A 115,246-nucleotide genomic window follows, 5' to 3' on the forward strand; every position below is an offset into this window, starting at 1 on the left:
GTGGTGGTGGTGCTGGTGGCTTCAGTGAAACCAACACCAGCAACACCCATGGTGCCCATGGGCCTAGGCACCAAGCCAGGCCAGCCCTTTACGCTCCCCAGGAAGCCCCCCCACCCCCGCAAGGTCTGCAGCAGCACTGACCCATTTTACACAAGAGAAAACTGAGGCTCAGAGAGGGGCATTCACACGACCGAGGTCACACAGCAAGTGTGTAGCTGAGCTGGGATTTGAACCAGGTCCGTGACTAGAAGTCTGCATGCCGCCCCACCCCTCAGGTGCCGTAAGGCCATCTGCCACAGCCTCTCCTCTGCCCTGGGCAGAAGGGGCAGCTGGAGTGGACAGCAGGCTGCTTGAGGCCAAGAGTTGAGGATGTGTTTGGAAGAGGGCCAGATGCAGAGGTTAAGAGCATCCCCTCCCCCAGGACCCAGGGGGACGTCCCCCATCCTGAGTCAGTTGCGGTCATAGCTGGCCACTGGTGATGACAGAGAGGCAAAGATGAAATTCCCTTCGGCCTTGGGATGCTCTGCCGCTCCCCGGGTGGCCCCTGTTGACGCCGGGGGGGGGGCTGTTTCCTTCAAGTCCCGGTTCCACCTTAAGAGAGGAACGGAGGGAGAGCAACGCCTCTCTCCACCCACCTGTCCCCCACAGTCCCCACCTCATCAGAGCCTGGGAAAGCTCACTCTGGTGCCCATCCAGTCCCTGCTGCTGGCCGGCTGGGGGGCCCCTCCCCCATCACCAGCCGGGTCCTGTGACCTGGGTCTTCCCCAGCCCGGGCTCCTCCATGGGGTCCACACCCAGGTCCCCACAGTGCCCCGAGGTCCCCACACCTCTAGTCTGCCTCCAGCCGTCACCCCAGTCGCATGGGCTTTATAGCGGGCTCTGGAAGTCGCATCACTTCTAGGCTCTTCAGTGGAATCCAGCAGCTGCGCCAGTTCACGATCAAGTCAAAGGGCCAGGCTCTGCGGGAGTCACGTCACTTGTCCTTCCTGGTCGTCCCCGTTGGCGGGATGGATTGCTGCCCCCCACCCCCAGATGCCAGCTCCACCAGGCAGGGGGGTTTATCGGCTTTGATGGGTGCTGGTCCCCAAAGCCCAGTATGGTGCCCGCACGCAGGGGGACCAGGAGATGGCAGGCAGGGCCTGGGGGACAGCTGCTGGGGACAGGGAGCGGCGGGATGGTGCACCGGGTCATGGTGTCACCATTCATTCACTGTGGTGTCCTTGAGCATCTGCTTCGTCCTGGGAGCACTGGGGACCCAGCGGTACACAGCAAGCCCACACAGGAGCCCGAGTCTGGAGGGTGTGGGGGACCACTGGGGTCTGTCCAGGCGGGACTCTGCTCCAGGCCGCCAGAGGGGCAGGGCAGGGCAGGGCAGGGGCCTGGGCAGCGGTGACAGCTGCCTGACTGGGGGGCTTCCAGCAGGTCACCTTCCTGCCTCCGCCAGCCCCTGGGCCGACTCTGGTCCTTTTAATTCTATTGAAGAGTGAGGCTCAGGAGTCACCCCGCTCTCCGTGGGCCCTGCCTGGGTTGGGCAGGGTGACTGTGACCCAGAGGACATGGGTCCCAGCTCCGCCCTGCTGGCTGTGTGGGAAACCTGGCGTCCTTGCCTCATCTGTATAGTGGAGACCCTGGGTGTCATCTCTTCTGTGTGGCAGGTGACTCCAGAGCTCCGAGGCTTAAAACAGCAGCTCATCCTCTGCTCTCTCCCTTGCCTTGAGTGGCTTGGCGCTCTCAGGAGGGTACGGTCAGCACGTCACCCAGCGCTGCCCTCTGACCTGGAGACCAGAGGCCTCCACTCATCTCCCTGTGGGCCTCTCTCCAGAGGCTGCTCCAGCATCCGCTTGTGACAGAGGCTTTCCCCTAAGCAAGTGATGCAGGACAGAGACAGAGGTAGCCACGACATCTCTTGTGACCAAGCCCCGGCAGCCACACGCCCCCATCCACCGTGTTCTGGCCACACGGTTCACCAGCCCTGCTTGGCATGGGTCCAGGGTGCCACATGAGCACGTGAATTCAGGGGTCAGAATCACCGGGCAGTGGTGGGTCTCGGGGGCCAGTTCCCAAATGCCAGGACCTGTTTCCTATCTGTGACTCCCAGAGCTGCCAAGTCCTCCAAACAAGAGCCACCAAGAAGAGCCCTGGGCACAGAGGCTGGCATCTGTACGTGCCTGCCAAATGGCACCATGTCCTGGCACCACGGTCACCTTCCACAGGAGCCAGAGGGTCCGCACCACCCTCCAGGAGCCCAGCTGGCCAGGTGGGGGCAGGATGTCCCTTCCTTGAATGAGTGGAGGCCGGGAACACTCGTCGCTTTCTTCCCCTTCTTAAGGTTTTAAACACCTAATTTATTCCATCCATTAGATAGATTTTGTAGATTTAATCATTTTCACAGTTGGTGGCTCATTGGATACTCAAGATAAACTCCAAATGGAAGTATAATGGTGAGGACAAATGAGTTTTCACACCACAACGGCAGAAACTTGCTTGGGAAGAGACTTTAAGAGGAACGAAAATACATACAGATATAATTTTTTCCCCGGCAGCTGGTTTTGCTGACTCTAGTCGGGTTACCACAGCTAATTTCACCAGTTTTGTTCATCTGTAAAATTGCATAAAAGTGACATTTTTGTGCTCATTATAGCAACTGCTGATTTATGGCTGGCAAATGAAGAACGGGTCCCTTTTTTGAGGGACTCTCCGAGCGGCGCTAAGTGTCCATGAAATTGCTTGTATAATGTAGTTTAAATCCAATCTCGGAGAAAGATTCCCCCGTTGGCCAAAGTGACATTTCCATTCTCCACACTGAGTTTATTTGAGGCCACTTAGGAGGGGGCTGCCCCAGGTGGGGCCGGGATGGGGACCCACCGTGGACTCACCTGCCCTGCCCAGGTTAGGACAGAGGGACACGGCCCCAGCCCCCGAGTGGTGTGTGATGCCACCTCCTTCCCTTCCTGCTGCTGGACTCCCCCCGTGGCTGCCCGCTGCCCCCAGGCAGGGCTTCTCCATCCCGCTCCCGCTGACATTTGGAGCTGGGGGGGTCCTGGTGTGTGTGGGGGGTCTGTGCTGTGCATTGTGGGACGTGTGTCTACCCACCAGACGCCAGCAGCACCTCCACCCCCTGCTGTGACAACCAGACACATTTCCAGATGTCACCAGTGTACCCCTGCAGCGAGACCCGCTGCCCCCTGTGAGAGCCCCTCCCTGGCACCTCTCCGTCCCTCCTCCTGCGCAAGACTTCTTGATGAGGAAACCCAGGTCCAGAGTGGTGACCTCATTCCTCCAGGTCACCCTGCAGACCCATTCCACAGGCGGGGAAACTGAGGCTCAGCTGGGCAGCCAGCTTGCCCAGGGCCACACAGTCCCATCCAGCCCCAGAGCCCAGGGTCGTTCCATCTCATCAGCCCCTGTCCCTACTACCTCGGCCTGGGAGCCTGTGAGCTGCACTCGAGATGTCTCAGAACCCAGGAGGGGCTTTAGAGGGGTGGGGAGCTCCACCCATCATGACCCACTCCCCTGGGGCAGGGCCAGTTGTGCCCACCCACTGCTAATAGCAGTGAAGGAGTGAGGCAGCCCCGATGAATCTCACCAACAGGTTAAGTGACACAGGCAGGTCACACAGGTGCCGTGTGGGGCTCCATCTCATTGCTGAGGGAAACCAGAAACGAGCAGCCTGTCCTGTTAGGGCTCAGGCAAACTCGGGTGTGGTTGGAGACTTTAGGGGACACAGTGCCGCCTGTCACCTAGGTGTGCTCCATTTGTGACAGTCCACCAAGCCCATGAGGCCTGCACTTTGCCTACATCACAGCTTTAATTTTGGAAGGAGTGAACAAACAGGGCAAGGGGGCTGGGCGGCCCGTAGCTGTGTGGACAGCAGGAGGGTGCAGTCTCTGGGCCTCACCTGTGCCTTTGTCCCCGCAGGTGAGACGGTGGCCAGCTCCATGCATTCCTCCCGCTACCCGAGCCCGGCCGAGCTGGACGCCTACGCCGAGAAGGTGGCCAACAGCCCGCTGTCCATCAAGATCTTCCCCACCAACATCCGGGTGCCACAGCACAAGCACCTCAGCCGCACAGTCAATGGCTACGACACCAGCGGCCAGCGCTACAGCCCCTACCCGCCGCACAGCAGCGGCTACCAGGGCCTGCTGGCCATCGTCAAGGCCGCCGTGTCCTCTTCCAGCGGGGCCGCACCCGCCGGGACGGCCAAGGGCGTGCTAAAGAGCGCAGAAGGCAAGCGGACCAAGCTGTCGCCTGCCACCGTGCAGGTGGGCATTGCGCCCTACCCAGCCCCCAGCACTCTGGGGCCCCTCGCCTACCCCAAGCCCCCCGAGGCGCCTGCCCCGCCACCCAGCCTGCCCGCAGCGGCCACCACGGCCTCGGTGATCCCCCTGCCCGGCCGCGGGCTGCCCCTGCCGCCCTCCAACCTGCCCTCCATCCACAGCATCCTCTACCAGCTCAACCAGCAGTGCCAGGCCCCCGGCGCTGCACCCGCCGCCTGTCAGGGTGTGGCCGTCCCCCACCCCAGCCCGGCCAAGCACGGCCCAGTGCCCAGCTTCCCCAGCATGGCCTACTCGGCCACCGCGGGGCTGCCCGACTGTCGCAAGGGCGCCGAGCTGGGCCAGGGAGCCACGCCGGCCCTGACCCTGGCGGGGGTCACCAAGCCCGCAGGCTACGCCGACGGCGGCCTGGATTACCTGCTGTGGCCCCAGAAGCCGCCCCCGCCGCCGCCGCAGCCCCTGCGCGCCTACAGCAGCAGCAGCGCGGCGGCCAGCAAGTCCCCCGAGGCGTGCGGCGGGCGGGCCTACGAGGGGCTGCCCGCCGGCTTCGCCGTGGGCCAGTACTTTGCTGCCCCCTGGAACAGCGTGCTGGTGACCCCCACCAGCGACTGCTACAACCCGGCGGCCGCGGCGGCGGTGGCGGTGACTGAGCTGGGGCCCGGGACGGCGCGCGAGCTGGCGGGGCCCGCGGCCGACGGCCTCTCGGGCCTGCCCAGCAAGAGCGTGTGCAACACGTCGGTGCTGAGCAGCAGCCTGCAGTCCCTGGAGTACCTCATCAACGACATCCGGCCGCCCTGCATCAAGGAGCAGATGCTGGGCAAGGGCTACGAGACGGTGGCCGTGCCCCGGCTGCTCGACCACCAGCACGCCCACATCCGCCTGCCCGTCTACAGATAAGGCCGCCCGGCGCAGGCGCGGACTGACGGCCGGACGGGGCGGGACGCAGGCTGCAGTCGGGTCAGGGGCGGGGTCAGGGGCCGGCCCTGCGCCCGCAGAGCCTGCAGGGAAGCCAGGCCCGCTGCCGCCTCGGTGCCGCGCAGGGAGAGGCAGGATGACCTCGGAGGCCCCACCCCATCGGCTACCCCAGGACACCACGGGGAGAGTCCGGGGGTGTCCATGGCTCCCTCCACCCAGGCCGGCAGAGGCAAGGAGAGAGAAGCCACCTCAACGCAGGAATGGTTCTTTCTGGGTCTCTAGAAGAGGGGCTCAGACCACCAGGGTGGGGTGCAGGAGGAAATGGGGTGCTCCAAAGTCTCTTCCCACAGTCTCCCGGAAAAAGGAGCAAAGGGGAGCCTTTAGGAAGTCATGGGGTCCAAAGGGTCCCCCTGCCAGTTGATCCAGGTGAAGACCACTCCGACCCCAGAGTCCTACCGTCACCCCCACCTCAGTCCCTCCTCCCTCAGTCTCTCCCCCCCCCCATTTCTTCTTAATAGAATTGCAGCCCCCCCCTCCCCCGACACACACACCATTCTCTGTACCCTGGACCGACATCTATCCCCCTTCCCTCCAATACATCTTATAGGGCTGCTGGGCACAGTTGTGCAAGCTGCGCACTGCACAGGGGACCTCCTTTGAGGACACCACCTGCATCTTAGATTTGTATATTTATTACAATTTTTCTGCATCCTGAGGAAGAGGCACCATGGGGGCTGGCGATGGGCCTGCAAGCTTAGACCCCATTCAGAGGGACCCCACTTACCTTCTTTGGAGGGGAGTTTCCTGGGAGCCAGCGAGGGGGCAGCCTACCCATTGTACTTGGGAGACCCCATCCGACTCCTTTCTGGCAGACTGGCCTCCAGGGCCTGGCCCCCTCCATCATGGGGGGAAGGGAGGCAGGGGTCCCCAACAAGTCCCCAAGGCCTGAAGTCCCACACGTCTCGGCCCTCCTGGCGCTCGGCCCGGTACTGTATCTCTCCAAGGCCTGTTCAAGCACTAAGTGCATTTACGAATCTCTGAGAATGTTTTTTTTTTATACTAAAATTGACCATTATATTCTACTGTGAGAAGTGCGCTCCGCACTATATTGTTTTAAAAATGAAGAGAAAGAAAAAAAAGAGGAAAACGCAGAGTGGTGTCTGTGCCGTCCGCTTGCTTTGGAGCTCTGGGCTGTGCCGGCTCTTTCTTCCTGCCCTTGGGGGTGAAGCGGGCTGTGTCCTCCCCAGCTGGGCTGACCTGGCAGGAGCCCCGGGAACAACCCAGGGGACTCCTGCTGTGCCTGGAGCTGGTTTGGGGAGGCAAGCGGGGAGGTGTCTGAGAATGAGAAGCTGAGGCTCAGAGACATGCATCAATCTGCCCAAGGTCACACAGCAAGTCTGCACATCCTGCCTCTGCTTCCCCAGGTTCTCTCCCCTAGGCTTACCAGCCCAACATCTGGGCCAGGCATCCCTCTTATGTGCGGGGGCCCTGTGGCCAGCTGGTAAGTCCAATGCAGAGGAGGGAGCATCCACCTTCCCAAGACCAGGCCCCCAAGTCTGGCAGCACAGGGAGCCAGTCCCCAGGAGGGTACTGGGCTCCAGACCCTGGGTTCTCCAGCAGCTGCCCAGCCTCCGTGGAGGGGGAAACCGAGGCTTTGGGAGGAAGCAGCCGCTTCGGGTAAGACCCAGGCCCTTGGGAGCTGGTCAGTGAGGCAGCCCAGCACCCAGCTGAGAGGCAGAGCTGGGGGAGCCTGGGAAGGAGCATGATAGTGCATCATTAGCATCGGCCCCGGATGCCAAAGGGACTTTATGAGCCACTCATTTGTATCTCACAATCACCCTTGACATCCCACCCATTTACACATGGGGACACAAAGGACCTGTGGCCACCATCAGGGCCAGCCCAGTGCCAGCTTGTTCTCTGGCTCACCCAGAACCCACCCATCCCGGGCCCACCTGGAGAAGGGCGGAGGCAAGACTGCAGCCGAGCTCATGGCCAGGTCCCTCGCATCCGAAGGTCTGGACAGTCCACCCGCTTACGTATTGGAAAACCTGGCCTTGCCAGGGTCTGTACCTGCCCCGACATGGACTCCCTGGGTGCCTCAGTCTCCCATCTGAACCCTCTGGCACGGGTGCTGTTCCAGCATGTCTAGTCCTGCCTGGTATTTCTACAGTCCCTGGGGATTACAGGGCAGGTCGTTGTAGTTGTCACCAGCACAGCCCACGGCTCGTGCAAACAGCCGGGGCACCAGGCTCAGAGCTGAACAGCACCTAATCCTCTGGTCACTCAGCCCGGCATGCTGCACAGTCGCGCTTTACACGCGAGGTCCTGAGGGCTGGAGAAGGACCGTCACTTTGTCCAGCTGAGGCCCAAGGACGGAGAAGCAGCTGGCAGAGGACACAGGCCTGTCCAGTTCCCAGCCTGAGCTCTCAATTGCCGCGCTCTGCAGACGACATAAACCCCTGCCCGTGGCCGGTTCAGCTCCAGAAGCCAGGCCCATGGGTCCGCAGCCCGGGCACCCCGACATCAGGCTGATGAAGGGGCTCCCTGGCCCGCCCCTCCTATGGAGCCGCACCCTTCTGTGTCAACCCCGACGTCCTCCTCCCCAGGGAACCCTCCTGGGCTCACAGCCTCGGTAGCCAGGGGTGCCCGCACCTAACGTCACTATTCCTAACATGTGCCCACTCGGCCACCAGGAGATGGCCCCGTCCTCTGGCAATCAGAGCTGCCCCAGGAGCAGAGGGCAGTGGAGGGACCCGCGTCAGCAGGCACCCACGTTTCCAGGGTGGCTCCTTGTTTTCTGGACTCAGATCCATGTCTTAGACCTGTCCCCCAGGAAGTGAGGACAAGTTCAGGCTCCTGAGCTTGATCTCCAAAAAGCAAGACCTTGAACTAGCGCCGTTTGGCCTCAACTCCAAGCCGGAGACCCACGAGCCCCCGCGAGGTCCCACGGGGCTGTGTGGCCTCTGAGCCGCCAGGAGCTCTCTGAGGGGCGTGGCCCGCTCCAAGGGGCGTGGCCTGCTCCAGCCCGCCCCCTGGAAGGTGGGGCTACAGCAGAGGTAATTTTCTCTTTAAATCGCCACCATCACCAGCTTACCAGAGTGGCAGGGGTGGGGGGAGGCAACAAAACTGTCCTCGGCATCCCGCCACCACCACATGTGACCCTGGACAACTTGGGGGACCTCTCAGAGCCTCAATTTCTAGATCTATCAGAGGCAGAGGTGGCACCTGAATTAGTACAGTGAAAAGGGCCTCCCCAAGGGCACTGGGGCTTAGTGGTCAGACCGAGCTAGTCTGCCCCCATGAGCAATGTGGCTTGGGCGAAGTGATGGTCCCTCTAGCCACTTCTTTGTCAACTGCAACCTGAGGCTGATCAACACATGAACCCAACTCACCATGGCTACAATATCTTTTTTTTTTTTTTTTGGTACTGGGGATTGAACCCAGGGTGCTCTACCACTGAGCCACACCCCCAGCCCTTTTTATTTCAAGACAGGGTCTCACTACGTTGCTGAGGCTGGCCTTAACTTGCCATCCTCCGGCTTCAGCCTCCGGAGTAGCTGCAATTACAGGCATGAGCCACCAGGGGGAACCTGACAACCTTACAATTTTTGGACTTTACAGGGGTGCAAGAGCCGCAGGCGTTCAGTAGAAACTACTTTGAATTTTGATTCTCTTCCCCCAGTAGACTTGAGGAAATTGAGTTCCTTCTCTTCAGGCCTCAGTTTCCCCAGTTCCAATGATAGGGTTTATTTCTGGGACTTTCACATCCTAACTGGTCTTCATCCACCACCTTAAGCGAGGCACAAAGCAGGGGAAGACCCTCAGGGAGAGTGAAGAAACCCACCATTGAGAAGTGGGGGGTGAATAGCCCTATTTTGAAAAAGAAAACTGAGGTTCAGAGAGGGGAGGCAACGTGTCCAAGGACACACAGCAGTTTGACCCTCCAGAGGCGAGTTTAGGCCACCTTCTGTCCTTCTGGGGGATGAGGGTATTTCCTGGGTCTCACAGACTCAGCTCACCTAAGAAGGAGCTCAGGAAGCTTCTTTCTGACGAGGTCCCCAAGTTCCAAGTTCCCCTCAGGTCTCTTCTGCGGAAGCCCCCAGGTGTGACCACAGCGACCCCTGGAGGCCAATCTCCAGATCTCAGCAGCCCCGCCCAGATGGAGGAAGAGCAGATCTGTGGGAGTGCGGGCCTTTTTGCATGTGGTGCTGAGAGCAAGCAGGACCCTCTGACCTCACTAAGGACCTCCGGGTGCTGAGAGCTGTGGCCCTGGTTGAGTCCCAGCTCCACCCACCCTAACACAAGGCCCTCTGTAGAGAAATGGCAAGTGGACACGTTAGGAAAGGCCACCGACCCTCAAAAACAATCCTACCACCCCTAGAAAATTCATGTTAAGGCATTCTAGGTTAATACCAGGCCTCATTTTCTTCATCTGTAAAATGGAGGTAAAAATTTGTGCTTGCATCTGTATGATTTTAGCTGATAGAAAATCCGGATTCAACTGAAAGACAATGTATTCTCTCAAGTAATCATAAGAAGATATAAGGTCAGGTGGCCAAAAGATGGCTAAATTCAGCAGCTCAGTAATGTCATCAAGGGCCCCAGTTCTTTTCATTCTTCTGTTTTGCGGATCCTCCTCATGGCCACAACATAACTGCTGCAGTTCCAGGCATCACATCACATCAGAGCTGACAATTTCGAGGAAAGAAAACAAGTCTTTTCCTTTATTCTTCTTACTTGCCCAGAATTTCCCCTCTCCTAGTAGACATGTCCTCTTCTCTCATGGATCAGAACTAAGACATGAATGCCAGCACCAAGCACAGCACCTAACACGAGGCAGGTGCCTGATCTGGGTTCATCGGCTTCCTCCTTTCTGAGATTCCCTTGAGAATACAACACCTCCTGGGCTGGAGCTCCCTGGTCCGGGGCGGGGGGGGGGGGGGGTCCCCACTGCCCACGCCTCTCCCATCCCATCCTCTGTTCCATCACCACCCTGGTTTTTTTTGTCTCTATCTCAAAATCCTGGGATGAACCTTTGTTCTCCATTGTCCCCAGTGACCTTGGATTCCTAAAAATCAAAGTCAGGAAGGAAGCGTTGGGTTCACACAGAAATTCTTCTGCCAAGAAGCCAAACGTTAGTCACAGCCTGAACAGAATGATCCACGTACCCCGGGAATCTGGGCGAGGCGTGGGGACTGACTGCCCACCGCACATGACCACATCCAGGAACGTCAGAGTGGCTGTTCATCATCACGGCTTTTGATTAAATAAAAAAAAATCCGCAGCATTCCTCTAAGACAATCATAAAAGCAAGTGATCACAGGGCGTGTGAGGAGGAACGCTTTGCAGGCGTGAGAGGTGATGGTTCAGTGAAGATCTGGGAATCCCTGAGACCGTCTCTCCGGATGGGACCCCTTTGTTTTGACTCGGGTACCACTGATGGTTTCCCAGGGGTAAGTGCTTCATCATGATTAAACACACACACGCGCACTTAACGAGAGACCCTCGTTGGAAGGCAGCGAGGGGCGCATTCAAAGGCAAAGGGCACAGAAGAAAAGCTGGTAAGGACTGGGGGGAAAAGGTGGCAGGTGACAGCCACAGAAGTGACAGGGCCATCACCTGTCACCCCTCACCTCCCCAGCATGCCGGGGCTCGAATCCCGCCAGTGTCAATTACCAGTGGGATGTCCCAGAGGGGGGTTCACTGCTCTGATGGGCGGGGGGGAGGCAGCATGTCCCCTAACATCCCAATAGTCACACAGGTCACATGATCAAGCGCAGGTGCGGGAGACGAGGCTGTGACCCAGCAAGAGGGCAGCACCAAGGTGGGACTTTTAGGGGTGGGAGTGAAAAGAGGAGTGGGGGACTGGGGCTACTGATGCCACCTAGAGCGGTTAGTACCATTTCGACTTTCCTTAGGGAGCATCGTCCGGCTGCTTTCTGTGCCTGCAGGATAGGAAAAGCCAGTTCCACCCCAGCTCTGACCAAGTAACTCAAGTCTGACCAAACAAGATTCTGCTTCCCAGGAAACAGTGACTGGTTCAGAATAGACATGTGGGCGAGGGATGTGGCTGGCAAGCACTCTCAAAACAGAGTCCAGTCCTTGGCACCCACACATACACACAGAAAGTAAACACGGGACCCCAGCTGGTCCCGGGAAGAGGCAGAGAACAAAGCTGACCAAGGAAGAAATAGACACAGGTGATTAATTAGTCCTGTGACCTCATTCAAGCCCCTGGATGCAGCCATACCTGAAGCTACACATGCCTTGATGTTCTCGTTAATGAGAGCTAATTTGTATTTGATTCCTTGTCAAATGCAAAAACAAAACAAAACAAAATGACTGAATAATGCCTGTGGGCAGGGATAGAGACTGTATTTAAGAGTTCCAACTTTATAGTATCACTCTGGCTTAAATGAGGTTATATATGTAGAAGCACTAAGGTCAAGCCTGAGACACCTGAGGCGTTCATATAGTGCAAGTGGGTTTTTATCAGCTATTAGAAAATACATGAGTGAGCAATTAAGAAGGGGATGATGGTGAGAAGTCATGCAGGCAGAGAGGAATCCACACCTGGACTCAAATCTGCATTCACTAGGTAGCTGTGTGACCCTGAATGGGTCATTGCACCTCTCTGTGACTTGTTCATAGAGGGAATGAAACCTCTTATTCCCTACCTGCCAGGATTATTCAAAAGACTGACTGAGTGAGGCGTAGTGGCACATGCCTGTCATCCAGTGACTCGGGAGGCTAAGGCAGGAGGATAGTTCAAAGCCAGCCTCAGCAAAAGTGAGGCCCTAAGCAACTCAGTGAGACCCTGTCTCTAAATAAAATACAAAATAGGGCTGGGGATGTGGCTCAGTGGTTGAGTGCCCTGGCTTCAATCCCTGGGACCCCTCTCCATTAAAATTTTTTTTTTTTTACTTGAGGGCACTATTAATCTCGAGAAACATAGCTTGCTTCAAACAGGTCTTATAACTGAAAAGAAAAAGAAATTCAAATGTTTTAAACTACTCTGTTCTTACAGAAGTTCAAAGCCAAAAGATCTTTCACTATTTAAAACAGAGATAATTTAAAATAAAACCCAGAAGTACCAAACTGAGACCTTGACATAATCAGGAGACACGGATAATTGGGAAAAAAAAAAGGTTTTAAAATGCAATTTTGGAACAATGTGTCACCTGAAGATATTTTGGCATATAGCCAGTACATGTCCACAATGGGAAAGGGCATTTTAAAGATCTTACTGGACTTAAATCTCAAAGACTTGAAAACTTTTAAATTCTTTTAAACAGCTATTGAGTCAGAGATGATTAAGACTAAAACCTCTGATTTTTTTAATTTGAAAAAGTTAATATGTGGCTAAAAGTGTATTCATAGGAAAATTCATAGCCCACGTTATTTCATTGTAAAACACAAATTATGCACTGAAGGAGTCACTGTATCCCAGGGTTGGGAGGGCTTTTGACCCTGTGGGTAGGCCCAGGCCATGGGCCCCTAAAAAAGTAACCTATTGATGGCTCCACAATGAGCCTCAGACCTTCTTGGTGACAGTGAGGGCACCCCACCCTTCTGGAGGACATTTGGAAAGAGACCACAGCAGACACTATTGGTTGGCCAGGCCATCTGGGCATTCTCCTGCATCACAGAGCTCGGCCTGTCCAGGGTCACTTCCTTCCTCCATATTGCCATCTGCTTCTTTAGGCCAATTGCTATTTCCTGTCTGGCAATTGGCTGGAGCATGAAAGAGATGACAAATTCTGGCCAACAATAGGACAGGGGAGGAACTTTAGGGGAAAGTTTCCTTCTCTATAAAAAGAGAGAAAGGAGGAGCCAGCTCCCCTTCTTCCTATGGAGGTAATTGGATCTGGACTGATGCCCGGATTTGGGGCACCACCTTGTGTCCCCGAGGGAAGCCAGTGTGAGGGAAATCCCGTCCCTCATCTCTAGCATCCACCTTCCAGGGAAGACCCAGGCTGCCATCTTGTCTTCTGACCAACCCAGGGCCAGGGTCCAGCACCAACAACTCAGGTAGGAGAGTGTTTCCCCTTCCCAGGGGTTAAGGAAAAAGGAAACTGGAGTTCTTTTAGGGAAGGGGCAGGTAACTGAGGATTGAACCACTGAGCCCCATCCCCAGCCCTATTTTGTACTTTATTTAGAGACAGGGTCTCACTGAGTTGCTTAGGGCCTCACTAAGTTGCTGAGGCTGGCTTTGAACTTGCGATCCTCCTGCCTCAGCCTCCTGAGCAGCTGGGATGACAGGTGTGTGCCCCAGGCCCGGCCATGAAATCTCCTTTCTGTCCCAGGGTCCTTCCAAGCTCCTGGGACTCGGAGCCCAGGGGTCCCTACGTGGATCCTTCCTGAAGCCTGACCCGAGTGAAAACCACTCGTCTGTCACCTCCCGAGCATGACCTACCACTGTCACCATTCTGGTCGGGGCTCCCCGTGGTCTGGGGAGGAGGGGCCAGGGGGGCCATCCCATTGCTCTGGCCAGGGAACACTGTGCCCTGGAGGAGAGCCTCAGGCTCCGGCCGCCCCAGGCAGGGAGTTGAGAGCTGGGCCCTGGGGAAGGCTGGTTCCTGCCCCTGGAGCTCGGTACCTTTGTCCCTAGCTTCCCAACCACCACTCAGTCTCACCCCCATCTCTCAGGTCATCACGGCCACCACCACCATGTGGCCGGTCCGTCCCCAGCCCACTGATACCTAATGCCACCTGATCCTTCCAGCAGGGGCAGTATCTACTCTCCTGCCTCCCTAGTGTCAACCCCAGGCCGGTCACCGTCGCCCCACACCCACCACTGGCCCCGCCATCTCCACCATCAGTGAGTGGACGTTTATTGAGCACCGACAAACCCCAGACCCTAGAACACACAGAGGGCTCGGCCCACCCCAGGGCCCGACCCCCGCGGCAGGTGCTGGTGCGAGGAGAGTGGGGCTGGGGTCGTGGCCAGGGGACGTGGCCGGCAGTGCACCTGCAGCCAGGTGCTGAGGCCTCAGGGTTCCGCGTGCAGGACAGGGTTGGGGGGTGGGTAGCACATGGCTTTCCTGAGAGGACAGCAATAAATAATGGAGAGGGGGACAGGTCTGCTCCTCTGGGTGGAGGTGACTCCATGGGAGTGAGACAGGCGGCCAGGAGCCCATCCCCAGGGGCAGGCGGAGCGGGGACAGGAGCCTGGGGACCGGAGCCTGGGGACCAGACGGGCCTGGGGCCTCCCAGCATCTCCATCAGCCCTCGCCTCTAGGGGTCACGGGAGGGTGTGGGGACACCTGGGAGGAGCTGGAATGCAGGTGGACAAGGCAGGTGAAGGGCGGGATCAGGCTGCAGGCGGGAGACCCCAATCCCGCCCGCAGCCCCTAGAGGGGTGCATCGTCAGTCCTCCACTTGGGGGGATAACTCTGCTGGTGGCTGTCGCAGCTGGGGTTCCCCAGGTTGTCCAGAGGCACCACCACCTCATCCGGGCTCGAATTCTTGTTCAGCTCCACCACGCGGGGCACCACCGAGGACCAGCGATCTGGGCAGGAGGCACAGGCCGGGAGCAGCGTGAGCTCAGTGGGGCTCGGCACGTGTACTGAGCACCTATGTGAACTGGGCGCTCCCGATCCCATGGGGGGATTATTATGCCCATCTTATAGGAGGTAGAAACTGAGGCTCAGAGAGGTCAAGGCTGTGATGGAGGATTGCACAGGAATGCAAAGAGGAACCAAGCTCCAAGTCCAGGTCAGAACACCAAGTGCCCAAACTCCAGGTTTAGTGGAAAACAAGGGTTCTCCACGCTGGGGCTGGCCCAGGGGCTCATCCTGCCTCCCAGGCCAGTTTGCATCTGGGTGTAGGGAGGGCCAGGATGAAGCCACAAAGACGGGGTGCCCCAGGCATCCACAAAGCAGCAGAAGAAACCCACTGCCGGTCCATCCCACAGCCCCATCCTTTGGACCCTGAGTCCAAGCTGGGGACAGGGCCCTCTGGGCACACAGGTGACACGCCTGGCGGCCCCTCAGCTCCCCGGCCTTGCTCACCCCTCCGGAGGCGGCCCACGGTGTGCGAGAAGCCGTAGTACTGGTAGGTCTCGCTCTTGCCTGGATCCTCATTGATGATGCCCAAGTTCTGGTTCCAGTGAGACCAGTTCACCTCGTCCACCCTGGTGGGGCCGAAGAAGAGGGTTGGGGAGACCCCGCCCCAGACTTGCCAGCACACCCTCCTCCTGTTTTTCCTACTGTGGTCAAACACATACCTAACTGGGTTCTACAGTTGGGTACATTCCCGATGCTGTGGCACCAGCACTCCTACCTACTTCCAAAACCTTCCCATTGCTCTAAACAGAAGCTCTCTGCCTAGTCAGCAGTAACTCCCCGTGACCCCGTCCCGAGCCCCTGGAAGCCCTGGGCCTGCTGAGCGGCCGCTGCCCCCCACCCCAGCACCCTGCATTCGCTCTCTGGTTTGCCCCAGTTCCCAGCTCTCTCTGTGGCCTCTGCTGAGCATGCGCAGGGGCCCTGGGCGGGGCCTTCCTACCTAATCTGCTTTCTGTTTTACAGTGTTTGCCTCCTCTGGAAGCTTCTTACAAGTGCCATCATACAATCTGTGGCCTTTTGTGTCTGGCCTCTTTTATCTGGCATTATGTTTTCCAGACACATTCATGCTGTAGCAGGTATCTGAACTTCATTCTTTTTGAAGGCCAAATAATATTCCAGTGTGTGGACGTACCACATTTTGTTCATTCATTCATTCATAGATAGACATGCTGCTTGATATTTTTACTTCTTATTGGAAAACTCTGGTAAAGTCAGATTACAACCTCTTGGGTCAAATTAACCCAATATAATTTGGTTTTTTTTTAACATCATTTTTAAAATTATTTCTCATACAATCTCTCTTTTTTTTTTTTTTTTTTTTTTGAGCAACTGCCACATGTCAGAACTTGGCAAAGAAGATGCATTTCTGGTTCCTCCTGTTTTACCGATGAGGAACTGGAGGCAGTTTGGGCGGCTTCTGCAAGGTCACAAAGCTGGTAAGTTAAAGGGTCCAGATTTGAATTTTGGGTTCAGCGTCAACAGAACTGAGCAGCTGACTTAGGAAGTAGTTGCCATTGTCCCCATATCACAGATGAGGAAACTGACTCTGCCTGATTCCAAATATCGCCCTTATCTTCTCTGCTGTCAGTCACCAAGGAATGAGTCATTTTAGAAGAAAATACCATGGGGGGGGGGCTCCCGAGGAAGCCGGCTTTCTCCGTCACCTGGAGTAGGGAGTCGCTCTCCACGTGGATGGGGTGAGGTCCCAAGCCCTGGAGGATGCCCACTCCTGGGTTTCCCCACTAAGCCTTGGCGCTGAAGTCCCCTGGTTGTTTGTGGATTGGGGACGATGCCTGGAGGTGAGACGCGGGCGGGTCTCTGCTGTCCTGTCCCCACGAGGGTCAGAGGTGCCGTCGGCATCCAGACCGGCGTCTGATGCTGACCAGCACCTCTCACAGGCTGCACAGCTGGCCAGGGAGGGGGCACCATCACGGTCCCCAATCCACAGATAAGAATCTGAGGCCAAGGGAAGCCAACCAGTTTGCCCAAGTTCACGGGGTGGGACCCTCGGTGGGCGCTGAGCAGGGCCTCTGTGGCTCCGAGGTCTCAATGGAGGAAGAGGCTGTGGGAGCCTCGACCACTGGGCTCTCCCGCGCACGCTGCCTCACCTGAAGCACCACCTGCGGTCCGGAGTGCCATCGGAGCTCTTGCCCACGGTCACCATCTCCCCGGAGCGGAAGGCCTTCCTCAGGAACACGGGGAAGGAGCGCTCGATGTCCAGGATGGTGGTGGCCCACTAGGAGAGGGAGGCGGGGGCGGGATGTAGGGGAGCCAGCCGGCTGCACCCACTGCCCTAACGGCAGAAAAGAGGGTGACAGGCCAGGGTGGGCAGAGAACTAAGCCTTCCAGTTCCTACTGTCCCTAGGAAGGAGCTTTGTAAACTCAAACACCCAAAGTGGCCGGGGCGCAGTGGCGCACACCTGTCATCCCAGCGGCTGGGGAGGCTGAGGCAGGAGGCTCGCCAGTTCAAAGCCAGCCTCAGCAACAGCGAGGCCCTAAGCAACTCAGGGAGATCCTGACTCTAAATAAAGTACAAAAAAGGGCTGGGGATGGGGCTCAGTGGCCGAGTGCCCCGGGGTTCAATCCCCAGTACCCCCCTGCACCCGGCAACCCAATACCCAGGTAGGAAGGCCCCGCCCAGGGCCCGTGCGCATGCTCAGCAGAGGCCACAGGGAGGGCTGGGAACTCGGGCAAACCAGAGAGCGAATGCCGGGTGCAGGGGTTGGGGGCAGCGGCCGCTCAGCGGACCCAGGGCTGCCAGGCAGGAAGGCGGCCCAGCCCCGCAGGGCTGCCCACTGCTCATAGAGGGTCAGAACTTTTTGAGTTTTTATATGGAGTCTGTTCATTTTTAAAATGTTGCATTCACCTTTTTTTTTAAATATGGAAAAAAAATGAATCTTGGGTGGTTGGATCCAGTTCCCATCTCGTGGGTTACACTTGGCAGGGAAACTGAGGCTCAGTGAAGTTCATGGTTGGGTCAAAGTTCCGAGGTGGGCCCCACCACGTCCCCTCACACTCAGACCCAAGAGGACAGACGACCTTGGTCTTTGCTTCTTTCTTAGTTTTTTTGGTACTAGGGATGGAAGCCCGGGCACCTGACCACTGGGCCACATCCCCAGGCCCTTTGATTTATTTTTAAATTTTGAGACAGGGTCTCCCTAAGTTGCTAAATCTGGCCTTGAACTTGTGAACCCCCTGTCTCAGCTTGAATCACAGCCAGCTGCTGACCTTGGTTTTAAAAAAAAATTTTTAAATACCTTTATTTTATTTATTTATTTTTATGTGGTGCTGAGGATCAAACCCAGGGCCTGGCACATGCTACCTGAGCGCTCTACCACTGAACCCAGCCCCTGACCATGGTCCCAATGTTTCGGGGGGCTGCTTCCTTGAAGCCCTGAATCAATGTGAATGTGGGTGCTCTGGGGCTTTGGATTTTTTTTAAATTTTAGGGTTAGGTGAATTCATAGGGGTGGGATCCCCCGGTGGGACCCCCCCCCCCGTTGGCATTAGTGGCTCTTTAAGGAGAGACCGCAACTTGCATGCCTGCTCTATCTAGCCATGTGGTGACCTCCGCCATGTCATGACCCAGCAGGAAGGCCCTCACCAGGCACAGCGCCATGCTCTTGGACTTGCCAGACTCCAGAGCTGTGAGCCAAATTTAATTCTATTCTTTATAAATTACCTGGTCTCAAGTATTTTGCTATAGCAACAGAAAAAGAACTAAAAGACTCTGAGAATTTCCTGTGCAACAGAAATCACTCAGCCATGCTGGATGGAGACAATTGGGACCTGAGAGCCACATGATGTAGATCTCCAACCACGGCTAGTGGTCAGACAAGAAGTGTCCTTAAAATTCACTAGGTTACCAGAAGCGGTGGCCCACGCCTGTCATCCCAGTGGCTCAGGAGGCTGAGGCAGGAGGATCACCATTTCAAGGCCAGCCTCAGCAATGGCGAGGTGCTAAGCAGCTCAGTGAGACCCTATCTCTAAATAAAATACAAAATAAGGCTGGGGCTGGGGCTCAGTGGTTGAGTGCCCTGAGTTCAATCCAGGTATCCTCCCCCCAAAAAAGAAATTCTTTAGGTGGCCCTAGGAAGTGGGCAGTGGCCTTTGGTGCCCATTTTACAGGCAGTGAAACCGAGGTGGAAGGAGATGCCAAGGCCCCCCCAGAGAGGGAGGCTGGGGAATCCTGTCTCCCCGGCTCCCCACCTGGGAAGGAAGGTGGCTGGGGGCAAGGCAGAGTCCGGGGCCTCACCTGCAGCTTCCAGATGTGCTTGCTCTCCTTGGAGACCTGGCCCACCGTCTCCCCCATGAGGGCGATGAGCATGTTCAGCAGCAGCACGAAGGTGAGGATGATGTAGGTGACGAGCAGGATGATGAAGACCACGGGGTACTTGGTGCTGCTCAGCATCTCCAGGTCGCCCATGCCGATGGTCAGCTTGAAGAGGTCCAGGAGGAAGGTGCTGAAGGTCTCGCTGTCGCGGCACGACGGGTACGTGGGCACCGTGCAGTTGGTCTGGTCCTCGTCGCACACCTTCATGTTGGCACACGGGTGCAGGAGGGAGACCAGAGCTGCAGCGGGGGACAGGGGTGGCCTCTGCTGAGTGGGAGGGAGGGAGTCAAGGCCAGAGCGCACCAGCCCCAGGTCACCCAGAGGGTTAGCCAAGCCAGCAGTCAGCTGGGCCCGCGAGGCTGCAAAGCCTCTGTCCTTTCCACAGACCCCCCTTATAAGGACAAAGCTTTTAGGATCTAGGCCAGGGCTTCTTCACCAGGGGCAGTCTCCTCCCCAGGGACATTGGACAATGTCTAGAGACACAGTTGGTTGCTGCAGCCGGGAGAGGGGGTGCTCCTGGCATCTAGTGGACAGAGGCAGAGGTGCTCTTGAACACCCACAGGGAACAGTTCAGCTCCTCACGACAGGATCGTGTCTGGCCCAAGAAACGCCAGTGTAGCCTGTCATTCATTGGGTCTTGGATCCACTCCGAGGGGCACACTGTCCCTCCACACCAACCCAGGTGCAGGTCCATGGTGTCACAATCCTTGCTCAACAAAGCTCAGCAGCAACAATCTGACCCTAAACCAGCCAGGGCAGGGGTTCCAGTTCATATGCTAATGTTATTTAATTGTACCGTTAAGCCTTGTGTTGAGAAGGATTCTGAGACCTGGTCTAAGATGCATCAGAAAAATGACTCTGGGATCCATTAGCAATGTCTGCCACGGGCACAAAAATGGGAAGCAGCAGTACATGGGCATCGTTTGTGTCATGTCGGCCTCAGACTTGGGATCCAGTGACCCTAGACAGAAGCAGCCTTGGGACCTAGCTGATCCCTAAACGGCTTCTTTAGCCTCCATTGCTTCTGCCTCCTTTTCTATAATTAGGACTTCAGTGGGGCTGGACCCCCAACCTGAAGCCCAACCTGCCTGCTGAACATTGACTCGGCCAGTTCTTCCCGGCCCCTCCTCTGTCCCAACCGCCACAGCCAGGGCTGTCCAGCTCTGCTTCCTCCAAATAATCCACACACAGCTTCAGGACCATCTGGGATAATATGTCTCCACCATCAGGTTCCTGCTGCCTGGCAGGTCCCCCCACGAAGTGGCTCAGAATTTAGTGCAGCCTGGTCCAGCCTGAGTTGGCCACTCCCCATGGGATATGGGGCATTGAGAGCAGATCAGCCACTTCTTGGGGACCAGTCGAATGACTTGGTCAGTTTCCCCGTCCTCGGCCCCTCCTGCATGGCCTGTGCCAGTGAAGTCCCAGTGTGCCTCAGTTGGGCCTGATGACATCACCGAGAGGCACACTGAAGGAAGCTGATACTGTACTTGTATCCACGCCCCTTCAGTGTGGCCCTACAGCCCCTCCATCAACGACTGGAGTCGAACCAGGTACAGTGTAATCCCAGCAGCTTGGGAGGCTGAGACAGGAGGATCACAAGTTCAAGGCCAGTCTCAGCAATTTAGCAGGACCCTGTCTCCAAATAAAAATATTTTTAAAAGGGCTGCGGATGTGACTCAGTGGTAAAAGGCCTCTGGGCTCCATTCCCAGTACTGAAAAAAAAAAAAAAGTGGAGTCTATTTCCCCACCTCCTGACTCAGAGCTGACCTTGGAGTTGCTTAACACAGTGAGGCAGCTGGAATGCCAAGCCAGGCACTGGCCTTGAACACTTCTGCTCACTTTCCTGGGCCCTGAGACCACCCCCATCAACAAGCCACCCTAGCTGGAGGATGAGTGACCATGTGGAAAACAACCAAGGCCACCCTGGCTACCCCTGTCTGTCGGCAGCCCGCCTTCCAGGCGACCACAGACGCAGGGGCCCACGAGACCGGCCAACCCGGCCCCAGTCAGCACCACCACCCAGCTGACCCAAAGACTCGGGAGCAGATGGCTGTCGTTTGAAGCCACTACGTTTCGTGGGTCTCCCGTTGTATCACTAGCTTTTGAAGTTGGTCAAATTATCTAACCTTCCTGAGCCTCAGTTTCCTTATCTGTGAAATGGGAGAATAAGGACAGCGGTCTCACGGGCTTGTTGGGAGGACGGGACTCGGCCCCGGGGCCAGCGCACAGTGAGAACTCGACCAGCCTGTGATGGCTGCCTTTCCAGGCCCTGGCCACCCCCTCCCCCCAGGGTTCCCAGAACTCACCTGAGGCGTAGCCGACCATGAAGAGCAAGTAGACCAGCAGGAAGCGGAACAGGTCTTTGAAGAGGATCTAAAGCCCCCCCGTGGGATCACGGAGGCAAAGAGGAGATGATGGTTTCTTGATCTGCGGGCACCTGAGAGGGACACCCAAGCCCAGGGGACCCTCCACCCCATACCTTCTGGATCATGATGCTGTAGGTCCCCGTCAGCTTCAGCCCCCGGGTGAAGTACAGGGCATTCATCCAGCCCAGGACCAGGGCAAAGACCATCACAGCCAGGTAGGCCTCGATCCCCGCCAGGTAGAGGGCCGCGGACACAATCACCAGCACAGAGTAGATGAAGCTGCAGAGACCACAAGGGGGCCAGAGGGAGTGGGGACAGTGAGGCCCTGGAGGGGGAGATGTATCTCCAAGCCCTCCAGTGTACCACAACATTCCAATGTCATCTAGAGCCTCAAAAGAAAAGCAGAATGGATGAGCTGGGTTCCCCAAAGTTGAATGCTCTGCTAACAAAACATTAGTTAATTAGCAATGAATCCTATACGTGTGATGCCCCCGAGGCCCTCAGAGATCCCAAGGTGATGACTTTGGAATTGCTAGAGAAAGATTCGGTGGTGTTCAGTGGAGATTTTTGTGGCCGAGTGGATTTCACTATCTTGTAGCTCTGGGAGGAGGGGAAAAGACTAGCAGAGCTGCAGGGACCCTCAGATCCTGTGCCCTATGCAGACATCACTAATCGATCACAGCTCTCTTTCCCAGTAAACCCAGACAGTCTCACACCCCTTCTGAGACCCAGCACTCCAGGCAGACATTAGCAATCCATCACTGGCAAAAGAGGCCAAAATTTTTCTATGATTTTGGTACATACGGTAACCCCTTAGGAGCTACCTTCAGATTCCAATCTGTAAATGGTACTGAGTCACTGGCAGTATTTCTTTAACCAGAAGACTCTACTTTGCTTTGTCAGGTTGGATTAGTGCTGCCCAGCTGAATGAATTCCCTCCTAATAGGGTTACCTCTTCCCCCTGGATGGCCCCAAAGCCCAACCCCACCGTCCCCACCCAGACACTGTCCTCCCGGAACTCACTAGAGCAACTGGAAGGAGCCATCGATGAAGAGAGAATTCACGCCAGGACATTTCTTCATGAACAAGTCTTTGATCTGAAAGAGGGGAGGGAGGGGGCCCGTGGCAGGTGGATCAGGGAAGAAGGTAGAGGACAGGAGAGAGGGAGGGACAGAAGAGAGGGAGGCAGAGCATGTGACAGAGAAGGGACATGGGCTCTTGGTTGCAGAAGAGAACATGGAATTGGAGAAGGAGGTGGAAGAGGAGCAGGAGGAGGAGGCTGGGTGGGCTGGTGGCACGGGGACCAAGCACTCACGTTGGTGAAGAAGAACAGGACCCCGGTGAAGAGTGTGATGACCTCTCCTGCCAGTCTCAGGTAGTCCATGGTGGTGTGGTAAGGGTAGGGCGGCTGGGGAGCAGGGCACAGGGTCCTCACCCGCCCTCCACCTGGATCCCGCGCCACCTCCTCCCTCTACGTTCCCACAGGTCTCCCATCTCAGAGCCACCCATGTAGGGGCACCTCCTCTGCCTCTTGCTAACCTTCCCCGGGTCCTTCCCCCAGGGAACCCAGATGGCTGGAGCCGCAGCCCCGCCCCCGCTCTGCCTGACTCCGAGCACTCACAGTGCCCTCTAGTGGCTGGTAGTAGGCAGTGAGGGTAAAGATGACCATGGCACACAGGTAGGAGACCACGTTGATGTAGAAGGAGACAGCCCCGAATTTGCGCCACTTGTCCCGCAGCAGTTCATTGATGGGTTCCACGGCCAGCATCTCATGGCGGTTCTGTGAGAGGCAAGAGGGTCGTGGCCACCTTCTGAGGTGGGGGATCCACACGGGCTGACTCCAGTATGCCCTCCTCCACCCTCCGCCCCAGAGCACTTCCCCTCCCCTCCCATTCTTCAGCTCTGCTCAGGATCTAGGCGCAACTGGACAGGTCTTCAGAATCCACCCCAAACTCCTGGGCTCAGCATTCAAGGCTCTGCCCACTCCTGCCTCAACTTACCCTTCCCACCCCAGTCTAGTAGACCAGAGCTGGAAAGCTCCTTAAAGAACTTGTATCCTGGCTGGGCACGGTGATGCACACCTGCAATCCCAGTGACCTTGGGAGGCCAAGGCAAGAGGGTTGCAAATTTGAAGCCGGCCTCAGCAACTTAGCCCTAAGCTACTTAGTGAGACCCTGTCTCAAAACATAAAAATTCAAAAAAGGACTGAGGATGTGGCTCAGCAGTTGAGTGGCCCTGGGTTCAACCCCCAGTACCAAAAAAGAAAAAAAAAAAAGCAACTATCTTCAAATTTTAATCTGTGAATGGCATAATGAGTCAATGGCAGCAAAAATCCCGTCTGCTGCTTGTTAAAAATCAAAGTAAAAATTCCCGGGCTCCATCCTCAGAAATTCTGATTCAGGGAGCAGGTCTGGGAAATTGAGCTAAATGATGCTGAGTGATTAACTCATCACAATGCTCCAATTCGCAGCCCAGGGCAGACATCAATAGTTGATCCCTGCACAATAGCGCTCTATGCACTTGCCTGGTAGGCACTACCCATCAATCAGAGTTTGCACCAGAGATGCTAAACCTGCAAACCCCAATTTAAATCAAGTTGACCACTAAGTTTAAGAATGAGGTCCTGCAAGGGAAGCCAAACTCACAGAGCCAGTAAGCCACAGGGCAGAACTGGAAGGGAGGTCATTTGTACCCATTCCAGCTGCCCCATTTGATTATCATCCTTTCTAATGACTTGAGTTTCTTCCTAACCATGGATCTGTGTGACAATAAAGCCATAAAGATGTAATTGTAGCATTTTCCTCATAGTTAGAGGCTGTAAACTCAAACAACCAGCAGTAGGAAAAAGGTTCATTAGAATGGGGTGCATTTCCGTTCAGCAACGATGCTGTGCGAGAATATTCAGCAGCGCAGAATGATGTTCGTGAAATGCTGAGAAGGGCTTTCAGCACTTCATAGGACGCCCACTAACGATAATGGCTGGCACATCATGGTTCATCTCTGCCAGGCTGTTCTAACATGAACCCATTTGGTCCTCCCCAAAACCCGATCAGAGAGACATGATGCCTCTCTTCAGTTTGCAAATGAGGAAGCTGCACCTGGAGAGGTTCAGTCGTTCATCCTGAGTCCCACAACCTGGAGGTGACAGAGCCAGGATCCCAACCCAGCCCCCCAGCCCCACAAGCCTTGGTTACTTGGCTAAATGCCAGACACCATTCTGGGCTCTTCGTGGGCACCAACAGACCTGCCACTCTGGGTCACAGACACCCACCCATGACTCCCAGCCACCCCCCTGCTCCCCCTGTGGCCCAGCCCCTGCCCCGGCGCCCACCTCGATCTTGCTGTTGTACACCAGGATCTCCAGCACGGAGACCTCCTCTCCACACGTGTCCAGGGAAGAGAGGTCGTACAGCGAGGAATACACGGGCCCGTAGGCCCAGTCCTTGAACTTGCGGGACAGGTGCCGCGTGTCCTCGTCTGTCACCTCTCTCCGGATGATGTGCTGAAAGATCTGCATGAGAGCAGGATGTGGAGTCAGAGGGCCCAAGGGAGGGGCCCCAATGCTCAGCCCTTGGAGTCAGAAGGACCCTGAGGCCAGGCACACGGAGCACCCTCCTCACCATCTTGGTTTGCAGATGAGCCAACAGGCTTGGAGAAACGGGGCTTCCCCTGAGGCCACACACTCAGTGAGCCCAGGCTGGCCTTAAACATGGAGGTGACAGTAATGAACACCTCCGCATGGCCTTGGAGCAGCAGCAACTCCATCTTGTTAACAGACCAATCAGAAGCACGTTGATCCTATTACCACCCCTTTATCTTTGGTTCACAGGGAAACTGAGGCACGAAGAGGGAGTGGGAATTGCCCAAGGTCACACAGTGTTGTACTAGGACAAAGCCAGAATCTAAACACAGGCCCGCTCTGCTGCCTGAGACCTTGGTTTAAGCCAGGCGCAGTGGTGCACACCTGTTATCCCAGCAGCTGGGGAGGCTGAGGCAGGAGGATCTCGAGTTCAAAGCCAGCCTCAGCAAACACAAGGAGCTAAGCAACTCAGTGAGCCCCTGTCTCTAAATAAAATACAAAATAGGGCTGGGGATGTGGCTCAGTCATCCAGTGCTCCGAATTCATTCCCTGGTACCCCCCCCCTCCCAAAACAAACAAACAAACCTGGTTTAACTGTGACTTTAGTATTTTTGCTGTATTTTTAAGAGTCCCATCCCATTTATGGAATACCTGATACCTGTCCCCAGCTCTTTGTGGATGGTCTTTTTTACTGGCACAATGATAGTCACCCAGAGGGCACTCTTATTAGCCCCATTTGATAGACAAGGAGACTGAGGCTCAGAGAGGGGCAGGGAGGTGCCTGAGGCCACACACTGGCAAGAGGCAGAGCTGGGTCTGGACCAAGTGTTCCTAACTGACTCCAGGGTACTCCAGGCTTGGCTTTCAGTCCTGGCGATGGAGTCCCCCAGGGGACAATTTGGCAATATCTGCAGGCATCTTAGGTTGTCACAAGTGTGACGAGGGAGGGTGTGCCACCAGCATCTAGTCCATCAAGGCCAGGATGCAGCTAAGCATCCTGCAATGCACAGGACAGCCCCACAGCAAGGAGCCCTCGAGCCGGCGGGTCCCAAATGTCTGCAGCATAGAGGTCAGGGTCTTGCTGAGTTATTAAAGCTGGCCTCAAATTTGTGATCCTCCTACCTTGGCCTCTGAGTTGCTGGGATTACAGGTGCGCACCACTACACCCAGCTCTGGGAACTCATTTTTATATCAGTGGCTTATCCTGGCTGGTGAGAATAGGGAGGTGAGCATCTAGTGAGGTGGGAAGAGGTGAGAGGCTCTAAGATGAACTTGAGCAGCCTGGCTGGACAGTAGGGAGCCTTAGCAGGTTCTTGAGCTAAGACGTCTGCAGGCTGGGGTTGGCATGATGACTGCCCATCACACCCTCGTCTGTGTGTGTGTGTGTGTGTGTGTGTGTGTGTGTGGAGGGTAAAGAGTCAGCTTCCACTCACCCCAATCTTGCCCGTCTTGGCAGCCATCATGAGGGGCGACAGGCCATCGTTGTTGAGCACGGCCTCCAGGTTGCTGTCAGGGAAGAGACGGGCACACTTGAGCAGCAGCAGGTCGTACATCTTGGTGACAAACTTGGTGTTCTCGCGGGTGTTGTCAGCGATGGCCACGAGCGCGTGCAGCACGGTGTTGCCCCGCGAGTCCTGCCGCCGCATGTCCGCCTTCTTGTGCGGGTTCTCGGTCAGGTAGTTGACGATGTGAGGCTGATTGGTGCAGGCAGCCAGGGACAGGGGCAGCTCCCCTGCAGGCCAGGACACACGGTCAGGAAGAGGAGCCCGGCGCGGAATCCTGCCTGCAGACCCTGGGGTGACAGGACACACCCCCCCCCGGGGGGCGGATGGACACAGCGCCTACGGTCACGTGACCGTGTCCCTGGGCCACTGTGCGCTTTCCTGGGGAGGCTAAGGAGGTGGGTGTGGCTACTGGGGGCGTGGCCACAGGGTTTGGAGGCTGCAGGGGATTGGATGGTGGAACTCCCTGTGGGACTCAGTCTCTGACCCCCACATAATGAGTGCCTGCGTGTAAGAGTGACATTCAAAATATTTTGTTCCAACTGTGACAGTATGGAAGACATGGGTTTTGAGTCCCCCCATCCGGCCACTGGTTCCGGAATAAGCCAGATTAAAGGGCACACACAATAAGGTGCAGGTGCTGACACCTGGTCACAGTCCGCGGGTCCTCCTGATGTTACTCTCCAGAGGGGGAAGCTGAGGCACAGGGAGAGGAAGTCACGTGGCTGGGGAGCAGCAGATGGAGGATTTGAACCCAGGTCCCTGACTCCACACTGTGGTCTTGGGAGCCCTTGGCCAGCCCAGCTCATAACATCCTCAGGGCTCTGAACACCAACTGGCATTCTGTGTCCCCAAGCTCCTCCCAGGATCCCCGGGCCCCACCAGGGGGCGTGGCCACAGGGTTTGGAGGCTGCAGGGGATTGGATGGTGGGACTCACCGAAGTAGAAGTAGCCGCCCTCGTCCTTGGGCTGGAAGAAGCGGCCTCGGGCCTGCGCGTGCACATCGGCTCCCTGGGCCACCAGCAGCTCCACGTAGTGTTTGCAGCGACGCTCGATGGCAATGTGCAGGGCGGTCTGGCCTGGGGAAGGGGTGACAGTCATCCGGGGCTCTAGCAAGGCGGAGGCCTCAGCAGGCCTGCTGGGGGTATAGAGTGGGGGGCGCTGGCCAGAGCCCTGGTCAGCCACCAGCGCCTCAGACGTCCCCCAGGTGTGGAATTTTGTGTGCTAGAAGCCCAGATCTTCATTAGAGCAGGATTTTTAAAAAATATATATTTTTAGATATTGATGGACCTTTATTTTATTCATTTATTTATATGTGGTGCTGAGACTCGAACCCAGTGCCTCACACATGCTAGGCAAGTGCTCTACCACTGAGCCATGACCCCAGCCCATTACAGCAGAATTTTAAATTCCAAGGAGGCCCAACTTGTGGGATCCCCAGGTCTAGAACTTTCCAGGCGCTCATGCTGCTTTCATCCAAGAGGAAACAGCATCGTGGCCTCACTGAATTTTGGACTTGGGATATCAAATCCACGGACTTGGAATCTTATGCCCAGGATCCTGAAGGCCAGCTTCGATTCATAGCTCGGAGTTGAGATCCGAAAAGCGTGGACAGGTGTGGCCTTGGCCTCTCGGAGCTGCTGGTCACTGACTCCCCCTGCAGAGCCCGGGAGGTCAGGCCCCCACACTTTGCAAGTGCGGGATCCCAGGATCGCGAGGCGCCCTGCAGCCCAGTCTCGGGGTCTTGGATTTTTCGACAAAGACCATCAGAGTGAAGGGCAGGGACCGGTCCCCGTCGATTCAGTCCCTGACTCAACAGGCAGCTCCAGGGCACAGTGCAGCCACTTGAGACCCAACAGCCCTCCGAAGGGTCAGATCGGGTGCCGGGCCGTCACCCCTGCCCCCGCTAAGCCTGTCGCCGCACCTCGGTAGTAGATGTCCCTGAAGGGCGAGTTGATGAACTCGCGCATGTTGCCCGTGCGCTCGGCGATGTCCAGCAGCACCGGGATCGTGTCGTTGCGGCCATTGCTCAGGTTCAGCAGGGCCTTGGGCAGGCACGTCTTCCCCGTGGACGGCTCTGGGGACAGAGTACAGGTGAGGGCCTCAGCCCGGGCCCTGAACGCTGGGCAGCCGGCGGCGCTCACAGGCCCCTACCCTGAGACTATTCCTCGCCCATCTGGTGGGGACACAGGACCGCTCTATCTGCCCATCGCTGATACCGAGGCATCAAATCTCATGCAAGTGGAAATGCTTTGAAATGTAGGAGGCCACAGTCTTATTTGTGGGGATTTTTAAAAGGGTTTTGTAATCAAATCAATAGGAATGCAGGCTGGGGTGCCGCTGCCCAGTACAGCACTGACCTAGCGTGCACCCCAGGGTTCCATCCCCAGCCCTGAGGGTAAGTGTCTGCCATATTTTTTTTTACCGCAGGACTTCTCAGAGCCTTTAGTATAATAATGGACACTGTGCACCTCTGAAAGCAAGCACATCAGACAGCCTTTGCCCACCTTCTGGAACACAGAATCCTTTTCCAATTAAGTTTTTGTTTTTGTTTGGGAGGTTTGTTTGTTTGTTTTGTTACTGAGGATTGAGCTCAGGGGCGCTTATCCACTGAGCCGCATCCCCAGCCCTTTTTTATATTTTATTTAGAGACAGGGCCTCACTGAGTTGCTGAGGCTGGCTTTGAACTCGCGATCCTCCTGAGCCACAGGGACCAGCCTCCCATGAAGCATTTACACTAGTGCTTCCCCCGAGGAGCTGAGGGATACGGGGTCCCCAGAGTGTGGAGTGGATGCAAAGGGGACGTGAAACTACCCTCCGAGGAGCGGGAGCGCTTCTTGGGGTTCCGTGGATGCAGCAGGAGACTGACAGCCTCATTCAGTCTCTGCTTGGTGCCACGGGTCCTCAACGCCTCTCCCTCCGCTTCTATGTCCCTGATGCCAGTTTCTTTCCCTTTTATGTTTACAGGGACTGATTTATATCTCAAAAGAATGTATCCACGAAAACAGAACCCTGCACATTAGGCACGGGGCAGAGCCGGGCTGGGGCACAGGAATGCCCCGAGCTCAGGGGACATGGGTGCGGGTTGAAGGGACCATTCTGCAGCCAGACACCTCAGGATTTGTGACAAGACAGTGGTGTGAACCTTCCTCCACTTAGTTTCCTCTGTAGTTAAATTGAGGCTGTGAAAGAAAATCGATGAGCTCATCAATACGCATCGATTAGCTCAGTACCAGGCAGATAGGATCCCTGGATGAACGTGACTGTCCTGGTTAGTCTCCCAAGGGAGGGACTTTAGATGCCAGGAAGCATGAGGCAAACTCGAAGCCTTGTGCAGACCCCAATTGCCTCCCCAGCACCCCCCCAGGAGCCCCAGCTGCTCCCCATCGAGCCCCAGCCCCTGGCCCAGAGGCAACACCAAGTAACTATTTCTTGAATGAACAACTAACTGTAGTTGAAGAGCTGCCCCCAAAGCTGGCCAAGGCTCTTGGGGATTCTGTGCAGACACAGACACCCCCCCCACACACAGTTCAGACCTTGGGGCATCAGCCCATTTTATCAACAAGGGATGGTACCCCCACCCAGTCCAAAACTGTGATGTCATCTTAATCTCTGCCCTCCCGTCTCTCCTCCGTCTCTCACATGCCCAAGACCCATCCCTGGTTGTCCCCCAGTCCCTCTGTCCTTCCTTCATCCACTCTCCACATGCCAGCTGCAGTGGTCACCTCAGAGGTATAACAGATCACAGCGAGCCACAGGGCCTTTGAACATGCTCTCCCTGCACTCTCTCTCCGATCTGAAGCACTCCCTGCTCTTCTTCTCACCTGGTTAATACAACTCATTCACATAGACCCAAGGGTCACCTCCTCCAGGAAACTCTCCTAGATTTTCCTAGACTAGCTCAAGCCTTCCCACACAGCCTCTTGTTGACACCCTTTACAGTTTGTAATGGTGTGTTTATTTCTGTGACTGCCTGGCCCATGCCAGTCTCCCCTAGGAGTCTGGGAGCAACTTAAAGGCAGGATCACATGTGCCTCACTGTCAGCTCATCACTGTTGGTCCCAACCTAGCACCGTGCCTGATGCTCCACAGGTACCCAAGGGCCATTGGGTGAGTTAATAAATATCCAATGAAGGCAGGAAGCTGAGCGCGCCACATAGCCAAACCACAGGTGGCCCAAAGTGGAACCAGACCCTGGATTTGGGCTTGTGCCCCCAGACACAGGCTAGAGTGGGGCGGGTGCCGCCAGCCTGGGAGTCCTGGGCTGAGAGGCAGGAGCAGGACGTGCAGTTCCAGGGTCCGACCACCAGATGGCGAAGTGTTTCTGCCCGGCGGTGGGGGTGGGGCGCAGCAGCTGGAGCCGGGGCCAAAATTGGGAGTGGCCCAATGGGAGCTTGTGAAGTGCGCAGGGGTGGGAGTGGGGTGGTCTCAGCCTCCCCTGGAAACGAGATGAGCTCATCCGCCTCCAGCCAGAAAAACATGCAGGGACAGCCAGGTTCTGTGGAGCCTGAAGTTTACACAACCCGGGGGCCTGTTTACCAAAATGGGCTGGCCATCATAAATACCCCAGCAGCCCAGGACCTCAGACGGCGCCTTGGCAAGCAGGGGCCCTGCACCTCATTAGCAGCGTGGGCCCCGAGTCAGTCTCCCCTCCCCCAGCACACAGGGACCTCTGCAACTGCAGGTCCCTGTCCCCCAAGCCCAGCAAGTGCCCCACCCGAGCTCCTGCACCCACCCACCTGCCTGGGGTTTCAGGACCACCAGGGATGCCACCCAGCCCCGGGGGCCTGGCCAAGTCCAGCTGGTGGGGCGGTGCCATTGGAAGCAACCATATCCCTCAGGACCCACCCTGCCCTACAGTCCACCCCACCCCCACTCTGCCAGACCAGTGCAGAAGACTGAGGGTGGGGGGTGGGGGGTGGCATTTACCTCCAAGGAGATTGCTCACCCTGCCACCGAGATCGTCTGCGGGACAGAAGGACCCTTAGCCCCCCAGACTCCAAGCTTGTGCCTCCAGTAAAGGGCACCTTGGCTGGCCCAGCAGCAAGGACCTTTTAGATCAGTCCAGAAATTCTCTACTGATGGCCACAAAGGCATTGTGTTGGATTGTTTTCGGGTTAAGAACCAAATTGAGCCAGGCCTGGTGGCCCAGGCCTGTCATCCCAGCGGCTCAGGAGGCTGAGGCAAGAGGATCAGAGCCAGCCTCAGCAACAGTGAGGCCCTAAGCAACTCAGTGAGGCCCTGTCTCTAAATAAAATACAAAATAGGGCTGGGGATGGGGCTCAGGGGTCGAGTGCCCCTGAGTTCAATCCCTGGTACCCTATCCCCCCAACCCCCACCCAAAAAAAAGAATCAAATTGATAAATGTCTATGTGGAAAATGAACCATAGACTCTAGCCCCCCCTTTTTTATGTCGTTTGGTTTTTGGTTTGGTCTTGCACATGCTAAGCAAGCACTCTACCACTTAGCTACATCCCCCAGCACTTCTTAAAATTCTGTTTCGAGACAAGGTCTTGCAAAGTCACTGAGGCTGGCCTCCAACTTGTGATCCTCCTGCCTCAGCCTCCTGAGTAGCCGGGATCACAGGCCTGCACCACCATGTCCAGTGGTCACCCTGTTCTGCCAATTATTATGCTTAAAGTACCTGAAGTCTTCAAATATGTCCTCTTTTGACCTTCCGGAAGCTTCCTTAGACCTAAGCCACAGACCACTCATGGCCAGCCTTTCTGAGACGGTCCCTTTTTTATGGGAAGTGCCACAATTTTGACATTTTATACTGGTTTGTGGCATCATCTGGCCAGTGAATCATGGCTCCTGGTAGCCAGCACATGGGGTGCAGCTGAGTTGGGCGGAGGGGCTCACAGGTCCAATTCTCAGCAAAGGCCCCGGGCAGTGGAGGAACTGGTTCCTAGACGGGCGGAGGCTGGGATCTCTGAGCTGCTAGAATAGGGAAGGGGAGCTGGGGCTCCGGCCTGGGGAGGGGTGCTCCTGGGGGGGTGGCCCTGCCCAACCCTCAAAGGCCCTCTGAGAGGGAGCAGGGGCTCCAGGACTGCAGCCACCTTGTGCTCAGCCCTTCGAGGATGATCTCCCCTCAGAGGCCGGGACTCTGCTACCACTTTACAGTTGGAGAAACTGAGGCTTAGAGCAGCCACACACCCCCGTGGGTCCTGGCAGTGATATTTAAACCCTGTGGGTAGACGCCGCTGCACTCACCCTTTCCAAAGTAAGGACTGACCGAGTGCATGAGTGGAAGTCATCAAGGCCCAGAGAGGGTAAGCAACACAGCCAAGGGCACACAGGAGTGCAGAGGAGAGGCAGAGGGGAAAGGAGATCCCCAAAGCCAGGCCTCCCTCCACCTCTGCTGGACCCCCACCCGTCTTCTCCCATGGGTGCTCACCCCGGAACTCCTCATCCGTCAGGCGCTTCTTGTGGGTCAGCAGGAAGGGGAGCAGCCCGTCCAGATCCGCGGTGGAGCCCCGGGACACGATGTCGAAGAGGATGGGCCGGTTGAAGACTTTAAGGATCGGGGGCGGCTGGGGGGCAGGAGCTTTGGGGCTCTGCGGCTGCTTCCTGAAGGAGACGGGAAATGATGAGAAGCGCTTCCTGGGCCTGACCCACTGCCCTGACCCCAGGAGGCCCCACTGCCCTGACCCCGGGAGATGTTCATTCAGTCATTCAACAAACGCCAGTGGACACTGTTGTGTGCTGGGTTCTGGGGGTGGTGGGAGCTGAAGTCCGAGGGACATGGAAACACCAAGGGCTGTTTTACTCGGCAAACCATAGGTGGACCTACTATGCACTGGGGAAACAGACGAGCAGAAACACACAGCCCATCCACCCACCCACCCATCCATTCCCACAGCAACCCATCCATCCACACAGCTGTCGCTTACTAAGACAGACAGACTGAAAGACAGAGCGGGAACACAGGAAGAGCAGACTGAACAATAAAGCATCTCCTTCATTCACTCCAACACTCCTTCATTTGTTCATTCAACAAACATTTGAGACAAGGGAGGCCTTGCTCTTGCTCGTCGGTACTTAGCCCAGGGCCCACCACACAGTAAACACTCGATAAATGTTAGCTGGGATGACCTTTCTTAAGAAGCCTCCTGTGTCTGCAGCTTGTGTGTGCACGCGAGAGAAGCTGAGCCAAGAGGCAGGCAGACAAAGGACATGACCCAGAGAGGGCTGGCAGAGGAGAGGGGGACAGAGAGAAAGTAAGGAAGAAACAGATGCTAAACTGCGTGCAGTGGGTGCAGCCTGTCATCCCAGCAACTCGGGAGGCTGAGGCAGGAGGATGGCGAGTTCGAGGCCAGCCTCAGCAACTTGGTGAGACCCTAAGCAACTTAGCAAGTCCCTGTCTCAAAGTAAAAAATAAAAAGGACTGGGGATGTGGCTCAGGGGTCAGACACCTCGGGGTTCAATTTCTGGTACCCAAAAAAAGAAACCCCGATGCTAAGAGGAGGGCTTGGAGACGTTCACTCAGTCACTCAACAAATGTCAATGGGGCACCTGTTGTGAGCTGGGTTCTGGGGGAAGGGCCAGGCGGGGACACAGTGAAGAGGAACCCCCTGTGCGTTCTCACCCGCACTCGGCCCCGGAATCTGTGAATGGAGAGAAGGAGAGAGATGGAGGCAGAGGGTCTGGGGGGGAACAGGAGCGAGGAGGGGTAGAGGCCTGATCCACAGAGCTGAGGCCCTGAGGGGGGCGGCGTGCTGCTGGGGAGCCCTGTCTGCACCCAGCCTGTGTCACCAAGAGAAGGGGACAGAATCTCTCCCTCTTCCCTCTGACGGTGCCCAGAGCGGGCTCTGGGGAACGGGGTCTCTGGCGCCAGCCGTAGGGTGAGGGGCTTCTTGGGCCTGGCCCAGAGGCTGTCACCCCTCTGATAAGTGGTGGCCCCCATCATACCCATCTCTGAACTTGGACCCTTGAGCCCCAGAATAAAAAGAACACTGTCCCCACCAGACCTCACGGGGTGGCCTGTGGGGTCTCAGCCGCTCAGACACCCCGGTTCCCCCTAACGCCTCCAGCTCTGCCCCCCAGGGGGGAGAGGGCAGGAGGCGGGACGGGGGTCCAAGGGAGGGAAAGAGGGACCCTGAGCCACCAGCATGCAGCAGGATCTCAGGGCGTAGGGTGCGGGGACGCTCTGCTGCCCTGGGCGTCAGTGTCCCCCTCTGAGCAGAAGTCCTTGGACCCCAGGGCCCCCCAACTCCCCCCACTTGACGGGTCTCCCGTCTCATGGACTCGCCCTCCCCTCCTCTCTGGACTGAGATGCTGTCCCACGCGGGGTGGAGTCTAGCTGCCTCACCTCAGGTGCCCCAGGGCCGACCCTGCGGCTTAGCACGTAGTAGGTGCTTAAGAAACACCACTAAATGAATCCAGGGCTCGGTGAATAGAGAGAGGGATGGTCCCAACCGAGCGAGGATGGGGAAGGGGAACGGCCCCTCCATGAGCGTCCGGAGCCTGAGATCAGCAGCAGCTGGACACCTCCAGAGTGTGCTCCAGGACATACGCAGGGCACCAAGAAGGGCTGGCAGGGTGACAGGGGACACTCGGGCAGCAGGGCAGGACCCAGAGAGGATGGTGAACTGCACTTGTGAGCAGGAGCAGAGGTGACTGTGGCATCCGCTGTTCCCACTGGGCTTCTTCCATCCTCCTGCTCGGCTTCCTGCAGCCCTGAGAAAGGGTCGACCCCCCAGGCTTCCGACTCTTTGTTGGTGGGGTGGGTGGGGTGGGGAGAGGTAGGGGGATTGAACCCAGAGGCACTTTACCACTGAGCTACACCTAAGTTTCGGAGGTTGGCCTCAAACTTGTGATCCTCCCGCCTCGGCCTCCTGGCTCCCTGGGATTACAGGAATGAGCCACGTGCCTAATGAGGCTTCATTGGTGAGCTTGGTGAGCCCCAGAAAGCCAGTGGGGGGCCAGGAATAAAGGTGATGCAGGGGGCACAGATGGGGTGACAGAAGAAAGTGGGCGGATGGATGGATGGAAAGGTAGATGGGTGGAAAGATGGGTGAGTGAATGAAAAATTGAATGACTCAGTGACCAACAAATGACAATCAGCTGGAAATTAATCAGTGTTTGCAAGAGAAAGAGAAAGGGGGAAAGAGGGAGGGAGGAGAAGGGGAGGGCAGGAAGGAAGGGAGGGAGGGAGGCAGCTCTGGGCATCAGAAGTGCAGTGAGGGAATGGTTTCTGAATGGCTTGAAGCTGCTGGCTGGGGGCTAGAAGGGGCGCTGGAGTGCTTGGCAGGAGAGCCGCCTGCTGCGCCAGAGCCCTGGGTTTGAGTCCCATATCACCCAGAATAAGAAGGAAAGGAAAAGAAGGGGAGGGGCGGGAGGGGAGGGAAGGGGGAAATAGAGAGAGAAGAGAAAAGGAGGCAGTGGTGGACTGCAGGATGTAGAGATATTTGGATAAGCAGGTGGCAGAGGAATGGAAGGCTGGCTGTATGGGTAGATGGCTATAGACAGACATAACGGACAGACAAGTAGATTGATATTTGAGTGGATGACGGATAGATGGACTGAACAAGTGGATAGACAAGTGGAAAGATGGGTGTTGGGGTGGATGGGTGGATGGATGGTGGGTGGTGGGTGGATGAATGGATAGATGGATAGTTAGGTGGATAGGTGAATGGATGAATGGATGGATAGATGGGTGGTGGATGGATGGATGGATAGATGGATGGATGGGTGGATGGATTGATGGATGGATGGGTGGATGGATGAGTGGATAGATGGGTGGGTGAGTGGATGGTGGGTGGATGGATGGATGGATGGGTGGATGGATGGGTGGATGGATGGGTGGGTGAGTGGATGGTGGGTGGATGGATGGATGGTTGGGTGGGTGGGTGGATGGGTGGGTGGGTGGATGGGTGGATGGTGGATGGATGAATGGTGGATGGATGGATGTTGGGTGGATGAATGGATTGATGGTGGATGAATGGTGGATGGATGGATGATGGATGGATGGTGGGTGGATGGTAGATGGGTGGGTGGATGGCGGATGGTGGATGGATGGATGGTGGATGGATGGATCCTGGGTGGATGGATGGATGGTGGATGGATGGATCCTGGGTGGATGGATGGATGGTGGATGTGTGGATGAAACTGAACAAACAGAAGCCTGGTTGTGTGGGTGGGTGGACAGGCAGTGGGGGAGGTGGGCGGGTTGGTGAGTGTAAATATGGATGAATGAACAACAGCAGAGTCAGCCGGGAGGAGCTGGAGGACAGATGAGGAACGACGGCAGGCGCTGCTGGAAGAGGGTGGCCAGTGGCTGGACAGAGGGACACTTGCAGGGATGGACTCGGGAGGGGAGGAGCCGTGGGCCAGGCAGCCAGCAGTACTCACTCCATGACCTTCCTCCTCCACCGCCTGTTGTCGCTGGGGTGGTGACGATAGGTGCCGTAGTCGAAGAGCGAGTCCATGGGCGCCTTCTTGGGCCCGGGGACCACCGAGGCCTCATACAGCGTGGACTCCAGCAGGTCGATGGGGTTGGGCACGCCCTTGCGGAAGGCGCCCTGGAACTTCATGCGCAGGTTGGGTCGCCCGTCGCCGGGGCCCGCGGGGCGAGCAGTGTCCGCAGGCGACGGGGAGGGGGAGCCGTCCTCCCCCTCGAACAGGTTGGCCAGCGAGGACAGGGGGAAGGCCTCGCCCCCGGGGGTGCCGCTCTCCTCCCCGGGGGGCTCGGCCGGGTCCCCAGGCCCTGCGCGGGGACTGTCGCTGGGATCTGCCATGCTGGCCCGGGACCCGCGGGCAGCGCTCGGCCTGCGGGGGAGGGAGAGGAGTCAGGGAGGCCAGCAGGGGCTCCAGGAGGCCCCCGCCCCCTGGGCACACGGCACTGGGCCAGCACTTCAAAGCCACCGTTGTAATGACAGGGGCTGGGTGGCCACTCCCAGATGTGGTCAGCGGCCAGCGCCAGGCGGGATCTGCAACAGGGGCCTCTTTCAGGAACCTGAGACGCGGGTCTGCCTCGGCCCAGCTACCATGGGCGCCCGCTGGCGGAGGACGGAGCCCCCCTGGACACCCAGCCTGGCGCCGGAGTCTACTCTGAGCCACCTGAGAGCCCCACAGAACAGGCTCCAAGGCCACCCTGGACCTTGGCCCCCGCTCGGCATGAAGCAGCGCAGCACGGCCTCAGTTTCCTCACCTGTAAAATGGGGGCATCTGAGCCTCAGGGGAGAAGACGCTGGCCAGGGCCCCACACAGACAGCCACCCGCCCCCATACGCTGGGCACTTTGGCCCAGCAGGTGCCCAGAAACCCACTCTGCATGGCCCAGGGGTCCTGGGTTTCCTCCTCTGGCACCATGTTGTGATCCCAAGGCCCAGACTCAGGTGGGCCTCCCCAGCAGGGGCTCCCGGGGCTGGCCATGCCCTCTCCTCTGCTGGCCAACCCCAGCCCACTGCGCTCCCACACAAGGAGACTGAGGCTGCCAGAGGGGACAGTCACATGACTGGTCAGTGGGGTGGGGACTCTCTCAGGCTCCCAGCCCCAGGACTCAGCCAGGAGCAAGGGCAGGGCAGGGAGGCCCTGGGTGGCCGTGGCTCCCGCCCTCTGCAGTCCAGTGCTGGCCAGGCAGCTGGGCACCGAGGAAAGAGTTCCGGAACTCTTCCCATTCCACCTGGGAGGCTGGGACAGGTCTGAAGAGTGGCCCCTCGTGTGTCCCCACCCCACCCCCACCGCCCATCACATGTGGAGAGGGACACATTGGTTCCCACCTTATTTGTTTTGTGGCTTCTAGGAGGAAAACCTTGGACCAGAGAGGGAAAGACACCACAGGAGGACACACAGGACTGGGGCCAGCTCCCCGCTGGACCTCAACAGGGAGGGAGAGCCTGGACTTCGGAGTCATTCGGGTCTGGGTTCTAATCTCAGTTCTGCTAGTTAATGGAACGTGGCCCCGGGCTGGTGGCTTGAGCCACCAAGCCTCGTTTCCTCTCTGGGGAATGGGTACAACTGTAGCAAGTGAGATCAGGCACAGCCACACTCCTCTCTGGGCCTTAGTTTTTCCACCTGTAAAATGGGGGTCACCACACCCCCTCCTGGGGTCCTTGGGCTTGAGAGGCACCCACCCCATAGGACCTCTGAGATGTTAGGTCTCCTGCCAGGCAGGAGAGCCAGGCCCAGGACCCCCACCACACTGGAGAAATGCGGGGACACGTTTGGTCATTCCAACTGTTCAGGGAGAGAGGGCTACTGGCATCTAGTGGATTGAGGCCAGGGATGTCACAAAGCATCTTCCAATACGCAGGACAGCCCTGAGCCACAGAAAGACACAGGCCAAAACACCAACAGGACTAAGGTTCTGAAACCCTGCCCTAGGTGTGGATTTCCCATTTTATGGATGTGGAAACTGGTTCAGAGAGGTTAAGTGACTTGCCTGAGGCCACACAGCACATTAGGGACAAGAGCGAGATTCAAATGCAGACAGTTGGCCGCAGAGTGCAAGATACCCTGATCCCTCCGTTTACTGGACATGGCCTGGATGCTGGACACCATGGGAAGCCCCTACAGTGACCCATTCGAGCTTCCCGGACCACCTCAGAAGGTAAAAGTCCTAAATACCAGCCCGTGCTAATCTCTGAGCCTCTGTTCTTCTACCTTTGAAATGGAGGTTGCAATGACAGCTCCCATCTTGCAGGGCTTTTGTGACATCCAGTAGGTCCAGCGTCTGGTGGGCACTATAAACACTCGACCAACGCTGCCTCTTGTCCTATTGGCTCATCAGCACCTTGAGGGCAGGGTCCCGCCTCCCCACGGGGGGGGGGGGGGGGGGAGGGGCAGGGCCACAGGCGGGCATTCTGGAGCCCTCCTTATGATCCAGGCCCCTCCCTCATCGAACCCCGACCCACTTTACAGGTGAGGAGACTGAGGCGGAGGCCAGCCAGGAGGCCAGCCAGGGCGCAGGAGGACCTGAGAGACGTCTGAACCCTCCTGGGCCCTTCCACCCCAGCCCCCCCCCCCTCTGCTGCTCTGTGGCCGTTTCCTGTGCTCTGTGGCCTGTGCTCTGTGGCCAGATCCCTCCCTGTCCCAATTTGCCCTGAAGGCTGTGATTACACATTCCAGGCCCAGGCCAGCGGGGAGGGGGCCACCAGGAGAGCGGCTGGGCGGGGACAGCCTGGGTCTCTTCTGAGCTGGTGTCTTTGCGTGTGCCCCAGGGTGAGAAGGCACCCCCCTGCCCCTGTGGGCCCACCAGCACCTCCCATGAGAGGGGCTCTGCAGCCACAGCACCAGAGGCCACGCGGGAGCCTGGGGGCGCCACCAGGAGGCTGGGGTAAGAGTGATGGACCCCACCTGCCCACAGCTCCGCAACTGCGTCCTGGGGAGCAGGGTTTTCCAATGTTTTGGTTTCAAGTGTGCAAAACCCTTTTTTTTAAAATGCCAGCACCAGATGGGAGGGGACACGGATGGGCGCTGCGGGCACCCGGGCAGAAGGGAGGCCGGGCTCTCAGGCCCGGGCGGGCTTGGAAGCCCCCTCCTGTTATCTGACAAAACTGTGTCCGGTGCCCTGTGTGCCAGGCCTAGTGCCAGGCCCCGGAACCCACTCCTGTGCAAACCTGGTAAGATCCCCAGGGTTGACCTGTGGGGGACCCGAGGAACTGGGCAAGGCCACCCACCACAGGGTCACCACCGGGGTGCTGAGCACTCACTGGCCAGAGTGGCCCCGCAGAGGCATGGGGGCCCGAGCAGGATCAGGGGCAGGAACCTGGTGCCCAGCCAGAGCCCCCATCTTCCTAGGAGCCCCAGAAAGGGGGCCCAGGCTTTCCGAGGACATGGTGACGTCACAGATCCCAGGCACCCGCTGGGCGAGCTTGAGCAGGTCACTTGGCCTTCCTGAGCCTGCTCCTCTCCTGCCCCAGGGACCCTCGGGGCGCTGTCTTTGTCCCCAGCAGGGTGGGCACTACAGATCCAGGACGATCCGACTGGGGCCCAGCGCCCCTCCCCATCCCCGCCCCACCTGCAGGAAGGAGGTGGCTCCTCCTGACCCCAAGGAAACCCTGGCACCGATCTGCCAAATCCCCACCTCCTGACGAAGGGCCCAGGAAAGCGGCTTAAGTCGGGGCAGGTTTGGGCACGCGGGGCGGCACCGCAGGGGAAGCCTCTCAGCTCCCTCCCTCCAGGATCAGTCAGCCCAACAGGCAGCCATTGGGCACCACCTGTTTGCAAGGCACAGGGCGTGGGGCGGGGGCGGGAGGCGAGGTGGACACAAGAAAGGGGGTTCAGAAATCTCAACCTAGGAGGGAAGGCGGCAACCTGGACGGGGCTGCCTCACAGCCTGGCCTCCCCTCTGTCATCCCATCTTTAGTGGTGGACCCGGTGGGAGACGCGGGGCGTGGACCCCAGGGCCTGGCACATGCTAGGCAAGAGCCAGCCCTTCCACGATTACACTTTGTTGTTGCTGGGGGTTGAACCCAGGGGTGCTGAGCCACTTCCCCAGCCTTTTTCATTTTTTTATTCTGAGACCGGGTCTCACCAAGTTGCTTAGGGCCTCGCCAAGTTGCTGAGGCTGGCCTCCAACTTGTGATCCTCCTGCCTCAGCCTCCCGAGTCACGGGGATTCAATATTTAAACTTCCTCTATTCCCTCATCCATCTTCCTTCCTCCCCTCTAGTTCTAGGGCCAGGACGTGGGCACCGCTCCGTGCCCCCCGTGAGCCTGGCCTTCAGCACCATGAGGAAGCGGACCAGAGCGGGGATGAATGTCGTTGTCTTGGTGGCACTGATCCTGATGGGAGGGGAACCCGCAAGGAGCAGGGGTCCTGGGGTGACACCTGAGCGGGATGAAAGGGCTGACGGGGTGCCAGGGACAAAGGTGGGAAGGGAACAGGACAGGGGGCACCGGGACCAGTGTGGCCGGGGCAGGAGGGACAGAGAGACAGGGGCGGGCACAGGAGCTCCGCTCCTCACTGATCCGTGGGGTCCGGCTTCCTGCAGGACCATGGGCCCCACCTCCAGCTTGGCCTTGGAGTGGGTGACGTGGGTGGGAAAGGGACCGGGGGGACAGGGACCCCAGGGTTTGTGGGGTCAGAGTGACACCTGATGTGTCCCCATCACCTTCCAGAGAGGCCGAGCCACTGCTCCAGTGCGGGGCACTGGGTCTAGAGCCTGGGTGGCCCCGGGTCAGGGGTGTGGACCTGGGGAGGGGCAGGGGGGGCAGTGGGGGCCAGGTCCCCAGGCGGGTGACTCTGAGGCCTTCCTGTGACCGGCCATCCCCACCTGCAGCAGCCTGTGGGAGGGTTAAGTGTCCCCTGGGCCCAGAGCGCTCTCCCGGCCTCCTCAGCTCTCTTGCCACAGTGTCACAGACGGGGACGAGGCAGGTGACTGCCAGGGCTGGACAGAGCCGGGGGTGAACTTGGCAGCCGCCGCTGGGGCTGGAACGAGGCCCCTTGGCTGGTGAGAGCCGGTGGCCGCCAGGCTGCCCGCGACTCCAGGGCCCGGCGGGCGGTGGCAGGGCACCGGGCCATGGCCGCCACCTTCCCAGCCGTGTTTACCCAGCAGGTCTCGCCCTGCCCGCTTCCTGCCTGAACACTGGCCGCCTGTCCCCGCACACAGAGCCCCAGTGTCCTGTGGGGTCGCCCCCACCCACCAGGGTGTCCCCCTCGGTGCTCACGCCACCCAGGTGGGGCAGGTGGGGTGACTCAGCTCCAAGCCCCCCGGAGGGCAAGGCCCTGGAGGTGGGTTCTGAGCGGGGTCCAGCTCCCAGGGGACCCCAGGTGGGGGGTGGGAGGCCTGGGGAGGCTGGGGAGGCCCGAGGAGGCTGGGGAGGCTCAGAGGTGAGGAGCAGGGACTTCCTGCAGGACTCCAGGCCCTGAATGACCAGAACAGGCAGGAAACAGACTCGTCACCAGAGGTGGGACGCGGTGCCGTGGGCTGGGGGGCACGGGCTCCTTTCTGGGTGAGGAAGGGATCTGGAGTTGGACAGTGGCCGTGTCTGGGCCACCCCACACACGCTGAGGGACCGCGTCAGACACTTTAAAAAGCCGATTTGTGTCCTATGTGCATCACAAATGAGCCTTCCTGCCAGACGCAGTGGCACACACCTGTCATCCCCACAGCTTGGGAGGCTGAGGCAGGAGGATCAGGGGTTCAAGGCCAGCCTCAGCAACTTAGGAGGCCCTGAGCCACTCAGCGAGACCCTGTCTCTAAATAAAATATAGAAAGGATGGGGCCGGGGCTCAGTGGTTGGGCACCCCTGGGTTCATCCCCAGCACCCAACAACAAGAAACCCAAGGACCTTTCCAGGCCCAGTGACCCTCGGCGAGCCACCTCCCACCTCCAGCCTCAGTTCTGCCACGTCACCGGATGCTCCAGGATGAAAGCCCGTGAAGGTTCAGCACAGGGTCCGCCTGAGGATACGAGGCCCCTGCCCGGGAGGCTCAGGGTCCTTCTTCCCCTGTCCTCCCACCAGACCCCGGCCCAGGTTCCACCCTCTCAGACTCAGCCTCAGCCTTGAGGCCCGTGGGCCTCCCTCTCCTGGAGGATCACCTCAGCCCCCAGGGAAACCCAAAAGACAATTTTTTTAAAATTTTACATCACTGGGGATTGAACCAGGGGGCACTGAACCACTGAGCCACACCCCTACCCCCTACTGTGTTTTTATTTAGAGACAGGGTCTCACTGAGCTGCTTAGGGCCTCCCTAAGTGGCTGAGGCTGGCTTTGAACTTGCGATCCTCCTGCCTCAGCCTCCTGGTAGCTGGGATCACAGGCTGTGCCACCACAGCGCCCAGCCCAAGAGGTGATTCTGTAATCTTGAAACGTCACCTGGTCTATATTCTGCTCCCTACCTGCCTCCTCTGGGTCTCAGTTTCCTCCCCTGTAAAATGGGTGTGATAATCACTACCATCCGGGAAGGGGTGGCCCATCTTCGCTCCCTAATTATTTGGAGTATGGTACATTTAAATTAAAAAATAAGATTACAGCTCCCACTTACTCCAAAGGCTGTCGAGGGAACTAACCACTCAGATTCAAGAGTCTGACCTCCCGTCTGGCATACAGTGAGCAGGAGCCGGGCTCGGGGCAGGGAGCTCAGGGAACAGAGAACCAGTTCGGACCCTCCCTGCCATCCTGTGCCAACGGGGGCTGCTTGGAACCGGGCCTGTGTTTGGGCAGCCCCTAGGCCCCCTCCGTGGTCACTAACCGGGCAGCTGGGGCCACGTCTCCATTCCCAGGGGAATGAACTGAGTCCCGGGAGAAAGCCAGAGGGGGCTGGTGATGTTCCCCAACACCTCGCGCCTGCTCAGGGCCGCTACCTTGCTCATCAGACTCAGGCAGGACGCTGTCCCCTTCCACAGAGAAGCAGACTGAGGTCAGAGACCCAGCCGAGGTCACCCCCTGAGGGAAGGGGGTGTTCCGAGGGATGAGCACTGGTCTGAATCTTGGTTTTGTCCCTGGGTAGCTGTGTGACCTCAGGTGGGTCACTTCACCCCTCTGAGCCCCCAAACACCTCCTCTCTACCAAGGAGCTCATGACAGTTACCCAGCACGGGGTCACCTGGCACTGGGTGTAGAGCGGTGACACTCAGGAAAGTATCAGAGGGACACAGACTCTTCTGTCCCCCAGGCCTAGAATGCGACCTGGCAGATAAGGAGGCAAAGACTGGCCTAGTCATCCTCCCCGGGGCGACAGGCCTCCAGCTGAGCCTCTACCCAGGGAACCTGGCTGACTTTCTCCTTCCTGGACCCGAATGGGTGGTTTATTGAGCACCTACTACATACAGGGTTCTCTGACCTGAGATCCACGGCCATCATGAGTCCATTTTACAGATGAGAAAACTGAGGCTCGGCAAGGCCAGGCCACGGCCCAGCCCACTCGTCTCAGAGCCGCGGCCTGTGCCTGAGAGGCGGTTCCTTCTGTGGCCTGCCTTGCTGGTCTGTCTGTCCCTCCTCCTTCTCTCCCCCTCCTCATCTCTCCTCTGTGCCACAGGGAGATGGAGAAGGACCAGGGGTCCCCACCCGAGGGCAGCAGCATGGTGCCCGCCATCCCACGCACACCTGCCCACCCCCTTACACACACACACACACACACACACACACACACACACGCACGCAGGAGCAGCCGTCCCAGAAGGTGGTCAGCTGTCCTGGTCAACTGGGTGGAGCCCAGGCCACGGCACTGTCAGGGAAAAACAGGCACCGGGGACACTGAGGAGCCCTTTGTCCCGGGCAGGCAGGGCGGGAGGGCAGCCGTTACTCACCACCCCAAGAAAAATATGAGTGCTCCCGTTAGGCTCGGGATCAGCGCCTGGCCACCCTCTGAGGCCTTTCCAACACCCTGACCTCATCTAGAGCAGACCCACAAGGGCCGCCTGTGTGCCCAGCGCGTCTTGAGGGACCCTCCCTTACCAATGAGGAAACATGCTCAGAGAGGCATAGTGACTTCCTTGGGGTCACACAGCCAGCAGTGCCCAGAACTTGGGGCAAAATGAAGAAGCTGACGGTCAGGAAGGAACTCAGGGGTAGGATGGAAGTTAGAGTCATAGTGAAAGTGACGGCCAATCTCCCTTCCTCATTCCTTCCTGGCCAGACCACAGGATCCAAATGGCTCAGTGGTAACTCATGGAACACAAGGGAACTTGAGGCAGTGGGAGCCAGGCCAGTGCAGGGGAGTGGCATCCAAAACAATCGAAGTGCCCTCAATCTGGCAGAAGTCTGACCTCAAGGAAACTTTGGGTGGCAGCCCCAGGAACAGAGAGGTCAAGCCACCTCCTGAGGTCACACAGCAGTGAGTGGCAGATCTGGAAGGTAAACCAAGGTGGGGTCAGACTCCAAGACAGTAGGAAGCTAAAACAGTCATTGGCTTTTCTGGGACCCAAAGGGGTCAGAGTCACTTGGATCTGACTTCCAGATATTCTTTTGCCATGATCCAGGTGACTTGGTAAACTACTTCCTCCTGAGACTCAGGTCCCTCACGGTCACAGGGGTCTCAGCTTTCAGATGCCCAGACATCTCCAGTGGGGGTGGGGCTGTGTCACCTGCTCACAGGTGACAGATGTGGCTTATAAACTGAAGAATCGACGTTGGGCTGGAGATTGTCCGGAACCACCCCCACGGAGCCAGGCACTCTCCCGTCCCCACCGCACAGAGGAGAAACTGAGGCCGAAGTGTAAGGAAATTTATCACCACGATTAGCCCCTGGGCCGCTGGACTCTGGCCCTCGCTTTTAAGCATTAAAATCCAGAAAGCAGGCAACGCCGGATCCCTGGCGCCCAGTCAGCAGGGAGTCTTTTGTAGCTGAAGGAATCATCCTCTGTCCAAATGCAAGTCTAGCTCTGCCCCTGCTGGTGCCTGGCTCAGAGGGGATCTCAGAGGATGCCCGCCCGCCCGGGAAGACACACCTCTCTGGAACAGGCCGGGGCCAAGGAGAGGCAGCACCGGGTGACAAGAAGGCCTGAGCTTCAGCCCAAGCCTTGGGCATCCTCGCAAAGAGGGGACCCAGGGTTTAGCAGATGAGGAAACCGAGGCTCAGACAGACCAGTCACTTACCCCAAGCTCCCCCGACTTTGGAATCAGACAAGCGGGACTCAGGTCCCAGCTCTGCCCCTTCCCAAGTGAGACGCTCAGCCACCTACTTCGTCCCGCAGACACAGAGTTCCTCCCTCTGAAAAATGGGTACAATAACGGTTTTGTATCCAAGTGTACTCAAAGGGCTTGGCTCAGTGCCTGATGCACAAAAAATTGGAGCTCCCATTAAATATCAACCAGCCCAGCCCAGGTTTGGCTAAACAGATTTGCATCTAGAGTTCAAGCGGTGGCCACAGGGGCCCTGGGACCTCAGGACCTCCAGAGATCGGAATTAATCTTTAACCGAATTTAATTCTGCTCCAAATCAATGATGCAGAGCATTCTCCAGGGCCCTCTGGCCTGAAATAAGTGTTCCCTGGCTCCCTAGACCCAGGAAAACACAAAGAAAGTTGTTCTCTGGATCCCTGAAACTGGAAAGAGAGTCAAACAAGGAGAGATAGAGGCACACGGTGGGGGTCAGGGGACTGTGAGAGGTAGAGATGCCCACCCATGCTGGGGGGACCTCATCCCCCTAGGAGCACAAGAAGGAGTTCAAAGGCTCAAAAGTATTTGTTCAGGGGCTGGGGACGGAGTTCCTAAGCTCCATCCCCAATACCTACCCCCCCAAAAAGGATTTGTTCAATCAATCACAAAAGGGATATTTACAGAGTCCCCACTGCGTGCCAGGCACAGTGTTTCTATTCCACCTCCAGGGCATGATTGACGTCTCTGCCCTCCGAATACCAGGCTCTCCCACTGGGTGACAGGTAAAGCCATGTCTTGGCTGGTGCATTTCCTCTACCTCAATGCCCTTTCCTCTACCTCTGCATTTGCTCTCTAAGGTACAGCACAGTCACCAACTTGATCAAACGTTCCTTGACACCCCCTCCCCCGTCTGCCCCCTCCCTCCAGCATTACCTTCTGCCCCATTCATTCAGCAGCGCGCATTGACCAAGCACCTACCGCACACACGCACGCTCATCCGCTCATCCGGGGCTCAGGGAGGGACGGCTCTTTCTCCATTTGTACCTTCTGGGGTACAGCTAGGCTGGGGTCCGGGTACCTGGGTGCCCCAGGGCCCAGCCCCGCTGGCCCGACTCTCAGGGAGGACTGGCTAGCACCAGGTCAGGCCCCAGGAGCCTCTGAGGTCCTTCCCAGAGGAGGGTGTCTGCATTTCCTGTGGAATTCCAGTGTCCATCCCCGGACCTTCCTCTTCTCAAGGGGCCATTCATCCCTGGTGAACTCCGTCTCCACACCTCCCACCCTGGTTTCACAGAACGAGCCAGATGGGCCATGATGGCCTTTGGGATCCTCCCTGGGACTCGCCAGAAAGGTGGGAAGGAGGGGTCCCCCGGCCTTTCAGGTCCCCACCATCCTGCACACAAAGAGGCCAGAGGAAGGACAGGAAATGACAGATTGTCTGGTCACCTTCTCCACTAGAAACACGTGACAAGAACAAGGGGCAGCCCTGAGCCTGGGCCAGGCTTCTCACAGGACACTGCTCCTGTGTCGGAAGGAGGTCAGACAGCTGGGGGACCATCCCCAGGTCACAAGGAGGGACTGCAGAGCGCACCTGGAGCCCAACAGGGCGGGCCCCTCACGTGGCAGGTGACAGGGCTCTGTGCCTTTCACGCCTCTCCCTGAAGAGACCAGCCCCTCATCTTTCTGAGGACAGGGCTGAGTGACCCCCTGCCCTGGGCTCCTAGCCAGGGTGGCAATGATTAACTCCTGAGCGGTCCCCAAACCAAGCTCCCACATGACACTTCCTTAGAATTTCAGGAGTTCGCGGCCCCCCCTCCCCCAACAGAGGCCCTTGGTTTAGAAGCGGAGCCAGAAAAACCACAGGGTCCACCTCCTCGGGGTCACTTCCTGGGCACCCTGTGAGCGCCACTCTGCAGAGCTGGCTTGGGGACAGGACACCTAGTGTGGCGAGGAGGGCTTTGGAGCCGGCCCCTGGGTACAAGTTCACTTGGCTCTACCCCCACCCTGGAGCCAGCCTGAGTTTCCTCATCTGCAAAATGGGAAGGACAGCGGGCATCTGGGGCCAGACTGGGGCAGTCGGTCCTTCCATCAGCAATAGGTGCTTGGTGTCCCCAGGCAGCAGGGATGTGGGTGGTCTCCCTGTCCTCAGGGGAAGACAGCTGAACCTCTGAACCGCAGTCTCCAAGTGAAGCTGGGGGTTAAAGATTTTCCTGCCTGGGGGGGGGGGGGGGGGGGACAGGGCCATCTTTCCGGTACTCAGTAACCAAGAAGTGGCCTTTGGAAGGTCCATGTTTCTAGTTTCTTCCAACTTGCTCAGAGCCAAGGGCCAACTGCAGCTCCCCCTGCACCCCACGCCCCGCCACCCCGCAGAGCAGGATCCGCCCGAGTGGGCCACTGGGGCCTTTGGTTTGGGGACTTGGGGACCCGACCCCCACGACCCCAGGTGATTCGCCCGAGGCCCGCGAGGTGATGCGTGGCCCAAGGACATCCAGCCGCGCGCCCGCGGGACCCGCGCCTCCCCTCTCCTCCCGCGCGCCCCGGGGGGACTTTGGGGTCCTCGGGGGCCGGATCGGCCACGGAACGGTCCCCAGAGGCGCGAGGGGACCTCCGCTGGGCCGAGCCTCCCGGGCCCCGATGCACTCACCTCCGGGACGGCTGGGCGCCGGCGGCCGGGAGCGCGGCTTCCTGAGTCCCGGCCGCGGAGAGCCCGGCCCGCCTCCCGGCTCAGGTTCCAGGCCGCGCCGCCCCAGGCCACCACGCCCCCCGCGCCGCCACCGCGCCCCGCCGCCCCCGGCGCAGGCGGCCAGCGCCCTCCAGGCCCCGCTGCAACCCCGCCGGCTCGGGAGGGCGCCGGCCTCAGTTTCCCCCCCTGGAAAATGGGCATCGCGATCCCCGGCCGCAGGGTCCCCCGCTGGGGGGACACCAGCTGGTCCGGGCGCCGCCGGCCGCTGGCTCGGTGACCGCGGTGGCCCGGGGAGCGCCTCCTCGGCTGGTCACGGGCTTCCTGGTGGCTCTGCTGTCATTCAGCCCAGAGGATGGCCGGGCGTGGGTCCCTGTCCCCGCCAGCTCCCGGCCGACCGCGGAGGCACCTGATTGACAGGCATGTCCCTCACGTCGTTAGCCAGCTGGTAGCCCGAGCCTGGCACGGAGGGGACCATCAACGCCTGTCTTTTATTTGGCGGCGGGGGGGGGTGGTGGTGGCAAAAGTGACCCCCATCTACCCAGCCCTGGGTCCACTGGAGCATCCCCACGGGGGTCGGAAAACCCAGGGGTGCTGGCCCTGGATCAGGCTCCCTGAGCCCAAAGGATGCTCCACTCCTCAGCGGCCCAGGGGCCCCGGGAAGGTCCCTTCCCCGGGGCCCAGGTTTCCACACGGGCCAGCGGGGACTGGGAGTGCACTCCTCCCAGGCACAGCCACGCTGGGGGGAGCATCAGGTGTGAACAGAGGCCGGGGACACTCTAGCCATCTTCGCTGGAGGGGGGCTGCAGAGAGCAATGTCCCCCAGGAGACTCGACAGCTGGAAAGTGGGGTTTTAGAATTGTTGGACCCAGACAGACAGACAGACCCAAACCCTGACCAGAAGCGATGCTTTCAAGCCACCAGGGTGAAACATCTGCCAAGAAACCTTAGTCAACGCCCACGTCTGGGAGGAGGGGGCGTGGCCCAGGAAGCCCCCCACACACACACACACACACCAACCAGGCTGTGAGGTTGGGACGGTGTGCCCGAGCTGCAGATGGGACACTGATGGAGATGACAGTAGCCCCTCCACAAGTGGTGGCCTCCCTGGTGGGGGTGGGGGTGGTGAGCCCAATGGAAGCCTTCCCTCCTGGGTGGCCCCAGAGCCAGCCAGCAGGAGGTGAGGAATGTGTGCAGGGCCCCTGGCCTCCCTGAAGCTGGGCCACTGGGGGGCCTGCCCCAGCTGGAGTTGGGGCCCGGGCTGGGGCTGAGCCAGGTTGGAGACCAAAGGATCTGGGGCCAGGGTTGGAACTTGCTCCTCTCCCAGGTGGGAGGAAAGGGCCAGGAGCCCCATTTGACACACTGGGCCACTGAGACCCCCCCATGCCAGAAGACGTCCTGGGCTGGAGGCCAGAGATCAGCCTCTGGTCTAGAGGCCTGAATGTCTCCCCGCCTGCCGGGGGATTACATGGGAGCTGTAAGCAGGAGCCGCCCTCTCACACCCCCTCTGAACATTGCACGTTCACTTCCATGAAGCAGGGGACACAGCTGCCCTGTTCCAGGAAACAGGACCAGCACCTGGAACTTAGCAGATGCTCTCAGAGGTGCTGGTAGAGCTGGGCACGATGGAATCCCAACCCCTGGGAGGCTGAAGAGGATCCCAAGTTGGAGGCCAGCTTCAGCAATTTAGTGAGACCCTGTTTAAAAATAAAGTTCTTTTTTAAAAAGGGGTGAAATGTAACTTAGTGGTGAGCACCCTGGGATTCGATCCCCAGTGTCCCCTGACCCCAAGTGTTTGTCCATGAAGCTGTGGGGAGGCGAGAATGTGGCATTCTCCTTTATTCTGTATAGTTTCACTTTTTTTTTTTTTAATTGAACCCAGGGGTTCTTAACCACTGAGCCACATCTCCAGTCTATTTTTATGTTTTATTTTGAGACTAAATTGCTTAGGGCCTCGCTAAATTGCTGAGGCTGGCCTCCAATTGGGATCCTCCTGCCTCAGCCTCCCCAACCACTGGGATTACAGTGCTTCCACGCCCGGCAGAATTTCAGTTTGCAAGATGCAGAGCTCTGGCGATGGTCAGTGGTGACAGTAGGACAACATGAAGATACTTACTACCACTGAACTGTGCACTTAAAAATGCTCAAAATGGCGGGGTTCAATGGAGCATGTCTGTCATCCCAGCATCTCGGGAAGCTGAGGCAAGAGGATGGATCGCAGGTTCGAGGCCAGCCTGGGCAACTTAGTGAGACCCTGTGTCAAAATAAAAAAATAAAAAGAGCTGGGGATGTGGCTCAATGGTAAAGCACTTGCCTACCATGCACGAGGCCCTGAGTTCCATCCCCAGCACCCACACAAACACACACACACACACACACACACACACACACACACAACAGGTAAGATAAAGTCTTTACCACAATAAAAAAAGTGGGGGGAAATTGGGTTCTTTGGAACCTTTCTTCAGTTCAGAAAGGATGAGGAGGAGAACAGAGGAGGGACTTATAGACAATGTCCACAGGAGGCAAATCCATAGCTTTAGGTCCAGGGTGATGGCCAAAGAGTTGGGGGTTTTATTTTAGGGTGATGTGTTCTGAAATCGACTGTGGTGATGTTCGCTCTCATCCCAATATATTACACAGCACTGAATAACCACGCTGGATAGGTGAGTTGTGTGTCTCAATAAAGCTGTTATAAAGGATTAAAAAGAACGTGGTCTCTGGGGTCAAAATTGTTCTAGGTGTGTTTCTGCTAGACTTCTAAGCTATGTGACCTTGGACAGGTGACCCCGCCTCTCTGAACCTGTCTCCTGAGCCTCATCTGTAAAATGAGGGATGGGGCCTCTGCTGTGGGAGGGGGCCTCCTGCCCATTTTGCAGAGGGGCCAACTGGAGCATCCTTGGTCCAAAGAGGTAGCTGCAGCTGGTGGTGCAGTTTGAGCTCTTCTGAATTCCAACCACACCCTCCAGCCGCTAGAGCAGAACCCTGCCCACACCTGCCTGGATGAGATGGAGAGAGGGCTGGGGGAGGAATTCTAGTCGTGCCTTGGATGGGCTCCAGCCACGCAAAAGGAGGTAATGGGGAAAAGAGGGCTGGGGAAGTACTGGAGCTAACACGTGGGCACTTATGGAGTGCTTGCTGTGTGCCAGGTACTGTGCAGGTTTGGTCTTCCAGGAGAGGAACATGCTCAGAGAGGTGAAGACACCTTCCCAGGGTCACACAGCTGAGAAGGGGCAGGGTCCTCTGAAGCCTGCCTGAGGGGACAGCAGTTCCCCCCGCCCCCCCCCCTTTCCAAGAATCCCTGGAGTCGGGACAGGAGGAGGCTGGAGACAGTGAGCTAGTTTGTATACCTTGGTTCCTGCAGAGAGTTGGCTTCTGTCTGAGTCTGGAGGCCCCACCCTGCCCAGGACCCACCTTCAATGAGGCTCTTCTGGAATCTCCCTGGGGCAGAAACCTGAGGCCAGGTGCCTTTCTCCTCGGATGACCGTTGCCATGGGTACAGCCACTCTGGTCGCTCAGGGGCTGGCAGTGATTCCGAGTCTCTGGGCAGCTGGCCTGGCCGCCTGTGGGTGTGGCTGAGCCACAGCCAGGCACTTCAGAAAGGCCGCATCCTAAGCTGTGCCCTGGCGAAGGGAGTGTGGGGGCAGGGGCGGGCCTGGTCCCGGGAGGGAGAGCCAGGGGCTTCTCCTGGTCTCTGGGTGGGCAGCTGGGCCCAGGGAGGCCGGGCTATGGTGCATGGGATTGCAAAAGCTTAATGAGCCCTTTCTGGAGAGAGAGTGACTTCCGCAGAGGTGAGGGGCCCCTCCCCACCTCAGCCCCCCAAAAACTAAGGCACAGAGCATTTCCTTCCTGGATTTATGGCGTTCCTCCTACCCGGACCCTGTACAGCCCCTGTGTCTTACAGGGTCCCTGGGCCAAGCTGAGGAGCCCGTTCACAGCAGGCGGTCAGCAAACAGGCTGAAAGACTTTGACTTTCAGAGAATCCCCCCAGGTCCAGGGCTGATAAACAGTTCATCTAGCTGCCCTATAGCCAGCTCCTGGGGGTCAAGGTGCTAATAAGCTGGCCACTTGTCCCCTTCAATGCAGAGTGTTGGTTTCTTGGGGTCATGAAAACAGCCAGGGGTTGCTCACAAGGCCAAGAGGTGTCCCTGGTAGCCAGACAGAGCTGCAGAGGGGAGGGGAGAGAACACCAACCACCTAATGCCCTGATTTTAAAGATGAGGAAATTTGAGGCTCAGAGGGGAGAAGTAAGTTACCCACAGTCACACAGCAGATCTGGGCTGAGGGAGGGCAGAGGGAGGAGTAGCAGCCAGACTGCAGGATGTTTTCTGGGACATTCTTTATCATTGTGTTTGACAGGGGCCTCCCTGTATCTTTAAGAATAAGGAGTGGGGCTGGGTGCAGCTGGGTGGCAAAGTGCTTGTCCAGTGTGTGCCAGGCCCTGGGTTCCATCCCCCGTGAGTGCGTGTGGCGGTGCTGTGACTGTTGCATTGGGATATTCAAATATGCTGCTTCCTCTCCTGCTCCAGGGCCTTTGCACCTCCACAGCGGGTTGTCCTCTTTAGGAACCCCTGGCCAGATGGTAGCACCATAATAAATAAAGATATTAGTAAAAGCCACTTGATGAACACCTCCCCGTGTCAGGCATCCCCCACACACTGCTTTATGTCATCCTGGAAGGCAGAGGTGGTCTCCTCGTATTTATAGATGCAGAAGCTGAAGCTCAGAGAGGCGCACTGACATTTGCTGGGTCACACAGGTACGAAGTTACAGAATCTGTGCTGGAATCCAAAAATTGTCAGGCGGTGGCGGGGCAGGGAGCAGTGGCAACAGTAGTGATACAAGTGACAAGACACACCAGGGACCCCCATACAGAGCTGGCCTGAAGGAGAAACCCAGAGAGGGTCTGAAAACTTTTCCAAATGTTCACGCAGGACTCCTCTTTGGCTCTCTGGGAAACAAGTCGATCAGGCGGGAAGGGCACAGGCTCCGACCCGGTCGCTGTCCCCCACTGGGGGCGGGGGCTGCGGGCTAGGGGGCGGGGCGGGGGCGGGGCCTGCCTGGGGCTCCGGCTCGGCGGGGTGGGGGGAGGGGGTGGAGCGCAGCGCGTACAGCGCCACCTACCGGGATCCGGGGGAGCTGCAGGCGCTCAGGGAGCCGGGAGCCTGCGTAAAGCAGAGGACCCAGCCACAGCCACCAAAACCTTCCTCCGGTTCCCGCTGAACCTCCTGCCAGCGACAACGGGTCATTGGACGATGACTCAGCTAAGCGCCTGCCTGGGCAGTTTCATTGACTGGGCGAGCTAGGCTCCGTGAGCATCCCCCCCGCTGTGTGCACCCCCACCCACTGTGTGCACCAGGAAACTGAGGCTCAGAGGTCAGCGATTTGTGCAGGACCACCTGGGTGGCAATCAGCAGCGCCGACACAGCCGACCTCAGAAATATAGGCTTGCAATTCTATTCAACACCAAGTTTCTAACAGCTTGTCTTCAAACACCGCTCCAATTGCTTGGTAAATCCTGTAGTAACGGGGGCGCGAGCCTTAGGGAGGCCCGGTGAGGCCGCTGTTAGGAAAACAGGCTCCTCACCTACAAAAGATGCCTTATAAAGGTTTGAAATAGCGTCCTGGGCCAAAAATATTTTTTGGTTGTAGATGGACACAACACAGCTCAGTGAGTTTTCATGGAATGAATCAATAAGCAAATACGTGACTCAATCTTGGCCAAACTTTTGGGTTAAATCTGGTTTTTGTGAAGCATGGGGTTCATCCTGGGAACATGCTGGCTGATGAGCTGGAATAGATATGTCCCCACAGGTTCCCCACACCTGCTGGGTCACCCTGGGAGCAGAACCACAGCATTGGGGAGTTCATTTTCCTCTTGGATGAGTGGATGGGTTCCGGGTGCCCACAGCCCAGGAGGAAGTGAAGTGGGGAGTCTGGGCGGCTCTGTGTTCTTTCTTCCAGCCTGGGCAGGACTCAGTTCCGCTTTGACAAGGATAAAATGGGAAGGCCCGGATGCGCAGATGTCTTTGTCTCTGAGGTCCAAACCCGAAATGCTCCCAGAGACTCAGTGAGTGGCAGGCATGAAGGAGGTGACCCTCCTGTGAACAAAGTGCCCTCCCCCTGCATTGTGTTATATATTAGGGATATGAAGAAAAGAGAGACAGAATCATTTTAATTTGCTAGTGCAACTTGGAATCTCTAGGAAACCCAAAGGGAGAAACCCTAAAAGCCATCAGGGCGGAGGAAAAGAGCAGCCTGCCTAGGATCAGCCTTGAAGGCAGGATTGTCAGAGTCAAGCTCAGGGTCAAGGCAGGGCGTGCTGCCTGCTGTGGGCCAAGTCATCGGGTCTCTGAGGATGTCTTGGAGTGTCCCCTCCCTCTCCCCTGCGTGGAGGTCTCTTGCAAGCTGGACTCAGCAACCTGCCTGTCGGGGTGTGGCCCTCTTATCTGCCCTGGGCTCCCTCTAGGGCAGACCTTCTACATCACTAGTTGACCTACTGGCCCATCCTGTCCACTCGACCATCAGCTCTGTAGGAAATGATACTTCCTACTTCATCACTGGCCACCGGGTTGGTGAAGCACAGAGACAGGTGGGGTCTGAGTCCAACTGGAAAGTGAGCCCCCAGGCCCTGCTCTGCCTCCCCAAGGGGGCCTCTTCTCTCAGCTCCTGCCAGGAAGGCTGGTTCTTCAAAGGAGGCTAGGGTCGGGAGGACAGCTCAGTGGTAGAGTGCTTACCTAGCAAGCATGGGCCCTGGGTTCGAGCTTCAGCACCACAAAAGAAAGAAAAAAGAAACCCAAGATTTGTATGTGAAATCCCTGTTTTTCAATGTGGCAACAAGTTCCATTTTTTTTAAAACCACAGAAGACAGTAAACAGGTCCTTGGCAGGATTTGGTAGCAGGGTCCCCAGTTGTAATCTCTGATGCAGAAAATGAATGAACCACAGATTGCTGAGTGCAGTGGCGCATGCCTGTCATCCCAGAGGCTTGGGAGGCTGAGGCAGGAGGGTCCTGGGTTCGAAGCCAGCCTCAGCAACTTAGCAAGGTCCCTAAGCAACTTAGCAAGACCCTGTCTCTAAATAAAAATAAAAAGGGTTGGGGATGTGGCTCAGTGTTCAGCGACCCTGGGTTCAATCCCTGGTACTAAACAAATAAACAACAACAAAAACTGAAACAACACACAGATGTGATTCCAAAATAGACATTTGTTTATTAAGGATCATTTAGTTTCTGCATACAAATCACCAGTTGTTCCTCATTGGGTTTTTAAACACACAACACTTGTTCTGGGGTTGCTTTGTTTGCCCCCACTTTAAAAAATAGAGTTCTTTTTAGCGCCAAAAAGGACAGTTAAGGCAGCAGGGCGTTTCCTGGGGTCTCATGAGCTGGAGGGCTCCCATCTCCCCCTCCAGAAATTCATGTGGTAGGTAGTTTCTCAGGTTGGAAAACCTGTCCCTGAAGAAAATAATCGTGCAGAAGAATGCAGATACAGGCATCTGTGGTCAAGTGTGTGCCCAACAGCTTGAAAAGAAACACCCTCTTGGTCATCAAAGACTTGCTGGTTGGTTTCCGTACTTAAAAAAAACAAAAAAAACCCAAAACTGTCTGGTGGAAAGAAGCCAGTCAGAGAGCAGGGTTCCTAGTGACGTGCTGTGAGGTCGCTGCACACACCACACAGGACACACACCAGTTTGCTTTTTCAAACAACGCAGTAGGGGCCCTGCATAATTCCCTATCAACTCTTCACGGTCCTTAAAATACCCATAGCTTGGTTCAGAGACATCCTCCAAGGATACCTGCTTCTCTATAAAGCCAGGCATCCACCCTCGCCCAGGAGCTGTGCTCCTGGTGCGAAAGAACCAAAAACCCTAGGACTTGATTGATTAGAACGGTTAATGGGTTTTTTCACACAGGGGTCCAGTGGGTCTACCTGCGGGGAAATCCAGAGGAGATTTGGAAGGAGGGTCATGACTTATTGCTTCATTAGAATAGACCCCCCCAAAAAAAAAATGACTTTTAAAAGCAGGGCCGACGCCTGCAGGCCCCAGCTGGGCTGGGGGGGGGGCTCTGGGGACGCAGAGGGCCCGGCTTGATTCACAGTGATCGGGTGGCTGGTGGCAGGTGGCGCTGGCCGGTGGCCGTGGGCGGGCGCCGCCTACACCTTGTAGTTGAGCTCCGCGTTCATCTTGGTGTACATCTCGTAGATGACGTCGATGGTGGCCGTGTAGTTGACCAGGAAGAGGCGGATCTTCTCTAGGCACTCCTCCTCTGTCACGTTCTGCCCCTTGGAGAGGGCCTTCAGGAAGTCCGACTTGTAGGGCGCTGCGTACAGCGCGGCCTTGAGTGGGCGAGAGGGGCACGGGGTTAGTGGGCACAGCCAGGACCCCAGGCCCGCGCTGAGATCTGGTCGGGCTTCCCCAGGTCCATGCGGGGCAGGGTCTGTGCTGTCCGTGGTGTTGGGAGGGAAAGGAAAAGGGAGGTGTGTTTTCCCTTCTACCCCCGTGAGGGACAGCAGGAAGGACACCAACTAGGGGGACAGACAGACAGACCTGGACGCACACTCCAGCTTGTGCCGCCGACTAGCTGTGAGCCTTGAGCAAGTTACTTAGCCTCTCTGAGCCTCAGTTTCCTTGTCTGTAAAGTGGGGATAATAATGGCATCCACCTGAGTCACTTCCGTCAAGATGAGGGAGATCATGCCAAGTGCTCGGCAAAGCTCCAGGCACAGGGGCTGGTGCCGGGCACAAGTGAGCTTGGGGGTGGCATGCTCTGGAAAAGGGGAACGGCTTCTTGGGAAGCCCACTGAGTGGGCACAGGCTGCTAATCCAGGCTGCAGTCTTTCTTTTGTCCTCAGCAGTTGACACTACCCCAAATTTTAGGACTCAGAAAGTGCACTTGAAAAGCACTGAGAAGCCAGGAGCAGTGGCACACGCCTGTGATCCCAGTGACTCGGGAGTCTGAGGCAGGAGGATCCTGAGTTCAAGGCCAGCCTCAGCAACTTAGCAAGACCCTGTCTCAATGTAAAAAATTTAAAAAGGGTCAGGGATATAGCCGAGCGTAGAGCAGCCCTGGGTTCAATCCTCAATACGAGAGAAATTTTTAAAAAATTATAAAAAATAAAAAATATGAGGATACTGAAGCTCCAGGACTCCCAGCCCCATTTTCTTTGTTTTTAAGAGCTGCCTGGCTGTGTGGCCTAGGTTGGCCTCAGACTCCTGGGCTCAAGTGATCTTCTCGCTTAGCCTCCTGAGTGGCTGGGAATGCGAGTGTGAGCCACCACACCAGTCCCCACTCCTGCACCGTGGGCCAGGACTTGACTTATAGGAGCACCACCAACCTCGCCTGTGGGCTAGGGTAAGAGTAGCCCCTGTGTCCTGGAGCACCGGGGGCTGCGGTCACAGGCAGCTCCCTGAGCCAGGCATGCAGGCCACTTGTCCTCTGTGGGGACGAGGCACTGAGGAGAGGGTGGTCTCTCAGGGTGCCCCTGGGAATGGGCCCTGTCCCAGGCCATGCCAGGGGGGCTGTGCCAGAGGTGACATTTCCTGCCCTGTGACTGGCCCTTCCTGCCTGGACCTGGCCTGGCTCCTGATCCAACTGCTCTCAGCATGTGCCTCACGGGGACGAGACTGGCCACCACACCCTGGTTTTGTGGCAGTGAGGATGAACAGGCAGTTGAAGTGGGGCAGGAAGCTAGCCACGGCAGGCTGCAAGGCCTCGCCGAGTGAGACCGAGGGTCAGCAAGAGGCAGGTGGCCAGCAGCAGCCTAGAGGGGACATTCCCCCAGTGGGCGTCTCTGCCTGGTAACCCCAGGGACCCTCCGCTAGCCAGGCTGGCACTGGAGCTCTGGTTCCAGGAGCCCTGTCAACATCACCCCAACGCAGGCCACCAAGAACCCCGTGGGCCAGTGTCCTTCCAGCAGATGCCTCAGTGGGGACAGGGGCTGTTGCTCCCCCCTTTCCAGGGTTGGGAATCCAGATGGAATCTGGGGGGCCGTGAGGCCAGGCCACCCGCAGTCCTCAGGGGCTCTGCTGAGGTTCCCCAGTCAGGCCGCACAGGCACGGCACCTGCAAATGCCACCCCCCAGGGCCATGAGCAGGGCTGGCCAAGTGGGCGGGAAGGGACCCTCAGTGCAGCAGCTTGCCCCAGAGAGGACACCCCAAGGGGCAAGCGCAGGCCCCCAGGGGAAACCTGGGGGGTGGAGCTGCAGCGGGTGGCCCTCCCGGCTCCCCAGCCCTGGAGGGTGGCTCACCTGGAAGATCTTCTGCACAATCCAGCCGTGGTACTTCTTGAGGGCCATCTCGTAGGCCTTGGTGGCATTGACGCGGATGAGGTTGGGGTGGTTCTCGTCCCGCTCGCCATCACAGATGCTCTGGAGGAAGACCTGGATGAAGCGAAGGCCTCTGTGGCCCAGAGAGGGTGGCTCTTTAGGACCCGTGTCCACAGCCAGTGCTCCCTGCCATGGAGGGGCTCCTGCATCTGAATTATGCACCTCCGTGAGCCACGTGTTCATGGGGCACTGCCCTGGGCCATGCCTCACTCCTGCCATGAGGACGTGGCTGCCAGGCGCAGCCCGATCCCTCTGGAGCACCATGCCCGGCTGTGAGCCCCCCAGGGCTGGGGTCTGGGCCTGTCCTCTCCGTGTCCATGTCCATGTGACCTCTCATAGGTTGGCACATGCCAGGCAGCTGTCAGGGCCTGAGGGTGAAGTGCTGGCCCTCAGAGGGAACACGACAGGGGGCTGCAGAGCCCAGCTCCCGCCCCCAAGCTCACTTCTACCTTGATGCCCCTGGGACCCTTCTGAACCTGCCACACTGCACGACAGCTGCCCGCCCCTGCTCCCGTCACGTCTGTGTGATTCACTGGCCCCAACAGACCCTCCTCAGAGCTAGGAGAAGGGGGTTCCAGTCCTTTAGTGTCATCTCCTGCCCCGCACCGCATCCCCCAGGAGGCTGAGTGGGGCGCCATTAGCCACTTCACAGAGAGCTCTGAGGTTCCTCCTAAAGGCTCCCAAGTCAGGACCCTCCTAGCCTGCGTCACCCCCAGCTGGGCTCCTGCCTCTGCTGCCCCTCACTGTGCCAGTAGGTCCCCAGATGGGCCACTCCACTCCCTCCCTGCAGGGTGGTGGGGGTCAGCTAGAGTGCAGGGCCATTACAAGGCAGGAGTGCTGGGTTTGGGCACCAAAGAGACCCTCACTCCTCACCCTTGAGGTGAGGCGGACCCTCCATGTTCAGCCCAGAGCCCACCAGGGATCGGCCTGGAGCCTGGAGCTGAGGATAGCTCGGCTGTGGCCTGCCCTGGACAGCAGTTGCTCTGGAGCCCTGGATCCCCCTCCCCTGGCAATGAGGATGGTGTCCCCTGAAGCCTCCCTGACCCACTGTGACTGCTCCTGCCCCCAGTGGCTCCTTAAGACCCTCCCCTCCTAGGCTTGTGTTCCTACCCAATCTGGTCTGGGCTTCCCAGGCTCTGGCCTCACACCCACCCCGAGGCCTGTGTGCCAGGTCTGCAGCAAGGTTTCCCTCAGCAAGGCTGTGCCCTCCTCCACGGGACCCTCCTGCCCAGCCTGGGACACTCCACGTGGCTCCGTCCTCCAGGAAGCACCCCCTGCCCTGTCTCTGATACTCTGCTGCTCAGATCTGCCCACCGGTGACTCCACCAGACAGCGATGCCAAAGGAGGCCGCAGAACGCACCTGGTTCACCCCCTTGGCCTGCTGGTGACCACCAGTGCCCCTTGGCCTGGCCTAGCTCACATCTAACAATCGGGACATCTCCTCCAGCTTGCTCCTCCCCAGAAACCACAGCACCTGTGAGGTGGATGGACCCGAGTCTCTAGTGACCAAGGCAGGCAGCTTGGCAGGGACACTTCCTAAAATGTGCTATAGGGTGCTGACTGCAGACCTGCTCCTGCCCAGCTTCACCCTCCCCGCTGCATTTCACCAAGATGACGGTGTGATGGGGCTGGGGGTGGCAGGAGGGCTCCAGGGGACCAGTGGAGAGAATGGGGCAGGCTCCCTCCCAGCTCTTGGTCCAGCCTCCAAGGGAGGGCAACTGGGGACACCTGTGGGGCCAGGAATGGGCCTCTGGCCTCATAGCCACTGCTGGTACTGCACAGGTACAAGAGAATTCTGGAGCTGGTCGAGACCCAGTGGGTTCAAAGCACGGTGTCTGCGGGCCCCGGTCCAGAGGATGCCCACGTGCAAAAAGACAGAAATCCTCTCCTCAAGGCTGTTTCTTGTGAGTGTGGTGGTCAACACCAGGATCCCAGCGACCCAGGAGGCTGGAGCAGGATGATCACAAGTCCCAGGCCAGCCTGGACAGCTTGTTTTTGGTACTGGGAACGGGACCCAGGGGCGCTTAACCACTAAGTGACGTTTCTGGCCCTTAAAAATTTTTTTTTTTTTTATTTTCAGACAGGGTCTCACTAAGTTGCTTAGGACCTTGCTAAGTTGCTGAGGCTGGCTTTGAACTTGTGATCCTCTTGCCTCAGCCTCCTGAGTCACTAGAATCACAGGTGCATGCCACCGTGCCCCAGCTAGCCTGGGCAACCTAACAAGCCCCCGTCTCAAAACAACAACAACAAAAAAGGGTGGGGGGGAGGGGGTAGAGCTCAGTGGTAGAGCACCCTGGGTTTAATCCCTAGGACATCCCCCGCCACACATACACGGCTGTTATTTCTGTCATGAAACTAATATAGAAACCCACCTTGTGCATTATGTGACCAACCCTGAACAGGACACCTCTGTGTGGTGCACAATCTGTGCAACTATGCTTGGAAGACCTGGGTGTGCGACTTGGCCTCCAGATGTCCCTGGAGCCTCCTCTGCGACACAGGGAGACAGCACACCTAACTCACAGCCTAAGAAACTCAACCCGGGTAGGAAGAGCTTAGCCCAGCACCCAGGATGGAACAGACGCTTGCCATTCTGTTCTAGGGACTAGAACAAGGATGTGTCACCACTGGAATAGGCTCTGGTCCTTAGGAGGCTTTTTCTTGGCCATTAATAAGCATCACACGGGCTGGGTTGTGGCTCAGCAGTAGAGCGCTTGCTTAGCATATGTGAGGCCCTGGGTTTGATCCTTAGCACCACATAAAAATAAATAAATAAAATAAAGGTATTATGTCCAACTACAACTAAAAAATAAAATGTAAAAAAAAATTTAAAAAAAAAGTCTTTCAACTTAAAAAAAAATAAGCATCCCACTAGAAGGGAGCGTGGACCCCACGCGGGCGTGGCAGGGCTTCCCCCCTGCACAGGACTGAGCCCTGGGCCCGCCTCTGCCCCACCATCACCTTTTCAGCCACATCAGTGCCAGCGTGGCCCCCACTTTGGGCCATTCTGCTCCATACATTTCCTTCTCCACCTCCAGGATGTTCTGCAGGGTCCGGAACTTGGCTGGGTCGGTGTCGTACACGGCTTTGATTTTCTGAAATGGAACACACGTGGTTTTCCGCTTGGAAAAGCTGCTCACAGCCAGCCGTGCTGCCGCTGGGAGGAGTGGCTGTGGGGGCGGCAGGACTCCAGCACCAACTCCCGGGCGCTCCCACCTGCTGCGTGTGGTCTGCATTCCAGGCAGAGTCTCATGTGGTCCAGTGGCAACCCTGAAGTTGCCATCAGTATCCCAAACTGCAGATAAGGACACTGAGGCTCAGAGAGGGCCAGTGACATGCCCAAGGCCACACAGTATGCAGGTGGAGCAGGCCCCAGCTTGCCTGGCGCTAGAGTCCACCTCCTCCAACACCACTGACCCTGCCCCAGACACCAGGTGCTTCAAGTTTCGCTTCTGTGAGAGAGTAGACATGGGCTCGTAGGATTCTGAACTGGAGCCAGGTCGGGCTGGGTGGGAATCCCAGCTCTGACACTTTTTTTTTTTTTTGGTACCAGGGATTGAGCCCAGAGGCACTTACCCACTGAGCCACACCCCCAGCTCTTTCTTATATTTTATTTAGAGTCAGGGTGTCGCTGAGTTGCTTAGAATCTTGCTATGTTGCTGAGGCTGGCTTTGAATTCATGATCCTCCTGCCTCAGCCTCCCAAGCTGCTGGAATTGCAGATGTGCACTATCACGCCCAGCTGTCGCTTTCTAAGTGACCTTGAGTGAGCCTTTGACTCCTAATCCTCAGCTTCCTCATTGTCAGAAGTCCTCAAAGGGCCACTGGTTCACGTGGTAAGCCCCAAGGCTGTGTGGGCCCTGAGTGGACCCTCGAGGGGAGGGGGTCTGTAGCTGGGGGACGGCACCGGAAGGCCCAGGGCCAGGGGAGGAGAGAGCTGGGCCAGTGCCACCTGTGGACTTTGGCATTGACTTGTTTGGTGGAGGGGGCAATATCCTCCTGCCTGAGCCCTGCCCAGCTGCCGCTAGGTGGCGCTATTACAGAGGAGGACCAGGAACTTCAGGCTCCAGCGCATGATCTTGGGGCCAAGCCTGTCTTCCATGACAGCCTGGGGAGCCTGCAGCTGGGAGCAGGGTGCTGGCGAGGGGAGCAGGGTTAGATTACTGAGGGTGCTGTAGCTGCAGCTGCCAGGCCAAGTACATACCGTGATGTTGCCACTTATGTCTGCCTTGATGGGTGTAAACACGGGGGACCCAAGGCAATCTGGGGGGAAAAACGACAAGAGAGATTTAGATTCCCAACAGGGTGATGTCCAGGACCGCTGTGGGCCACAGAGGAGTGGACGTCTGAGGAGAGGCCACCGTGTTTAGGGACAGGCAGAGTTGTTCACAGGAATCAGAGGTGTTCTTGGACAAGTCCATCTGGGGAGTGCTGGGACCAGGTAAGACCAGGTCATGAGAGCAGGACTTTTCAGAGCCTTTAAATGGAGGCTGAAGGGCTCAGAAGCGCATCCTTCATCCACCCCACTCTGCCTCACCCAGCACCTCCCACTAGAACTTTCTGCCATCCAGGCCCCTGCACTGTCCAGCGTGGCACCCACATGACTTGGGCTTGACTCAGCTCTGCACCTATAGGGGGTGGGGCACATCTCCTCAGCTTTCTGAGCTCACATTTCCAGTCTAGCAGGTGACACAACAGACCCCAGGGACTCGATGACTGAAGCACCTGATGCGCACTTCGTCCCCCTAGAAGCGCCCTGTGCTTCACAGCAGGCTTCTGGCTCTTCCTGGCAGAGCCTGGTCCAGTAGTGACCCTGCCAAGCTCATGGAACCCAGACCTACAAACTGCCCCTTGGGAAACGTGAGACGCCTGCTGCCTGCCTCCCTTCTACCCCCTGTCCCCTGGTAGGCTGTCCCAGGGCTAGGGACAGGACACAGGTCAAAGAACCGTAGGGAGGACCCATGGGCCCGCAGGTTCTTCACCACAAGGCTCAACACAGACCTTGCCCTTGGGCCTGACGCAGGCAGCTGCCTGTCCTCTCCACCTATCACCAGGCTGACACAAAGCCGGGGACCAAGGCCCCCCGAGCAGCACAGAGGTGGGTGCCAAACTGTGGGCAGGACCCTCAATATAGGCACCGGGTGGGGCTGGGGAAAGTACTTCTGCAGGCCAATTCCAGCCAAGGTGACCCAGCACACCTGGCTGGCCATCTGGAATGTTCTAATTGCACCGGATGCTTTAAATGAAACACCCTGTCATGAGGGCTGGGGGTGCCGATGGATGGCGCTGGAATTGTCACCCGGCCACTCCTCAGCTGAGCACATCCCCTCGCCTCTGTGTTTCTCAGTCTCCTAGTGCGTCAAAGGGGGCAACTACAGTGCTTATTTCATAGGGTTGTCATAGGAATTAAAAATAGTGCGTCAGCTGGGACAGGGCTCAGTGGTGAAGCCCATGCTTGGCATGTGCAAGGCCCTGGGGTTCCATCCTTAGCATGAATGTGCATGTGTGAGCTGTGTCACATACTACATATATGTAAATAAATAACACATCAAACACCCTGAGGGCTCCGTGAGGTGAACCCTGGATAAATGGGCTTTAATCATTTTCATGACTTCACATCATCATTACCAGAGTCAGGATCCTTAGTCCAGGGGCAAAGCTGCCCACCAAGGGCCAGCCAGCACCTCCCCTAGGTGGCCACATCAGAGGGTGGAATTCTCAGTGACAGAATGCTTGCCTAGCCCGAGTTCCATCCCCAGCACTGCGAACAAACAAGACACAGGACAGGGACTGCTCAGGTGCTGTGCTGGGGGTTCAGGCCACCCAGATGGCCTGCCAAGGGCTCTAGTGCAGTAACCGCTCCATCCCACCCTTTGTCCCTGCCTGAAGCACCACTGAACTAGTCCTGGGTCATGCAATCTGTTAGTCCCAGGAGACGCTCCCTCTTTAACAATGCGAGAGAGCCGGGATTTTCTTTCCTCTACTAGTGAATCTTGATAGTGCAGCCAGGAATCACCAATTCCAACTGGCATGCCTGTCATCCTAGCAGTTCGGGAGACTGAGGTAGGAGGATTGCAAGTTCAAAGTCATCCTCAGCCACTCAGGGAGGCCCTCAGTAACTCAGTGAGAGCCTGTCTTTTTTTTTTTTTTTTTTTGGGGAGAGAGAGAGACAGAGAGAGAGAGAGAGAGAGAGAGAGAGAATTCTAATATTTATTTTTTAGTTCTCGGCGGACACAACATCTTTGTTTTGCATGGTGTTGAGTATTGAACCCGGGCCGCACGCATGCCAGGCAATTGCGCTACCGCTTGAGCCACATCCCCAGCCCGAGAGCCTGTCTTGATATAAAAAATCAGTTGTCCAAAGATTCGCAGGGGACTCATGGTTGGCTGGAGGAATGCACGGACAGATGCAGCAAATTATGGTAGAACCTAGGGCTGGGGATGTAGCTCAGGGGCAGAGCCCTTGTCTAGCATGCTCAAGGCCCTGAGTTCAATCCCAAGTACCATAAATAATAAATAAAATCTAAAATTATGGCAGAATCTAGGTGGTAAGTGTATGAATATTCACTGTGAAATTCTTTCGCCTTTGCTGGATGCTTGAAATTTTTCATAGAAAATATTGGAAATGAAGATCAGGTTTGGGGCTTTCTGCTCAAAGTCACACTTCTTTCTTCTATATTTTTCTTGCAAGTGCCTTTCACCATCCAGCGATCATAGTTACACTTTCAATGCTTTGCTTACCGGCTGTCTTGCCCACCATACGGAGCTCTGAGAGGGCGGGCACCAGATTGCCTGCTGGGCCTGGCACCCAGCTCAGTCAGTGACCCCACCAGGTGCGTGGATGATGTCTGTGCAGTGACCGAGGGAAGGACTGTGGGAAACGTGGAACCTACCAGGCTATTCTCTGCGAGGCGCCTTAGACCCCCCAACAGAGATGGTGAAGGACTAATGAAGGTGGGGACCTCAGTTTCCCTGCCTGTAACAGGAGGACCTTGCAGGACATCCCAGACGCTCTGAGGAGGCGGCATTCCTAGGTCAAGCCAGTGCTCCGAGCCCAGCTGTGATTGCTGACACTGCCCCAGGCTGATCTACCGCAGTTTTCAAATGCCAAGACTGGAAACCAGGGCTTGGGGACAGGGCAGCAGCAATCAAGGGGGTGGCTTCTTAGCTATTCTCAATGACTCAGGTTGCTCCACGTTAGATGCAGAAAAAAATGTTCTCAGCATCCTGGTCTTTGAAAAATGGCTTTGGTGCCCTTCTGGTGGCCCTGCCCTGATGGCGGGGAGAAAGGCTTTTTGTCTGGGGTTCTCCTGACAGTGCGCTCCGAGGGTCACGGGGCGCTGTGGTCAGCAGGAGCCGGGACCTGACAGTAGGCCTTATTGTGTGGTGGCGGGGCCCAGGACCAGGGCTGCTCAGCTGTGGGGGAAGGCCGGCCGGCCATGCTGAAGGGCACTTCTGAGGCTGGGGACCCGCAGAGGCAGAGAGGGGGTTGAGACAGACTTCAGCAGAGAAGGGGGGGAGGTAGGGGCTGGGAATGGGACCTCAGCATCCACAGGAACGGGCCATGCACAGAGGGGACCGTGGGCAGGAGGGCGCTCCCCTGCACATCTCCAGCTCCGCGGTCTCCACGCATGCGCAATGTGCAATGGCCGCCACAAGCATCCCTACGTGGCTTCTGGTGATCAGAAGACAGGGCCTGGTGCCCTACAGCCAGCCAGTCAAGGGCTCAAAACCTGACTCTGGTGTGGCTTTGGCCAAATGACTTGACCCTCTGGGCTCCGCCCTTCACTTCCTATCGCCCAGAAGTGCTGCCCAAATGGCATCAAGCCCAGAGAAGCCACACAGGAGCACCAGGAACTCGGACCCATTACAGAGCCAAGGCTGCTTCCAGTACACCCTCACCTTTCTTTCTAGAGTGTTCCCATCTACTTGTGTAAAAAGTGAAAAAGAAAAGAAATCTCACAGACATCAGAGGAGGGTTTAATTCCCAAGCAGCAGTGGCCTTTTGGACAGGTTGAACTTGGTGCTGCTCAGACAGAGAAGGGCACACTTCTAGCACGTCCTGCAGCCTTACCTTTCCAACGGAAAGCAGCCTGCCACAAAATGACCTTTCTTGTTTTACCAGTTTTTAAGTTACCCTAACCTTGTTTTAATCGTTGTTAGCGAACAGGCTCTTTAAAACGTCACCAGAACCTGTCTGCCTGGAGGGAGGGAGGGGGCTGGGATGGTTTTCTAGTTCATCATCCTACCTGGGGCAGGGGGTGGGGTGATGGGGGGGGTCGTAACCAGCCAGGTATGATCCCACCATCTTATTTCGTGGAACCAGCTCAGATGGGCACAGATTCCAATACAGTAAAGATGGGATTATTGGCAACACCTGGCCCCTGCTTTTTGGTGGACATATTTTTTCCTCCTAAGCATGCTACTTAATGCTGAAGGTATAAGGAAAAGACCAATAAATTTGATTATAAAATAAAGACTATGAGGCAGGGGGAATCCTAACACTAATCAAAGCCAGACAGTAAACCGGGTTGGGAGGTAGCATCTGTGTAACAAATAGAACAGATAAAAAGCCATTATTCCTAGTGTGCAAAGCGGTCTTACAAATTCATAAGGAAAAAAAATATAGAAAAATGAGTAATTCACAGAAGAAATGAAAAATATGCTTAATCTCAATAATAAAAAGAAAATTAAAACAGGGTAGTATTTTTCATCTACCAATTTTTTTTTTTTTTTTTTGGTATTGGGTCTTTAATCCAAGGGCACTTTACTGCTAAGTTACATCCCTAGTCTTTTTATTTTGAGACAGGGTCTTGCTAAATTGCTTAGGGCCTCGATACATCACCAAGGCTGGCCTCAAACTTTCAATCCTCCTGCATCAGCCTCCTGAGTTGCTGGAAAGACAGGCATGTGGCATGATGCCTGGCTCATCTACCAAATAACTTTATGAATGTACCAACCTTCTCTGTTCACCTGTTCTGGATGGAATTTGTCAAAATATAACACAAATGTCCCTGCTTTCATATAACAGTGTTTGCAACTTTCTTTTTCTATTTTTTCTTCCTTTCTCTTTTCTTTTTTTGGTATTAGGGATTGAACCCAGGGGCATTTAACCACTGAACCACATCCCCGGTCCTTCAGATGTTTTCTTTTGAGATAGGATCTTGCTAAGTTGCTTAGGGCCCAAGTTTGCTGAGGCTGGTTTTGAACTTGGGATTCTCCTGCCTCAGGAGCTTGGGATTTCCTGGGTATCTGGGATTTTTTGGCCTGCACCATGGCACCCAGCCTCTTTGGGTACTTTTAAAACTTTCTCCTGATGGTTGGGGGCTATTCCACCTGCTCTGTGTGCAGCACTTCTATTCTGATAGATACTTGAAAGACAAATAGCCCACAGTGTCAGAATCACCTGCAGAATAGGAGACACACCCAGGAATCCAGGGGAAGGACTTGTGCATGATGTCCAGGACTACTCTGGCTGCCCAGGGGCCATTCAGGGCCTCCTGCCTGGGTCTCTGCCACAGTTCAGATGGGTGACACTGCCCAGAAAGCAGAATTCCCCATAAGCTAACAGTTACCAAATGCCACCTGGAATCAGACTCATTTTCTTTTTTTCTAGCCTCGGCAGGGTTGGAAAGCACAGTTCTTGTGCTCTGAGCGAGGCCACAGTGCAGCTGCGGGTCCAGCCCTCTGGCAGAGCGCTTGCCTAGCACATTTGAAGCCCTGGGTTCCTGCCCTTGCAAAAACAAACCCACCAAACAAAACCACCGCCAGCACATATGTGGAAATTTCCATCCAAGCTGCCCACAGTGTCTTCCTCTTTTATAACAGGTGAGACCTCCTGCGGGGCAGCAAGGTGCCAGAGCTGCCCGGCCCTGGCCCACCCTCTCACTGGATCTCAGGAGTAATTTCCATTGAGAAACAGATGCACGGTTTTTGGTTTTTGAGATGCACCGTGTGACTCAGGATGGGAACACACCTAACCCCAACCCATAAATGCTTATTTCGAAAAAGGAGGAGCGAGAGGCCTGTGTCGCAATGCCCCTGGGTGTGGGAGGCTCCAATCCATACTCAGTTTTTTTTTTTTTTTTTTCATAGCTGGATAATAAAGTTCAGTTGTTAAAGACACAGGGAGATTAACTTTACAGGCTCTGGGTTACAAGGATCATAATAGGAGGCTCTCAAATTCCAGCTGATGGAGATGAATCATTTATCAATTTCAGGGTAGGGGTTGTCCAGGCTCAGGTCACAGTAAGGATAAGAACCCTGGAAATGTCCATGTTCCTAAAACTGGTTTGTGCTTGAATTTTACTGTTTAAAAACGTGTTTATAAAACCCTTCACAATATTGCTTTTAAAAGTCACCCCAGGTGGGGCTGGGGTTGGGGCTCAGTGGTAGAGCACTTGCCTCACACGTGTGAGGCACTGGGTTCGATTCTCAGCACCACACATAAATAAATGAATAAAATAAAGGTCCATCAACAACTAAAAATAAAATATTAAAAAAAAGGCACCCCATGACATGCTAAATCTTTGTCCACAATGACTGACTTTTTTGGCAAAAACCAGCCATGAACTGGGAATGCAACTGGGAAAATCCCTTCTACTTGCTGTGTGGCTTGGCAGAAATTAGTTAACCTCTCTAAGCCACAGTTCCCTCGTTTGTAAAACGAGGTTGACAATGACCTTACCTCACAGGGTTGTTGTGAGGTTTAAGTGAGTTTTTATAGTAAAAGGCTTAGCACAGTTTCTGGCACCCAGTAAATACTCAATAAAAACAAGATATTATTATTTATGCTTATTATTATACATTATGTCATCAGCTTCATCCTTCCCAAAGGTAAAGCTTCTCTTTAGGGAGGGAATCCAGAAAACAATGATTAAGAAATCAAGGAGGGCTGGGGGTGCGGCTCAGCTGGCACAGTACCTGTCTCATATGCACAAGGCCCTGGGCTCAACCCCCAGCACCACAAAAAAACAAACAAACCAAAGGTGACATGGCTAGCGTTAAAGAGCTGGCCTAGCATGTCCCAAGCCCTGGGTTCAGTCCCCAGCACTGCATTAGAAAAAAAGGAAAGAAAGAAAGAGAAAGCGGAGGAGAAGGGAAGGGAAGGAGGAGGGGGAGACGGATTGATTGACTGATAAGGACGCCCAGTCATAAAATCATGACTTCAGGTGTATTCAGACCATTAAAAAGGGATTTCAGAAGGGACTCAAGAAGGAACTTGGAGGGACAACAAAGCAGAGAACAAATCACTTTAGCAGGGAAGTTTGAGTTGCTGCTATCTGCCTGGGCGGACATGGAGGTTTTATAGGACCCTGGGGAGGGCTGTCCACAGTAAGGACTTTGAAATGCTCAGATACAGTTAACACTCCATCCAAAAAAGAAAAAAAGACCTTGATACAAGTAACACTGTAAGAATGTAACAAAAGGACTCCCCATCCATCCACCCAGGCCATTCCCAAGCTTAAACAATGGAACCCAAGCCATCATTTCCATTCTAATTAGCCTGTTGAAATAAGCACATTGTCTTGAGGGGCCAGGCCTCCTATCTGGTTCCTCCCCCACAAACACAGCAGACAGGGGATAGGCCCTGTTCTGCCCCAGAAGCCTTCCCCTAGCCTTCTGTGTCCTGATACAGGGCTGGTCTCCCTGTCACGGGCTGGACCAGCTTCAAAGCCCCCAGGCCCCTTCTAGTGTCATCAAATCCCCTGCCTCTCTGAACCTGTTTCCTCTTCTGCAAAATGGTGCAGTTCCTCATATTTCTTTTTCTTTTTTCCCTTCTCAGCTGTAGACACAACACCTTTATTTTGTTGATTTATTTTTATGTGGTGCTGAAGATGGAACCCAGGGCCTCACCCAGGCTAGGTGAGCACTCTACCACTGAGCCCCAATCCAGCCCTCCTCATATTTCTTAAGGTCCTTGATCTTGGGAGCCCCTGGAAATAGGGGCCACACTGGCTGACCAGGGGTCCTGCAGTAGATGTTACCAAGCTCTTTTGTCATGCATTCTTCACATTCCTTTTCAACCTGACAACAGCTGGCCACCTACACTCTGCAGGGCTCTGCCACACGCATTGCTAGGTCCCCACAGGGCCTGACTTCTGCCCCCAAGGGAGTCATCATGGGGCGGAGATGGGGCACAGGCTCTGCAAACCAGAATGGAAGACAGATTTCCTTCCTGCCTTTCCCTCGGTTCCCTCTAGCAGCAGAGGCTGGACCTCAGGCCCTGACCCCAAGGCCAGGCTTCCTAGAATGCAGAAAGACCTAACCCCATCATCAAGGGACACAATAGGTGTGCACGGTTGGTCTGGTCTGCATGCTGCGCTGGTCTCCCTGTGTTGTGGAGGAGAATGCTGCAGAAATTCCCAGCATGGAGTGGCCAGTGGCAGGCCTGAGCCCTGACAACCAGTCACAAGACTCAGAGGTGGCTCCTTTTTGGCAGATCCCTGTTTCCCAAGGGCTGTGTGGCAAGAGGTCCAGTTTCTAGCGTGACTGGCCTACCTGTGCAAAGAGGGGGTAGTCCAGGCCTTCAGCACCAACACCATCTGTGATGCCACCTCCATGGACCCCCTGGGGGGTCTCTGTTGTAGGACGGTTGGGGGAACACTTGTGCCTGAAAGCACAGTTTCAGTCCCACAAAACCAAGGTCAGGCTGGCTCAGCTGGATGTGAACGTCCACGTTTCTCTCCACTCAACTGTCCAGCGTGTTCAGGGCATGGATATCAAAGAAAAGTAGATTCAAAATGACTTTTCCCCTGAGCGCAAAAACAGCCACACAGAGGCTATTAGGTGGATTGACAAGAAAACATAACCGGGTCAGCGGCGGCTCCCTCCCGGCTTGCTGAGTGGACTCAGGCCAGGTAAGATCATGAGTGTGCACCACCAGCACCGTGTAGGTGCTCCTCAAGGTCCTGGAGCCTCACCAATCGCGCTCTTGCAAATGCACCTGCAGCCGATGCCAGGAGGCCAGAGGCAGTTCCTGAACTGTGCAAACCATCCGCGAGGGTCCCTCCCAGGCCACAGAAATAAAGCGCAAGAAATAAAATCAAGAATTGATAAATGGGATGGAGGGCCGGGGTGGTAGCTCAGTGGTAGAGCACTTGCCTAGCATGTGTGAGGCCCCGGGTTTGATTCTCAGCACCACATATAAGTAAATAAAATAAAGGTCCATTGACAATTAAAAATATTTTTAAAAAATAAATAAAATAAATGGGATGGATTCAAACTAAAAAGTTTCTTCTCAGCAGAGGAGAACATCTTTACTACACGCACCTCAGATAGAGCACTTAGTCTCCAGGATATATAATGAACTCAAAAAACTTAACACCAAAAAAAAAAAAAAACCCCAATCAATAAATGGGCTAAGAAACTGTTAATAGACACTTCTCAGAAGATGATTAACAAATATACGAAAAAATGTTCAACTTCTCTAGCAATTAGAGAAATGCAAATCAAAACTACTCTAAGATTTCATCTTACTCCCGTCAGAATGGCAATTATCAAGAACACAGGTAGGGCTGGGACATAGCTCAGTTGGTAGAGTGCCTGCCTCGCATGCACAAGGCCCTGGGTTCAGTCCCCCGCACCACACACACACACACACACACACACACACAACGAATACAAGCAATAACAACTGTTGGTGGGGACGTGGGAGAAAAGGTACACTCATACACTGCTGGTGGCACTGCAGATTGGTGCAACCACCATGGAAAGCAGTTCGGAGATTCCGTGTCCCAATTAAAGGAAAGCTGATTTGTTAGGGACTCCTTCCACAAAGGGACTTCCACACCTCTGCCATTCCTATTTGCATTAAAATAAACAGGAGTGGCAGACCCAGACAGGCAGCCTGCCAGCCTCAGAGGAAATGCGCATATCTGCTCTGGCTCCCAGGCCACTTGCCATGTGGCAAAGTTACCATGGTGCCAGCAGAGCCCCGGATTGCCACAGCAGGCAAGCACCTGGAGAGAAGCCAGGGCAACAGGCAGGCCTTGGCAAGAGCACTACGGGAGGAGTCAGGATCCAAGCCTGGTTATGCAGATGCTCCCTGGCTGTGTGGCCGTGGGCAAGTCACCTTGACTCTCTGGCTTAAGAGTTTTGGGGCAGTAAGTTTCTAGGTTGCCACACACACATACCCCCCACCCCATGAAGTAAGCATTGAACCAAAAATTATAGCAAACCAATCTCTTTGGGCTCACTCTAAGACTATTTAATGAGCCCCACATACCTGTAGAGTCGGATTTTTTAAAAATTATATGTATCAAATTGTTAATGAACCTTTATTTTATTCATTTATTTATTTGCAGTGCTGAGACTCCAACCCATTGCCTCACACACGCTAGGTAAGTGCTCTACCCCTGAGCCACAACCCCAGCCCCTCTATGACTGAATTCTATGGACATCCAATTTAATTGTACTAGGAGGCATTAATGAAGAAAAATCATGCCTAGAATTTGGATCTCAAGAACTGAAATAATCCAATAATCTAATCAGTAAATAGGCAGATGGTTTACACAGATACTTCTTAAAAGAAAAAAGTACAAATGACTAACAAATATATGAAAAAAGGTTAAACGAGGGAAATGCAAGTCAACACTACCCTGAGATTCCATCTCCCTCTGGTCAGGATGGCAGCCATCAAGAAAACAAACAACAAATGCTGAAGAGGATGTGGGGGAAGGGAACACTCATACATTACTGGTGGGACTGCAATCAGTACAACCACTTTGGAAAGCAATGTGGAGATTCCTGAAAAACTAGGAAAGGGGCCTCCATATGACCCAGCGATGCCACTCTTTGGTATTTATCCCAAAGAACTAAACCAACATGCTAGAGCCATACGTGTATCCCACCGCTTACAGAGGAGCAATTTACAACAGCCAAGTTATGAAACCAACCTAGGTGTCTATCAGCAGACAAGTGGATGAAGAAAATGTGGTGTATACACACCACAGAGTTTTTACTCAGCCATAAAGAGCAATGAAATTCTGTCATTTGAGGTCAATGGATGGAACTAGAGACCATCATGCTAAGTGAAATAAGCCAGACTCAGAAAGACAAAGGTCAGATGTTTCCTCTCCTATGTGAAAGCTAGAGAGAGAGGAATAAAAAGGGGACATCATAAAAATATAAAGGAAACCAGTTATGACAACAAAAATATTTCCAGGAGGGGAGGAAAAGAAAAAATCTACCAAAGTGTGCTATTTCCATTTATGAACCCGCTGTAATGAATCCTGCTCCTGTGTGTGATTATAACACACTAATTTAAAATAATAATAATAGGAGACAGTAAGTAGAACAAAGGGATCAGGAAGAGGGAGGAGGGGAAGTACAGGAAGCCAGACAGATGAGACCACTATGTGCACGTATGGACGTGGTATCATGAATCCCACCGTTATGTAGAGTTATAATGCACCAATAAAAATAGAAAAAAGAAATGGCATTATACACGTCTAATGATATCTGTCTATAAAAGAATAAAAGAGGGGGGAAAAAAGAACAGAGAGTGGGGGAAATCTCTGCTCTTCCACCTCTGGTCTCTCCCCTAGATGGTGAGAGCAAATACGGTCATCTCCCGCACCAACTCTGATCTGGAGTGGTTGCTGGGGAGGATGCTGAGGCTGGGTGAAGCTCAGAGGAAGAGGGCTTGTCCGGAATGACACCAGACTGCAAGAAAAGAAAAAGAAAGATGCCAAGGCTTCGTCTGAGCTCAAAGGGGAAAACGGTATCATGATTGATTAATAATGTCTAGCATGAAGACAGGCTATAAAAGGGGTTATATATTTTAATTCAGTCACGTGTTTTAATTTAATCATGTGTTTTAATTTGGAAAGAGAATGGAAAAGCAGTTTCAGCAGAAATCTAGAAGAATGGGAATGGAACCAAAGGTATTCATTCAGCAAATGTGTTAGCTTGCCAAGTGCTGGCCCTGAGGAACTCAAGTCAAGAATGGGATGGCTTCTACAAGTCTGGGAGGTCAGGGAAGGCTTTCTTGGTGAACTGACTATGAGCTAATTCCTTAAGGGTGTGTGGAACTCAGCCAGGTGACAGGTGGGCTAGGAGTGGAACTGTGCCCCGACAGAAGGACTGACAAGGGGAAACCCCCAGAGACATCAGCACAGTGCCACTGTGGGCCTTAGGGAGCCACCGAGGCTGCTAGGCAGGGAGCGACAAGACCAAATGGCATCAGTCTCCCCGCCTCTGCCCTCCAAGTGTTAATGCTCTAGAACAACCACATGATTGACCTAAAAAATGAGAAAGTCAGCTTTGCAAACTGATCAGTTAGGTGAGATCTGATTACTGGGTCAAGGTAGAAGCTGGACAAATGGCTGGCCTCTAAGAGAATGTAGTAAAACTTGTACAACTCAAGAGATTTGAGCTAGAGATACGGAGGAAGGACAAGCCCAAAATGACGATGCTCTAAATCAGAGGAGCAGAGGCTGATCTGCAGCCCACACCCACTGAAGCAGAAAGAATCAGTATTCGTCAAGCCCAAGCAATTGTGTCGTAAACCACACCTGGCAAAGACTGAAGGCATGTGGCTGCTCCAACAGGTTAAAGCCTCCCCACTCTTGGATGCAGCAATTTCACTTAGAAAAATGAGAATCAGGGCTGGGGTTGTGGCTCAGTGGCAGAGCGCTTGCCTGGCATGTGTGAGGCATTGGGTTCAATCTTCAGCACCACATAAAAATAAATAAATAAAAATTAAAGGTATTATGTCCATCTACACCTAAAAAAATTATACACACACACACACACAATGAAAAACATCTTTTAACAGTTCTTAAGAACTGTGGAAAAGCATAACCCACAAAGATGTTCATTGCAGCATTGTTTACTAGATTAAAAAATATAAAACAATGTGAATGTCCAATACTAGGGGATTGGTTGAATAAATCACGGCCACATGGAATCCTAAGCAGCTATGAAAAATGATGACTGACATGAAAAGATGGTCACGTTGTTTCATTAGATGTAAAAAATAGGTTATACATATTTTCAAAGATGAATGAGTCTGGAAGAAAAATACTCTAAAATGCCAGCAGTCTCTCTTTAAAAACCTTATTTCACATGGTACTACCATATGATCCAGCTATACCACTCCTAAGTATGTATCCTAAGGAATTAAAGTCATCAAACTATTGTGAGATAAGTTTATAGCAGCACAATTCACAATAGCCAAATGCGGAGCCAGCCTAGGTGTCCATCAAAAGATGGATGGAAAGAGAAACTCTGGTGTACATACACAATGGAGTTTTTGTTCAGCCATAAAGAAAAATAAAATTATGTCATTTGCAAGAAAATGGATGGAACTAGAGACCATTATGTTAAATGAAACAAGTCAATGTCAGGTCAAGGGCCATAGGTTTTCTCTCATATGTGGGAGCTAGAGAGGAATAAGGAAAAGAAAGGTAGAAGCAGATCTCATAAAAATTAAATCAGTAGAGGAAAGGGACCAGGGGGTGGGAGGTGGAGAGGGAGGGGTGAGTTCTGGGGAGTGATATTGATCAAATTATGTTATTATATGTGTGCATGTATGAATAAGTAACAACAAATCCCATCAGTATGTGCAATTACAGTGCACCAAAAAAAATGTGGGAAAAGAAAAAAAAATCAACCCCTATTTCAGAAGGCTGTGATAGGATTAACTAATCAATAAATGTCAGACATGATTTGTTTGTGCTCGATTTTCCTTCATTTAACAGATCTTCCTTGCAGAATTGAACACTTTTTAAAAACACAGTTTGGGGCCCTTTGTGGTTTACATCTGTATCTAGAGTAACAGTTCTCCACCGGGGATGATTCTGGCTCCCTCGAGATAGTTTTGGTTGTCACAACTTCAGGGAGAGGTCTGGACATCTGCTCAACATCTCACAATGAACACGACAGCCCCACCACCACCAAGAATAATCTGGCCCCCAAAGTGGGCAGTGCCATGGTGGAGACACCCTGATTGGGAGGAAACCACACAGCAGTGTTGTTCAGACTCCTCACATCCACCGCTCTAGTCCTGCTCCATCTAAGAGAGATCTGTACCACTCAGCTCATCCAGGTGGCCAGAGGCTCCCTGGATCTAGGCAAAGCCCGGCCTTAGGGCTGACAGCAGATCTCAACGGAACCCTGAGCCCTGGAGAGGACCCTTCTGAGACCCGTGTCTTAAATTCACGTGAGAACGTTGGTCACCAGAAGCAGCATAATAGTTCAGAATGGATTATCACTGCTTCTTCTTCAAGAGTACTAAACGCTATCCTCCTGGGTGGACAGTAAGCAGCTCTGGTGGGCACAGGGCCCTGTAGTGGTTAACACTTTGTGGGCAAAACCCACTGAGGCTTCTGTCTAAATGATGCTTCTGTCCACAGCTGTGGGGACAGCCAGAGTCACAACAAAGACAACAATCCTTTGAGACCAGGGAAAGGGAGGTACAGATGCTCTTCTGTCCTCCTTCAGCTGCTAACCTGCCCCTTTCCTCCCAAACTAGCCAGACAATTGTATCCAAAAAAGGTGCCCCTACATGCAGAACCCACAGGTGTGCAACCTGTTGAAGAAGAGGAAGGAACAGGATCCTAGCCCGCCTCACCATGCTGACATTTAGGGCTGGATCATTCCTTGTGGTGGGAACTGTTTGGTGCCCTGTAGGAGGTTCAACAGCACCCCTGTAGCACCCACAGCATCCAGTAACACTCCTGAGTTAAGACAGACAAAAATATTTGCAGACATTGCCAGATGTCCCCTCAGGGGAAAAATCATCCTCAAAATCTGGCTTAAACAGATTCTGAATCCTCCAGGGCAAGCTAGCTCTGACCTGCAAATATTCAGAGGACACAACTGTCACAAAAATAAACAACTCCTCAAGGCTCAAACCAGTTAGCTCCCAAGCCGCTGCCTGGAGATGCAGTATTACCTCAAGCTAAGATACAGATAATAAGGAAGTTTTGACCATTTGACAGTACTAACTGAGCACCTATTATGTACCAGGTACTGTTCTGGGCACTGGGGACATGGCAGTGGATGTAAAAGACTGAGACTCTGCTCTCAGGTTGTTTACCCAGATCTGAGAATCAAAAAAGCCAGGCAAGTGCGCTGGCCCGATTAATTACCTGCTATGAGAAGGAACCAAAATTACTTCCAGGAACTTAGAGACACATAATTATTCCTCACACAAGGAACAGTTTGGCCTCTGTGCTTTACAACACACCCTCACTTACTCCTCATGGCTAGCCTAGGAGATCGGCATCCTCATTTCACAGATGGGGATGCTGAAGTTCACAAGGCTAGGAGGAAACCCTGAATACAAATCTGCATAACCACCCCTGCGGGAAGTAGTGCCCACAATAAGCTCTGACCACCTATGGGGGCAAGGTAAGAGGCTGCCCTGGGTGCCAAATCTCTTCAGTCCAAATCAATCTGAAGGTTTTGCCTCCTTGTGGATTTCAGCTGGACTCTGCCCTGGAGGCTGGTATCTTCCTGTAAGGATACCAAGTGAATCAGCAGGGCAGGCACTGGGAGAGTCCCCATGGAAGAGAAGAATGCAGAGGCTCGGGTTGCACCCTTTACTGAGAATGAAAGGCAAAGGGCAGGAGCAGTTGCTATTAGCTTCTAGTTCCCGTTTTCCATCCAGGGCCTGTGCTGGGGGACGCGAGGGAAGGAAGGAGGGTCTACAACTGGCTTAGGGACCACCTCCATCATGATATAAGGAGAAGGTTCTTCCTCTTTTAGGGCCCAAAATGAGGAAGGGATTTGTACCAAGCACCCTGAGTCTGTCATCACCCCATAACCCAGCAACCACTTTCCCAGCCCTGTCCTGAATGGAGGAAACACTTTAGGTGCTTTCCCCTAGAAAAAGGCCCAGAGTTTTGAAACTCCATCTTCAAATTCCCCTCTCCCCCGCTCCCTGCCCTGCCCTGCCCTACCCTTGAAGGTGGGGTGGAGGTCTATGGAATGGAGGAATTCTGAGGGAAAGGTGCACAGGTCCCACGAGGGAGAGGCTTAAGAGAGGGGATTATGCATTTTAAAGGGAGGAGTTGAGAACCATTCTAAAGGGGAAAAAAGATGGGGGGAGGGACGAAGGGATTGGGGGCTGCAAGAGTAAAGGATGCGTGGGGGCAGATGGAGGAGGGAGCCCACAGAGCAGAGGTGCCGGAGTTAGGGGAACCTGGGAAAGATGGACAGCTGAGGACAGGGAAGGACTGAGATGCATCTGAAGGACAGGGAGGAATGTCGGTGTCTGGGGTGAATGGGCAGAGATGGGGGTCTGTGACATGTCAGGAGAGATGATTTAGGAGCAGTCTGGGAGAGGGAGAATTGGGGATGCTTGGAAGGAAAGGGGATGGCGGAGGTAGGAGACAGGACTCGGGATGCCCTGGGTATGCTCGGCGGCAAAGATTCAGGTGTGTCTGGGAGCGCTCTGGGCCAGCTCCCACCCTCACCCCAGCTCACCGAAGAAGGGCGGCAGGTGGGACACCGCCTCCAGGAAGGGCCCGGTCTCTATCTGCTTGTCCGCGGGCAGCGGCTTCAGCAGGTGCTCCGCCAGCAGCGCCATTTCGGGGTCGAGGCCCGCGGTGATGCCCCAGCCGGCGCCGCGGGCGTCCACGCCGCCCCCCGGGCCGCCGCCGTCAGCGCCGGGGCCGTCACTGCCGCCTGCCGCAGGCTCCGGGGACGCCAGCGTCGCCACTTCCGCCCGCGCCGCGCCCTCGTAGCCGAGCGCTCAGCGCCGCCCGCCGGCGGAGTGACTAAGCTTCCCGGCTCGCCGCCCCGCCCCTCCCACAAACGTCCAATCCGCGCTCGCCGCCGCGCCCGCCCGTCCAATCCGCGCTTGTCTCCGAGGAACTCGGGGCCGCCATTGGCCGGGAGGCGGGGCAGCATGGAAGCGCGGGACTCACGGGTCCTGGTCCGCCCAGGTGAGCTGCTCCCACGCGAGACTTTCCCAGGTGTGCCTCCCGCTAGGCTCCTCAATCCTGGCTGGCCGGCTCGGGCAGGGGCCTCGCTCGCAATCCACCTACTTTCCTGGTCACAGTCCAAACCACAGCTAGTGCTCCTCAGGACCTCTTGCTTCTCCCCCAAATAGACCCGTCCTCCAAACAGCGGCCGATGACCTTGTGGGATACTCCTGGGGGAATGTGGTTCTTTCTGGCTATTACCAGTGGAGACTCTCGACTGCTGGGTTCTTCATTTTCAATGACTTTACACCTGTTGGATGATGCTAAGGTCACAAGCTACCTCCGCCCCTTCCCAACAGATTCCTGTTTCCCCAAATCCGGAGTCCAGTCTCATCTCAAAAGTCTGATGTTACCTGTTGGACTCAGCTCAGTTTATACCTTAACCTGATTAGGCGCTTTCCCCCTCAAACTAACATTGATCACCCAACAGCCCAATGAAGCCAGATTTAAAGTTAGGTAGTCAGTGTAGTTAGGTAAATCGGGTCTAATACCGAGTGAAATCTAAAATGGAGGCCATGCTGGGAATGACTCAGGGAAAACACAGGACAACTCATGGAATGTTAATGAAGTCCCATAAAGGCCCTAGGCCAAAGTCCACCTCAAAGAAGTGTTAATGAACAGCCCCCAGCAAACTTAAAGATAGCCCATCACAAAGAAGTGTCCCACCCCTCGGGCCTTTCAACCTACATTCCATCACCAAAACTATAAAAAGGGGAGACAACAGCCCTTCCTCGGATTCCACCTATTGGGTCCCCTTCTTCCTCCGGGAGAAGTCTTTTCTGCTTTCCTCTAATAAACTTCTACTTTCTACTCTGACCTTGCCTCGGCGTGCTTCTTTGGTGTTATTCTTCAACATCGGGGAAGCAAGGACTCGTCACCGGTCAACAGCGGTATCATATTGGAGGTCCCATACCGAGATCTACACCGGGGTAAGTGCATGCACCCCATGTCTGTTTGAGGTGCATCTTTTTCTCTCTTTCTTTCTGGAGGATAAGGTGGGCACCCGACGGCTACTTAAACGCAATTAGTGCAGCCGCCACTCTACAAGACTCGGGTGAGAGGTTTCCCGGCCTAAGCAGCTCTCAATCACCTGTTCAATACAGAGCAGGCATATTGGGTTCTGCCAAAGCCGATTCCAACTTTTCTGTCTGGGCCCGGAGAGCAATTGGTGTGAGTACACAGTGTCCCTAATCCCGATCTGCCTCGGATGCGTGGAGGTGGAGGAAGGAGTTTGGAACAACTGCGGAATTCCGGTCTGGGCTACTCTCAGAGGATTCTTAAGGTTCCTTTCTCTTGAGCCCCCTTCCGACAGCCCTCAGGGGTATCTAGGGTGATCGGTAGATGAATGGCACTGAGGGAAAGCCCCAATCACATTTGCCTCCGTATGGGCTACGCGCAACACTCCCAACTCCGCATCCATTCCTCCTGGATGCTTCCCTTCCTTCGCAAGTCAGAAATGTTAGCAATTCAGGTTGCAGGACTGAGAAAGGCATGAGATAATTAGTAAAATCTGCCCAGGTTCCCTAAGATGCATAGGTAACTTTCAATAGTCTGTTTTACCGCCCCAATGTTTAAAATGTTCTGTGTTCCTTAAGCTACTAGAGAGGCATTTTTTGAATCAACTCCTTAATCTTATCAACTCTAAGGTAATCTGCTACCTTACAACCAGTAGATATCCCTTAACACTCAGGCGGCTCCTTTAGTCTACAGAGCAAAGACAACAAAAGAGCACAGGATTCTCTTTTGCAATGTGTTTTTAGTGGTCGGGAGGAAAGCAGTAAGGCCCTTAAGTCTGAATCCTCCCAGGGTCTCTGGCACAGGGCAAACTGAGACCCTAGCAATTTGCTAAAGGGGACCAGAAACCCCTTGGCAAAGCAAGGTGAGAGACGGGTTTTCTGGACCGTTTAGGAAGCTCAAACTTAGGGAGACGTCCCTAATGAGAACAGTTTTCTCCGGTGCAGCGTGGGCGCCTGAGTCCTGTTTTCTTCTCACTCAGAGGGGAGCTTCTCTCTCTCCAATACGCCAGGTGGACCACTAGCCTGCGTATTGAAAAATTGGGATAAATTTGAACCTCAGACACTCAAGAAAAGCGCCTCATTTTCTTGGCCTGGCCTCAAATACGAGAAACCTGGCCACCAGAGGGAAATATCAATTGTAATACAATTTTACAGTTTGATAAAATTTACAAAAAAAAGGAAATGGTGTGAGGTGCCGTATGTTCTTTGCTCTAACGGAAAATCCTAAATTATGTCAACAATGTGAAGTAGACTTAACTATGATATCTGCCATGTGAAGGAAAAAATCCTGGACTCACTGAGGAAAAGAATCAAGAGAAAAATTTGGGCCGATCAAAGTACATACCCCCTTCCCCCTTCAAGACCTAAGGCAGATAAAAACTGACTCTACTGGAAAGTCAGGAGATATGCCAGATTGCCTAGGATTGGATCTATCCAAAGGAGCTAATCTTGCAAGTGAAAGGGAAACTGAGGAATTCCCAGCAGCTGCCAGAGCCATTTTCGCTTTGGGGAAATTTCCTCATAATTTCCTTCACTGTAAGGATTACTCCACATAAATGCAGTAAAGTCAGTCACACTGAGACCCTTAATTTTACACCTATAGTTGCCCTTATGTGAGAACATCTGGTCCACTCATGGGGAAATCTAAGGTGCCACTGATAGGAGTCATAATTAAATGGAAGTTCAAAACCTGGAGAGAGTTTTTCTTATCTGGTCTGTTTTAAAGGTTATTATAGATTGTTTCTTGGAGATAATCTAGGCTAAACGTGTGTCTAAAAGATGTTTCATTGTAACATCTGGTATCAAAATGAGTTTGAAACATTGCGTAATCTTGCAGTTAAAAGTTGGGGTTAGTTAATTGTTTAGTTTGTGATTTCAGATACTTCATGCCAGAGAACTTAAATAAGGATAGAAAATTAAAAGAACTCTACTTCCAAGTTGGCAAGTAACTCCCAATCATTCAGTTTTATTTTTTCATCAATTTTTGAACTGGGTAACCTAAGGAGATTTCACTAGGTATACAGTGCATTGATTTGGGCAAGGATAGTAAATTATGATTTGGTATCTGTTTCTCTCAGTGTGTAAGATTTAGGAAAAAGTGTTGAATTAAAACGTTGGTCTGGCTTATTAAAATGACATTAATTAGCAACAGTCTTGGGAATTTTCAAAGCTTAATTTTAGATACACATGGTAGTGTGTGGATTTTTTTCCAGGTGATTTAATGTAACTTAATACTACTTTAGGAACTTCAGAACAAAGAAAGTAGCTTAATGATCCTGAAGGAATTTCTTCTGTGGTAGCTTTTATATTATCAAGAAAGATCCTATTTTCAGTTTTGTGTGAGCAAGTTTTTCTAGTGTAGGAAGATATAAAGATGAAATTTTGTAAATTGTACCATATTTTCAACTTCCAAACCTGAAAATTGTGACTTATGGTTAAAATGCCTTAGACGTGAAGTTTCTGCTCAAAATTCCAGTTTTCCCAGTTCCTTCCAGACCTCAGCCAGGACTTAAATTGATATGCAAATAGAAGAAGCCTGGAGCACTCTGTAGGAGACAGATCTGAGGCCCAAGGAAAAAAAAGTAAAGGTGTCTTTTACCTGAACTCAAACTAGATTAAACCAAAGAGTAAATTGTATGGCATTTACTAATTACTGGCCAGTCAATTTTTCTAGGACTTTTGCCTTTTCTTAGATTCTATGTTTTTTTTTGAGCTCATGATTTTTATTCTACAGACAAGCTAATGTTTTTCTGATAAGTTCTATTTTTGATCAACTGGAGTTTTTTAAACATTGCAATGAGATTTCACCTGAGAAAGCTGCAAAGGCCTTTTGTGTTATGTGTTACACTTGTGTTACGTGTTGTATGTACGTATGTCTGTGTGTATGTCCATATGTCATGCAGTGATATGACAATTGACAGATGAGGAGCGCTCATGAAAAATTAAAAATGGATCCAAATATCTTTGATTCACGTGATTCAAATGGCTCAATTTAAATTGGGTAAACAGATAAAAGTAAAGAGGTCTTGAATTAAGCTTATAAGTTTTTCTAGGTGTTCAAAAAGGCCCTAATAAAATGTTGATGTCTATGAAATAATCTGCTTAAATTCAAAAGTTTACAAGTATTGTTCAAAAATGTGACGAGAAGGAGGTTAACAGATAAAAAGAGAAACTAAAAGGTTCTAGATTTCTGGATAAGAGTATATATGATGAAGTAATTAAGAGGGTTTAAATAAATGATATAAAGAAGGTCTGTGTAAGTTTTTGAGCAAGTAATCTTAAAGACATTAAACAGCTGATTAAACAAGTGTTGTCGTTTTAGAGAATTGTGCTGTTATTTCTTTAAAAGCTAAACTTGGTTAATATAAAAACATCAATGTAATTGGTGCCATTAATGTATTCATATCTTCCAGGTATACAAGTCTGTAAGGTAGAAGCTTTAGAAAGAGCATTATATCAAGCTGGTATTCTAAAAGTGTATGGTAATTTTAGGCTTAAAAGAAAAACATGTTGGAAATTTATTTATATCACTTGTGTTCTATAACTGTACTTATTATCAATAAGTTATGTAAAGTTCCATGTTACTTTTTACACTGAGATACAATTTAAATGTATTTTTAAGTCAATGAGAGCCTAATCTGGGTGAAGGTTTTATTGTGAGACACAGAAATACTTTGCTAATTTCCAACAAGAGGTTAGAAGCTTCCAGCCTTCCTTTAATTCATGTTTTAGATGTGATATTATGTTGTGTTAGCTAATATTCATGTGAACTTAAGCAACAATTTATGTAGGCTTTGTAAAATGATGTTTAAAAAAAAGCAAAGATCAGCTTCAGAACTATAGTATTTAAGATTTATGAAGAGCCCCACCTTACTTGAGATAAGGCTCTATGTCCCATCCCATGTGAAAGTGACTATGAAAGAAGTAGGCTAAATTTCAGTACACTTAAAGTTGTGTCCAAAAGTTGGTTTTTGTCACGATTGCCAGGATCTCAAACAGGGGATATACTCCACCAAAATTCAAGGTAGCTATTATATGAACTAAATGTTTTTACTCTTGATAATTTTATCTTGTAGTTTTCTTATAAATGATTTAAGATTGCCTGTTAATGTTTTGCAGAGGTACTAATTTAAGAGCTCACTACCTGGGTTAATTTAAGACAAGAAGTTATCACCTACAGGATAGAGAGATAGACATTAAAGTCCAGTACTCTTAGTATAAGGCTGTTAACTTATTTTGCTGGATGTTTAAGATTAAGTTTTAAAATTAAAAATTTGGCTCTTGCCCTCTGAGTCAGTCTGAATCAGGGAATAGGGACTTCTTCAAAGGGCTCTGCAACTCTAGGCCACATAACCTCCTGATCAGGGAGATTAATGAGACCAGTGGAGGACAGGAAGCCAGTCAGTGCATTTGCTGTGAAGAGGAGGGTCATCAACAAGGGAGACATCCCTGATGCTTCTGAGGGAAGCCACATGGTCAAGCAAGGCCTGGACCCATCCTAGCGCAAATGGCACTAGCAGAACTGAGAAGCTGCTGTGAAGTTCCCGAGGACTCCCACCCAGAGTAACTCAGCTGACTGTTAACAATAGATTGAAACAAAAGTCAGTTTGACTTGCTTCATCTTAAACACTTAGCAAAGACAGTCAAAGCCAAACACAGCTATTCCTGGACATTTTAATAATAATGATAGTTAAATGTAACTTCCATAAATAAGTAAACTAGAGGCTACAAAGGAGATTCTCAGACAGGAATGCCTGATAACTATCAAAAGGAACTACCAGAGTAGCTTTTAATTTAAGGCCCACAGATATTCCTAACCTACACAGGTAGGCTTGGTGTTTGCTAGTATGAGTATCCAGCCCTAGGTAACAGAATTAAAGATTTCTATTAGACACAGGTCATACTAGTAAAAGGATTTTGCAAGATCAGATGATATCAAATTATTAAACTATATCTTAAAGGAAAAGACATCTGTAACCCTAAATGTTGTGTTGACATCCCTGACATTTCTGGCAATGTGACAAATATCCTTAAAGATTTACATGCTCAGATAAAAGCCATGTCCTCAGCAACCTTGTCATGGAGACAATATCTTAGCTCCTGGTTCTTGGTACTTCCTGGTGGAAAACATTGTTAGTCTTTGTCTTTGCCATCATACTCGTTGGCATATTCCTGTGCTATGGGATTTATTGCTACATCAATATGGTTCCAGTACTAATGAATTCTTGTTTCTCTTATAGACCACCCATCACTCAGATGGCCTTCCAGTCTATTACTTCTCAATCGGACTTCTATCATAGACCCGATTTTTAAAAGGGGACTCCAAAACTGCTTGCCCCAACATCGCCCCTTTTGTCAGCCTGAAGAAGCCAGAAAGATCTTCTTCGCCCCCTTTCCTTACAGCAGTAAGGAGTTCCCAAATTAGAGGGGGGAATGAAGCCAGATTTAAAGTTAGGTAGTCAGTGTAGTTAGGTAAATCGGGTCTAATACCGAGTGAAATCTAAAATGGAGGCCATGCTGGGAATGACTCAGGGAAAACACAGGACAACTCATGGAATGTTAATGAAGTCCCATAAAGGCCCTAGGCCAAAGTCCACCTCAAAGAAGTGTTAATGAACAGCCCCCAGCAAACTTAAAGATAGCCCATCACAAAGAAGTGTCCCACCCCTCGGGCCTTTCAACCTACATTCCATCACCAAAACTATAAAAAGGGGAGACAACAGCCCTTCCTCGGATTCCACCTATTGGGTCCCCTTCTTCCTCCGGGAGAAGTCTTTTCTGCTTTCCTCTAATAAACTTCTACTTTCTACTCTGACCTTGCCTCGGCGTGCTTCTTTGGTGTTATTCTTCAACATCGGGGAAGCAAGGACTCGTCACCGGTCAACAGCGGTATCACCAAGGTCTATGCTTCTTAGAACCTGGGTCGGAAATCATCTCGACTGCAATCCACTAAGATGTTCCTGTCCTAAAACTCAATGCACTCCTTATCCAAGAATCCCAACACACTGTTGTTGGATGAATTTATTCATTCCAGAATAATTATTCATTGCACCCCTAACTATGTGTAATGTACTGTAAAAGGGATTGAGGATAAATTGATGAACAATATATAAAAATCCCTGCCCTCTTGGAGCTGGCATTGTAGTTGGGGACACAGTACAATTCAATATGCAAATAAATAAGACAATTTCAGACACCAGTGAGTACAAGTGAAAAAAACAAAACGATGTGGAATAACAGGATGACTAAAGGGTACAGGCTGGGTTAGGACATAGGTCTGTAGGTGCAGTACCTCTGAAGAGGTGACATTTGAGCTGAGACCTAAAGGAGAAGTAGGAAGTAGCCAGGCCAAGCACCATGGGAGGTTTTGCATGAGCAAAAATCTTAAGGTGACAAAAGATCTTGGTGTGTACAATGGACCAGAGAGAATAGGGGAGGGGAGAGCCAGGGAGTAAGTAAGAGATGAGTAGAGTCATAGGAGTTGAGGTTAGGGAGGTGAACAGAGGCTAGGGAGTGGTGAAGATTTTGCATGTTGTGATAAGGGCCATAAGAAATCACTAGTGCCAGAAAAAATATCTGTCCAACCTTATTAAATATCTTTAATTTAACCTTTTAGGGAGCAGATGAGAGAGAGATTGTTTCAAATCACAGGCTTGACCCAGGCAGGAGGGACAAAGCCATCATCATCTCTTGCACATGACTCAAGCCATGACATGTCCCATCAAGTCAGATCTCCCACTGATAGGAGCCCAAGCCACCAACTTTGGCTTGTTCCCACCCCACCCAACTTCACCACCATGGGCATCCTGTGATATCATCTCCTCAAAGCCTCCTCAGCCTGCCCTGCACCTTGCACCCCAACTCAGTGCCAGAACCCCACCCATCTTTCAGACGCCTCCATCAATTCCACAGAGATATCACAACCTACGCAGGGGCCTCTGGCATCAGGCAACATCCTGATTTCTCAACTTCTCCATCTAGCTAGGACATTGAGAAATGATGGCTGAGAGAAGAAGCATCTTGACATAGAATATGAGCCTGATGTACTGAGATGGTCCCTTGTTCTAGGTTAGTGATGTCGTTTGGAAGTTTAGCCATTTTTATATTTATTCATCCAACACGTATTTTGAGTGCCTGCTCTGGAATGGAGTTTCGCCTTCCCATAACTTATTCTAGATATTGTGCTAGTACCGGGGGCCACTCTGGTAGTATAAATGGATGCTGTGAACTGGATTCTCCACTTGGAGAAGTGGAGGTCCCACAACCCATATAAAAGGACTTAAGGTGCACAGAATCCACAGTTTGCATCTAATCTAAGATACACAACCTGAACCTAACTGTGAGGAAACATCAGACAAATCCAAACTAAAGGACAGTGTACAAAATAACTGCCCTGTCCTCTTCAAAAGGGTCAAGGTCATTGGGTACCATTTAATTTTTTATTTCCACCAGTCATCATCTTGGGTTGTTAGCTTTTCAAATGCTTCAAGCATGAAATCTAGATTTGTAGGTAAAAAAAAGAATCACTTTTTAATGTTGGCAACAAAATCAAAATTTTAGAAAACACTTATGTAAGCCCATAAAATGATTATTTTTTGTCACAATTTCAAGCTTGCAGAAAAGTTATATGTATCATATAAATAACTCTTTTCCCCTGAACCAGTTTGTATACCAACACCACCATAAAAACTTCAATATGCATTTCCTTCAAACAAGGATACTCTCCTGCAGAATTATAACTCATCTAGTCAATGCAGAAAATTAACACTGATATATTAGTACCATCTAATCTTCAAGTCTTTATTCAAAGTTTGACATTTGTCCCTATAATGTCCTAAATGGCATATATCCCAATTCATGATCACATGTTGCATGCAGTTGTCCTGGCTCTTGATTCTCCTTCAAATCTGGAACATTCTTTGGTCTTTTCCTGGACTCCAATGACCTTGACACTGTTGAAGAGGACAGGGCGGTTATTTTGTACAATGTCCTTGAGTTTGGATTTGTCTGATGTTTCCTCCCAATTAGGTTCAGGTTGTGTATCTTAGATTAGATGCAAACTGTGAATTCTGTGCGTCACAGAATAGTGCAGGAAGGAGGCTTGTCCTTCTTTCATCGTGACAGATGACACATGATCTCAATTGATCCCATTATTGAAGATCTAACATTGACCACTTGCATGAGGTCGTGTCTTCCATATTTCTCCACTCTAAAGCTGTTCTTTTTTTTTTTTTTTTTTTTTAATGGAGGTTTGAACTCAGGGATGCTTTACCACTCAGCCACGTACCCAGACCTTTTAATTTTTGTTTATTTTGAGACAGGATCTCACTAAGTTTCCCAGGTTGGCCTTGAGCTTGTGATCTTCCTGCCTCAACCTCCTGAGTCACTGGGATTAGAGTTGGGTGCCACTGAACCAGGCTTCCTTTGTGAAATCAATAAATATTTCACAGGGAGGTACTGTGAGATTTGGTAAATATTCTGTCATTTATGAATCTTTGCATCTATTTATTTATGCTACTGTAGATTTGTGATTCCATGGTCATAATTTATTACTGATATGATTTATTTGAGTGTTCAAATTATCCCAGGTTGGGCTGGGACAATCACTTCAAGCTGGCTTCTGAATCCATTCAACGTGTCCCCATCGTTCTTTAAGTACGTCCTTATTCTCTGGCATAAGAAGTTCCAAGCTTGTGATTCTCCTCCATAATCCAAAAATCAGTCATTTCTCCAAAAAATACCTGGTTCCTTTCAGTGGCATATGGCATTTAGAAACCAAGATCTACATGTGCTTATTGTTGTCAGGATGTCACTGCTCCTGGATCCTCTCAGTGGGCAGTTTTACACACACACACACACACATACACACACACACACACACACACACACACATTTATATCTATATTTTCTGTATTTGTTTCTGTGGTCATCCCTCTATACCGAAAACTGTGTCTTTTTGCTCTGATAGATCCATTTCCAATCAAATTCCACAGCGTTCATTCTGTCTTCTCCCTTTCCCTAGCTGTAGATACAATAGTGAGAAACTATTCTCATTGTTTTTTTACATGTTCAATTATTGACCAACGCTGATATGGAACAATTTCCTGTCATGGCTGCCACCTCACTCCCCAACAAGGATGCCCTTTATGCCCCATTGAAGCCCTGATGCTTGCACCACCCCCCTGATGCCACCCTTTTTCTCCCATTCAGTCTCTGACCTCTCTTTGGATCAGCGTGACCCGTCTCCACACCCTCATTGCTGATGCTTAGCTTTCTTGGACCCGAGCTTTTGGTTTGAACTGCTTAAGAATAGAAGGTAGGGGCTGGGATTGTGGCTCAGCGGTAGAGCGCTCTCCTAGCACGGGCGAGACCCGGGTTCCATCCTCAGCACCACATAAAAAAATAAAGGCATTGTGTTGTGTCCATCTACACCTAAAAAATAAATATTAAAAAAAATAATAGAAGGGAAAAAAGGAGGGGAGGAAAAAGAAAGAGCCACATAAACCTTTAGCAAGTTAGCTTTAGCCACATCTTTCCTACCTCCAGCTTAACAGAATAGGATGGACATTCCCCTCTGAGCCAAGAGGACGGAACATTACATAAAAAACACCATAAAGTGTCGTGGGGTAAAGTACTACCAGATATGGAGGAGCCCCTTCATCTTTTTGGTTTATTGGGCCACCCTACTTCTCTGTGAGTTGCAAACTCCCTCCCAAGTTGATGGTCAGGATCAGCAGGTTCCTGTGAAAGTAATTCCAGGGGTGAATTATTCAAGTGTGTCATTTTCCCAAGCTGGCTCCACCCAGCATTAATAGCCTCTTCCCAAACTGAATCATCAAATCCCGTCTCTCCCCAACAGCATCTGGTGGGATGGATGAAGTAGGCCAAGTTCAAGTGCACAGTCTATTTGACATTTCATCCTAAACCCGGGAGCCTCTCTGCGTGCAGCACAGTAATAACAATACTAGCTGCCAACAGTTATAAACAGTTACTCTGTTTAAAGTACAGCATGTTTATTTTCTAACCATGTGGGCTTGAGCAAGTCATTTCCTGTGGCTACTGTAACAAATGACTACCACTTGGTAAACATTTATTTTTTTATAAATTTTATTTATTTATTTATTTATTTATTAGTTCTCGGCGGACACAACATCTTTGTTTGTATGTGGTGCTTAGGATCGAACCCAGGCCGCACGCATGCCAGGCGAGCGCGCTACCGCTTGAGCCACATCCCCAGCCCTTGGTAAACATTTAAAACGACCAACGTTGGTTATCTCACAGTTCTGGAGGCCAAAAGTTCAAAATCAGTATCACTGGGATGAAATCAGGGTATGCTAGACCACACCCTCTTAGGATAGTCTGCAGAAGAATTTATCCCTTCCCTCTTCCAACTTCTAGGGGCTCTAGGTATCCCGCGGCTTGTGGCTACCTCACACCAATCTCTGCCTCCATTTTTCCTCAGCTCTCCCTTGTGGACATCTGAAGTCTCCCTCTCCTCTCTGTTAACACACCTCTCAGGATGGTGTGTTAACCAGTTTTCTGACAGCATAATAAATACCAGAGATAATCAATTTATAAGGTGAAAAGTTCAACCAGGCGTGGTGTAAAAGTTTAGCCACACACCTGCAATCCCAGATACTTGGGAGGTGGAGGCAGGAGGATTCTAAATTTGAGACCAGGCTGGATCATTTAGTGAGACCCTGCCTCAAAATAAAATTTTAAAAAGGGCCGGGGACACAGCACAGGGTTGGGATAGAAAGCTTGCCTAGCATCTGCAAAGCCCTGGGTTCAATCTTCAGTACTACAAGAAAGAAATTGAGGTTTGTTTTGGCTTATATTTTGGAGGTCCATTCCATGATTGCTTGGTCCCGTTGCTTTGGGTCCACGGTGTACATCGTGGTGGGAGTGGGTATGGGACCAAACCATTCACTTACCTCATGGCCAGAGAGTGAAAGAAACTAAGAGGGACTAGGGTCCCATCGCTCCTTTCAAGGGCTTGCCCGAGTGACTGAAGACCTCCTACTAGGCCCCACCTCCGGAAGGTTCCAATACCTCCCAATAGCGCTACAGGCTGGGGATCAAGCCTTGAACACATGGCCTTTTGGAGACATTCCAGATCAACTCTAACAAATGGCAGTGAGGGCCCACCCAGGTCATCCAGGACCAAGATCCTTAACTGAGTCACAACTTGCAAAAGCCTCGTTTCCAAATAAGGTGACAACGAGAGGCTCCGTCAATTAGGATCTGGTACTTTCAGGAGCTATTCATCAGCCTACCAGCCCGGCCCTTCTCTGAGTCTCATCGTCTCACTTGTAAAGTGTGGATGGTCTCAGGGTAATGCCAGGTTTCCTGGGTAAATCTGAACTGGGCTGTTGGCATGCCAGCAGCCGCGCAGCCCTGGATGAATGGTGTGGTTATTATGAATCGATTTCTTGAGTTATTTCTACCGGGGACTGGCAATGGTCGGGGTAATTGATTCCAGTGATATCACCTCTCTGGCTGCCAGGTTTTCAGCAGGATTAAATGTGCCAAATGGGCTTTGTTGAGTCAACTCCTCTGGGTGTGAAGAGCTGCCGTGCCAACCCTCCTGGCTGTTCTGCAGGCCCGTCTGCCGCCTCTCCCTAATTAACACCAAGGCGACACCAGCCAACAGGGCTTGCTGCCATCCTGGGAAGCAATTCGGCAGGCAGCAGCCAAATATTTGAACATTTTTTTTCAGTGTTTTTAGATGAAAATAGTATTTTGGTCACTTAAACAGCACAGGGTAGTGGAGAAGGGGACGCGCCACCTTTTTCTCGTATCTGCACAGGCAGGCTCATGGGCTGATAATATGCTTCCTCCTGGTGGTGGGTGGGCCAGTGCCAGGTGACCAAGCTGTAACCAGGTGGACCTGTCTTTGGGAACTTCTTTCTACTGGCCAGTGCCCCTGTGGCTCTCATCTCACCTGGGTCCAGCTTGTTCCTGACCAGGTAATATTCCTCTTTGTGTCCAATGTGTATCTCCTAGATAGCTGCTCTCTAGGACAGCCTGACTGGGAGGACAGGTAGGTTTGGTTGTGCCAGCCAGGTAAGACGCAAGAGGGGCAGAGAAAAAGTGGAAGCAGCTTTTGTGAGTTCAGGGTCCCAGAGAGGAGCGAGCACCAGGACTCACAGGGTCAGTGGGAAGGTGGAGCCATCCAGGATCTGTGAAGCTTCACCAGTGGGTGAGGGGCAAGAAAAAGAGACGGTGGGGAATCGGGGGTGACCACTTTTTACTCAGAGTCCAGGGTTACACGGTAGTTTTCTGAGGGCAGTTCTAATTGGTGGGTTTAGAGCAAACAGAGTTCCAAGAGGTCACACTCGAGAGGTGGTCACTTTGGCATAGCTGTGCAGCCCATGCAGGAGAAGGGGATCTGTGGGGTTAAACCTAGGGAACTGGGCACCAGGTGCTGGTGGTATCAAGCAAAGACGGGAATTGACCACCTTGAGGGATCAAGAGGAGTGGAGAGCTGGAAATTGTGCCAAGGGTGACCAAGCCCTGTTCCATTTAAATCCACAGTGGACGCCTAGCAACAAAAATGAGAATCCACAAGAGTGTGCAGGCCTTCCCAGGGGCGCGCTCCACCCCGCCCCGCTGCGTCCTGCCCGGGAATCCCAAGTCTAGGTAACGCCCGGGAGGAGTCGGGAGCGGAGGAGTCGGGTCCAGAGGAGTCGGGTCCAGAGGAGTCGGATCTGGAGGCCCCAAGTAGGAGATGGAGGCCGGGAGGCCGCAGCCGGTGCTGCGCTGGGTGAGCTCGCGCGAGCTCTCCAAGGTCACCCTCTGCGACAGCAGACCGCATGCGCGTCGTGCAGCCGTGCAGCCGGTGTGGCTCAGCTTCCACGGCACCAGACGGTGTTGCCGGGCAGGAACCTCAGCATCCACAGCTACCGAGGTCACCTTTGGCTCTTCAGAGATGCAAGCACAGACGACGGGCTTCTGGTTAACCTAACTGAGCTCTTCGTGCCATCTCTCAACGTGGATGGACAGCCTATTTTTTTTTTTTTCCAACACCACTCTGCCAGTGTGTATACCCTGAAAGAGCGATGCCTGCAGGTTGTGCGACGCCTAGTCAAGCCCGAGAACTCAGGAGACTGGCCGTCCCCAGGGCCCCTCTATGAAGATCTGGAAGACCACCCGAGTGTGCGGAAAGACCTGGAGCGGCTGACACAGGAGCGCCCTGAAAACCAGTGATTGGAAGAAGAGACTGAAAAATGTAACTGAAATTAGCATTCCTGCATCTCAGCTTTTGATCACACTGGGGAGGCTTGATGTAGATACAGGACTAGTCACTTATTGTCCATTTCAAAATCTCTCATTTTTTTTTTTTTTTTTTTGGAGTAAAATGAGTTCCCATTGCCTGTAAACTGACTTCACCAGGCTCTGTGATGTTAGGAAAGAATGTCAGGGACGGTCACTTAGTACCTGCTCTTTGGAGAAGTACTCACCAGGAGAAAATACTTGCATTTTTGCCTCCTAATGAGTCAGGAAAGTTTCAGTGTAAGGATGTTTGTATAAGAAATTCAGTGAGAATTGCAACATGTCTTTTAATTTTAAGAAAGTGGCAGTACCTGGTGGTTTTTGTTGTTCTTGGGGATAGAGCTCAGGGACACTGCACCACTGAGCCACATCCCCAGCCCTAGTTTGTGTTTTTATTTAGAGACAGGGTCTCACTGATTTGCTTAGCACCTCGCCATTGCTGAAGCTGGCTTTAAACTTGCGATCTCTCCTGCCTCAGCCTCCTGAGCTGCTGGGATGACAGGAGTGCACCACCATGGCCCTGGCACCAGTGTCTGCTTTTAAGGGATACATTGTAGTTGGGGGATGTGACCGCGATGTCCTTGAGGCAGGGACAGTTTTTCTCCACTTTGAGACCAGCCGCCTTCCTCCAGTCTCCACTCAATTCAAAACTTAGTTCAGACTGACTTCTTGGCAATTAATAGGTTTTAAAAAAATAATCCTCGGCTGGGATTGTGGCTCAGCAGTGGAGCGCTTGCCTAGCACGGTCAGGACCCAGGTTCGATCCTCAGCACCACATAAAAATAAAGGCATTGTGTTGTGTCCATCTACACCTAAAACATAAATATTTAAAAAATAATAATCCTCCGGGAGAGCTTTTCAACTATGTATTTCCTTTCAGCCCCTTACAGGTCTGTACAGTTTTGTATCCTACTTTTTTAAATTCAACTTTATAACTTAAATATTCGTCCACATTATTGTAGCTGTTCCTGAACATTAGCATAGTCTTTCTTTATAATTAACGTTTGGGATTTCTTGGCGTCATTAGTTCTTTGGGGCACAATCCGATGTTCTACAACCAGAACGAAGCAAATGGGACAAGGGTGAAGTGTTTCCCAGTGCCCTTTATCTGTCACCTAATCTTAGTCCCCTCTTTCAGTTTTCAACAAGTAAATTGACTTTTTTTTTTTAAAAAAAGCATGTTGTAGTAGTTTTCATTCAGTGACACACCTTTAAATATTTAATTTTTTTGTTGAAATGTGAGATGAGGGAAATACGTGGAAGGGGAGGGTCCCTGTGCAGCTGTGGGTGGTGTCGGTGTCCTGTGGGACTGAAAAGAGACTGAAGGAAGTCAGCCGGTGCCACCGTTGTTTAATGTTGCTTGTATTTTTTAAAACCTGTCTTTGTGGGAAAATGAGATTTCACATTCTTCTTGTGAAAACACTCAGGTTGAGTACCATGTTGTTTTTTTTGTGTGTGTGTGTGTTGTCCAAGGAAGATTGAAAACGTGTAGCATAAGTGATACATGTTTTTCATTTGGAATCCTGCGAATGTATTAAGTGTATTGTTCTTAAGAGAGAGAGAGAAAAAAAATAAGAATCCACACTGCAGTTCCCCTTGATGATGTGGTATATGTCACTCAAGAATTACACTCTGAAGCTGGGTGCGATGGCACATGCCTGTCATCCCAGCCACTTGAGAGGCTGAGGCAGGGGATCTCCAGTTCAAAGCCAGCCTCAGCAACTTGGTGAGGCCCTAAGCAACTTAGCGAGACCCTGCCTCCAAATAAAATACAAAAAAGGGCTGGAGATGCAACTCAATGGTTAAGTGCCCCTGAGTTCAATCCCCAGTATCAAAAAAAAAAAAAAAAAAAAGAATTACACTTTGAGAGGACTCCATGACATTGTGAATGTCACCTGAGTTGTACACTTAAAACTGGTTAAAGGTGAATTTTGTTGTTGTTGTTGTTGTTGTTTTTAGCCAAGAGAAACCATAAAAAAATATTACACTTTGAGTACTGCTGTTCTAGAAAAGTTTACCAGTGGGAATGCTTCCTGGTGATTCAAAAATGATTTAAACAGGTGTAGGACACGGTGGCACACACCTGTCATCCTAGCCACTGGGGAGCTTGAGGCAGGAGGATTGCAATTTCAAGGCAAGCCTCGGCATCTTAGTGAGACTCTGTCTCAAAATAAAAAATACAAAAGGCTGGGGATAAACGACCCTGGGTTCAATCCCCAGCACCGCATCCCCAAGATTAAGCAATATGATCCTTTATCTTAGCACATAAAAAGGAATCCCAAGCTCTGGAGTGAGGGCCTCTGGGGTGGGCCAACCCTGACATCACTCCAAGCATGGGATTTTCTCCTCTCTCTGCTCTGAAAAAAAGCTACTATGCTGCATGACTTCCTCCTGGTGAAGTGGCAGCTGTGTGGCAGGACCACAGGTCTCCTGCAGATGTGACAACACCCAGTGCAGCCAGCCCTTCAGCAGATGTCCCCTCTGATATCACTGAGTAGAAATGCACTCCAAGCTCACGCCCATCCCTGTCACTCACAAGGGGCCCTGGGTCCGCTAGAGCTGGTTCAGACAGATCCCGATTGAACTTGAACGGCGTAGAGAAGGGCAGATGCCCCACTGACTGGGGTGCAGCTAGGGCAGGAGGATTCGTGGGAGTGCTATTAGCTAAGCAACAGGGATAAGCAAATAACCAATGACTTCGAGGCTCCTTTCTTTAGCAGATGGGAAACCAAATCCTCAGCCTGAGGCAAGCACCATGCAGAAAACTGCCAGTCTAGAGGCAGCTGTCATGCCAACAGCTGTCAGGACCCAGTGCAGCTCCTGTGCCCGGCCCTGAGTTGCAGCAGCTGTTAATGAATGAATATTGTCATCCCCATTTTACAGATGAGGAAACTGAAGTTCAGTGCTGGGAAACAATTTGGAGCCCATCAGAGACTCTTTTCTTCCCATAAAGCTGGCCTCAGAAAAGAATAGGAATATCAAGAAATGGTAGATGATATCAGCCATTTTATCCAGTAAATAGATTTCAGCAGATGGAGGCAGGTGGGGTTACATGTAAGCTCTGAACAGAAGGTTCTGGAATGGAATTCCATGTGTGGCCCTCCTCCTATGCAGACAGAAGCCAGCCTGTTAGAACAAATTCTGGTGAGCTCATCCGATTTCCGGTTGAGGCGTCACCTGGGTAGTGCTGGGCACACACCTGAAGATCACCGGGCTTTCCTGCACGCTGGAGTGGGGAGGGGTTGAGTGCTGTGGGCTGGGAGCCTTGTCTGCTGCGGGGAGCGTGTGCCAGGCACATGTGGATGGGTGAGAAGGTACCCTCCTGCAGGGGTGGTGAACAGCATTCCGGTGGTGAACTACATCAGAGAGACATTGACCCCAAGTGACCCACGATGAAGCTGGAATAAGTGACTTCAAAAGCTGTCCACCTTACATGGCCAAAGGGACTGTGCAGATGTGACAAAGGTCGAAGTCCTTGACCTGAGGAGGGAAACCAGGATGATCCCAGTGGGTACGTGGATCTTGAAAGCACAGCAGCGTTCCCACAGTGTTCAAAGTGGCCCTACCACTGAAGAAGAGCCAGGGGGTACTTTCCTTTCTACCTTTGAGGATGAAGCAGCCACACCCCGAGCCACCGAGGAGTCCGGAAAGGTGGGGGGCTCTTTTCTCTTGGATCCCTCAGCAAAGGATGCAGCAGCTCTGCCAACTCCTTGATCTCATTAAGTTGCCCAGGCTGGCCTTGAACTTGTGATCCTCCTGCTTCAGCTTCCTGAGCAGCTGGAATCACAGGCTGTGCCACCACACCCAGCTTACCAATCTTTTCATTCTTAAAAAAAATAATTACACAAGTAACAGTGAGCATTGTAAAGTTAAAAACCCACAGAGAAATAAAAATGAAAATCACCCCTACTCCTGCTGCTGTGCCTAGCCACTCTTTTCAGCAAGTGCCATCTTATACTTTTTTTTCTAGGATATTTACACTTATTGGAATCAGGACGTGATTCTGGTTAATATTGTCATCATCAAAACACAAAGCCAGCAGCCCAATGGCCAATCTTTGAGCCCAGTTGCGTCTGTCTCTCGGTTTTCTGGGAGGGCAGAGCCCAAAGAGTTAAGCTGGGTGGTGGATGTTGAAATGCTGAGAAAACCCACTGTAGATAAACACATCTTGGCAATGCCACCTGCTAATTAAGTGAGGCTGTTGTGTGGCCTCCCGAGCTGTCACATTTCAGCTGATGGAGGGCCACTTTCATGTCATTACCTCCTTCCCTGGTTTTCTCCTCCCTTGCTGACGATCAGGCACACAAGTCCAAGAGCAGCTTCCTGCAGCTGTCTAAGGGCCGTAGTCATTGGCCGGTCATGAAATATCGAACATTGCTGACCTCTTTAGATGGCACCCAGCTGGTCCACATTTGCAGGCCTCTTAAAAGAGTTTCAAGTTGAAGTTTGAAGAGTTGCAGGTTGCAGGACACAAACTCCTGAAACTCCTGGGAAAACAGACCGAAGAGGGGGGTCATAAGCTTCGCCGATTGGGTATTAGTCTTGGCTTTCTTGGTCTGTGCTGTGTGATCTGAAGAGAGCTGCTTCACCTCTCAGTGCCTCAGTGTTCTCATCTATAGCAGGGGAGCAGGAACCCCTGCCTCCCATGTAGAAGGGAGGCTTAAACAAGGTAATGTGTCTAAAAGCATCCTGCACCTAGTAGGTCTTCAAGATATGCTCGTTCCTGTTCTTTTTTCTTGCTTTCATCACATTTCCTTTTTTATTTTCGAGAAGGGCGGGGGAAAGAGTGCAAAGACGGGGACCTACTCACTTTTCCATTCTTGACACATGTTTATTTCCCATCATGCACCACACATTGGGGATACAGAAGGGACATGGTAATGGAGAGGGCCCAGGCTCTGGAACCAGAGGAGCTGGGTTCAAATCCTGACTCAGCGACGACCTTGCAGCTGCGGTTTCCCAGACAAGTAATGGCACCTCTCTGAGGCTCAGTTGAGGCTAAAATGGGTACAATAAAATGTTTCACAGTATGTGTGCGAGGAACGAAGGAAAAGGTACTTGTAAAGATATATGAGCTTCAGGCTTCATCAGTATAATCTTGAGGCTAAAAAGTTGGACTGGCTGTGTGGGGTGGTCAGGGAGGATGGCCAGCCAGCAGAAGAGGCCCAGAGGCCATGACCTGGGGCCTTTAGGCTCAGGCTGCTTGGGAATGGCCGCCCCCTGGTAGGCCAGTTGAGCCCAGGGCCCTTGAGTCTCCCTTGGGGGAGCTTTTCCTGTCCTGTAGGCAACTGTGTGGATGAGGAAACAGGCCCAGAGACACAAAATCAGGATGCAAAGCAAGGTCTCCCCGGACCCCATTCACAGGAAGTCCCTACCCTGCTCCCTGGGGCCTGGCAACAGACACACATTGTGTTCCTTGCTGCACTGATCAGAGTGGGCAGCTGTCTACCTCGTGCACTGGGGATACAACAGGTGAGAATGGCTGTGAGCTTGGCCAAGGATCAGGGCCACCTTGGAGAGTCTCGAGCACAGAGCAGGTCAGCTCCTGAGGAAACCTTATAACTAAAGGGAGGTGGGATGGGGGCTCCTGATTGTGGGCCCGTAGGTCTGACCCTGTGAGTGCTCCATCTTTATTTACTCTCCCAAGAGCCACCCACAAAGCAGCACAATTGTTAACGCTATTCCAGAGACAAGGAAACTGAGGACAGAGAGGACGAGACCTGTCCAGGACCATGCAAGTAGCAAGGTGTGAGTTGAACATGAGCTTGAACATGAGCTACACCCCCCAGCCCCACTTTCTATTGTTTTTAATGGAATAGCTGCTACCTAAAATAACTCATGTGAGTTATAAAACATAGGAAACATATGAGTAGAACGAACTAGAACGAAAGCTCCTGATCCAGTCTAAGACTACCATGGAAAGTTACCAGTAACTTGTAACTTTTAGGTTGGCAGTTCTTCATCCCAGCTGCACACTGAATACCCCTGGGGAACTGGGAACAATACTGACACTCTCAGAAAGCCTGATTCGCTTGGAGTTTGGTCTGGGCATTTGGATTTTTAAAAAAAGGCAAGTGGATTTTTAGAAGCTCCCCCTGTGCAGCCATGTTTAGGGGCCCCTGTCAACCTTACTATTTTTCAGCACTGGGGATTGAATCCAGGGCTGCTCTACCACTGCCCTACACCCCTAACCCTCTGTATTTTTTGAGACAAGGGAGTCTACCTAACTGCTGAGGCTGGCCTTGAACTTGTGATCCTCCTGCCTCAGCCTCTCTGGCCACTGGGAGATGCCCTAGCGTGCACCACCATACCTGACTTTGAGGACCGCTGCCATATTCTCCTCTTCTATTGTCTAGCCTTGATTTCCGCACGCTCCTCTTCACCTTCATCCCACCCATGTTACCACCACGCTGGGTTTCGTGTGGACTAACGAGGTTTGTTGCTGATCTCCCGCCCACCACAAGGGGGCGTCAGAAGAAAAAGAACGCAGTCTTTTTTTTTCTTCGCGCCTCCAAGATCGCGCGGAGGTGGCTTGGCCCTTGTGGCGTTCCGTTGCCCAGAACGTTACCCAGGCAACAAGCCGGAAAACGGCCGGCATTGCTGCGGCGCGGGCTGGAAGGGGAACCCTCGGAACTGGCCCGGCCTGGTCGGGGCATGTGGGAGCTCGGGCCGGGTGACTCTTCGGAAACTTTGGGGCACAAGAGAACGTGAGTCGGGAGGCTGGGCTGGTCCGGGGGAGCCCGCTGTAGGCCGGGTCCCGCAGGACCCTCCGCAGGCGGCGCCGCGCGGGCAGGAACCCGGGCGGGGAATCGCGACGCGAGCCCCTGGCGCCTGGGGGTCGGTCCTCTCTCTGCTGCTGGTGCGCTGGGTGTGACACTTTGTAACTGCTTTTGTTAGATGTGGGTGTTGGAAGCTGAGAGGGGGATGTGGTTTGTTAAGGGAAACCGCCCGGCCTGGGGGCCTGGAGTCTGAAGCTGCTGACTCGGTGCAAAGGCTTCTCCACGGCGGCTTTACAGGACCGAGGACAGAGTGCGTTAGACCTGCCCCCGTCTCAGGACAGGACATACGTGGGTAGCAGCAGGCCACATTTAACCCACGGATGAAGATTATGTGTCCCTAGCACCTGGAGGACGATGCTCCCCAGACGTTCTCGTTCAAGCTCTGCACACCCTCTGCACGGGAGGCAGCTCTTGGCTCAGGAGGAATGGCGACCAGAGACTACCTTTTGCTTTCAAGGCTCCAGCATTGTTGCCAGGCAGCTTGATTTTCTCCATGCATCTGTTTCTTCAGGGTCCCACATAGTAGCCCGGGGTGCTACACCCAGGCTTAGCTCTTCCTGGGCTCTACCAGAGCTAAGGCATTGTTGGAACCAATAAGCAGTCTGTGGCAGTGGACCCAGCCTGTGCAGTTGGCTCATTCTCCTGCCATTGCTGTTCCCCATAGATGGCGCTCCCCACGCTGCCCTCCTACTGGTGCAGCCGAAGGCTTCTGGATCAGCAGGCAACTCGGCAGCGACAGAGAGAACAAGAAGCCCAGCTTAGGCAGCAGTGGGAACAGAACAGCCATTATTTCCAGAAGTCTGACATCTATACCTCCAAACAGGCAGAATGGAGCTCCAAAGCTTCCTACCTGCGGAGGTAACGGTGCAGTAGATGGAGGTGAGGGGTGGCACTTATTGGTCAGGGGATGTGACCTTAAGGGCCAGGGGAGTGTGGTTTGATGGCATGTTTTCTTGAGATTTGCCCGACAGCATGGATGACCCATGTGGTATATTTTTTAAGCTGGAAATTGGGAAAAAAAATCAGCATTGAGGTAATGCATTTGCACTGGAAAAGATAAAATGATACAGAAGTGGACATATGGTAGAATCTGGAATTCTACCCATATCCCAGAGAGAAGCATAGTCATCAGTCTGGTACATATCCTTCCATATTTTTCTCTTTTTGTGTTTAAGTAGATACACAGATACAGCCCATTTTATAGAATAATCGTAAAAACATGGAGGTAAAGCCCAAGATTTAGAGTCAGACCTTGAAAAGCCTGGCTGTGTCATTGTTGCATGAATAAGCCTCAGTTTCCTCATCAGTTATTTTATTTAGTTATTTTGAGACAGGGTCTTACTAAGTTGCCCAGGCTGGCCTCAAACTTGGCTAGGATTAGAAGTGTGCTCCTCCACACCTGGCTGATTATGATTAAAGTGAAGCCCAAACCAAACCTACTTTATAAGGACTCAAGTGATAAATAATGTAAAAACTCCCATGTGTATATTACCTGGCACATAATAATTGCTCAAAAAATTAGCTATTACTACTGTCACGTGTGTATATACGTCCATTATGTTTTCTTTTTGCAAAAACGAGACTTTCCAATATGCATCTTGTTCTGTGACCTGCTCTCTTCACCTTGGCTTAGAGCACCTTCCTGTGTCATTGTTGTGTGTGCCTCAGTCTCTCCTCCCACATGGTGGAGTAGAGCATGCCACCTGGGGCTGTAGCACGATTGATGTTTCATGGGCCTCTTCTTACCCAGCATGCATGCCTACCAGCGAGAGAAGATGAAGGAGGAGAAGAGGAAGAGTCTGGAAGCGCGTCGAGACAGACTCCGGCAGCTTATGCTGGAGGAACAGGACCTGGTGGTCAGGGAACTGGAAGAGCTGAGGCTGAGCATGAACTTGCGGGAACAAAGAATCCGGGAGCGGCATGGGAATCTGAAATCTGCCCAAGAAGAACAGAGGAAACTGGTAACTGTCATAGCTCTTAGGAGGCTGTGGAGGAGTAGGAGCATCCCCACCTGTCAGTGTAGTGACATGGGGTCATTCACTCCTGGGAGCTCTGGTCTGATGAGATGCCGGTTACCTCCAGAGCCAGCCTGGAAGAGTGCCCCCTCCATTCTTGTGCAGGGAGCATTCCTCTCTTTGGCCCCTTAAAAGATGACAGCTGATTCCTCTTTCCTAATTCCAGTTCTGTGGTTCCACAAAGGTCTGGGACTGCTGTATTTTAACTTCCAAAGCAGTTGTGGAATGGTGAGCCCCAGTCTGCTCATAGCCTGCTGTGTATTTGGGACCCCCTAGAAAGAACCCATCTGTGGCATTAGATTTTGGCCCCCTTCATCACCACCGCAAGCGTCACTTGTCACAGCCATCCATTCTGCTTGGATGCCTGGCTCCCAGTGCTGTAGGTGCAGGTCGGGTGGATTTGAATGATGGGTGCGGTGACATCTCATAAGCAGGAGGACAGCTTGGGCCTGAGCTGACTTCCATTGTGTATCATTCAGAATATGAGTGGATTGGAAAAGCGACATCAGACTTCCCCTTTTGTGTTTTCAGATTGCTGAACAACTTTTGTATGAACACTGGAAAAAGAACAACCCGAAACTCCGAGAGGTAATCCACCGATTTACCTGAGTAGATAAAATTATGAAGCCAGATTTAAAAATTTTTTTTTACCATGCGTCTTGTTCTGGGTTGAAATGGGAGGGAATCTCCAGCTCCTGAAGAGCGTACCGGGTTGGAAACCTGGTGCACATCAGCAGTTCATTTGGTTGTTTTAATACGTGTTTATTCAACACTGCTGCATGGTCTGCTGCTTGGGGTGTGGTCCTTGCCCTTAAGGAGCTTGCTGGCCAGTGGGGGAGCCAGTGAACAGCTTGTTCAGTGCAGGCTACAGGGAACTGGGCAGGTGGTGGTGGGAGCCCCCTGTTCAGGGGTTGAGGAGGCATCCTAGAGGAGTTAGTATGGTGGAGGGGTCCTAACTCGACCGTATCAGTGTGAGAGAAGAACCTTCTAGTAGAGGTGACGGTGAGAATCAGGCCTGAGTTCTGAGAACAGAGTAAGTCCAAGGGCTGCAAGAGGCTGGGATATCATATTAGAAGTGGGAGCCTCCAGGAGATGAGGCTGGTGAGGCAGACAGAGTCAGACAGTCCCCGACAGTCCCCTGGAGGCCCTGGGGATACCCAGAGTGCTTTACCAGGGCCAGAGGAGGTGGTTGAGGCAGGCCAGAGGAGGGTGTTGAAGGGGCTGCTGCATAGCCCAGCTGGGGGATGCTGAAAGCCTGAACTGGGATGACAGGAGACAGGTGGATGAATCTGCAGGACCTGGTGACAGGGAGAAAGGGTGGCATCTTGGCTTGGTGGCATCATTCAGCAGAGACTGGGTGAAGGAAGTTGATCCCAGTGATGAGTGATATTTGTTTATGTCAACTTAATGGTTTTGAGCACATTTGGCACTATTACTTCATTTGTAGTCACACTTATGAGTTGCTGGTTGCTAAGGGATGGAGTTTCTAAGTGTTTTTGAGTGTCATGTGGTTAACATTAACCTGTGGGAGGACCCCTCTTCATGCCGTCTGTCAGCTTAGTGGGTGAAGTCATGTACTCAGAAAAGTTATTGACAACATTCAGTTCATCACAGTGTTCACAGTGTTGGTGGGAGAATTTAAACTTTAATAATTTCCAAATGAAAGGTTTTGGACAGAGTGACACATTCCTTTTCTAATCCAGAAGATTCTCTAAGCCCATCTCTCTTACTGACTTGTTGGACCTGCTTGTTGCATCATTTGATAGAGGGAGCACCTGTTTTCACAGTTATTACTTTGCAGAAGAAGTTTTGGGGACCAAGCTCATGGTGGGCTCCCAGGGTCTGCCCCATCCAGCTGTCTCTCAGAGCCTGGGGGCCTGGCACTTGAGGCCAGCCAGAGGTGGCTTTTGTATATCTACTCAGTGTTTGTGGCTTGCTTCCTTCTCTGCCCCACTGACAAAGAGTTTCTGTTACTTTGTTTCAATGCTGGAGTTTGGTTTAGAAGCACCTGGTCCTTGGTTTTCTAATTGACCAGCTTTCAGCCTATGTCAGAGCCCCCCACACGCCCTTACCAAGCCACTCAGGCCTCATAGACAGAAGTCATGATCATGTTCCAGTGGGTGGCATGGAAGGTACCAAAAACTGTTCCCAGCAGTAGTATGTGTCACATAAGCCAACGAGGAAATTAATATTGTCCCCCTCTTATCCTCAGATTGAGTTGGACCTTCACAAGAAGCATGTGATAAACTCTTGGGAAACACAGAAAGAAGAAAAAAAACAGGTGTAGTATGTGACTCTGGAAATAGCCACGTGTGTGGTGGTTGAGAGTGTCTTTGTCTCTGGATTTTCTTCCTGTTTTATATTATTGACTTAGTGACGAGGTGCAGGCCGGGTGATCAGGGCCAATGGGTGGAAGGTGGCACATGTGTCTTTAAGGGCATTTATTGTTGCTGGAGTTTGTTTTGATAAAATTCATATTATAAAGACCCAGGGGGCTACATGTCACAAGTGTTGGCCATCAGGTTAATGTGGCTTCTTGCAGGAGGAAGCCACCAAAGAGCAAGAGAACAGACGCTATGAAAATGAATACGAAATAGCTCGGAGGGAAGCAATGGAGCGGCTGAGAGCCGAGGAGGAGCGGAGGCACCTGGAGGATAAGCTGCAGGCGGAGGCGCTGTGTCGGCAGATGGAGGAGCTGAAGCTGAAGGAGATGGAGGTGAGTGAGAAACGGGCCTAGGACACAGGTCCTCAGGTGGCTGGGCGGGGCGAATCCGGGCAGTGCAGCCGCAGACGGTGCTCCCTTCCCATGTACTCCCATCCAGGTCCTCCGTGCCCTGAGGTCGTGTGCCTAGATTCTAGAACATTAGCCAACCAGAGATAATACCTGTTCTCCTAGATGCAGTAGCAGACTCTGGGAGTCTTAGAATGTGGGTTTCTCGTGTGCTAAGCAGACATGACTTAGTTGGATGAGGTAGCACACGGCCTTCTGCTGGTAGCTGGTCTTGGGTCTTGGGGGTCTCGGAGCCTGTCTTTTGAGGATATTGTGCTGAGAATTCTGAGGGGGCTGGATCTTCCCCTTCACATGTAGGGAGGCCCCATCTCCTTTGACCTTCTGTCCTCTTCCTTTTCCTTGCCTGAATGTTTTAATGCCTGGATATTTTGTGCCCACCACAAATTCCGGATGTGAGAGTAGAGCCTGCGCAAGGTCCTCACCCCTGGCCTCACGTGGTTGCTGGTTAGGTGGGGAAGCAGCTGTTAAGGTACAGTAAGTGTGGACAGCACAGGAAGTTCAAGGGGCCAGAAAAGACCCTTGCAGGAAGTGACTCAGTAGAGATGGAACCAGTGGACAAGTTAAGCTGAGAAAGGGGCTGAACCCCAGAGGTGGAGGGGATTGTGAGCCATGGGGGCAGGCCATGCTGTGTAGTTCCTGCCAAAAATGGAGAGGAGAAATTGCGGAAAATTTGCTTGCCATGATCTCATTGGCTTTACCCTTAAAACTGCAGGCAACCAAACTGAAGAAGGAGCAGGAGAATCTTCTGAAGCAACGGTGGGAACTGGAGAGGCTGGAGGAAGAGAGGAGGCAGATGGCAGCCTTCCGGCGGAAGGCAGAGTTGGGGTGCGTGTGGGGAACCCTGCTCTGGTCCAGGCAGGCAGCCTCTTACATCCAGAGACTCACACTGGGGTCCCTGGAACCCATCCTCTCCATCCACTAGAGGATGTCGCCTGAGTGAGCAGTTGTCTCTTCCCCATTCTATTGTTTGCAAAGTACTGAAGGCAGCCCACGGTTTGTCATTTATAGGCGTTTTTTGAGACATCAGTACAATGCACAGCTCAACCGGCGCACCCAGCAGATCAAACAGGAACTGGTGAGTCTGAGTGGATGTCTTGGCATTTTTCCACCCTTTTTTGAAAAATATCTTCCACTGCTCAGTAGACACTTGCATTCTCTTAAGAATTTAAAATAAAATGAGGGGTGGGGAATGGGGAGATGTTGGTCAAAGGATATGTACTTCCTGTTTTGTTTAGTTTTTTTTTTTTTTCCCTGCAATACTGGGGAGTGAACCCAGCGGTGCTCTGCCACTGAGCGACAGCCCCAGTCCTTTTTATTTTTTTGAGACAGGGTCTTTCCCAGTCTGGTTTCAAATGTGATCCTCCTGCCTCAGCCTCTTTAGGATTAGGAGATTAGGAGCATTAGGGGCATATGCCAGCATGCCTGGCTCTAGTGACAGAATGAATCTAATGAACAGTTTGGGGATTATAGCTCAGAATACTGCTGCTGTGATTTGAAATCTGAGGGTGCAGCGCAGAGTTAGGGCATAGGTTTGACGTGCATGAGATCCAATGTTCAGTTCTTAGCACCACCCAGAAAAAAAATATTTGTCAAGAAAGTAGTGTTCTCACCACAGGAAAAGGTAACTGTGAGGTTATGTGTGTTAATAGCTCGGTTGTAGTAATTATTTAACATGTACGTATGTATCAAAACATCAAATTATATTTCCAGGACTGGGCTTGGTGGCACATACCTGTAATCCCAGCTGCTCAGCAGGCTGAGGTAGGAGAATCACAAGTGTGAGGCCGGCCTCAACAACTTAATGAGATCCTGTCTCAAAATGGAAAGTTAAAAAGTGCTGAGGATGTGGCCCAGTGGTAAAGCGTGCCTGGTCAATTCTCAATACCAAAAAACCCCACAAAAATTATATTTCAGTGAAACTATTGTTTAAAACAACAACAACAAAAGAAAACCTAAACAACACAGATTCCTCCTGTGCTGCCCCTCTCCCGGGATGGCCATTTGGTGCCTGTTTGTCTAGATACACATACCTATAAAGAGTTGGGTGCTTTTTTCTTTGGCTGTTTTTGAATACGACTGAGGTTGCATTCTTTAGCATACTCAGTAGTACATACATAACTTTAAAAAGAGCCACATATTTAGACTGAGCGTGGCTTTTTTATTGTAGCTGCTCAGTGGTTCCTTTTAGGTTCTTTACCGAGCCCCCTATGAGCAAGGGTCGGCCCAGCGTTCCACACCCTCCCGGCCTTCTCTGTTGGGGCAGCTTGTTGGGACTCAGAGTCACTCCTGTGCATGCTGCCCCCGTGCGGGGCATGGGCCGCCTCTGGCTCTTCCCTCCTGCGTTGGACCTGCAGGACCGGTGCGTGCACAGCCTTGGCGTTTGTGTCACTATACTCGATATTCTTAAAAGTGGAATTGCTGCCAAATTATGTTCTAAAAAGCTGTGCTGTCCCTATGTCCAAGGGCTTGTGGTGGCACAAGGTGGTGGAGAGGGGACTCTGCTTTTAGGCAGCAATTCCACTTCTGCGAACATGAACTGCAGTGACAGATGTGCAAAAAAATGCATACACTGCTCCCTGCAGCTTCAGTGTGAGAGAGAAGACCCGAGAATGACCCGGTGCCCCTGGGCAGGGGATGGCCTATTGCACGGCTGGACCAGGGCACCACACTGTCTGAACCGCCCCTCCTGGTTACCGTGATGTCTTCTGGAAACAGTCCAGCATCTTCCCTTCTCTTGGGAATGTGGAGACTCCCTCTGCTACCGGCAGCTTGTGGGGAAGGGGTGGGGGAGGGGACACGTCCCTGTGGGAGCGGAGCTCAGGGGGCTGCACCTGGGCTCTGGCCAGGTGCCCACTGCTGCACCTGCTTCCTCTAGGAGGCAGACAGGCGCATCCTGCAGGCCCTCCTGGAGAAGGAGGACGAGGCCCAGCGCATGCACCTGGCCAGGCGGGAGCAGGCCCTGGCTGACGTGGCCTGGATGAAGCAGGTCATCGAGGAGCAGCTGCAGCTCGAGAGGACGCGGGAGGCAGAGCTGCAGATGCTGTTGAGGTGAGAGGTGGCAGCTGCCTGGGCTTATGTTCCTGCTTCCTGCTCTAGGACCTTGAAAAAAATATCCATTAGATCATCAAAGGGCCACCTTTGGTGTGTGTGTGTATGTGTGTGTGTGTGTGTGTATTAAACCCAGGGGTGCTCTACCACTGAGCTACACTCCCAGCCTTTCTTACTTTCTATTTATTTATTTATTTAGATTGTTAATAGGCCTTTATTTAATTTATATGTGGTGCTGAGAATTGAACCCAGTGCTTCACATGTGCCAGGCAAGTACGCTACCGCAGAACCAGTCCCAGCCCCTTTTTATTTTGAGGTGGGCTTGTTAAATTGCCCGGGCTGGCCTCCAACTTGCAGTCCTCCTGCCTCTGCCTCCTGAACTGCTGGGATCACAGGTGTGTGCGTGCCATTGTGCCTGCCTCCACTTTCTTCTTTGAAGCATTAGTCCCTGTTAATTTGGCCTTTCCCTTGTGGGCATGTTTCCCTGAAATTATTAGGATTTAAAGTAATGATGTGTTCATTTTAAATCTTAGAAATCTGAAAGGAAATTGTTATAGATTATGGAAATGTTGAATGCTTCTTGAGTCTATAAAAATGGGCCTGATACTTGTATGTGCGTATGTATATATAATGCATCATATGTGATATACGTCAAACATCATACCTGTGTCATATACTCATACATACGTACGTGTATGTACACACCCACCTCTTTTTGAGATGAGGCCGTGCTGTGTTGCTTCAAACTACAGGGCTCAAGCAATCCTCTTATCTCAGCCCAAGTAGCTCAGGCTATAGGTGTGTACTACCACACCTGGCTTTGAAGCCTAAAAATTAAGCTAGTAAATTGAAATAACTTAATAATATGCAGCGTGCACTGAGCACTTCCTGGGTGCCAGACACTGTGCTGAGTGCTTTACAGCCCTCCTGTTCCTGGATCCTAACCTCCAGCTGAGTTGCAGGTGTGTGGGACATGGATACTAGAGGAGGTCATTTGTGGGAAGCCATCCGTGAAATACATGACAACCTTCTCAGGGCTTGGAAGCCAGGGAAGGAACTTTCTGTGGTTCTCCCCCAGTAATAGATGGCCCAGTGCACTTGACCTTTTCCTTCGCTCTGCTAGAAAGTTCCTCATGTAGAACTGAGATGGGCATATCCCGTGAGGAACTGGACAGCTCACCTTCATCCTGTTTTGGTGAAGAACATTCTATGGAAGGCCTTTGATGTTTCCTGATGTAAATAAAGCAGGCTTGGACTCCATCTTTGTCCAGAAGCTCCGTCATGGTCAGCTTGCCCGCCCTGTCCCCTCTTTTGAAACTACTTTCTGTGTTTTGTGTTTTTTTTCGCTGTTTATTTCTCTTAGCTTTTATTTCTCAGCCAGCCCATTCCACCCAGAGGAACCCTATTCCCACTGCCCACGTGGATATGGGTGGGAGTCATTTGCCTGCACCAGGGTGAGCCAGCTGTGACCCCAGATGTAGGGTGACAGGGCTTGCTTGGGTACGGTGGTGCTCTCCCGTCTCCATGTCCTGATGGTCTTGTTCATGTTAGATGGCTGCAGTGCAGGTCAGCACTAGAGCTTTCTGTACGTGGTGTGAAGCCTATGTCGTCCGCTTGTGTTTGCCCAGGGAGGAGGCCAAAGAGATGTGGGAGAAGAGAGAAGCAGAGTGGGCCCGGGAGCAGAGCGCGCGGGACAGGCTGATGACCGAGGTAATCCCAGCTGCGGGGGCTCGCCTGGCCACTGGTCCTGGCAGTGTCTGGAGTCGGCTGTCGTATAATGATCCTGCCACGCATTCTGGGCATAGTCTCTGGTTATTTTAAGTGGGCTTTAAAAAGCATTGTAAAAGTCATTGAGGCTTATTAGAAATTCAGAAGTATAGAAAACCACAATTGAAAAGTCGGGGCAGAGCGTCCCCGCCCCCACCTCCCAGCCATGGCCGCTTGGCTCCTTCCACTCTCCTGTTTCTGTGCAGGGCGTCTTGCCTGCATAGGTCATTTTTTTGTTTTGTTTTTTAATTGTTTTGTAAATACTGTGCTACTTGATTTCCAGTTTCGACATACTAGTTCATCTGGTAAGTGTCATGTTGATGGCGTCGTCACGAGGTTCACCCTGGTTGGCTTTCCTTTTCCCTCTGTGGACATTCTGTTGCTTTCTAACTTTGAGTCATGATAAGGAATGCTGCGTGGAGCACCTGTGGGAAGCTCTCCCTGCTGTGGGTGTTTTCCCTGGGTGGGTCACCAGAAACCCACCAGAGAGCATGCGTGGAAGGTACACCCATCATGGGTACTCTTCCTGCATCAAAGGTATTTTTCTTTTTTTAAGTCAATGAATTTTTCTTTAAGGAATTTCCCATTGTGGTTCCTTTGCTGTCCACCTCAAGGATGCCCTTTTTTTAAATTGTTGGTGGACCTTTATTTAATTTTTTAATTTATATGCAGTGTTGAGAATTGAACCCAGGGCCTTGAACATGCTAGGCAAGTGCTCTACCCCTCAGCCCCAGCCCCAGCCCCAGCCCCAGGATGCCCTTTTAAAAGAACTGATGCTTAATCCAGTCGTCCCATCAGCCCGCCATTCTTTTTTGGCGGATGGCTTCTGTTTGAACTTCAATCATGGACATACTGAGAGACTCTCCCACTTCTCCCTCCAGGATATTTGGGATCTGATTTCTTCAAGTCATTGACTTTAGGATCTCTTTTGGGGTGAAGGGATCTACCTGGTTCTCAATTGCTGACCCTCTAGACATCAGTGTTCACATCATCCTCATCGCTGTCATCACCCTCAGGAGCAGTACAGATGTGGATATGCCAATACCTAGATAAAGAAAATAGAGGTCTCTCTTACTTTCCATTAATTGCCTAGTAGTTCCTTCCCATTGACCCAACAGATAGTCCTGGGAGTAAAGCTAAACCACAGAGGAAAACACTTGAAAGTGGTTCAGAATGCAAGGTCGCACCTTGTGCCTGCAGTATGCCACATTTTTAATTCCTGGGAAATTGGGTCACAGTTGGTGATTTTTCATTTATGAGTACTAAATATTCCCTAGTGGCTCTGATTTTCTCCATTTAAATTCTCCTCTTGGTTGTGGCCACTTCATGTGTCCTTGCAGAGAGTAGAGCTGGTGTGTGTGTGTGTGTGTGTGTGTGTGTGTGTGTGTGTGTGTGGTGGCTTCCTGGTCACTGACTCTCGGCTGTGGCCTGGGCCTATGGCGGGACGTGATGTTGCTCTGGGGCCCAGTCTCCTACACAACAGTCCTCTGATTTCTGCTGTGTGGAGAAGTCGATTTGAATCCAAGCTTAGGCTGACCAGGTTGTCCCTAGTCATCTGTGTGGCTTCTTTCTTTATTTCAGAGCCCAGAAAACGCCTGTTACTATTCGCTTTCCCTGGTCTGGGGAATGGGCTCTAGTCAAACTCTTTGGGATGTCTCTGGTACCGAGCCTGCATCTGGGTGTGAGGAGAGGGTGGGAAATGCCCTTGTACCTGGCAAACATGGCCAGCACTGGTCTGGCTGGACCCATGGCTGGGCCTGAGTCCTCCATCTGGGTTAAGGTGGGGTCTGAGGATTAGGCTGGGTCTTGAGGCAGCCTCAGCCTGTCTGGGGCTTGTAGGACGACAGGTGTCATGAGATTCAAATCCTCCTCTTCCTCTCCTGAGGATAGGTTCTGATGGGGAGGCAACAACAGATACAAGAAAAGATTGAACAGAACCGACGGGCCCAAGAGGAATCCCTCAGACACAGGGAGCAACTCATTCAGAATCTCGAGGAGGCAAGAGAGTCGGCCCGCCGAGCGAGAGAGGAGAGTGAAGAACTGAAGTCAGCCAGGAAGCAGGAGTTGGATGCCCAGGTGGGGCTGACGTTGAGGGCAGTAGCATCTCTGCCAGGAGCCTGAGGCAGCAGGCCCTGCCCGGGTTCTGCATCCATGGGACAGAATCTCAGACCCTTGGCTTGGTCCGTTGCCCGCCCACTCTGGCTGTTGAGTTCCAGCAGAAGCCTGGTGGGCTGGGCTTCACTCCTGCAGGTCCCTCATCTCTGGTGGGGACCAGGTGACATCCCTGTTTCTTTGTGCTGTCTTCATCTGGAAGCAGCTGGCTTACTGGACTACAGGTCTCTCTTTGGTACCTGATGTCTAACCCAGAACATTCTCCTACACACATAGCCTGTCCAGAATTTTTTTACCAGGTCCATAGCCCCACACAGATGGCTTTTTCCATCCCCTGAGTCCCATTCCCTTTTCCTGGCATTTGCCATCATTGTTCCTTAGCTCTGACCCACAGCCTGGGTAGGACCACAGGCTTTCTCTCCCAGGGCTCTCACCCATGGGCCTTTTCTCCGGTGACTTTGTTCTTGGTGCCCAGGTGGCAGAGCGCCAGCTGCGGGCATGGGAAGAGGACCAGCAGGCGGAGGAGGAAGAGGCGGAGACCAGGCAGGCAGAGCAGCTCTCTGACGCTCTGTTGCAGCAGGAGGCGAAGATCATGGCTGAGCAGGGCTACCGGCCCAAGGTAGGAGCCTGCCAGGTGTGGACCACTGAGCCCTGTGCTTGCCCTGTCCTCCCTGTCCCCGGGTCTTCCCTGGTCCTCCTCCCTGATCTCTCTCCTGACTGGTCAGTGTCTGATGGTCTCTTTCCGTCCTTGGTTGGGCCCAGAAGTCCTCTAGGTGATTTTTCTATGGCTCCTGCTGCTGCATCCCAAAGACAGGGTCTGGACTGGGAGCTGTGTGCCTGTCCACCCTGTTTGGGGACAAAATACAGTCTAAAGAGCTGTGGCCACAGCTGGTGAGAGGAGACAGTGGGGCCAAGTTGCACCTGCTCAGTAGCCAGGTGACCAGGAGACCCCCTGCTGGCCTCTTCCCTCTGGCTGATCCTCTCTTCCCCTCCCTCCTGTCTCTTGCTGCACTTGAGTGACCCCTATGGACAGCACCTGCTTTGTGGGAGCTGACTAAGGGAGGGCACTGCTTGCCTTTCCTGGGGCCACCCAGGCCTCTGGTACTCTAAGGGGCACCCCCGTGGACACCTGCTGCAAAGAAAGAGGACTGTCTGCTTCATGGTCAGATAGAACTGAGCGCGACAGAGTTGGCGCAGGCCCTCATCTGCAAAGGGCTTGGAGGCAGGGGTGGGCAGGGATCGGGGAGGAGGACCAGGGTTTCACAGAGCACAGGAATGGCAGCTTCTAGAGGGCCTTCTTTAAGGGCTCAGGTCAGAGCTCTTTCAGCTGTAAGTAAAAACCAGCTCTAATTGAAATGAGGCTACTTCCCATCTTCCAGGGACTGCTGATCTGATGGTCTCCTGCCTGCTTTCTTCCCTCAGGCCTACGGACATCCCAGAATTGCTTGGGACTAACTTTGCTGGTACTGTAGGCACAGAGAAGAATGGTGCTGAGTTCTTTGACCCGCAGCTGCCAGACAGTTCTACAGTGTTTGGCTCTGCTCAGGGTTCAAGGCAACACCGGGAGTTGAGCTCTGCATGCTCAGGTGTGTGGTCAAGGACAATTGAAGGGCCTGGCGTTCCCCGGCGTGGATGTGCAGAACCCTGGTGTGACGCCCTCTCCTGCCTTTCTCATCCAAGAGCCTCTCTCTCACAGCCCCGTTCACGGTACTCTTGTAAAGTATTCATAAATAACTTAAGGTTCTGGATCAATACTAAGAGGTACAAGTCGTATTTCATAACAGGATGTGTGGTTTCTCGTCTCCCCTGTGTCAACTCCAGAGAAGACTAGCCAGGGCGTTGCACATGCTAGGCAAGCACTCTGCCACGGGCCAAATCCCCAACCCCATACTTTAAAATTGTCATTTAAATTTAACTGTTGTATTGAAAACAAACTTACAGGTCTTGGTGCAGTTTATTTCAAGGTTTATGAATTTAGTAGCCCGAAAGGAGCACATCTTTTATATTTGGGAAGCAAAGAACTAGGAATAATTAGGACCTTCCAACAGTCTGACGGTCTCTGAATGCTTCTGGAAAGGTGGTGAGAAATGAGTCTTCCTCCTTCAGGAAGTGTTTTGGGAGAATTTCTGCAGAGTGTGTATGCAGGGCAGTGATCACAGCATGTGTTGCTGACCCTGCAAAAGAACCCCAAACGGTCCCCTGGCTGACTGGTCTTTAAAGGCAGGGCCCTGACCCTCAGGGCCTCTAGTGTCTGGGGAAGGTCTCCGTTTCACGCAGCCACCTGGGATTTTTGTGCCCAGAGAAAGGGGCTGAACCTGAAGAAACCAGATGGACTCAGACCACGGACCCGGCCCCCTCCCCTCTTCTCCCACTGTTGTGTCAGTGTGACATAGTCCCAGATTTCTCTCTATAATAGCTACAGTTCCTTGTAGTAACAATCATATTTTTATGACTGGTATTTTTTCCATTCTCTTCCT

At 53.1% G+C, this 115,246-nt stretch overlaps 4 protein-coding genes and 1 pseudogene across 6 annotated transcripts in view; 3 read left to right on the top strand and 2 right to left on the bottom strand.

The window, feature by feature from the left end:
* Positions 1-6,318, top strand: part of FAM222A (family with sequence similarity 222 member A) — a 48,527-nt gene extending 42,209 nt beyond the window's left edge. Inside the window, exon 3 of the mRNA XM_081283100.1 lies at positions 3,919-6,318. Coding sequence (XP_081139226.1) covers positions 3,919-5,171 — 1,253 coding nt within the window. The 3' untranslated portion in view covers positions 5,172-6,318. The remainder of the gene's footprint in view (positions 1-3,918) is intronic.
* Positions 6,319-14,142: 7,824 nt separating this feature from the next.
* On the bottom strand, positions 14,143-37,288 carry TRPV4 (transient receptor potential cation channel subfamily V member 4). Its single transcript, XM_081288175.1, has 15 exons — positions 36,893-37,288; positions 32,937-33,109; positions 28,464-28,616; positions 27,478-27,618; positions 26,471-26,769; positions 24,789-24,968; positions 23,079-23,237; positions 22,773-22,865; positions 22,481-22,554; positions 21,571-21,736; positions 21,398-21,464; positions 19,014-19,330; positions 16,867-16,994; positions 15,206-15,327; positions 14,143-14,703 (listed from the first exon to the last, which is right to left on the bottom strand). The coding sequence occupies exons 1-15, from the start codon at positions 37,276-37,278 to the stop codon at positions 14,546-14,548; spliced, it is 2,616 nt and encodes an 871-aa protein (XP_081144301.1). The 5' UTR covers positions 37,279-37,288; the 3' UTR covers positions 14,143-14,545.
* A 19,144-nt stretch (positions 37,289-56,432) lies between these two features.
* Positions 56,433-79,718, bottom strand: GLTP (glycolipid transfer protein). Its single transcript, XM_081285683.1, has 5 exons — positions 79,467-79,718; positions 63,235-63,293; positions 61,993-62,126; positions 58,953-59,103; positions 56,433-57,042 (listed from the first exon to the last, which is right to left on the bottom strand). The coding sequence occupies exons 1-5, from the start codon at positions 79,567-79,569 to the stop codon at positions 56,860-56,862; spliced, it is 630 nt and encodes a 209-aa protein (XP_081141809.1). The 5' UTR covers positions 79,570-79,718; the 3' UTR covers positions 56,433-56,859.
* LOC308643365 (von Hippel-Lindau disease tumor suppressor-like) lies at positions 79,592-94,191 on the top strand (annotated as a pseudogene). The gene is made up of 2 exons: positions 79,592-79,722; positions 93,554-94,191. The product of its transcript is annotated as a von Hippel-Lindau disease tumor suppressor-like (transcript).
* Positions 94,192-100,830: 6,639 nt separating this feature from the next.
* TCHP (trichoplein keratin filament binding) lies at positions 100,831-114,900 on the top strand. 2 transcript variants are annotated; one of them, XM_081285033.1, is made up of 13 exons: positions 100,831-100,964; positions 101,701-101,894; positions 102,787-102,997; positions 103,583-103,639; positions 105,264-105,332; positions 105,594-105,767; positions 106,555-106,667; positions 106,851-106,917; positions 108,718-108,890; positions 110,519-110,600; positions 112,548-112,733; positions 113,245-113,388; positions 114,192-114,900. In XM_081285033.1, the coding sequence occupies exons 2-13, from the start codon at positions 101,701-101,703 to the stop codon at positions 114,222-114,224; spliced, it is 1,503 nt and encodes a 500-aa protein (XP_081141159.1). In that variant the 5' UTR covers positions 100,831-100,964; the 3' UTR covers positions 114,225-114,900. The 2 variants fall into 2 exon arrangements, with proteins under 2 accessions (XP_081141159.1, XP_081141160.1); XM_081285034.1 differs by lacking the exon at positions 100,831-100,964 and having other exon boundaries at positions 101,780-101,915.
* Positions 114,901-115,246: the final 346 nt, after the last annotated feature.

The sequence above is a fragment of the Spermophilus citellus genome, assembly GCF_964194105.1.
Source record: "Spermophilus citellus genome assembly, chromosome: 3".
Taxonomy (NCBI): Eukaryota; Metazoa; Chordata; class Mammalia; order Rodentia; family Sciuridae; genus Spermophilus; species Spermophilus citellus.

Coding starts and splice junctions, on each gene's coding strand:
- TRPV4 (XM_081288175.1), bottom strand. CDS start 37,278: ATGGCAGATCCCAGCGACAGTCCCCGCGCAGGGCCTGGGGACCCGGCC. Junction 23,238..24,788: donor TGTACAACAGCAAGATCGAG/GTGGGCGCCGGG, acceptor TGCCTCTCACAG/AACCGCCATGAGATGCTGGC. Junction 19,331..21,397: donor CATGGTCGGCTACGCCTCAG/GTGAGTTCTGGG, acceptor CCCCCGCTGCAG/CTCTGGTCTCCCTCCTGCAC.
- GLTP (XM_081285683.1), bottom strand. CDS start 79,569: ATGGCGCTGCTGGCGGAGCACCTGCTGAAGCCGCTGCCCGCGGACAAG. Junction 63,294..79,466: donor CCACCTGCCGCCCTTCTTCG/GTGAGCTGGGGT, acceptor TTTTCCCCCCAG/ATTGCCTTGGGTCCCCCGTG. Junction 62,127..63,234: donor ACATAAGTGGCAACATCACG/GTATGTACTTGG, acceptor GTTCCATTTCAG/AAAATCAAAGCCGTGTACGA.
- TCHP (XM_081285033.1), top strand. CDS start 101,701: ATGGCGCTCCCCACGCTGCCCTCCTACTGGTGCAGCCGAAGGCTTCTG. Junction 108,891..110,518: donor GAGCTGCAGATGCTGTTGAG/GTGAGAGGTGGC, acceptor GTGTTTGCCCAG/GGAGGAGGCCAAAGAGATGT. Junction 110,601..112,547: donor GGGACAGGCTGATGACCGAG/GTAATCCCAGCT, acceptor TCCTGAGGATAG/GTTCTGATGGGGAGGCAACA.